We start from the raw sequence: 143,112 nt of genomic DNA on the forward strand, positions 1-143,112 counted from the left end.
AAGATTTTTTAAAAACAAAGTGCATGAAAAAGAAATGGAGTTCCCATTGTCATCAGACCATCCTTATCTGGTGTTGGGTTCTCCAGGACTCTTCTCTCTCATCAGGTGTTAAAAGCAGATGGGAGTTGCTCAGTCGGATAGGTGGCTGCTGTGGGCTCAGATCATGATCTCAGAGTCCTGGGGTCAAGCCCTGCATCAGGCTCCATGCTCGGTGGGGAGCTTGCTTCTCCCTCTGCCTGCTGTTCCCCCTGCTTGTGCTTGCTCTCTGTCTCTCTGACAAATAAATAAAATCTTTTAGAAAAACGTAGAGGGCGCCTGGGTGGCTCAGTGGGCTAAGTCTCTGGCTTCCGCTCAGGTAATGATCTCAGGGTCCTGGAATCGAGCCCCCCGTCGGGCTTTCTGCTCAGCAGGTAGCCTGCTTCCCCCCTCTCTCTGCCTGCCTCTCTGCCTACTTGTGATCTCCTTCTGTCAAATAAATAAATAAAATATTTTTAAAAATGTAGATTGGGGTGAAAAAAGTATAGGAAAAAGCAGAGGAAACCTTCATGTACTGTGGGTGAGAATGCAAACTGGTGCAGCCACTACAGAAGACAGAATGGAGGTTTGGGGCACCTGGGATGGCTCAATTGTTAATGTCTGCCTTCTGCTCAGGTCATGATCCGAGGGTCCTGGGATCGAGTCCTGCATCGGGCCTCCTGCTCAGAGGGAAGCCTGCTTCTCCCTCTCCCACTCCCCCTACTTGTGTTCCCTATCTCACTGTTTCTCTCTCTGTCAAATAAATATATAAAATCTTAAAACAAAAACAAAAGAAAACAAAAACAGACTCATAAATACAAAGAAGAAACTGGTAGCTGCCAGAGCAGGGGAGGGTAGGAGGTTGGGGGAAATAGAAAGTACAAACTTCCAGTTATGAAATAAATAAGTCACAGGGATATGAAGTATGACATAGGGAATATAGTCAATAATATTGTAATAATTCTTTATGGCAACAGAGGGTAACTATGCTTATTGTGGTAAACATCCCATAATACACATAAATGTTGAATCACTATGTGTTGTGCACGTGAAACTAATATAATATTATATGTCAAGTGTGTTTCAATTTAAAAAAATGAAATAAGCAAAAAAAAAAGGTAGATTGGAGAAAAACACTATGCATTTTATGTCCCATATATGTAAAACAAAAAGAATATATATACACATACACACAGATTATCATTGGAATGATAAATAGGAAGCCAGTAAAAATCAATGATTCTTAGGAGGAGAAGGGGGCGTGGGGTTTGGAGGATAAAGGCAACTAAGAGATTTGCTTTTCATTGTCTACTGGTGATGATGTTTGCATTTTTTTTTTTTTTTTTACCATATGAATGCATTACCTATTAAAATAGTTGTAAAAAGTACCATTTGGAGATTGAATAGAAGTAATGGGTAGTATCTGAGCCAAGTGGGGTAGACGGCATGCTCAAGGTTGACACCAAGCCCCCCGTTCCAGCCTGCTTACATTGCAGAGGCTGGAAGGTTAAAACTGCACTTCTAAGACCTTCTTGGAGCTTGGTCTCTGGATGTATTTTAAATTTCCTAGTCCTCTACGTGGTAAGGGTTTGAATCTGGAATTGAGTTTTGTTTGTAGCAGGCACTGTGAGATATACTGGAACCAGTCCAGAGTTGATTTTCATTCTTAGTTTAAGTCATAATTCTTAATTTGATTAGCTGAATTCTTAGATTGATCTTTATTCCCTGGCAGGGGTGGTCTTGAAGTTTAAGAGTGTAGTGGACATTTGAAATTTCTTTTGGGCCCTTGATATTGGAACTCCTGTCTTGCATTTAGGTTTCAGGTTTTGCATCTGGGATATAGGACCCATCATCCTCTTCAAAAGGTGAAAGTGCTGAGTATGCCCTTGGCCACATCCCGTGCAGGAAGAGGGTTGGCATGTGGACGGCACTCTGCGGGTCTCACACACCTACCTCCAAGCTAGCTAGGGAAACTCGTTTCCCGGACAGGCCGAGGCCACGGGAGTCAGGGGGCAGGTGGGGGAAGCCATCAGCCAGCATTCCATGCTAGTGCTACCACGGGCACAGCTGTGTGTCAGAGCCCCGCAGCCACAGCAGTGGCGGCCTTACCACCTGCCCCATTCTACTCCTTGACTTTGCTGTTTCTCGATGCATAACCCAGAGTATGAATCTTCTCTTCAGCCCTCATGAATTCTACTAGCTACTTAATCTCCTTTCAATACATTGCTTTTCAGGGGCACCTGGGTGGCTCAGTCGGTTAAGTATCTGCCTTCTGCTCAGGTCATGATCCCAGGGTCCTGGGGATGGAGGCCAGCATTGGGCTCTGTGCTCAGCAGGAAGCCTGCTTCTCCTTCTCCCTCTGCCTGCCTCTCTGCTTACTTGTGCTCTCTCTATCTCTCTGTCAAATAAATAAATAAATAAAATGTTAACCAATCAATCAACCAATAAATACATTGCCCTTCAGCTTGCAATACCCAGAGTTGTTTTTTGTTTTTGTTTTTGTTTTTGTTTTCCAGAGTTGTTTTTTGTTTCTTGCAGTTTAGAATCCTGGTGGATACAGATAAAGAAGACAGATTCTCCCTTTTGGGTGGGTGGGGCTTTTGCAGCAGGATTTTCTGTTTAAGGAACGCACTTTGCATTGGCAGAAGTATGGCAGTGAGTGAGAGAACGGATGCCCTGGTGTTATCAGCGATCCTCCTTGCTTGAGGACATTCTGGATATAGACATATATGACAATATATGACAGATGTATTTGTTTTTTACTTTAAAAAAAAGTATTGAAGTATAGTCGACACAATTTTACATTAGTTTCAATGTTGCCTTTTACACAGTGATTGGACAAGTCCACTGGTTATGCTGTGTCTATTCTTGTGTTGTGCTCAGTACAGGCAGACTTACCATCTGTCCCCATACAATGCTATTACGATACCATTGACTATATTTCCTATGCAATACTAGGTTTTACTCTGATAAGATGCTAATAAAAAGTATTTTTTAAAAAATTATTTACTTGAGAAAGAGACAGTGAGGGGGGAAGAGGTAGAGGGAGAGAATCTTCAAGCAGACTCCCCAGGGAGCTCAGGGCCCCGTTGTGGGGCTTGATCCCAGGACCCTGAAATCATGACCTGAGCTGAAACCAAGAGTCAGAGGCTTATCTGACTGAGCCACCCAGGCACCCCTTAGAAAGGTTTTTGGGTTTTTTGTTTTTTTTTTGAAAAAAGATTTTATTTATTTATTTATTTGAGAGAGGGAGAACACTAGAAAGAGATGGGCAGAGGGAGAGGGAGAAGCAGGCTCCCACTGAGTAAGATGCCTGATATGGGGCTTAATCCCAGGATACTGCCTGAGTTCATGACCCAAGCCGAAGGCAGATGACTGACTGAGATTAACTGACTGAGCCACCCAGGCACCCCAGAAAGCTTTCTTATATATGTTTCTCTGTATGTAGGTATTCATCTATCAATCAATCATATATTTATAATTGTAGTAGATTCCTGGTAAATTCAAAACTCTTTAAATAAATAGATATATATAATATAAATAAATATATAAATATTTAAATATATTTAAATATTTATATATTTATTTATATATTAATATATTATTATGTATGTGTATTTATTAATATTTATTATATATCTACATTAAATATATTTGAATAAATCTATAAATATATATTTACATATATATTTAATTTTTTGAAATTAAAAGAAATTTTTTAAGTAGGCTTCACACCCAACATGGGGCTTGAACTCACAACACCTGAACTCACAACACCAAGATTAAGAGTTGCATCCCCTATGTACTAAGCCAGCCAGCCACCCAGAAGCTCTTTTCAACTTATAGTAACCCTCCTTATCTCTGATAACTTTGTTAACTTAAATTCTATTTTGTGTGATATTAATATAACTATACCAACTCTCTTTTGGTTAGTTTAATCATGTTTTCACCTGTTTTAAAAAAACTTTTGGGAGTGCCTGGCTGGCTCAGTCAGTGGAACATGCAACTCTTGATCTTGGGGTTGTGAATTCGGGCCCCATGTTGGGTGTAGAGATTACTTTAAAAAATTTAAAAAATCCTTTATATACTTTAAACTTATATAATGTTATATGCTGGGGTGCTGGGTGGCTCAGTGGGTTAAGCCTCTACCTTCGCCTCAGATCATGATCTCAGGGTCCTGGGATTGAGCCCCACATCAGGCTCTCTGCCTGCCTCTCTGCCTACTTGTGATCTCTGTTAAATAAATAAATAAAATCATTTAAAAAATGTTATATGTCAATTTTATTTTAATAATAAAAACTCTCAACCTTTCCGACTTTCTTAATTTTGGAGTGTGTCTTCTTTAAATAGATTTGTTCATTTAGCCTTCATTTACTCCTGTTTTCTCCTAGGAATCCCTTAGATATCAGCCAAGGTTAGTCACGCATTGAAAAAGTTTTTTTTTTTTTTACATTTTGTCTAAAGTTTTTAGCTGTACTGGGTTTTCTGTGAATGGTTAATATGTCTTTTTTCATAAACAGAGTACTTTTAAAAAATGCATATTTCATATATTTTAAGCATGTAACGAATGCTCAGTCCCAGAAAGAAAGCTACCTTATTGGGATATTCACATTTGCAGTTTATCTAGGACATTTAGGAAAGAATTCAGCATTTGGGAAACATACTCCATGGAGTCTGGAAGAATATAATAAGTAACTTTATGCAGCTTAGTTTATATTGCTTCCTGCTGAGTGGCCTAATACTCAGGGGTCTTGAGCTATCCCATACACTGCACACCTCTAGGGACTCATCCGTAGTTTTACTGCCTGCTAGGAATCAAAATTCGGACAAGAAGCTTGGTGGTCAGGAGCTACAGAGATATGTCCTGACACCTGCTGGTGGCTGAGGGAGGCTTCATCTGCTAAAGGTGGGAGCTGTTGCTTTTGAGTTCAAAAGTTTGACAAACAATTATTGTTTCACACTTTTGTGTCAAACTTTGGCATCATTGCGTGGATACAAAGATGAAACAGAGTGGGTTACTGCTCTCAAAGAATTCATAATCTCAGGGCATACTCTTTAGCAGGGAAAGAGAAAGACACACACCCAGATAATTTAAATACTTTTTGGTAGCTGTTAGGATGTGTGTGAGATAATAAAAAATATATTCTGGTCTCTCCCATGTTCCTGGCACAGAGCTCCCTTGTAAATTCCTGAGTGATAAGAGCACTAGAAGCCACTTTTGTTCTGCAGAGGTGGCTCTGGGTGGGCTCCTGGATGGCTCCTGGAAGGGGCTGGTCCCCAGAAAGACCAAGCCCTGATTTGAAGCTTGGAATTTTCAGCTCTTCCCCTCCCATTTCTACAGAGAGGGGAGGGGGTTAGAAATGGACTTAGTAATTGATCATGCCTATGTGAGGAAGCCTCTATAAAATCCCAGTAGTATGGGGTTCAGAGAGAGTCCCGGTCCATGAACCATCCAGGAATGGGGAGGGTACGCAGCCCTTCTGTTTCCAAGGGGACAGAGCTCTTATGCTTGAGACTCTCCCAGACCTTACCCAATGCACATCTTCATCTGGCCATTCACTTGTATCCTTTATCATACCCTTTAATAAACTGGTAACGGTAAGTATTTCCCCAAGTGAGCCACTCTAGTAAATTAACTAAACCAGAGAATAGGAGTATGGGAACTTCTGATTTGTAGCCACATCAGAGAGGTGGTGTGGGTGACCCAGGTACCTGTTACTGGCAATGGGCATCTGAAGTGGGGGACAGTCTTGTGGGACCGAGCCCTTAATCTGTGGGATCAGCTACTATCTCCGGGTCGGCAGTGTCAGAATTGAGTTAAATTGTAGGACCCCCAGCTGGTATCTCAGAGAACTGCTTGGTGGGGGAAAACCTCCATGCATTTGGTAACCGGAACTGTCTGAGGGGAAGTGTTGTATGTGAGTAATAAAGGAGACACACAGGAGGGAAAGACACCCCCCCACCCCCACCCCCACCCCCAATGATGCGGTAAGCTCAGAGGCAGGGAAGTTACTTTACTCTGCTGCTCCACACGTGGAACACTCTGTAGCTCCCAGATTTACCGTTTTTCATTTCAGCTACAGACAGAGACAGAGTGAAGTCTTTCTGCCCCCAGTGCAAATTTTTAGGAAAATGGAAATTTGTATGTCCCCCTCATCCTGTCCCCAGTCAAATGTCCTTCTCTGGTCCAATCACTGTGACCAATGTTGGCCACAGAATATATACATGACAGCCAAAGTCCCAAGGGGTGGTATGGGAAGGAGCAGTTCTCAGAGAAATGGTGCTGTACTGAGCCAGCAGGATACTTGGCTCTGGTCTTTCTGTAGCACTTAAACCTGATTCAATCCTGCCATCTTCTCTGCCTGAGCAGCTAAGAGCTGCTGGAGAAAAAAAAAGCCACACAAACATTTGTAGAAATTCCAAATGGAACATCCAAATGGGAAAAGGTCCCCTAGGCACTGTGATGGTGGTGGGGTGGGGGTTAAGCATTGCAAAGATTGATTTGATCAGGGGGAAGGGGGCATCTGGGTGGCTCAGTTGGTTAGGTATCTGCCTTTGCTCAGGTCATGATCCCAGGGTCCAGAGTTGGGCTCTGTGCTCAGCAGGGAGTCTGCTTCCCCCTCTGCCCCTTCCACACCCCCGTCCCCTGCAGTCTCTCTCTCTCAAATAAATAAAATCTTTAAATAAATAAATAAATAAATAAATAAAAATCTCAGAACTGAGATTTTGTAGGCACTGATTCATATTAACAAGGTTCAGAAGGAACCGATGTTCAAATCCTAAATGAGAATTTATTAATTTACAAAAAATACTTAAGGGCATATCAACCCTCCCCAGGGCCTAGTGAGATGGGAATTATTAAAATGCACTGAATGAATAATGAGAAACTAGTAAACCTATTTCACCAGGGGCCAAGGTAGAACCAGTTTGGTAGACAGAGCCCAGGGGGGCTCTGCCGAGGGTCTCCAAGTCACACCACTCCGGTGTCCAGTGCCAGATCTGGCTTCCCAACACACCACCACCAAAGGCATAGCGGCAGAGACCACCCTGCTGAGGTTTTTCCCTAGGACGGCACAGTGGGGAAGGTCTCAGATGTAGGCATGAAAGCAGGACTTGGAGACAGAATGGAGTCCAGTACCGGAGCCACAGAGAAAGACCGGAGACTGTCGCAGGCTCTCTGGCTCAGACCCAGGCCGGCGGAGGGGAGGACTCATTCATCCAGGGCCAAACCAGGAGTGAGACTGCAGAGCCGCCCAGCCCGGCCCAGACTGGGTGTCAAGGCGGGGAGGGGATTTCATCAGGTTCCCTCCCCGTGGGCCGGGCGGCTGGGAACCTGTTGGAACGATTTTAGTTTGGGGAGGGACGGAGGGACCGCTGGCAGGGCGGGAACGTCAGGGCCGCAGAGGCAGCCCCTCGGCCCAGGCATCCTGGCAGGCGGTGGGCAGCCTGTCCTGGCTGGGACGACGTGGGCCTCCCGAGGTAAGTGCGGGGGCTGGGACCTGCGGAACGAGGCCCTCCTGGCGGAGAAGGGGGCGGGGCAGAAAGCGCTCCGGGGTAGAAAAGCCGGAGTCCCGGGTCTGAGCGGGAAGGAGTCGGCGGTGGGACGCTTCTGGAGTAGTCTTCAGGATGGCCGCTTGGGATCCTGCAACTTTCATTTTGAAAGTAGGATGTCGAGGGGGCGTCTGGCTGGCTCAGTCCAAGGAGCATGGGACTCTTGATTTCGGGGGTCGTGAGTTGTGTAGAGATTACTTTAAAAAATGAAATAAAATAAACATACCATGTTGAGTTAGGAGTGGGGGGCTGACTCTGGCTTCTCCCCCAGGGACATGGCGGGGGACCAGGTAATGGCATTCTCTTTCCCAGCCCTGGTCAGTCACTGGCCCTCTCTTCCTTCACCCCATTTTTCACCATAACCAACCCCCCTTCCACACCTTTGTCCCTCAGCATTGCCCCCAGTCCCTTCCAGCTGAGCCAGTTCCTAGCCCTCCTGGGCTGGCCGACCTCCCGCGTGCCCCGCACTGGAGACAGCTGCCAGGGAGGACTTCTTCCTGCTAGGCGCCTCCCCCGGGCTTGTTTCCTCCTTCCTGGTGTGGGTGTCTGAGGGATTTCGCTCATTCATGTGTTATTATTCACTTGTTTATTCATCACTGTTTGAGCCTAAACCTGTATTACGGGGGAGGGGGCACACAGTCTCTGCTCTTCATGGGACTGGGGAAACTGCCCTTTATTTCATACACATTTAATAATGATAAGCTGGTGCGCCCTGTGGCATAGGTAACATTATTTTGAAGTTGACCAGACAGTTGGATTCCTATCCCATCTTTCCTGTTCACTTTCTGAGCCCCCATTCCCTCATCTGTAGAGTGTTTTATTTATTTATTTTTAAAAAGATTTTATTTATTTATTTGACAGAGGGAGGCACAGTGAGAGAGGGAACACAAGCAGAGGAAACGGGAGAGGGAGAAGCGGGCTTCCCCGGGATCCGGGAGCTCGTGCTGGGCTCAATCCCAGGATCCGGGGATTGTGACCTGAGCCGAAGGCAGAAGCTCCACGGCTGAGCTACCCAGGAGCCCCTGAAGAGTGGTATTGTCATGAAGATGGCATGAAAGGGAGCTGGTCAGGCACCAAGCCGGTGCCCGGCAGGCAGTGGGTCCTTAATAAACACCAGTGCTCTTCCTTTCTCCTTTAGCACAACGCTCCCCCTTCCCCTCGCGCGTTCCTGCCCCGAACCTCCAACCGCCACCTCCCCCTCTCCATAGGTCTGTAAAGATGTCTAAGAAAACCCCTGATCTTGAAAGCACGTAGGCAGACGCGTACACTCAGAATGGGTAGAGAAGGGGGAGGTGAAGAAGGGAGAGGGAGGCTCAGAAGGGGTGGGGATGCGGCGGGATGGGGAAGGGGCCTCCCTCGGGTCTGAGGTAAGAACCCCGAACCAGGGCTGGGACTCCAGGGAAGGGAGATGAAGTTCCCGGGCAGGCTCCCCTGCGGTGTTTTTGAATTTGCAGTCACACTGAGCTAGTGATGGAAACTACCAGTTCCTAAAACCAACTCTGCCTGGCCTCAGGCTAAGGGCTTTTAAATGCATTGTCTTATCCCTGTTACGATATTACTATTCCGATTTTACGGATAAGGAAATGGAGACACTGGGAGATACAAACAGGCTAAGCCTAAGGGATTGCTTAAGGTCACAGGGCTGATAAACAATGGATCCAGAGTTCAAGTCTAGATCAGACTCTATCCAAGCTCTTTGTTCAACTCCTTGCTGTCTTTCCAGTTCCTGTGTATCAGAGAGAACAAAAGGACATGATTATTCTCCCAACTTCTTAGACACCAACTTCTCACTTCCTGTACGTCTCCTGCCCTGGGTTGCTTCATCCCCATGGGGAGGGGCACATTCCTTCCTGATTCATTAATTCATTTACTTATTCATTTATTCATTTATTTATTTATTCATTCAATTTATTCATTTACTCATTCACCCATCATTTATTCATACAAGTGCTCTGTTGGGCACAAGAGGGCAGGGACCATGTCTGTGTGTTCACAGTTGTGTAACCAGCACCTTGGGTGTCCCTAATACAGGAATGTTTGATGAATCCTTTTGTATATGGGTCCAACAAACATTTTTTGATGTATTCTGTGGGCTCCCTCATAGGGATTCATAGATGAATGAAACAGAAGTCCTAATCTCAAGACTCACATAAAGGAGATGGTGATAATACAAAGAAGGCATGGTACCCTAGACAGGAACAGAGGCTGCAGAGGGAACGATGAGCGTCATTTAGTTCCACCATGTCTGCCTTGTCTACTGGATACAGGGCCTAGCCAATGGCAGGCTCATGGCAGATGCCTGTAAGGCTTTGCAGAGGGGGTGTTTAGGACAGAGTCTTGAAGGGGGTGTTCGAATTTGGAAGTTAGAAATGTTAGAAGGGGGTGTTAGAAGGAGAGGGGCGCCTGGGTGGCTCAGTCTGATTAAGTGCTCAACTCTTGGTTTCTGCTGAAGGTCATGATCTGAAGGTTGTGGGATTGAGCCTTGAGTTGGGCTCCATGCTCACTCAGCACGGAGTCTGCTGGAGATTCTCTCTCTGTCCCTCTCCCTCTACCCCTCCCCTGCTTGCTCTGTCTCTCTCTCTCTCTCTCAAATAAATACAATCTGAAACAAAGAAAAAAAAAAAGAAGTTCACCAGGAGAACAAATTGGGGAAGGAAGATACTCTAGCAGAGAGAGATGCTCATGCAAAAGCCTAGTGGAGGGTGGGACCTGGAATTGCTAGGAGCTTAGTATGGCCGAAGGGTAGTGTCAATGGAGGAATGAAGGATAAATGGGCAGGACTCAGGCCATGAGCCTTGTTTAAGGAAAATAGATTTTACACCAAGGGTATTTGGGTAACCATTGAAGGGATTTAGCAAAAGGAGGACACCATCTGACTTGTATTTCAGAAGTGTGGCTGAGGCATGGCGGGGGGGGGGGGGCGCCAGGGAAATGGCACCAAGACCTCTAGCTAGGCCTGATAGGGTTCCTCTCTGTCTGAAGAAATGAGCCTTCCTCTTTAGGACTTCCTTTTTAGGACTTCCTAATGGTTCATGAAGGGCCTCCTAACTTGCCTTGTGTTCTGATCTACTGTGCTTCATCTTCGGCTGTATGCTGGGTTACAGCTAATCTATTCTTTCTAATAGAAATACTGAAATCTACAAGTGATTTACATTTGTATCTGGAGCAAATTCTGGGGTATACAGCTTGCTGATTTGTGCTTTGTTACGTGAAGGAGAGAGATGGAGTTGCAGGGGGGCACCAGGAATTGTGTTGGGCTCTGTATGTGGCGTGAGAGTTTGTGTTGAACATGGAACTGGATGTGGATAGGTTTCAGAGAATCCGTTTCCAGACCCTCAGATTCCACAGGTATTCCCTCCTGAAAGCAATCTGCTTGACTCGATTTTTTTTTTTTTAGATTTTATTATTTTTATTTTTAAGTAGGTTCCTGCAGCCAGCATGCAGCCCAATGTGGGACTTGAACTCATGACCCCGAGATCAAGACCTGAGATAAAATCAAGAGTTGGACACCTAACTCACTGGGCCACCCAAGCACTCCTGACTGGATTCTTTCAAGTTCTCCTTGTGAACTCATTCCTTCCTCCTCCCTCCCTTCTTCCCTCCTTCTTTCTCTCCCTTCCTTCCTTCCTCTCTCTCTCTTTCTTTCTTTCTTTGTGGGCTTCATGCCCAACGTGCAGCTTGAACTCAAGACCCTGAGGCTCAGGGTTGCCTTGCTCCACTGCGGAACCAGGCAGGAGACCCTAGTTCTGCTTTCATTATTTCCTTTCTCTGGCTTTGCTAGATTTGTCCTGAAACTTTCAGTGGTGCATTGCCCAGGGCTATAAAAACCAGAAGGACAACTGGAGGATGCTTTGTTCCTGAGGGATCAGATAAGATAAACTGAAGGGGTGGTACCTTACTGCAGACTCTTAAAATTTACTTTTCATTTTATTTTATTATTATTTTTTAAGTGAGCTCTACACTCAGTGTGGGGCTTAAACTCATGACCCTGAGACTGAGAGCTGGACTCTTCAGACTGAGCCAGCCAGGTGCCCCAGCAACCAGAGGTTTAACAGGCTACTCAAGGTCACAGAGCTATTATGTGGCAGAATCAGGACTTGAACTCCAGAACCTCCCCTCTAGAATTTGTGCTCTATTATGCCACTCTGCTTTAAATTGAAGTGCCTTAGCTCATTAACTGTGTATTGTAGAATTAATTGGGACCTGAATTGGTTGTCTTCGGATATACTCACTGTATATCACTGCAGATATACTCACTGATAGAAATGTTTAAAAATGAAGGTGGGTTTTCTTACAGACAGAAAATTATTCTGCTTTGACTAATCAGTTGGACAGTGAACATTGGCTTTGACAATTGGATTAGATGACAGACGTTTTCCAAAAACTGAACTAAATGTGTAACTCCAAGGTTTAGATGGAAATATACCTAAAGCATGTTTCTAATAAGACTACACCAGCAAATTCTGTCTTAGTACCTATTTTAACTTGTAAAAAAGAATTTTAGACATTATTGTAAAATGTGTGTGAGGGTCATAGCTTTTTCAAAATCTAATGCGGATTTGTGTGCAAAACAATGTGAGGTCATGCAGGACCTTACCAGTCTTGGTAAGGATCCTGTATTTGTCTCAGAGACAGCAAGGAACCGTTGAGAGGTTTTAAGCAGAGTTGCTGTAGTCTGATTTATGGTTGTATTGGTTTGCTTTGGAGGGGGCCAGGAGTGGAAGCTGAGATGGAGAATATTTCAGGTAGGACACCAGCAGTCTACTCTGTGGAGGGTTACCAAGATGAACAATGTCAATGGGAAGACAGAATGGTATGGGATGCCATTCTGTCTTCTCATTCTGATGAGTATGTTGGTAACTATTGCTGTGTTAACAAATCACTCTAAAGCGTGGCAGCTTAAAACAACAATCATTTTATTTTGCCCTGATTCTGTGGGTCTGGAATTTGGGCAGAGTCCTGCTGAGTAGTTCTGCTGTGTGTGGTGTCAGCCGGGGTCACTGACTTGGCTGTCTTTAGTTGGTGGATGGGCTGGGCTGTAGGGTCTAGGAAGACTTCACTTAGGAGCACCCAGGTGGCTCAGTACGTTGAACATCAGACTCTTGGTTTCCGCTCAGGACATGATCTCAGTCAGGGTCCTGAGAGTGAGCCCCACCCCCTCCTCTCAGCAGGGAGTCTGCTTGGAGATTCTTTCCCTCTTCCTCTGACCCTGCCCCTACTCCACACACAGGCATTCTCTCTCTCAAATAAATAAATCTTAAAAAAAAAAAAAAGCCTTCACTTATACATAGGTCTGGCATCTCGGTGCCCTTCCACATGGCCTCTCTGTCTCCATATGAATAATTGGGCTTCATCATAGGATGGTGGCTTCAGGGTAATCAAGCTTCTTTTCTAAATTTTTAATGAATTAATGAACTAATTAATTGATTATTTCTAGGGATTTACTTTTCTTTCTTACTTTCACAAGAACTTTATTTATTTTTAAAGATTTTATTTATTTATTTCACACACACACACACAGACACATCACAAGTAGGCAGAGCAGCAGGCAGAGAGAGAGGGGGAAGCAGGCTCCCTTCTGAGCAGAGAGTGCAATGCAAGGCTTGATCCCAGGACCCTGAGATCATGATCTGAGCCAAAGGCAGAGGCTTAAGCCACTGAGCCACCCAGATGCCCCCAAGAATTTTATTTTTTAATTTAAATTCAGTTAACTAACATAAAATGCATTATAAGTTTCAGAGGTAGAGGTCAATGATTTTTCAGGCTCATATCATACACAGTGCTCAACTTTCTTTTTGAATTACTTATTTATATTTTTTCACAGTAAGCTCTACACCCCATGTGGGGCTTGAACTCATGACACCGAGAGATCAAGAGTTGCGTGCTCGGGGCGTCTGGGTGGCTCAGTGGGTTAAAGCCTCTGCCTTGGGCTCAGGTCATGATCCCAGGGTCCTGGGATCCAACCCTGCATCAGGCTCTCTGCTTGGCAGGGAGCCTACTTCCTCCTCTTTCTCTGCCTGCCTCTCTGCCTACTTGTGATCTCTGCCTGTCAAATAAATAAATAAAATCTTAAGAAAAAAAAAAGAGTTGCATGCTCTACTAACTGAGCTAGCCAGGTGCCCCAGTAGTCAACCTTCTAATGGTCTTAGGCTTCCACAAAGAACAAGAGTGGGGCTACAGATCTCTTAGGGCCTGGCCTTGGGATGTGCTACTTCTGCCCCATATTACTGGCCTAAACCTGTCACAGCGCTGGCCCAGATTCAAGGGCAGGAGAGATAAACCCCACCTCTTAGTGGGAGGAATGGCAAATAATAGATGCCATCTGTAATCTATCACCCTAGGCTTCTGGGAACTGATTAACCGTAATCACCCTGATGGGGCTGAGTCACTTATAAACCTAAGCCACAGTATACTGTGTTGGGACAATTTACAGATCTTTATTCCTCCCTGGATAGGGAGGACCTGGGAATAGGAGGTGGGTTTTTTGTTTTTTTTCTTATGTTTCCAGAGCCCAACGTACATAAGACATTCAGGGAGTGCTTATCCAGTGAATGCACACATCACATAAGAATTCACTGCTTCTCAAACCACAGCTTCTCAAACCACAGTATACATAAGCATCCCTTGAGGAGCTGTCAAAAGGTATGGAGATTCCTGGGCAAGACCCCAGCTCAGACCCTCTGAATCCAAATCTCTAGGGTAGGGGTTTTTAGTCTGGACTGAACGCTAAAATATACCAGCACTTGGGCCCTAGTCCCGGAAGCTCTGATACCATTGGTGGACGAGCTGGGCTCATGAGCCCGATGTCAACAATTTTTTTACAATCTTCTCAGATCATTCTGATGTGTAGCCAAGGTTAGGAACCACTGCCAGGATGAGAGAACCAGCTATCTTCCCCTGACGTCCCTAGATGATTCTGATGGAGGTGATCTATGAGAAGTGACTGTCTTCAGTTTGCCCAGGACTGTCCTGATTTTAGCATCCCAAGCCCCACATCCCAGGAAATCCCTAGTCCTCTGCAGTCTCGCACAGCTGGTCACTATCGATGGACCAGGAACATGGTAGATGAGGCAGTGAAAGCCCTTTTGAAGAGTAACTACAAATACCTAATGAGAGCCATGATTCTGCCTCTTTACTCATAGGACTCTTTACTCATAGTATCAGAATGCCGTCCAACAGAGTCAACTCCCCAAATGAAGGCGGAGATGGCTCAGGATCAGTGTTTCCCTTCAGCCCTGTCCTCTGGTAGACTGGGTTAAACTACTTAAATAGGGTGTCCAGCTCTGGGAATTCTTCCAGACTGTATTCCTTAGTGTACGGGAGGCAGCTTTGGAAGACTGGCCACAATCAGCAAGGGTGATGTGTGGAGAATAGTATAATATGTATATGATATGATATGATAGATATGATATGATAGTTCTTGTGTCTCTATGCCAGTGAGTATTGTAACTACTATCACTTATACTGTGATCAGGTACAAAGTTGTATGTCCTACCCTAGGTAGTGCTGGGGGAAACAGTGAGGATGGGGGAGAGCCCCTCTAGCCTCAGAAAAATGGGTTTGTGTCTCAGCTTTGGTGTGACTAGGTTGCTATATGATCAGGGATGACTCTTTTGCTTTAGTGGTTCATCTGTAAAATGGGAGGAGTATGACGTCATCCTCACAGAGCAGCAAGGAGGGACCATTGAAATAGTGTAAGTGAAAGTGGCTGGAGCCTGGGAAGGGGGATATTGTGATTGTTGTTGAGTGGGAAAGACAGAGATTATTCTGCTGAGAGGCCTTGTTCAGGACCAAGGCCATGGTTCCCCCACCCTGAACCACAGCCCCAGCTGCGTGGGATTCCAAGGAAGCAGCTTTTACCACGTCGTGGGCGCACACAGACCTCAGGAAGCAGGGTGTCTCTACCTTAGTTGCCCTCACAGTGAGTGCAAGTTTGCTTTGCTTTAGGAGTAAGAAAAACTTTTGGAAAAGGTTTTTGAAGGCGTCTGTTTGTTTGTTTGTTTGTTTTTAAATCATCCGCTTATTTATTCCGAGAGTATCCTCAGAGATGTAGAAAGAAGAAAACAACCACAGCCACAAACCCATAATATTGAAAAGCTGGTTCTTTATTTCTGTAGCTAAAAAAGTGCTCTTTCAGGCTATAACCACAGAGACTGCTGCAGGCCTCTGGAACGGGCCATAATGATGGTTTGCAGCGTGATGAAGGAGACTGTTAATCTCTGTGGCCCAGAAGCCCAATCCGTGGCCTCTGCAATTACCCAGGTTGCCTAGCAACACCACCAAAAGCCTCCCCACCAGGCCCAGCTGGGCGAAAATTGGGTACACCCAGCACAGACTGCCGCTCAGCCTCCTGGGCTCCCAGGCCACATCAAGGCTGAACTCAGCCTTGGCTGGGGCCCGCCTGGTACCAATCAGTGGGTGGGGCCAGCTCTTTAAAGAAACAATTCAGATATTTAAAACCTACTCGTGTGAATGCAACTAGGAAAGCAGCACAAACTCATGATCCAAAGTCTCTTCTGCCAAAGACGAGTTGTCCTAAGGTGGGTGGCCTCGCCTGTGCTCTCCTGGGTGAGGTGAAGGAGGGAGGGGGAGCCTGACTTAGACATTTGGGTTCTTGGAGAGGCAGATGCTTTTCCCTTCCTGGGTGCCTGTGTCTATCCCGACTCCCTGGGGCAGCAGTGGGAGCCCCAGACTCTGGGCTGAGGACCTGCCACTTCCATGGCTCCTATTTGGAAACTCCTGGGCTCTAGTCCAGGTCTGTTTGGGGAGCTGGAGGAAAAAGAGGGAGATGAGGGTAGAGGGAAGGATGGGATGAAAATAAGCTAAATAAAGATGTCCACTTCTTTAACACTTGGTGCCCAGAAATCGCAGGACAGAGGAACACACAAGGTCTGTGAAGTAAGACACCCAGGGCTGTTCTCCAAGCCCTCCCCTCACTGGCTGGGTTATCTTGATCAAGTTCCTTTGGAAGCCTGAGTTTCCTTATCTATACAATGGGGGTGTTATGATCTTATTTTTTTTTTAACTTTTGTTTTTTGTTATTATCCTGTTTTATAAGGTTCTTGTGAAAATTAATGAAGAGAAGGCTCATCAGGTGTTTAGTGTAGAATCTGTAAGTGCAGGACACCTGCGTGGTTCAGTTGGTTAAGCCGGTGCCTTTGGCTCAGGTCATGATTCCAGGGTCCTGGGATAGAGTCCTACATTGGGCTCCTTGCTCAGTGGGGAGCCTGCTTCTCTCTCTGCCTCTGCCTGCTGCTCTGCCTGCTTGTGCTCTCTCTCTCTCTCTGAAAAATAAATAAATAAAATCTTTAAAAAAGTCTGTAAGTGTTCACTATTTTTTTTTGTAAAAGATGTATTTATTTATTTGTTTGAGAGAGAGAGAGAGACTGAGCAAGAGAAAGAGAGAAGGAGCAGGAGGAAGGGCAGAGGTAGAAGCAGGCTCCTGGCTCAGCAAGGAGCCTGACCTGGGGCTAGATCCCAGAACCCTGGGACCATGACCTGAGCCAAAGGCAGACGCTTCCCACTGAGCCACCCAGACGCCCCTAGTAAGTGCTCACTATTATGGCAACTCTTCCTATTTCATTTGCTTCTTACAATAATTCTGTAAGATACTGAGGGGAGAAAGGGGGTGTATTTTATAGCCGAGGAAACTGTGGCACAGTGAAATTAAGGGGTATGCTGGGAGCAGAACTCGGGTCTTCACAGTGCCAAGCACAAAGACAGGTGACAAGCCCTTTGGTAGCCTTTACAAGATGGTGGCTTTGCTGGTTTCCTCTCATGGTTCAGTGATGGCAGAATGATGTGGGGGTGGGGTGGGGTGGGGTGCAGAGGAAAAGGGTGGTAGAAGGCACTTTTCAACATAAAATGATACAAGACTCTTGGTTAATGTGGTCTGGACAGATTTCTTCCTTCCAGTATTCTTTACATAAACTTTATATTTTGGAATAATTTTAGATTTACAGAAAAGTTGCAGAGAATTTGTTTACCCTTATGCAGATGCTAGTATTTTCTGAACACCTCCTGTGTGCCAGGAACTTTCGGGGCACAAGGAATACAGCAGTAAAACTGACTCTGCTTTCCACTGGAAGAATACAGAGTTTGTGGTAGGAATGGAACCTGGAGTCCTTAGTTTGTGGGTCTCAAAGGTGCTGCTGCCTCCATGTCACCTGTCAGAGATCTGCTACAGCTATCAAATTAGTTTTTTTCAGGAGAGGAGCCAGGAAGCTGTATAGAAACAAATGCTGAAAAACAGTTGCTTGGGAGACCTGGGTGGCTCAGGGCTTCTCCCTCTGCCTGCTGTTTCCCCTGCTTGTGCTCACACTCTCATGCTCTCTCTCTGACAAATAAATAGATAAAATCTTAAAAAAAAGAAAGAAGAAGAAATGCTAGAGGGGATTTGAAGGCAGAACTAGTTTGGGGAACTATTGGTCTGGTACAGACTGTCCATTTCCTGGCACAGGTGAGAGAGGGACTGGCTCCAGCTCACACAGCCAGGAAGTGGCAGAGTCTAGACCAGAAAGCAAGTCTCCTGGTTCTGTGCCCTCCCACGCTGTGTCTCCCTAATGCAGAACAAGAAATGAGTTTAACTTGTGACAGGAAGACCCCAGGTAGAGTTTAGAAGAGTTTCTTGGGTATTTAGGTGTTAGGTTCTTGGCTGCAGGGGACAGAAACTAATTTTTGCTGATGACTCCAGTAAATTAATTTTATTGAAATCACGTTGGGTAGGAAAAGAAAAACAGTATCTCGGGGTGCCTCGGTGGCTCAGTGGGTTAGGCCTCTGCCTTTGGCTCAGGTCATGATCTCAGGGTCCTGGGATCCAGCCCCGCATTGGGCTCCCTGCTCAGCAGAGAGCCTGCTTCCCGCCTCTCTCTGCCTGCCTCTCTGCCTACTTGTGATCTCTGTCTGTCAAATAGATAAATAAAATCTTAAAAAAAAAAAATAAAAGAAAAACAATATCTCAACTCCTACTCACACTTCCGACACCAAATATGTGGGTTTTTCATGCCAAGGAATTCTGACACCAACTACCCCCCTGATTAAGGGTTCAGTGCCCTATGACTGCTCCCCACTTCAGATGCCCATTGTGGGTCTGGGCTTCTGATCAACTGGCTAGAAATTGGGGTGACCCCCTACTTGGGCTTAATAATTTGCTGAAACATTACTTGTGGAACATAAGGAATAGCATGGAGGACATTGGGAGAAGGAAAGGAAAAATGAAGGGAGGGAATCGGGGTGGGAGATGAACCATGAGAGACTCTGGACTTTGAGAAATAAACTGAGGGTTTTAGAGGGGAGGGAGGTGGGGGGATGGGTTAGCATGGTGATGGGTTGGCCGGGTGTTGGGTATTAAGGAGGGCACATATTGCATGGAGCATTGGGTGTTATTATAAACAATGAATCTTGGAACATTACATCAAAAACTAATGATGTACTGTATGGTGACTAACAGAACATAATAAAAAATAATTACAAATAAATAAATAAATTTGAAACAAACAAACCAAAAAGAATTTGCTAGAACAGCTCACAGAACTTAGGAGAAGGCTTTATTGATTATTACTGGTTTTTATATAAAGGATACAACTCAAGAACAGCCACATGGAAGAGATGCGTGGGGCCAGGTGGATGGGAAAGGATACAGAGCTTTCACACGCTTTCTGGGTGTTTCCTGTGTTTACCAGGCTGGAAGCTCTCTGAATCTTCTGTTTGGGGTTTTCATGGAGTATCCATGATATGGGTGTGATTGGTCATTGACTATTACTGATTAAACTCAAATCTCTAGCCCTTCTTCCCTTCCCAGAGATGGGGCTGAAAGTTCCACCACTCTCATCACATGGTTATTTCCTCAGGCAGTCAGCTCCCATCCTCCAAGAGTCACTTCCTTAGCCTAAACTCAGGTCTGGTTGAAAAGGACTTATTGTGAATAACAGAAGCTTGTCCCTCCCAACCCTGTCAGGAAATTCCAAGGGTTTTAGGAGCTCTGTGCGGGGGAACTGGGGATAAAGACCAAATATATATATCTTAGTATATCACAGGGTCACGGGTAGGTTACAAAATCATTGGAATGCTGCTGAAACAAGGATGGGAAAATAAGCCAAGACAAAAGAAGACCAGGCACCTAGAACTACACTAAAATCACATCCCAGGGCCAAGTAGGTGCAGATGGTCCCCTTGCTCTGGCTGCTGCTCCTGCGTGCTCATTGCTGCCACCTGCATAGAAGATACAGCTGGCACTGGGGGGAATGGAAACTTAGGTATGCTACTCTCTATAGTGCACTGCTATAAAGAACTTAGCCAGGTGTCAAGCTCCAGCCTCCAAAATCCAAAGCAAGTGCTGCTGATTGGTGAAGACTAAGCCAGGACCTGAACCTTAGCTGCCTGGAAACCTGGAACCGAAAGGAGTGGGGATTTTTACCTTCGGTAGCGGGAAGTGGTCCTAGCTGCCTGCCAGGATTCGTGAGATGAAGAATTCCCCAAGAGCCCTGACAAAGGGCCATTATATAAATGTTACCAAAGAAGACACTGGGAGCCCTTGACATTTGCAGCTTCAGCACTTAACAGTTTTTGCAATTTATTAGCTGCCCCCAAAAGGCCATTGTAAAGGGATGTGAATTGAATGACTTTGCTGGAACCAGTCCTTTGCTAGTGAGTGAGCCAAGCCTGCCATGCCACTTTGATGTCTCACGTGATTTTGCTCTTCTGTACGAGTTTCCAGCCTCTAGGTAACCATGCATGCAGTGACTAAAATCTGTTTTTTATTGGAGGAGTAGAAAAGACTCCTAAAAATAAATCACTTGATAGTGCCAGAAATAGAAATGAGAAAAAAGTGAAGCTTGAGAAAGTGATTTTTTTCTTTATCTTTTCTTTTCTTTTCTGTGTGGCCACAAATAGAAATTATGGATAAACTTGGCATGGAATGTCAAGTTCAGTGGTGCCAACTTGGCATGGAATGTCAAGTTCAGCAGTGCCTAGGATCTTTGATACCAAGCGATCTACCATATATGTCAGATAGATACAAGGAATAGTGCCTTGGGAAGTTGTTTTAATGAGTGCTTCAACCAGTGCAGGAACTGCTTTTTGAGAGAGAGGGTAAATTTTCCTTAAAGATGAAGAGGCACAATTCACTAACTGAGGTTCTATTCTCTTTTCTTCTTTGGGACCTTAGGTGCAAAGTGTTGAATGTGGTTAATTAATACTCCTCATATAACAAACTTTATAAATAACCTTACATCTCTAATTATAGAATTATTTAGGGTCTGAAATGCAATCACTTAAAAATTTTCCAGCTATAATTTATAACATAATTTTGGGAGACACTATGGGTTATATTAAGGCTCCTGGAAAGTCTTTGGAAAAATCCCTTGCTATTGTCAAGGATCTCCTGTGTAAATCTCCTTGTGGAAATCTTTTTTTACCTTTTTTTTTTTTTTTTTGGTTAAGCAGAAGAGTGCTCTGGGTAAATGAGCATGGCCCCACCCTTTCCAATCCTTGGCCAACACAATGGCTTTATGATTCATAACATGAACAATACTTATCCCAGATACAGTCAGGATGCAGGAAACTTCTTTCCACTTTTCCTCTTAAGAATACTTGCTGGCAAGTCTGGCTGGCTCAGTGGGTAGAGCATGTGACTCTTGATCTCAGGGTTGTGAATTCGAGCACCATGTTGGGTGTGGCACCTACTTAAAAAAAAAAAAAAAGAAAAGAAAAGGGAAACTGCCAAGCATGAAGGGAAGGTCTTTAGCTTTTGGTGCACAGGGGAACATATTTTTAGTTTGATGGCTATGGGTCTTTTCTACTCTTCCAGCATTCTTTTTAACAATCTCCCCTCATTGTTCCATACTGGCAGGATGAGAACTTTTCACAACAGTGCCACCCGGTTATGACCTGTATGTGTGTGTGTGTGCATGTGTGTCTGTGCACATGTGTGTATGTGTGTGTGTGAAAGAGAGGGAGAGAGAGTCAGAGAGAGAGAGAGAGAGACCGAGAGACGGAGAAAGATTGATTTCAACAGAGTTGACAGCCACCTGCTAAAGATAAAAGGTAGGAGGTGAAGCATAACATCAAGCCAACATTAAAGGAAGCTCAAGAAACTTGGATGATCTTTGCTTAATGAGTAAGAAAGCCCAGTCAGTGCAGTAAATAATTCCATTCCACATGTAACACGGTGTTGAAAGGGACCAAGTGAATAATTTGATAGATGCGAGGCTTTTATGTCTCTGTTAGACTATGATGTGTTGTAATCATTGCCGAGTTGTTTTGAGACTCCTGCTTTACGTGATTGGACCATCAAAAATTCTGGTAATCTAAAGCATGCTTCCAGGGGCACCTGGGTGGTTTAGTGGGTTAAGCCTCTGCCTTCTGCTCAGGTCATGGTCTCAGAGTCCTGGGATCGAGCCCCACATTGGGCTCTCTGCTCAGTGAGGAGCCTGCTTCCCCCTCTCTCTCTGCTTGCCTCCCCCTCTTTCTCTGCCTGCCTCTGCCTACTTGTGATCTCTCTCTCTCTCTGTCAAATAAATAAATAAATAAATAAAATCTTAAAAAAAAAAAAAGCATGCTTCCAGAAACTCTGTCCCAACTCTGACCTGTAGAGCCTGTAGATTATCTGGACCCCACCCATGCAAGGACAAAATTAATGGCAGAACCTTAGATTAGCCTAGGGAGGAAAACCTTGGACCCAGGAGCAGAGGTACTAGTGGGCACATTTCAGCACAGTATAAGGAAGAGGAGATCATAGGGGTTCATTCTAAGAATTAGAACCGTCAGAAAATACAACCCGATTGAAGTACATTCTGGTTCTCTGTAAGTTTTCACTACTATAAGTAGTTCCACACCGAACATCTTTGGTATATAGCTTTGTGTACTAGCTCAAATACATTTTCAGGATAGATTTCTAGGAGTAGGGTGTTTCTGTTGGAAAGTATATGCTTTTCATAGCGTCTAGGTTCTGCCCAGTTGCCTTCCAAAATTACGCTGCACCCATTTCCCACAGCTTCATGAGTATGGATAATCCTTCACTTTCTTTCTCTTTTTTTGGATCATCTTTTCATTGTTTGATCAGGAATGTTTCCAAGGTGGTGAACTGTGCTCAGGAATTCAGGTGTGGGAGCAGAAGATAAACAGGAGTGGGAGGGCCAGGGAATGCCACAGTCTGAAAGCACACCTGTGAGCCCTGAAGATGTCAGAGATGCTTAATCAAGGAGGTGCTCCTGGTTTCCGAAGAACAGGGCACACAGACAGGGCTTGAAGTCAGAGTGTGACCATTGCTGAGAAGAGAGGTAAAACCAACATGCTGAAAGGTGCGACCAGCATTTTCATCTGTTGCTAGCTGCTGAAGTGGCTGAACTACATGTCTGATCCCTTTGCTGTATGTGCCGAGGAAGAAAACAGACCCATGGTGAGTCTTGGCAGAGCTGAATGGGTTAGGTATCTTTGTAGCACAGGAAATACATTTCTCTAAAATACCTAAAATACTGGGCTTGATGCTGTAAAATTTCTAGAAAATTTGAAATCTAGAGGACAGAAAATTTTGAGGAAATGTAATCCTTAGTTTTTTTTTTTAAGCTCCTTTTTTAGTTATACGGTTGTATTAACACTGTAGAATTTTATTTCCTCATAAAATGATCGTGTATGGGATTTGAATTTACAGTAGAGCTTATTAATACAACGTTAAAATCCCTAACTGAACTTACTTTTATTCGCTGATTTAAAGGTTTTAGTTTACTTTTTTTTTTTTAAGATTTTATTTATTTATTTGGCAGACAGAGATCACAAGTAGGCAGACAGGCAGACAGAGAGAGAGAGAGAGAGGAGGAGGAAGCAGGCTCCCTGCAGAGCAGAGAGCTGGATGCAGGACTCATCCCAGGACCCTGAGATCATGACCTGAGCCAAAGGCAGAGGCTTAACGCACTGAGCCACCCAGGTGCCCTTTATTTTACTTTTTTTAAAGTAATCTCTACACCCAACGCTGGGCTCAAACTTAAAACCTTGACATTAAGAGTTGCACGCTCTACTGTCTGAGCTAACCAGGTGCCCTTGAACTTACTATTATTAATTTTTAAAGATTTTGAAATTCATTTGTTTTAGAGGAGAGAAAGTGTGAGTCGAGGTGGGGGAGGTGGAGGGACGAGGAGGGGCAGAGGGAGAAGGACAAGCAGATTTTTCCCTAAGTGCAGAGCCTGACATGGGGCTTGATCCCATAATACTGAGATCATGAGTTGAGTCTAAACCAAGAGTCTCATGCTTAACCCACTGAGCCACCCAGGTGCCCCTGAACTTTTCTTTTATTTTTTTTAAAGATTTTATTTATTTATTGGATAGGCAGAGATTACAAGTAGGCAGAGAGGCAGGCAGAGAGAGAGGAGGAAGCAGGTTCCCCGCTGAGCAAAGAGCCTGACTCGGGGCTCGATCTCAGGACTCCGAGACCATGACCTGAGCTGAAGGAAGAGGCTTCAACCCACTGAACCACCCAGGTGCTCCTGCCCCTGAACTTATTTTTTAAATGCTTTAATATTTGCTGTTAAAAGCTACAGATCTTAAATCCACACTGTTTTTTTGCCAATTATGAGAAGTTGTAAATCTAGAAATAATCAACAACATTCAGGGAAAGTTAATGAAATAGTTAGGTCTACAGACTTAGTGTCTGACCCTGGGAGGTTGGGTGAGTGGGAGGTGGATGATGTAGGGGAGGGAACTTTCTTCTCAGAAAAGTTGCTGGGGAAAAGTAACATAAAGGGGGATTTCTCTTCTTCCCTAAATTTACTGAATATAATCTATTGTAATGTGGAAACTGCCTAATGAACTATTTTAAAAAATAAAATCGGTAAGAGTTGATTCCCAGTAACTTGCAGTGTGAAAATAGGCCCTAGACTCAGCCCCATTCGTCTTTCTGTCCATCTCAACCATCCACACACCCACGCAACCATCCTTAGCGAATAATAACTAACAATTACGGAGTGTTTACTGTGTGCCGGATACTATTCTAAGTGCTTTACATGCATTGCCTCGAACAGTCTTTCCAGCAATACTACAAGGTAAGTTCTATCATTATCCCCAATTTATTTTTATTTTTTTGAATTATCCCCACTTTAAATGGAATCTGAGAGTTTCCCAGTAAATTAAATATAGAATTACTATATAGCTCAGCAGTTCCACTCCTAGGTACATACCCCAAATAACTGAAAACAGGGATTCAAACAATGCACAGGAATGTTCATAGCAGCTCCATTCATAGTCATCAAAGATCTAAATGTCCTGCAACAGACACATGGATAGACAAAATGTGTTTGTAGGGGCCCCAGGGTGGCACAGTTGGTTGAACGTCTGACTCTTGGTTTCGGCTCAGGTCATGATCTCAGGGTTCTGGGATCGAGCCCCATGTGGGGCTCTGTGCTCAGCATGGAGTCTGCTTGTCCCTGGCCCTCTGCTCTCCGCTCTGCTGCTACTCTCTCTCTCGCGCTTTCTCTCTTATATCTATAAAGTGAATAAATAAAATGTTTTAAAAGATGTGTTTATATATCTATTCAATGCAAAATTATTCAGCCATAAAAAAGAATGAAGTACAGGGTGCCTGGCTGGCTCAGTCAGTGGAGCATGTGACTCTTTTTTTTTCTTTTTTCTTTTTCAAGTTTTTAATGAAATTCCAGTTGGTTAACATACAGTGTAATATTAGTTTCAGGTGTAGAATTTAGTGATTCATCACTTACGTATGACACCGGATGCTGCTCATCACAAGTGCCCTCCTTAATCCCCATCACCTGTTTCACCCATGGCTACAAGTCCCTTCCCAAGACTCTTGATCTCAGGGTTGTGAGTTCAAGCCGCACATTGGGTGTGGCACTTACTTTAAAAAAAAAAAAAAAAAGGAATGAAGTACTGACCTAGGCCAAAACCCAGATAAACTTTGAAGACTTATTACTACTACAGAGAGAAGCCAGACTCGAAAGACCTCACATGGTATGATTCCATTTCCATGAAATATCCAGAATAAGTAAATCCATAGAGACAGAAAGTAGATTAGGGGTTGCCATGGACTGGAGCGAGGTGGCTATAGAGAGATTGCTTAAGGAGTACGGGGTTTTTGCCTGGGGCAATGAAAAAGTTCCTGAACAAGGGACGCCTGAGTGGCTCCGTCAGTTAGGCGTCTGCCTTCAGCTCAGGTTATGGTCCCAGGGTCGTGGGATTGAGCCCCACATGGGGGCTCAGGGGGAGCCTGCTACTCCCTCTGCCTGCTTCTCCCTCTGTTTGCTTCTCCCTCTGCTTGTGCTCTCTCTCTGACAAAATAAAGTGAAAAAGAGATCTTTCAAAAAAAAAGAAGTTTCTGAATGAGAATGGAGGTGATGAGTGCAGAACATTGTAAATGTACTTAATGCCACTGAATTGTGCACTTTAAAGTGGTTAAAGTAGTAAATTTTATGTTATGTGTATTTTACCACATTTTAAAAAAATGTAATTTGAGGGCGTCTGGGTGGCTAAGTGGGTTAAGCCTCTGCCTTCGGCTCAGGTCATGATCGCTCAGGGTCCTGGGATCGAGTCCCGCATCGGGCTCTCTGCTTGGCAGGGAGCCTTCCTCCTCCTCTCTCTCTCTGCCTGCCTCTCTGCCTGCTTGTGATTTCTCTCTGTCGAATAAATAAATAAAATCTTAAAAAAATGTAATTTGAGGCTCAGAACACTGAAGTGACTTACCTACATGTACAGTTGGTGTGGAGTAGAGCTGTGTTCTAATCCCAGCTATCTGGCTCCATCATGTTTTTTAAAAAAATATATAGTGAAAAACTTTATTTGGGGTCATTTAGGAAATTTAGATACATTAACCTAAACTGAAAATATCAGTATTATAAGATATCATTGGTGAAGCCCATATTGGTGACACAAACACTAGATCTGATCTTCACAATGACTTTGAAAGTTTCGCATTATTTAGTTTGTGTGTGTGTGTGTGTGATGTACATAACTTAAAATTTACCATTTTAATCATTTTTAAGTGTACAGTTCAGTGGCATTAACTACATTACCTTGTTGTGAAACTCTCACTACCATCCATCTCCAAACTTTGTCGTCTTCCTAAACTGAACCTTTGTAGTCATTAAACCCACAACTCCCCATTTCCCCCTTTCCCCACCCCTAGAAACCACTGTTCTACTGTTCATGGTACCAGTCCCAGGGTCATTGCCTAGGGTTGCAAAGAAAAACAAGACAAGGCCATTCCCCGGGGTCTGAGTAGTGCAAAACCCATGTTCTGTCGTCTAGTGACCTTGCCACTAGCTCACTCCTCTTCACCGAGTTAGAGAAATCCAGTTGCAAGAAAAGAGAGTTGGGGCACCTGGGTGGCTCAGTGGGTTAAAGCCTCTGCCTTCGGCTCAGGTCATGATTCCAGGGTCCTGGGATTGAGCCCCACATAGGGCTCTCTGCTCAGCAGGGAGCCTGCTTCCCTTCCTTTCTCTCTCTGACCACCTCTCTGCCTACTTTTGATCTCTGCCTGTCAAATAAATAAATAAAATCTTAAAAAAGAAAAGAGTGTTGTTGAAGCATGCAGAGGGAATGCCTGTGTCTGGGGAGCAGGAGAATGAAGTCAGTGAATGAATTATGATTGAAATGAAAGATGGAGGAAGAGATTTCAACAGGAAAGTCTGTTAGGGAGGTTGAAGATGAGAAGAATTGGGAACATAATCATTGCCTTCTTTTTACTTAAGGTAATTCTGAGGAATACATGAGATTTTGCAGTGGGGATATATTCTGAAGTGCCAAGAGTACTCTGCATTCATGGTTGGGACTCACATCGCTCCGGAAGTGGATTTGTTTGATGGGCGTAACTCAGGAGATCAGTTTCAGTGGGGCATGCAGATGACCACCCAGTTAGGGTATAGATTCTTTCTTCAAGATATTGGGCCACAAAGGGGAGGGAAGAAACAGTACAGTAGTTGAGATGTTAGGATCAGGTAAAGGTGTCATAGATATGGCTTTATTATTATTTTTTAATTAAAATAGTAATATATACTTCAAAAAATAAAATAGGAGTGCCTGGCTGGCTCAGTCAGTAGAATGTGTCACTCTTGATCTTGGGGTTGTAACTTCAAAATTCATATCAGATGTAGAGATCACTTAAAAATAAAATTAAAAAAAAAGCAAATATAAACAGAGGTGGATTTTCTCTGAAGCTAATAATGCTTAACCTTCAGATCTCTCACTTGGCTTGGGCTCCTTCAAAGGCCGTGTATCCACTTTTGTAATTTTTATATTTTGGAATTTTCATTTTATATTATTTTTCCAAAGAAAACCCCCCAAATTGTTTACACTTCAGGCTCCACAAAATCTGGATCCATTCCTCCATGGAGGGCAAAAATGTAGTGAAATCCCACCATGCAGATAAAATCATGGTTCATTCTCTGGATTTTTTCCTGTATGTGTATCAGTACACTACTTTTTACAAAAATTGGATTGTACTCTATGTACTATTTTGCAACATTATTTTTATTATTTTTTTCCCTTCATTTTTGAGCACCACCCCCCTTGACCACAGAAACATTTGAGTGATTTAAGTAGTTTAACCAGGAGTAAAAAAAAAATAGCAGAACCAGACCAACAGGAAATGGATAGAACATGGTTGAGGGCATGGCACCGGGAAAGCACAGAGTATATGGATCTGTCCTCACTGTTACAGTGAGGTGTCCCTTGGTGTCTTATCTACCTGCTTGGTGTCCTCTATCACCGTGTAATGATACAGTTATCTGTATGATTTTTATCGACCTCCGTCTCCTCCATTACATTATAAACACTTTGGGGTAGATGATGGCCTGATACATAGTAGGTGTTTGTAGATATTTACTGAATAAATGCTTGAATAATTGAATGCTGAGGATTGAGTTCAAGGGGATACCGGATGTAGAAATTAGAGCTCCAGATGTCAGAGAGTTGTTGGGAAGATGTGTTTCAGCAAGGGTATTGACCTTGTGCCTGGAGAACCAGTAAGGAATGGCTTTCCTTCCTCAAGTGTGCTAAAGAATGGGCAGTGCGGGTATTTTAGAAAGGTGTAGGCTTGAATCTTTCTTAGAGGTGCAGGTTGGGCTGCTCAGTTCTTTTTTTTTTTTTTTTTTAATCTATAAATGGGACTGCAAAACCCTACCTTCTGGGGTTATTGTGGAAGTCCAATGAGTCAATAGATGGGAAAGCCCCAGCTTAGTTCCTGATACACAGTAGTTGCTCAGTAAATTGTTTTTGATTCTGAATCAGGAACCAGAGACCTATGTCTGGCCTTTGAGTAGAAGCAAGATGAAACTAAGAAGGGAAAGGAGACCTGAGAATGGAAAGGAGACCATTTACTCCAGGTGGACAAGATTGGGTTCAGTTATGCAGTGCGTATGGTGTAAGCTCTGAGATGTATCACGTTATGACAAAGGCATCTCTTACGCTGATGGCTGACTTGACAGTCAGTGGCAGAGGGGAAGGAAAGGGTATACAAGGTAGAGTTTCTATTCCAAGGCTCTAGTCCATCCTTCAGGTGGTAGCAATAGATGAAACCAGAAATGATCCCTGGGGGTCTTCTCCCTCATTTGGGGAGACCCTAGTACTTTGCCACAGTTGAACCAGATGATGAGGGAATGGATATTATAAGTATTTGGGCTCCAGATCTTAAGTTGCCTTCTATCAGTATATAGGAAAGGCCTTAGAAACCAACAATGGTTATATCGGAGAGCTCAGGAAAGAGCATGTCCCAAGGACTATCAGGTTATCTATTTTTCCTTGACTTTCATGGCCCTTTCAGGTGGAGGGAGGACCCAGGACAATGGCTGCTGATCATGATTTGGAGATGGAGGATATGAATCTGAATATGGATAGAGACATGGAAGGAGAGCTGGAAGAAGAGCAGGAAATGAGAGAGGACGGTGGACGTGAAGATCCCTTCAAGAGTAAAAAGGTCCATAGGGTTGTCTCGAAATGGATGCTTCCTGAAAAGGTCCGAAGAACATACTTGGAGAGAGCTAACTGCCTCCCACCCCCTGTGTTTATCATCTCCGTCAGCCTTGCTGAGGTATGTTGGGCGGTGGGCACTAGAGCAAGTACCACTGGGGAATTGCAACAAGACCTGGGGAAAGGGGGGAGGGGCTTCGACCACATTTAGAGGAGAGACTGGAAGGAAGAGAGCTTAGTGGTGGCAAGTCCAGCACACACTCAACCTCACCCTCTCTGGAGCCCCCTTGGGTCTTTCCTATGATTGCAGTCGCTTTCAGCCAAGAGTTGAGTTTTACTTTTCACTGCCCAGCAGTGACTATAGTTTTCAGTGGCTTCATTTCATTTTAGTTGCTGGGGCTTTAGAAACCAAATAATCTTGGGGTCACAAATTGGTTTGGTTTTATGAACCGACTCAGATTGATTGGTTAAGGTCTTTTTGTGGAGCCAACAGAGACACCTAACCAGAAGAGCTCTAGAGCTGCCTCCAGGTTTCAGTAGGGAAAAAAAAAAAATGGGATCCCCTATGTGGGCAGCAAGTAGTGTGTTTTCAGACTCTGATCTCATCAGCCCTTTTGTTTTCCAGAAAAAGAGTACAAGGCCCAGAGAGCTGGAATGACTTGCCCAAGGTCACATTTAGTGACTGGGCTGGGACTGGTCTTCTTCTGAGCCTCATGGCACCTACCATGATGTCTCATAAAAGAATGGGTGGGGGATGGATATGTGTGGTTGTGACTTCAGGGACATTAGGAGGTCGGTATGTAATGTAATCCTCTTAATTCCCACCAATGTCTCAATTTCTTTATCAAGGACTGTATTAGGGTTCTAAAGAAAAACATAACCAGTAGGGTGTGTACATTCACAAACATACACATATTATCTATCTATCATCTATCATCTATATCTCTCTATCCATCCATCCATCTACCTATCTACACATGTATATTGAGAGGGAGATTGGTTCATTTGAAGGAATTGGCTTGTGCCATTATGGAAGCTTGGCAAGTTAAAAATCTAGGGTAGGCCAGCAGAATGGAGACCTAGGAGTAAGAGTTGCCATTGGAGTTCAGAAGCAGTCATACTGGCAGAATTCCCTTTCCCTCAGACGAGGTCAGTCTGGTCTATTAAGGCTTTCAACTGATGTGGCCCCACGTTATGGGGGGTAATCTGCTTTACTCAAAGACCATTGATTTAAATGTTGATCTCATCTAAAAAATACCTTTACAGAAACATCCAGAATGATGTTTGATCAAATCTCTCTGGGTGTCATGGTCTCGCCAAGTTGACACATAACATTAACCAGCATAGGGACCTAGCCTCTTATGGGTCAGTTAAAGAAAAGCCCCATGTATCAACATTTCTGGCACACTCTGTCATGTTATCCTGCCAGCCTGTGGGTTGGTGGGCCTACCCATGGTCCAGTCAGGTGTGGGAGTGCTTGGCGAGTGTGGGAATTGGGGAATAATAGGATAAGGTCACATGATACCGAACATGACCACCGGGGTCTGTGCTGTGGAGAGGGCAGTTCTCTATAGAAGGGTTGTGGGGCGGGTGCTGGGATGCCTGTTCTCTCACAGAAAGATCTGTTTTTCAAATAAAAGTTTTTGGGATAAACTTTTTATTTTGGATTAATGTTAGCTTTATAGAAAAGTTACAAAGATAGTGCAGAGAGTTCCTGTGTAGGTCTCACTTCCTTTCTCTCACTGTTAATACCTTACATTTCCATAGCACATTTGTCAAAATGAAGAGACTGACATGTGTATACTACTATTAACTAAACTGCAGGCTCCCTTTGGAGTTTTTAATATGCATTTTTACCAGCTTTTCCATTAATGTCTTTTTTCTGTCCCTTCTGTACCCTCCAACCCAGAGTATCACCTTGTAGTATGTTCCTGTGGCTCCCCGGTGCCCTCTCATCTGTGACAGTTGTCTCAGTCTGTCTTTGTTTTTCATGACTTTGATAGTCTTGAGGAGTACGGGCCAGATTTCTGTAGACAATTGCCCAGTCTGGGCTTGTCTGAGGTTTTCCTTCTGATTAGATTGGAATTAACAGGTTTTGGGGAGGAACATACAGAGGCGAAGCGCCTTTGTCCTCATGTCACATTGGGGAGTATGGGACATCCCCATGACATCCCTGGCAACCTGAACCTCCCTCACTCCGTTAAGGTCGTGTTTGCTGGGCTTCTGTGCTGTAGAGTCATTATCGTTCCCTTTCCCTATTCTGTTCCTTGGAGGCCAGCAGCGACTTAATTTCATAGTAACTTGGAAGTGAAAGACAAAATGGTGGGTGTGGGAAGATAGGGGTGGAGGATACATAAGGGGTAGAGGGGTTTGGAAAGAGCCTTTATATTTGGCCTAGGGCTGCTTCTCATCACTGGAGAAGTGGGATATGACCAGTGACATGGTCAGATATACGGCGAGGACATTTAATTCCTGCCTTTTTTTTTTTTTAAAGATTATATTTATTTTTTTGACAGAGAGAGATCACAAGTAGGCAGAGAGGCAGGCAGAGAGAGAGAGAGAGAGAGAGAGAGGAAGGGAAGCAGGCTCCCCGCTGAGCAGAGAGCCCAGTGAGGGGCTCAATCCCAGGACCCTGGGATCATAGCCTGAGCTGAAGGCAGAGGCTTTAACCCACTGAGCCACCCAGGTGCCCCAATTCCTGTCATCTCCTGAGCACATGCAACAGAGGGCCCACTTGAGAGCTGAGTGTTTGAGAGCAAAGTAGTAGTGCCCGTGGGCTCTTCCTGGGCCACTCTCTGCTGAAGGTGGTTAACATTCTTGTCTGCCCCTCCCTGGCAGCTGGCGGTGTTTATTTACTATGCCGTGTGGAAGCCTCAGAAACAGTGGATCACCCTGGACACAGGCATCCTGGAGAGTCCCTTTACCTACAATCCTGAGAAGCGGGAGCAAGCCTGGAGGTTTGTCTCCTATATGCTGGTCCACGCTGGGTAAGACACCACCGTAAGTCACTGATGTCGAAGGTGACGGCAAGTACTTGTAGCTCCCAGCATCGGGTCAGTGCTTCATTACTGATAAGGCACTTAGACGTCCATAATCTTGTTTGATCCTCAGCAGCCCCGGAAGGCAAGGATTACTCCTGCCACTTTGTGTCTGAGGCTTCGGGCATGTGGTTACTTGCTCTGTGTCACGTGGCTAAGTTGCAGCGCTAGAACCTCAACCTATCCGTGCTAACTCCAAGTCCAGTGGACTTTGTATTGCATTGTAACTGCCTGATCCTGGCATTTATATAAGGGAGATTAGTGAGAAGAGACCCCATCATTACTAAAGCACATGTATGTTCCCCTAGTTGTTTGATGTTGTGAAAATATTCCCTTTAGGGTATGGATCATCAGTCCCTCCGTCCCTGCCCTGCCACACACTTGAGGAGAATTAATTGGCGAGTGCTTTGTGGAGTGTATAATACTGTGGTCCATCTGGACTGATATGAGCAATGGGCAATGCAGTGCTTTTTAGTTACAGCTTCCTTTTTTTAAAAAAAATAGATTTTATTTATTTATCAAAAAGAGAAAGAGAGGAAGAGAGCACCAGCAGGGGAAGTGGCTGGCAGAGGGGGAAGCAGACTCCCCGAGGAGGAAGGGTCCCGATGCAGGACTCAATTCCAGGATCCTGACATCATGACCTGAGCCAAAGGCAGATGCCCAACTGACTGAGCCACCCAAGAGTCCCTAGTTATAGTATCTTATATGCTAATAGTATTTTGTGACCTTGCTCGGAACCCAAGATTCACTATGCCCACCGCAGACCATGAGCAGCTTGCTGTGGCCCCCCCTCTCCAGTAGACGCTTCGCCTGGGGGTTCAGATGAGGCCAGCTTCGTCTGTGTGACCTACCCAGCCTTGGATCTTGAAGGATGACTCTGGCCAGTGGCTAAATAGGCATCCATGACAGGACAGAGGGCTCAGAGACTTGACAAATAAGGACAAAATTGCTCATTGCCCAGTTTCTATGGATACTTTGTTTGCTTTTTCATTTAACATGTTCTGAGCAAATGTGGTTCCTGCACTCAAGGACTTGAAAATTATAAGGGCAAACGGTCAGGTCAGTTAAATAGTAATGGGAGGCCATATAGTATTTTAGTATACAGAAGTTACTTAACTTCTTTGTGCCTCGGTTTCCAAATCTATAAAATGGGGTAGCAGCACCTATTTTATAAGGTTGCTGTGATTAAATGAGGCTGTGGTTATAATGTAATTTTTGCAATGCCTGACACATAGTAAGGCCCTCAAAAAGAATTCTCAAGGCTGTGTAGGACAGGTCACATAGTGGGGTATAGGAGTTCAGAATGCTTCTGGCTGTAGGTAATCAAAAAAAAATCTAATGGGGGCCTAAACAAATGGAGGTTAATTCTTTGTCATGTAAGAAGCCCCGAGGTATGTGCTTAGTTCCTCAGTTTAACAAGGCCAAGACTCTTGGTTCTGTGCTGGCATATCTGCTTCTCCCTTGACCTTTCTCTCGTGGTTGCAAGTTGGCAGCATAGCTGGGCATTAAAAGCAGGAAGGGGAAGGGTAGACCAGTTGCAAGAAAGTAGCTCTCTTCCTAGTCTCCCACCGGTGCTGCTCTGTCCTGCATTTCAATGGCCAGACCCATGGACACAGCTGCCCCTCACTATGAGAGGCTGGCAAAGTCAACATGAGCTCTTCCAGCCTCACTAAAGGAAGCAGACAGGTGGTAAGGAGATGGATGTGGGATTAGTCACTGTAACAGAAACAGAAAGACAGAAAGATCCGAGTGGGGGTGGTTTCCCAGATGTCATGGATTCAAGCTAGACCTGGAAGGGTAGATAAAATTTGATGAAAAAAGTCAGCATTTCTATTCCGGGTCTACGATGGGGGATCTCATCCTTATGCCTTTTCTCCTCTCACTGTATAGTCTTCTTATTTTTTTTTAAAGATTTTATTTATTTATTTGACAGAGAGAGAAGGATCACAAGTAGGCAGAGAGGCAGGCAGAGAGAGAGGGGGAAGCAGGCTCCCTGCTGAGCAGAGAGCCTGATGTGGGGCTCAGTCCCAGAACCCTGAGATTATGACCCGAGCCAAAGGCAGAGGCTCAACCCACTGAGCCACCCAGGCGCCCCTAAGCTGAAATCTCTTAAAAAAAAAAAAAAAAAAAAAAAAGTCTTGTGTTACGTAGTAACTAAACTAAGGATGACTAGAATGTGGGAATGTACCAAAGTACATTCAGAGATTCTTCAGAGATGCCTGTGGGTTTTGACAAGCAAAATACGAATTTTATTTAAAAATATTTTTACCTCTTTCAGAACTGGAATAAAAACCACCTGCACTCAAATATGTTATATGCCAAACTGTAGTACATGGGAGTTACTAACTTCAGCTAGTGTAAACTTTCTTTTTCGTTCTGGGGAACTGTTTTTCCAACTTTATTATTTTTTAAGATTTTAATTATTTATTTGGCAGAATGAGAGGGAGTGTGAGCGCGCACAACAGGGGGAGCAGCAGGCAGAAGGAGAGGGAGAAGCAGGCTCCTTGCTCAGCAGCTCACCCCTGGACTTTTTAAAACAGAACTGGGGATGCGGTTTCTCTTGCCATCTCTGTTTTATAAAAAAATACCCTGGGGTGCCTGGGTGGCTCAGTCAGTTACACATCTGCCTTTGGCTCAGGTCACGATTCCAGGGTCCGGGGATTGAGCCCCGCATTGGGCTCCCTACTCAGCTAGGAGTCTGCTTCTCTCTCTCCCTCTGGCTCCTCCTCCCTGCTCATGCACGGTCTCTGTCTCTCACTCTTTCTGTAAGATAAATCAATAAAATCTTAAAAAAAAAAGTATATCCTAAGATTGCAAGACCAGTTGTTTAAAAACCTGTTGAAATTTGGAGTGCCCAGCTGGCTCAGTCAGTAGCACATGCAACTCTTGATCTCAGGGTCGAGAGTTCCAGCCCCACGTTGGGTATGGAGCCTCCCTTAAAGAAGAAAAACAACAACAACAAAGCTATTGAAACTTAAAACTCGATATGTGTGAATTAGGATTTTCTCATTACCATGCTACCGAAACAGGATCAGATGCGGGGGGCTGACCTAACATGGCAATAGTCATCTGAGCCTAACTTCAAGTTTATGTTCCTTAAGCCATCCTCATCACTGATCGTTTGATGTTGTCAGTCACTGTTTCAAGACAGAACTTACAAAATAAATGATACTTCCAAAATGTCCTTTTATCGGTTTTACATATTGAGGCACTGTGTTGAGATTTTTATTAAAGAAAAAAAAGTCACCTAAAAAAATTAGAAAATGGAAAAAAAAATTAGAAAATGGAATTTGAACTAGAAACAATACACCAATGCCTGTTCATGTCCCAAAGAAACAACAGTGTGGGTTAGTCGTAATATGGGACTACTGTGTTTGTCTCTGCAGAGTTCAGCACATCGTGGGGAATCTCATTATGCAGCTCGCTTTGGGTATTCCCTTGGAAATGGTCCACAAAGGCCTGCGAGTAGGGCTGGTGTACCTGGCAGGAGTGATTGCAGGTGAGTATCCTGAGGGTAACACAGAATCAATGCCTCTGCACTCCGAGGGCACAATGCACAAGGCAAAAGTAATCATTTAAGTCGAGATTTCCTGTATTCCTAATACATGCTGGGGAACCTGATAAGCACTGGAAATCAGTTAATCAGCAGCAGCTGGCTGGCTCCGTCAGAAAAGCATGGGAATCTTGATCTTGGGGTCATGAGTTCAAGCCCCACGTTGGGTGCAGAGATTACTTAAATAAATAAAGCTAAAAAAAAAAAAAACAAAAAGAGAGAGAGAGAAAGGACAGAAAGGAAGGAAGGAAGGAAAAAGGAAAGAGAAAGGAAAAAAGAAAGAAAGAAAAGTTAGAGGACCAGTCAGAAGACCATGCTACTCGCGATGTTAGGATGGTGAGTTTGAGCCTGACATTGGGTGTAGAGATTACTTAAATAAATTAATAAATAAGTAAACTGAAAAAAAAAAAAAAAAAAAACCCATAAAAAACCCCCAAAAAACCCACAACAGTTAAAATATTTGAGAGAAGCACACAGAGATAGGTCATTGTGCCTGTCCTTGGGTATCTCAGAATCAGACTGGCTTTTGCACATTTGGAAGTTGTGTGTACGTTGGTGCCCAGGTGCATATATATTGGGTAGAGACTTAAAAGCCAGATCATGAAAGCCCAGCATGTCAGACTAGCGATCTTGGGAAGTCACACGAGCCAATGTGCATTTAAGAAAGACGGCTTGAGGGGAATGTAGAGAAGAGCTACAGGGGCCCAGGGCTCAGAGGGCACTGGCAAAATACGCAGTGATCTCTGAAAGGGGGTGTGTCTTAAGAGGATCCACTTTGGTCGGAGGAGAAAGTATGAGAATTCCCATCTATCCATTTATTTATTGGAAACATTTTTTAAAGATTATTTATTTATTTATTTGACAGAGATCACAAGCAGGCAGAGAGAGAGAGAGAGAGAGGGAAGCTCCCCGCTGAGCAGAGCCCGATTCCGGGCTCGATCCCAGGACCCTGAGATCATGACCTGAGCCGAAGGCAGAGGCTTTAACTCACTGAGCCACCCAAGCACCCCTAAAGCTACAATCTTTTTATTTCTAGCAGCTAGTGTACTATATTAAAATGAATATGGTCTTTTGAAAAACCTTATCCTGAATTCTACCTTTATCGTTTATTAGCTGTGTGAACATGGGAATGTTGCTGACATTTCTGAGCTTCAGTTTCTAACCTGCATAGTGGGGATGAAACACCTCTCTTCTCATGAACTGCCTTCTGTTTCTTCAGACTCAAGATTTTAACATCTTTTTCCTTCTCCAAGATTCAAGTTAACCATTACTTTTTCAAACTCCAAAGTCAAAGAAAGTTTCTGAGTTACATGAATATCAAAGCAATATAATTATGGTTTTAAGCAAATCCCCTGAGCCCACTTCAACTTTCTATTGGAAACATTTTTTTAACTTTTTTTTAAAAGATTTTATTTATTTATTTGACAGAGAGAAATCATTTGACAGGTGATTCTGTTGTCCACAAGTAGGCAGAGAGGCAGGGAGAGAGAGAGAGAGGAGGAAGCAGGCTCCCTGCTGAGCAGAGAGCCCGATGCGGGACTCGATCCCAGGACCCCGAGATCATGACCTGAGCCGAAGGCAGCGGCTCAACCCACTGAGCCATCCAGGCGCCCGGAAACATTTTTTTTTAATTAAATTTTTTTTTTTACATTGCAGTTGCAAGTATTCTTTCACCAGTTACCCCCAATGGTAACAGCTTGCAAAATTCTAGTATAGTTTCCAAACCAGGACATCCACCTTGATACTGTCAAGGTGCAAAACAGAGATTCCTCACGTTGTATTTTCACAGCCATCGCCTCTTCTTCCCCATCCCCCACCCCTCCTTCACCCCTGACAGCCACTAATCTGTTCTCTGTTTCTGTAATTTTCTCAATTCAAGCATGTTCGATAAACGGAATGAAACAGTATATTGCCTTTGGGGTTGGCTGTCTTCACACAGCATCATTCTCTGGGAGACCCATGTAGGCTGCTGTATGTATCAATACTTCATTCATTTTTATCTCTCAGTAGTATTCCATGGTGTGGATGCACCACCATTTTTTTAACCCTTCACTCCCTGGAGCCTATCTGGGTTGTTTCCAGTTTGGGGCTATTACAAAAAAAGCTGTTAATAAAAAAATAAAAAAAGCTGTTTGTGTACAGGTTTTTGTGAACAGAAGTACCAAGTTTTGTGAACAGAAGTTTTCGTTTCTCTGGGATAAATGCCCAAGCGCTCAGTTCTGAAGTTGTATGGTAGTGCCTGTTGAGTTGTTTTAAGAACCAGCCAAAATGTTTTCTGGAATGGCTGCTCCATTTTACATTCCCCCCAATAGTGTAGAGGGGATTCTGTTGTCCACATCCTCACCAGCGTTCGTGTTGTTGCCATTTCTTACTTCAGCTGTGCTCAGAAGCATGTGATACTAAGGCCATATCTCATCATGGCCTTAGTCCTTAATTTGCCATCAGATAGCTAATGATGCTGAACACCTGTTGATGTATCTAACCTCTTTAGTGATATGCCTGCTCATGTCTTTTGCCCATTTCCTAATTGTATTCCTTTCCTTTTTTTTTTTTTTTCCTAATTAGGTTTTTCTAGACCATTGAGTTCCGAGAGTTCTTGACATATTCTAGATCCTATTCCTTTATTGAATAAGTAGTTGACTGGTATATTTTTCTCAATGTGTAGTTGCCTTTGCACTGTTTTAATAGAGTCATGGAGCAAAAGTTCTTAATTTTTATGAAGTCTGATTTACCATTTTTTCCTTTATGAATCGTCTTCATGGTGATGTCTAAGAACTCTTCACTGAGCTCTAGGTCCTGAAAATTTTCTCTTACACTACCCTTTATGTTACAGTTTTATGTTTTACATTGAAATATGGCCTCTGTTTTGAGTGAGGAAGCTGTGAGGTTTAGAGTGAGGTTCTTCTGGGGATTTTTGGAAATGACTTCATATTTTCACAACAATCTATTAAAAATTCTATTACCTTCATTGAATTCTTTTTACACCTTTGTCAAAAATCAGTTGGCTGTATTTGTAGGGCATTGTTTCTGAGTTCTCCTGTTTGTTTCATTGACCTATGTGGTACCCTCCACCGATACCATGTCGTCCGTACTACTGTACACACTGTAAGTCTTGAAATCAGTGAGAGTCCTCTCCTCTTTGGCTCATTTTAAAGACTATGCATTTTTCTTGTACAAAAAGATGAGTGTCTAATTTGCTGACTTTTTTTGCCCTGTGTTAACAAAAGGTTTTCAGTAGGATGCTACTGAACAGGTGTTGTTGAAAAAGCAAATGCAAAATATGTTCCATTGATGACATAATAGCATTTTTCATACAAAGAGAAAGAACATAATTGCTTTTCCAAAAATACTTATGCTCTGAAAGGGCATTTTAAAAACTAATAATTGGAAATCGTTCTCTCATTGGGTGACTTTGCTGCTGGGAATGATGCAACAAGTCTTAGAAATTCACACTTAAAACACAGGAAACAATTTTCTCATCAGTTTCAAGAGTTCTCAGTTAAGAGTTTTAGTGGGTTTTAAACCTATTTTATAACACCTTCTGATGAGTTGCATGAACAGAGGACTGATGCTGGGAAAGGTGGCGATTAACAGGTAAATTACAACACTTTTTTTTTCATAATTGGAGTAAGCAAAGTCAATGATATAATTCTCCCATTTGAAACTACATGTCATTTTAAAATTTTACATTTTGGCTATGAGTAAGAGGAAATTTCTATAGAAAATAACTGAATCTAGGAGTATATATTGTACTTCAGAATTATGATATTTAAGAGGACTTTCAAACAAGTAATGAAGCTTATTTTTATAAATCTGCTCATTGAAAGATTTTTTTTGAAATTAAAGACTTTGTTTTTTTAGAGAAGTTTTAGGTTCACAGAGAAATGGAGAGGAAGGCACAGAGATTCCCCATAACCCCTGCCCCCACACATGCATAATCCCCTCACCCCACCCCTTTATTGACATCCCCCTACAGATGGGTATTTGTTACAACTGACGAATTCTCCACTGGCACATCATAATGACCCAAAGCCCATAAAGAAGTTCATCCTTGGCATTGTACATACTGTGGTTTGGGACAAATGTGTAATGACGTGTATCCATCATTAAGAGTATCATATGGAGTATTTTCACTGTCCCCCAAATTCTCTGTGTTCTGCCTATTCATCCCTACCCCCATTCTGACCCCAACCCCCTGGCAACCACTGATCCTTTCGCTGCCTCCACAGTTTTAGCTTTTCCAGAATGTCATATAGTTGGGATCACATAGCACATAGCCTTTTCTGATTGGCTTCTTTCACTTAGAAACATGCATTTAAATTTCTCTTTTGTCTTTTCATGGTTTGGTAAACACTTTTTGTACCAGGGGTGCCTGAGTGGCTCAGTTAAGCCGCTGTCTCTTGATTTCTGCTCAGGTCATGATACCAGGGTTGTGAGATGAAGCCCTGTGTTAGGCTCAGTGGGGACTCTGCTTGAGGATTCTCCCTCTCCCTCTGCTCTTGTCCCTGCTTGTGCTCTCTCTTTAAAATAAATCTTTAAAAAAAACCATGTTTTTGTACCAATAATAAAGTAAAAATGATTTAAAAATATTGTGTAATCAATGTTTCATCCTTTAAAAATTCTATTTCTAGGGGCCCCCCGGGTGGCTTAGTAGCTTAAGCTAATCTGCCTTTGGCTCAGGTCTTGATCTCAGGGTCCTGGGATCGAGCCTTGCCTCCGGCAACTTGCTCAGCAGAACTTCTCCCTCTCCCTCTGCTGCTCTCCCTGCTTGTTCTGCCTCTTTTTCTGCCAAATAAATAAAATCTTTAAAAAAATCTATTTTATATTAAAAATACATATTACTATATGAAAGAAAACCAATACAATGTACTTGCCATCAAAACACTCACATTAGTAGTACTTTTATATGCAACCTACAAATAAGTTAATATACTTATATTGAAGTGGCTGGTTGTATCAGTTTCCTAGGGCTCCTCTAACAAAGACAGACTGGGTAGTTTGAACAACAGAACTGTACTATCTCACAGTTAGGCTGGAAGTCTGAAATCAAGGTGTCAATAGGACCATGCTCTGTCCTCTGATCCTGTGTGAAAGAATGCTTCCTTCCTCCCTTCTCCCTAGCTTCTGGCGGTGACCATCAGTCCTTGGCATTCCTTGACTTGCAGCTGTAGTCCTTCATGCTCTGCCTCCATTGTCACGTGGAGTTCACCATTCACATGTGCCTGTCTCCTCTAATAAGGGCACAGTTATATCACTCTATCCAACACGACCTCATCTTAATTAATCATATCTGCAGTAATCCTTTTCCCACACAATAGCACATTGTGAGGTGCTGGGCGTTAGAATGTGAACACATCTTTTTAGAGGGGACATAGGCCAACCTTTTGCAGGGCTTGAAATTTTTTCACTGATGAACATGTTACTAGCCTCCTAGAGCAGTGGGGCCAGAGAGCAGGAAACCTTCATGAGACAGACTTGGCAATGCTCAGTGACATAGCTCCCCAGGGGCTTCCCTCCTGCTTTTGTGGAATCTGTTTTTCCACCTTCTACTTCCGGTCCTGCACACGCCTGTTTTTCCTGCCCCTGAAAGCCTTTGCGCTGGTGAGGCCCTCAGGGCTCTAGCATCTGCATGGGTCCCCCCCCCCCCCCCCCCCACGCAGCTTGATTTCGACCTGTGGAATCAGCCCTGCCCCAGTTTCAGAGGAGAGAGAGGAGAGAACGTGATTAACCTGTTCAAGTCGTCTGGCTATTTTTGCAATAGTTTCTTGGCAGGTGTGTGTCTTTTTGCTATTCTGGTCTTCACACTGCTGCCTGGGTCACCTTCCTCAAGCACAGATTAGATCATATTATATCCTTCCTAAAAAACTGACAACGTCCAGAAGAAAGTCAAAACATCCAAGATTGCTCATTACCTCCACTATGTGGCCCCATTGCCTTTCTTTTCTTTCCTTGGAACCATAATTTTTACTAATGCTCAAAAAAGAAATTATATATACATAAAGAATTTAAGGGGAACTTGATGTAAAATGTTTTTTTAAATAACTCGAGATATGATGGGCATACCAATATCTGTATATATCTAATGTATATGACTTAATGAGTTTGGAGATAAGTATACATCTGTGAAATCTTCACTATAATCTATGTCATAAACATGTCCATCACTTCTAAAAGTTTCCTTTTGTCCACTGTCTTTCTTGCTTTTTTTTCTAGATTCCTTAATATGTCAAATAACTTTAGTTTCCCCATCTTTGCTCCTGGCAAAGTGTGATCCATGGATTAGTTTTATGTGTATCACTTGGGAGCTCATTAAAAATGCAGAATATTGGGCCCCAACCAGACCCACTAATCAGAATCTGCATTTGAACAAATCCAAAATTGATTTATATGCACATTAAAGATCGAAGGGCTGGTGTGCAGTCCTACCCAGTGTCCCCAGTGGGACTGATCATCACAGTCACGTGGAGAGTTTGTCATAGCTAAACCCATCTAGATCCCACCCAGATCTACTGACTCAGAAGCTCAGAGGATATGGCCCTCGCATCTGTTTTTGTTTTGTTTTCTGTTTGGTGAGGTATAACTGACATATAATAAGCTGCACATATTTAAAGTGTATAATATGACAATTTTGATACATGTATACAATCATGAAACAAACTATCACCACAATCAAGATAAGAAATGTATCCATCACTCCCCAGAAAGTTTCTCTGTGACCCTTGAGAATTGCTCTCTACTGCCCCTCCCTGTCCTTTCCCTGGCAACTACTGATCATTATAGATTAATTTGTATTTCTGGAATTTTATATAAGTGGGATCTTGGAGTATGTACTCTTATTTTTGTCTGGCTTCTGCCAGTCAGCATAATTACTTTGAGATTTATCCATGTTACTGTGTGTGTCGATAGTTGACTCCTTTTTATTGCCAAGTTGTATTTCATTGTGGGAATAGACAAATTGTCCATTCTCCTTGTTGATGGACATTAGGGGTTGTTTCCAGTTTGGGGTTATTGCAAATGAAGTGTCTATGAACATTTGTGTGTAAGTATTTGTGTAATCAGATGTTTTCAGTTTTCTTGGGTAAATACCTAGGAATGGAATGATCGGATCCTTTCAGAGGGTATGTTTAACTTTTAAGAAACTGCCAACATTTTAAAGTAAGATTACTGAGAGCTAAGTCATATATCATACAATTCACTTATTTAAGTATTTAATTCAATTTTTTAAAAAGATTTTTATTTTATTTATTTGACAGAGAGAAATATCACAAGTAGGCAGAGAGGCAGGCAGAGAGGGGGGCGGGAGGGGGGAAGCAGGCTCTCTGCTGAGCAGAGAGCCCGATATGGGGCTTTACCCCAGGACCCTGAGATCTCGAATTGGGCCAAAGGCAGGGCGTAACCCACTGAGCCACTCAGGCACTCCTAATTCAGTGTTTTTTTTTTTTTGTTTTTTTTTGTTTTTTTTTTTTTACTTAAGTCACAGGGTTATATGCCCATCATCACAATTGAATTTGACATTTTTGTCTCCCAAAGAAACCCTGTATCCCTCCCCACTCCACTCCATTCTCCCTTCCCCAGACTTAGCAACCACTAATCTACTTTCTGTCTCTTTAGATTTGCCCATTCTGGACATTTTATACAAGTGGAATCATACAATATACGGTCTTTCGTGATTGGCATTTTTCACTTAAATGTAATGTTTTCATTGTTCATCGATGTTTGTTATGTCAGTGCATCATTCCTTTTTATAGCTAGACAATATTCCATTATGTGGCTTTACACGTTTCCTCTGCATATTCATCAGCTGATGCACATTCAGGTTGCTTTCACTTTTTGGCTATTATGAATAATGTTGCTATGAATATTTGTGTATAAGTTTTTGTGTTAATCTCTCGGATGTATATCTGAAAATGGGATTGTTAGGTTATACGGTACAAAATACACTTCACCCTTGAACAATGTGGGGATTCGGGGCACTGATATCCTTCACACAGTTGAAAATCCACATATAATGTGTGATTCTCCCAAAACTTAACTATTAATAGCCCACTATTGACCTAAAGCCTTACTGATAACACAGTGGATGAACACATATTTTGTATACATTATTATGTACTGTGTTCTTACAGTAAAGTAAGCTAGAGCAAAAAATTATTAAGAAAACCAAAGGGGGCATTCTGTCTGGCTCAGTCAGAAGAGCCTGTGACTCTTGATCTCAGGGTCATGAGTTTGAGCCCCATGTTGGGTATGGAGATTACTAAAAAAATAAATAAAACTTTAAGGAAAATCACAGGGAAGATAAAATACGTTTATAGTATTGTACTGTATTCAGTGGGAAAAAATCTGCATAAGGGTGGCCCTGAGCAATTCAAACCCATTTGTTCAAGGGTCAACTGTGGTACCATTTTACACCTTCACCAGGAGTTCCAGCTCCTCCACATTCTCCACACTTGCTATCATCAGTCTTTAATTTTAGCCAGTCTGTTGGGTATATGATGGTATCTCACTGGGTTGGTTTGTTTGTTTATTTATATTTAAAAATTTTTATTTTGGGGGCACCTTGGTGCCTCAGTTGGTTAAGCAGCTGACTCTTGATCTCAGCTCAGGTCTTGATCTCAGGATTGTGAGCTCAAGTCCCATGTTGGGACCCATGCTGGGTATGGAGCCTACTTAAAAAATTTAAAAAATTAAAAATAAGTATTTTAGGGGCTTCTGGGTGGCTCAGTCATTAAGCATCTGCCTTTGGCTTGGGTCACAATCAATCCCAAGGTCCTGAGATAGAGCCCGGCAATGGACTCCCTGCTCTGTGGGAAGCCTGCTTTCCCCTCTCCCACTCCCCCTGCTTATGTTCCCTCTTTCAAGGTCTCTCTATCAAATAAATAAATAAAATCTTTTTAAAAAGTATTTTATTTTTGAGTAATTTCTACATTCAACACAGGGCTTGAAGTCACAACCCAGAGATTAAAGTTTTGATGAAGTATAATTTATCACTTTGTAAATTTTAGGAACCATGCTTTCAGTGTCAGCTCTTGCGTATTTGTGTGTGTGGGTCAGATTTATCTCCATATGAAATATGATATTTTGATATTCTGTAAATGATACTATTTAAAAATTTTCTATTTCTGATTCTTCACTGCTATGACATGGACATTAAGTTGATTTTTTTGTACATTGATCTTCTATCCTCCAACATAATTTACTTATTATTTCAAGTAGTTAAATATTTATCTTCTATAGGAATTTAAGTAATAAGCAAAATCTTGTGGGTTTGTCCATGTTCTCACCACTTCCAGTGCCTTCCACTCCTTTGTGTAATTCCATATTCTCATCTGATATTTTTTCCTTCTCCCTGAGAATTTTCTTTAGCATTTTAAAATTAAAGATTTATTTATTTATTTGTTTTAGAGAGAGTGTAAACAAGCAAGGGGAGGGAGCAGAGGGAGAGAGAGAATCTTGAAGAAGCCTCCCCACTAAGCATGGAGCCTGATGTGGGGCTCAATCCCAGGACATGGGATCATGACTGAGCTGAAGACAGATGCTTAACTGACTGAGGCACACAGGTGCCCTGCTGTCTTTATTTATTTTTAAAAATTTGTCAGAGAAAAAGAAAGAGAAAGATAGAGCACAAGCAGGGGGAGCAGCTGAAGTAGAGGGAGAAGCAGGCTCCCCACTGAGCAAGCAGTCCAATGCAGGACTTGATTCTAGGACCCTGGGATCATGACCTGAGCCAAAGGCAGAGGCTTAACTGACTGAGGAACCCAGGTGTTCCCAAGGTATTTATTTTTAAAAATATTCTTCTCTATGTGTTTCATTCTATGTGGATACTTTTACTGCCATGTCTTCCTGTTCACTAATCTTTTTTTCTGCACTAATGTGCCATTAAGCTCAACCAGTGTATTTTTTTTCATCTTAAGACATTGCAGTTTTCATCTAGAAATTTGAGGGTTTTCTATCTTGTGTGTCTCTACTTAATTTTTGAACAGATAGAATATAGTTGTAATAATTATTTATTGCTATTATCTGCTAAAATTTACAGTTGTGTCAGTTCAGGGTTTAATTGATTTTTAAATTTTTACTTATTTTTTTTATTATCGGTCCTATTTTCCTGTTTCTTTGCATGTCTGACCATTTTTGTTTGGATGCTAGACATTTAAACTTTGGATGGTGGTTATTACTGTATTTCTATAAATATTCCTTAAATTTTTTCTGAAACACAGTTATTTGGAAGTAGTTTGAAAATTTCTGGTAAGTTTTTGAGTCATGTTTAGTGCTAATACCCACTGCTTGGGTAGGACCCTTCTGTTTACTTCATGCAATGCCCCATGAATTATGAAGTTTTCTGGTTTGGAAAGTTACTTGGCCTCTCTGTGCTGGGTGAGCAAAGCTACTTGCTCTCCCCTCTACTCATTTCTGGTGTTTTTTCTTTAGCTTAGGTAATTTCCTCATGTGCTCCTCTCTGGAGTTCTGTCTGTTGCTCCTTTCTCTCTGGTGCACTGTCTTGCAACCTCTAGCTGCCTAGGACTATCTGGACTTGAAACTCTATCTCATCAACTTAAAGTTAACTGAGAGCTACCTGGGGGGAACCCTGTAATTTCTTTCAAGGCAGTAAGCTGCACAATCAGATAGCTCACTTCATTTCTTTCTTGTCCATCAGGTTTCACTGTCCTTTGTTATCTTATGTCCAGTATCTTGGAATCACTGTTTCATATATTTTGTCCAGTGGTTTTAGCTGTTTCAAGCAGGAGAGAAAATCTTATCCTTGTTACTCCATCATGGCTAGAAGTGGACATGTACATATGTGTTTTAAAAATAAATTACTCATATGATTAAGATGCAGCCACGTGAGCCCTAGTCAGAAGGTTGACATTTGAGGACCATCCCCTCAATCTGTTGGACTACTCACTGATATTTAGTCACCCATATACCTTTGTCTCTGTGTCTTTACTTTTCCAGTTACATAAGTCCTGAATACTTTCTCCTCCTTTGCATCCCTTCCAAATCTTAAAGATATTTTAGAGTTTAATCAAAATGCTGTATCCTCCTTCTCAGTGGAGCAAGGCCTCCACCTCTCTGCTGGGGGAAAAAAATCATTCCTTCCTAAGTGCTTCCATAGCAAATTCATTACATTTAAGAAATCATAGTAGTTGTTTTATTCTGCTTCTTATACTTGTTTACTCATTTGTTTATAAAATTCCTAAGGCCACTTTGTCTTTCTGGCACAAAGCAGGTATTACATTGTATCCTAAGGAATGAAGGAGAGCCTTAAAAGCAAAAAACTAAGTAGTAGAACAAAGCAGTACAGAGAGATCATCTTAGAGTTTGCAGAAGGTGGTTTTAAAGGCTTGTTTTGGTTCAGACAATCTAAGATTGGGTTGGCAAATAGATTTCCTCTTGTTTGAATCTGATTGAATACTATGTTGAGAAGGGTTTTGAGGTCACATCTTCACTCCATGAGAAAGCCAGCCATTAGATCATAAGATGTTGGAATGTCTCAGGTATTTTGATAGTTTTGGCTAAACATGTGCAATATTTTGAAACAATAGTTAGTTAAGTACATAATACGTGTTAGGCAGCATTCTAAGCATGATGGACATATCAACTCATTCACTTCCCCTGACAATGCACTGAGGTAAGTTCTATTAATATTCTCTTTACGTAGGGAAACTAGGGCATAGAGAGGTTAAGAAACTTGCTCAAGTCACACACCTGGTAATTTTGGCTCTAGAGTTTATGCTCTTTGTCCCTGTTATACTGTCCTCATATTGAACATTTAATTAATTTCAGAAAAATTGATGTGACATAGCTATACTTTTATAGTACAGAAGGGACAAACAAAATAAACTTGCTGCTTATTAATATGATAATGGCCCAATCTTCCCAACTTCTGCCTTAGGTTAGAAAGATTTATCTTTTCATGATTCTTATGTGCGATCCTTTGTGTTTTATTTCTTTAGGGTCCCTTGCCAGCTCCATTTTTGACCCACTCAAATATCTTGTGGGTGCTTCAGGAGGAGTCTATGCTCTGATGGGAGGCTATTTTATGAATGTTCTGGTGGTAAGAACTTTGGGAATGGAATCTACAGATCTTTTTTTTTTTTTTTTTTTTTTTTCCTTTTAAAGAATAACTGGTATTTGGATCAGGGAATCTTCATCATATTTACTGAGCATTCATCTTCCTTTTAGGAACCAGGATTTTCCTTTCATATTTTATCTTTATTTTTTTTCTGATCTCAAAAGTGATGAATACTAAAAAAAATTTTTAAGCTGAATAATAGTCAAAATCTCAAATACAGTATCTGTTAACAGTTTGATATACATCCTTTCAGATCTTTTTCTAGATGTATTCAAAATCCTGCCAAAATTGACTACAAAAATGGACCCACTTTTTTTTTTTTTTTTTAAAGATTTTATTTATTTATTTGACAGAGAGAGATCACAAGCAGGCAGAGAGGCAGGCAGAGAGAGAGGAAGAAGCAGGCTCCCCACTGAGCAGAGAGCCCGACGCGGGGCTCGATCCCAGGACCCTGAGATCATGACCTGAGCCGAAGGCAGCGGCTTAACCCACTGAGCCACCCAGGCGCCCCCACTCTTAAAGATACTGTTCTTCGTCTTAACATAATGAGTTATCTTGACTCCATTTACCCATATCAGTACACAGAAATCAACTTCAGTCTCTTCAATTGCCCCACAGCACACTGTAGAGCTGCATCCTGATTTAATCCTTCAATGAAAAAAAAGTGGGGTGATTCTACCTATTCACACTTGTAGATAATGCTGTAAGGATGTTGTTCTCTTACTGTAAGGATGTTGTTCTCTTACATTTATCTTTTTGCATGTGTGTGTGTGTGTGAGTGTGTGTGTGTGTGTGTGTGTGTATGTTGGTAGGATAAATTCCTAGAAGTGGATTTACTGGGTAAAGGCTTTAAATTTTCATAGATAAATGCAAAATACCATTTTATATGTCAATGTCTAGTATATAAGAATGTCAACCACTTTTTAAAAGAGACTATAGTGTTAAATCCTGGCTAGCTCTGAAACCCTTTGACCCACCATGGTATACTTATAAATAGTCTAGGAGGGGGGTTGCCTGGGTGGCTTAGTCATTAAGAGTCTGCCTTTGGCTCATGTCATGATCCCAGGCTCCTGGGATTAACCTTCTGCATAGGGCTCCCTGTTCAGTGGGAAGCCTGCTTCTCCCTCCTCCATCCCCCCTACTTGTGCTCTCTCTTGCTATGTCTCTTTCTGTCAAATAAATAAGTCAAATCTTAAAAAAAAAAATACCCTAGGAGGAAAATAGGAAGCAATTATAAAACTATTCTAAAAATAGAAGTTATTTAGAAAAATGTTTTTCAGGCTTTGGATTGCAGCCCATTAGTGGGTTGTGAACACAGTTTAAGGAATTGTGACCAAAAATTAAACAAAAAGAGGGGCACCCGGCAGGCTAAGTAGGCAGAGCATGTGACTTTTAATCTTGGGGTCTTGAGTTCAAGCCCCATATTGGGCATGGAGCTGACTTAAGCTAATAAAATTTTTTAAAAAAATTAAAAATTAAAAAAAAAATTCAGTATGTATTACGTGTAATACTGTTTGATTTATGTGTGTACTGGATTTTTATGTAAATTGTTTCTTATTATAGGTTGTGACCCCAACAGTTTAAAAATAATTGATTTAAAGTAAACATGGATATTTCAGTGTCTTTACTCTTTGGGAAGAGAATTAATAAATTGAAAGGGGAGGGAGAAGTAACTCAATAAATTAAAGTAGAGATGTCTGTCTGACTCAGTTTTTTTTTTTTTTAAGATTTAATTTATTTATTTGAGAGAGAGAGAGCATGAGCCAGGGGAGGGGGAGAGGGAGAGGAAGAAGCAGACACCTCACTGAGTAGGGAGCCCAATGGAGGGCTTGATCACAGGATCCCAAGATCATGATCTGAACTGAAGGCAGACACTTAACCAACTGAGCCACCTAGGTGCCCCTGACTCAGTAATTCTTTAGTAACACGGGAGGATACTGTAAACTGGACTGAGATTTTCTTTTTAAAAGATTTATTTATTTATTTTGGGGAGAGAGAGAGAGAGAACAGAGAGGGGCAGGAGAGAGAATCTTAAGCAGACTCCTCTGCTGAGCACAGAGCCCCACATGGAATTTGATCTCATGACCCCGAGATCATGCATGGCCTCAGCTGAAAGCAAGAGTTGGACACTCAACTGACTGAGCCATCCAGGTGCCCCTGGACCGAGATTTTTCAAAGCTAACATGAAACTTTATTTTTTTTTTTACGCAATATTTTAAATTTTTTTGAAATTCTTTGAAAGAATTGAAATAATATTCAAATTTTAACTAACTCCTATTTGGAAGGAAGAGGATAAAGTATTGAATGAATATTAACCAAAAAACCCTTAGAAATATTTCATCAGACTTCATTTGACAGCATCTATCTATCTTATCTTATCATATCTCTACCCATGACATGTTAAGTATTGATTTCCACATTACCTATATTTTGATTTTTTTTCCTGCTAATACAGTCCTGTCTAGTTAACTAGGAATTAAAAGGAATTAACTATTTCTTTTGCTTTCAAGTACACCAGCATTATACTTCCCAAATACATTTGAAAGCTGTGCTTTGAGAGCATTGCTTTATTTTGTAAATACTTGACACTCAAACTTTAAATGAAAAAGCAGGTGAAGAGAGAGTACAGTGGAGGTTTCATTTGCCAATAGATGGCTTACATTATTTTTATTTATTTCTTTGCAAGAATTTTCGAGAAATGATTCCTGCCCTCGGAATTGTCAGACTACTGATCATCATCCTTATAAGTAAGTTTGTTTGTTTGTTTTTTAAAGATTTTATTTATTTATTTGACTGACAGAGATCACAGGTAGGCAGAGAGAGAGGGGGAAGCAAGCTCCCTGCTGAGCAGAGGGCCCAATGTGAGGCTCGATCCCAGGACCCTGAGATAATGACCTGAGCCGAAGGTGGAGGCTTTAACCCACTGAGCCACTGAGCCACCCAGGTGTTCCATTATAAGTCAATTTGTTTTGTGAACACTTCGCACCTGTAACTTTATCAGTTTGACTTCCAGAGGGCCTCACTTTTCCTAAATACTGGCAGGGAGTGACAAAGAATTTTGGCTCCATAACCCTAAGCAGAAAGGTCAATGGAGGAGTTTTCACACCCCTGTGGGGGGGGTTTTAGAGGTGCCTTAGTAATGAGTTTCTGCTTTTTGTTTCTTTCTGGAGTGGGGGAAGTCAAGAGGGTAGAGCTTTAGGTAGTCTGTCTACTTTAACCACAACAGCTTCATTTATGTTTTATATACTGGATTTTTCTCATACATTGGACTCTGTATGTGATATTGTCTGAAACAGGAAAGCTTGAAAAACACGGACATGATCTGTTCTCTTCCTCACTTTATACATTTTCAGATGAAGGGAAAAAAATCTGATCTAGGATCTAAGCACGGAGTGGTGGCTGAGGCTTGAAGACAGGAGCGGAGCGTGAGGGAACGGAGAGGTCAAGGAACTGGGAGGATGGCCAGTGTGGCTTTTGAAATCTCCAAGAATGACAGCAGAGAATTACATGCTGAAGGAGTTTAGGAAGAATGCTCAGTCTGGAGAGGAGGTGAAACTTTAGCCGAGTCTGAACGTCATGGTAGATTCTGGGTGGTGGCAGGCCACACTGGGTAGAAGAAAAAGAGCCAAGGCAGGGCTAGTAACTCGTGTTTTTTGATCTGCTTCTGCAGAAGCTGGAGCCACATAGAGGGTGTGGGGAGAAGGCAGACCCTGGGGTGAGACGGTAGGGTCCCACTTGAAGGCCATGATGGAGGCAATACTTGATAAAACCTAAGATTTTGGCTGTCCACATGGTAAGAAGAAATGGTTCTGCTAATTGGTATCAAGAGTTCAGTTATCCACATTGCTGGAAATAGGGCCAACTACCTCTGAGGAGACTAAATCCAGTTTATGGACAGTTCAGCTGTAAAAACACTGTTTCATCTTGAGAGAAGGTAAGTGACTTGTTTATACGTTACACATACTCAATGTAATATTTTTGTCCGTAAGAAATTGAAAATGTGAGGCAAAAGTTGTGAGCACAGAAAGGACAGCAAATGTCTGTTGTGAGAGTCACTGTGGAGCAGAGTTGCCACCTGGGCTGTTAAGTGTCACACTGGGACAAAGGGACAAATCCTGTGACCAAAACATGTTGCCACACACACGTTTCTTGGTTTTCAGTCTGTTTCTTTTAGGGTAATTATGAATGACTTTGTAAAATGAGTCTCAAACCCTTGATGGGAAAATGGTTTTAATACTCTTCAGTGTTGGAGTAAAAACCCTTTCCTTATGCACAGGGAGTCTCCAAAAATAGTTTATGTAACATTATGTCATTCCCGAGGTAAGTAATAAAGTCACTTTATTTTTACAGAGCAGCTAAGACCTGTTAATGTTAACCTTTCCCACTCCCTGGCATGGACCATTTCTAAACGTTCTTCGGCTTTGTGGTTTACCTATTATTGAAGAAAAGGCAAATTACAACACATGTCACATTAACAAAATACAGTATATTTTTATTTTAAACACATTTCCTTGGGAAAGTGTATAGTTTTTTTTTTTTTTTTTAACTGGTTAAACAGGTAAAATATTCTTCTTAACTGTGAAGGACAATTGGCCGGATGAACCTTCCTTCCTAAGCATTATTGTTCCATGCATCTACTGAAAAAGCAGCTGAGTTTTTGAAAGATGAAATCACATTTTCACCCTTCCAAAAAAAAAAAAAATCCTTATAAAGGCAACTCTCTTAAAAATCAGTGTCAAATTTTTAGCAAGGACAATAACTTGGTTTATTGGAAAAGAAGCTTCTTTTCGGGTGGGAAGACATGTCCCAGTGTAGACACTGCAGCAGATGTAGAAGCAAACTCTCCCAGGAAGCAGGAGGAGTCGGGCAGAGAGATATAGAAAGGGCATGACAAGAGAGCAAGAGGTTGGAGGAATGGATGTGCTAAGGGTTACAAGAACTTTTTGAAAGGAGGCCTTGTTCTGTGGACGACGAGGCCAGAATAACTTTTTCCAGTAAGAACTTTCCTAGTTCTACCTCTGTTGTATATTTATTTACACAGGACTAGGAAATCCAAATGATGGCTGCAGATACAACTCAGACGCATTTATCCAGCATGTTGTGTAACAGTCATTCACAATTAAATTAATATTGAGTACTTCCTCGACCTCAATTCCCGTCTAGTCACTTGAACATCAATCAATACAGTATTGAAAAGGGAAACCAGCCACAGCACATGGCCCTGATGCTGTTTCCCCAAAGGCAAGGACTAGGTCTTTCCATCTCCGAGGACACGGAGGCTCCACTAAGTGGAGCACAGGGAGTTGAGGGATGGGTGTGGAATGTGACAGCTGCGCGAGATGTTTCCAAGTACAGGCCACGTGGAAGGTGGAGTTCTTCTAGGCCAAGAAGTCCTGGAAACTCCTTTGGCATCATGGATCTGCCTTATTTGAAGAAGGCTGAGTTCTGGCTCTTGATGTTCCATTGGAAAGTATGGACTCATCTCTTTTCTTGGCCTGTCATCAGTGCTCTGGTGGTACTTGGAGGCAGTTAGTGTGGTAGGTGAGAGGGGAGCCTCCATGGTCGGACTTCTTAAGGTTCAGATCCTGTCCCTGCCTCTGAGCTGGGTGGCCTTGGACAAGTACTTACCTCCTGTGTTTTGTTTTCCTTATGGATAAGATGCCGCCGTCATTCCTCACTTGGATGGATACCATACCTGTGATCTAGCTGGTCTCCTGCTCTCGTCCTTGGTCCCTTACACTCCTTCCTCTATAGCAGCCAGAATGATCTTTCAAAAACAGACGTCGAGGTACACACCTGGGTGGCTCAGTCTGTTAAGGCGGCTGCCTTCGGCTCAGGTTGTGATCCCAGGGTCCAGGGTCCCAGATCAGGCTCCTTGCTCAGTGGGGGACCCTGCTTCTCCCTCTGCCTGCTGCTCCCGCTGCTTGTCCTCTCTCTCTTTCTCTAGCAAATAAATAAAATCTTAAAGCAACAACAACCACCACCACCAAAACATAAGTTGAATCATATCACTCGTGTGCTCCAAAGCTTTCAAAGGTTTCCTACCACTTGGAGCCAAAGTCTTTACACTGGCCCATAAAGCCCCTACGTGATTTGTCCCCTGCTCCTCGCCTAACATTTTATCCCCAACTGCAGTCCATAATCACCTGAGGTCTTGTTAAAACACAGACTCCTGAGCCTCATCTTCAGGGTTTCTGGTTCAATAATTCTAGGGTGAGCCTGAGAAGTTTAATTTATAATAAGTTCCAGGTGAATGTTTGCTGCTGCTCTTGGAGGGGCAGGAAACCACACTTTGAAAACCAACTACTCAGCCAGCTCAGCTGCTCTGGTCTTCCTCCAGCACATCGGGCACATTCCTGCCACAGGGACTTTACACTTGCTCTTCCCACTGCCTGGAAGACTCTTACTTCAGAGGTCAGCATCGCTTGCTCTCTTATCTCTGTCCAATGTCATATTCTCAGTGAGATTGTCCTTGACTCTATTAAAAATCACACCCTACTCCCAGCATTCCTTATCCTCCTTCCTCTCTGCATTTTGCCCATTTGATGGAGCACTTAGTGCCATTTGCTCTACTGCATGTTTTATGTTTTAATAATTTGTGTGCCTCCCGGAACGAGACCATCAGCTTCAGGAGGCAGAGGCAGGGCTGTCTCATCTGTTCACTGCAGTATCTCTGCCCCCTAGAATAGTGCCTGGCACATAGTGGATAACCACCAAATACAGGTGGGATGAATCAATCTGTCACATGGGATAATGGTATACTCATTTCATAGAGTCCTTATGAGGATTAGCAAATTGATACTTTTTGTTTTTTTAGATTTTATTTATTTGTCAGATAGATAGAGTACAGGCAGGCAGAATGGCAGGCAGAGGCAGAGGGAGAAGCAGGCCCCCTGCGGAGCAAGGACCCCCCCCCCCATGCGGCACTCGATCCCAGGACCCTGAGATCATGACCTGAGCCGAAGGCAGCCGCCCAATGGACTGAGCCACCCAGGCATCCCCACAAATTGATACTCTTAAAGCTCTTATAATAGCACCTGGCAGAGTGAGTCTCCATAAATGTTAGCTGCTACCATTACTAGAAGAGAACCCAAAACATCTGGTGTATTGCTCTGGTGGTCCTGGGTCTTCATCACTTTGTTTTTCTTTCTAGTTGGTTCAGATATGGGATTTGCTCTCTACAGAAGGTTCTTTGTCCCTGCGGACGGGTCACCGGTGAGTTTCATTTATTATTTTTTAATAAGAACTTGTTCAGCTATCATATCAGTAGCCAAAAAGGGTCATCAAATAGGGGCAACAATTCTGTGATTTAGGGCAGCCACGCTTTTCAGTGGAAGGTGAACAGATTCCTGAAGAAATCAGATTTTTGGATTATCCTTTTCACTTAACTCTCTCAGAGCCCCGATTGCTGACTCTACTTCTCTGCACCTGGAAAACAGCAATGCAAATTTGGTCCAGATGATTTTGCAAGATAAAAAAAAAAAAAACAAACAAAACGACAGAGATTTCCAGTTTTCTTATTAGTCTTTGAATTGGGTAGTTTCTGCTGGCATATGTGCGTCTCCGTCATCCGTGTTTTCATTCTGACATTCCATTTATGTGGGGTTAGATGCGGCTCCTACAGAGATCCCCCGTGGTCATGGAACACCTCCTCTTGACATTATACAGAACCATCCTGAATGTGATGGTGACAGAGAATGAGTGAGAAAGAATGTCTCGGTCCTGTGCATTCGGAGTGTGGATGAAATGACATTTTTTAAGCTCAGCATGGTTTCAGAACATCTCCTCTCTGTGCACATGGGAGTTGTGGGTCTCTTTTTCGCGTACCTCCTTGTCCTTCAGGCTTTTAAGACTCTTGTTGACTCTGATGGTATGTGTCTTTTAGGAAGAGGGACGCAACTGAAATATGCAATTAGCATTTTCTTCGCTTATTTTCATGTCTCCCCTTTTCCTCCCAAGGTGTCTTTTGCAGCCCATGTTGCAGGTGGATTCGCTGGAATGTCCATAGGTTACACTGTGTTTAGCTGCTTTGATAAGGCTCTGCTGAAGGACCCAAGGTTCTGGATAGCAATTGCAGCTTATTTCGCTTGTGTCTTATTTGCCGTGTTTTTCAACATTTTCCTATCCCCAGCAAACTGAACTGCCTCATGATATATAAACCAAGGAATGCAAAGAGCCATCTGGAAAAAAACTGAAGTATATGAAGAGACCAAGAAGTCCTTGCAAATACTAACAATTTTTTTTAAAGAGGTCAGAACACCACCGATGTCCTCAGTTGCAAAGACTGTTTACAAAAGGGGTTAGGGTTTAGGGAAGGGGCTTCTGAACGCAGAGGAGGGAAAAGGAAGAGAGAAAAGGGAAGGGATAGAAAAAGCAGGGATTGGCTCTTTCCAGACTCATGGTGTGCATCATATGTATCTAAATGAGACTTGCTCTCCTTAGAGGGTATGTTGTAGAGACTGTTTGATAGAATTCACAAATACTGTACTGTGCTGATAATAAAAACTTTTCATACCTGTGCCAGACTATTGATAATCACTTTCTGTCACTGTTGGGGGTGGACAGATCACTGTTTGAGGTGCTTCATATACATTATTGCTCATCTTTTCAGCAACCCAGCAAGGTGGCTATTACTCTATCTAGAGAGGACCACATGGAAAATCATTAAAAAAAAAAAAATCAAGTAACTTGTCTAAGAGGGCACTGATTTAAAGGTTGGTAATGACTCGAAAGCCCACTCTCTCCTCCTCTAATGAGGCTATGTTCCCCAAATACTGAAAGCTGAGAGTATCATAGGAGGACAGAACAAACATTTCTGTGAGTGCATCATAGATGCTAGAAATATCTTATAAAAGGAGTCTGAAAATTTTCTGGACTGCCAGTTTAAGATTCAAGAAGTGTGTCTAGGATCCTGAGGAACCTAGAACTAGCTTTCTGGTGCAATCCCGGACTCTGGATTCTCATCCTTTACATGGCTAGTGGCTCTCCTGGGAGTGGGTAGGATTTATTTACAAAAGGTAAAATGTCAAATCTGAAAGCTGAGAAGCCTGTCTCCTTTCTTATTATAGAACCCAGACTGTTAGCCTTTTTTTTTTTTTTTTTTTTTTTAAATGTAGGCTCCATGTCTGGGCACCTGGGTGGCTCACTCTTGATTTTAGCTCAGGTCATGATCTCAGGGTCACAGGATTGTGCCCTCCCCCTTCCCCCTCCCCCCTTCCCGCAGCGGGCTCTGAGCTCAGCATGAAGCCTGCTCCGGATTCTCCCTCTCCCTGTCCCTCTGCTCCTCCTCACCCCTTGCACTCTCTCTCTCCCCCTTTCAAAAAAGAAAAAAAAAAAAAAGTAGGCTCCATGCAGCATGGAGCCCAACATGGGGCTTGAACTCAACAACCCTAAGATCAAGACCTGAGTTATGATGGAGTTAGACATTTAACCAAGGAGCTACCCAGGTGCCTTGGTCACCCTTTTTCCAAAATAGTAGTTTTGGGCTATCTGAACACAGGAAATACAATTTTTTTCTTTCATCATTGACATGTTTTATTTTTGAACACCTATCTAAACATGTTGCTGTATTCTGAAAGGAGCATACATACTTACTTAGATATATGCCAAGTATTATGTCAGCATTTTGAGAAAAACTGATCTGAGATTTGTTAAAAAAAAGTTTTTTGAGTATGAGAATATGTTTATGTTTTTGGTTAAACAAATATTTGAACAAGAACTTAAATGAAAGAGTCTCTTTTACCTTCCCACCCCAAACCTGCTTCTTTCCCTGGTGATGACTGCTGTCAACAGCTGGGGGTATGTTCTCGAAGATCTTTTTCTACCCACGAGGCGCAGAAAGGAAAATGGATTTGAGTTGATGCCTGGCTCCCTCACTGTACTAAACGGCACTGAACCTGCTCTGCATCCCCAAAGGGACAAGTTCAGAGAACAAGTTGAAGGTGACTGGTATAACTTATAAGAATGATTTACCCCGACTCAGAAAGATCTGGGTTAATCTCTGTTCTAATTAAATATACATATTATGTATATGTTCATACATATGTATACAGTTCATACATATGAACTGTAAATTTTAACAGCATAAATGAGATTATACTAGGGGTGCGGCTCTGTAACTTGGCTCTACAATGTGATGTTAGAGACTTCCATTCTCTGAGTTGCGGGATGATAAAGATGTACTGTGGTTATTTAACCACGCCTCTACTGGACACTGTTGCTGATTTTGTGTTATTATCAACAGTGTTATGTGCACTTCCTAGGTGCAGGATACCTTTGAGTATGTTTGCTCAATGAATATTTTAAGCATCCAGAAGCAGAAATGCTGTTAATTTTGATAGACTTAAACTGCATTTTAAGTAGCTGCATCCACTTACATTCTTACTGACAGCAGGTGATAGTAAGTTTCCTTATACTTTTACCAAAAGCAGATACTGTAAATCTTTGAAAAAAATCTGCATTTTGATAGTGAAAAAATAATACTTCCTTTAAATTTGTATTTATCTAACTACTAATGAGGCTTAGTGTTTTTCAAGTTTATTAATAGTTTATGTATAATGTATATATTACACATATGTAACATATAATATACAAATATATGAATATAAATGTATAATTTTTCCCTGTAAAATAGTTGCATTTAATCTGAAAAGTATCTGTTAATTGGCAAAGAGCCCAGAGAAGGGGTGTCTGGCTGGCTCCTGCTGAAGAGCCTGCCATTCTTGATCTCAGGGTTCTGAGTTCAAGCCTCATGTTGGGAAGTAGAGATTACTTAAAAATAAAAAATCTTAAGGGAAAAAAACAAAAGCTCAGAGAAGAAATAGTCATCGGTCATGGCCAACCCATCAGGTCACTAGCTCTGAAGAGAGAACTTTAATGACCTAAATGGAAATTTAATTGTTCCTAACAGAAAACTAGACAGAGAAACAGAATTCATCTAACTATGAAAACTTTTTTTAGGGGTGCTTGGGTGGCTCAGTTGGTTAAGTGACTGCCTTCAGCTCCAGTCATGATCCTGGAGTCTGAGGATCAAATCCCACATCAGGCTCCCTGCTCAGCAGGGAGTTTGCTTCACCCTCTGACCCTCCCCCCATCATGCTCTCTCTCTCAAATAAATAAATAAAAAAGAAACTGTTTTTAGTCAGAAAGAGTTTTCAGTACTAGAAACATGGTTCACATTACCCAAAACAGTGATATCTAATTGGGCTCCCCAGGGGGCAAAATTACTACAAAAAAAAAAGCATACGAACATCTGGTGTTTTCAATTTGACGTCTCTGAATTATAGAGGAACCATCTATTCAGCTTAATTTGGGGCTCAGAACTTTAGTCTTCTAAACTGCTATGTTACTAGAAATACTGGAAATATTCTTTATTTATCCCATCCAATAAAGTAGCCAGAAGGCACATGCAGCTCTTAAATTTTAATTAAAATTAAATAAGATAAAAACCCCTCAGTTCCAGTGTTACACAAGTCATGATGCAAGTGCCCAATGGCTCTATGGTAGCTAGTGACTACCTTATTGGACAGTGCAGAGGGAGTCTGTTTCAGCATTGTTGCAAAAAGTTCTATTGGACAGAGTGGTTTCAGGAGCAGGAACAATGAGCACAAATGAATTTTAGCAGATGGCTGACTCAGATTGAATTGAACTGCACTGTACCTGCAACACCTGGGAAGGGACACCTTCAGAGAACATGATTTGCTTCTCAGATTTATCTGAACAGGTTTGTGTCAATCTCTGTTTTAGCAAATTAACAAAGAGTTGTTTGAAATATTTTTATTCTTTGCTTCTGAATTCTGTGGGATTCTTTGTAGACTAGTATTCATGTCATTTAGGAAAGCTTCAGAATTTAAGATTAGTAGCTAATTTACTGCTCCTTTCAGGAAATACTATGCTTTTGTATCTTAAGGAAAAACAATTTTTCTGTGTGTGATTATAGAAGTGCTCATGGTAAAAACAAATTAAAATACATGTAATTTAAAAAAAATGTCAATTGTAATTACACCACCCAGAGATTATCATACTTAATATCTTTAGTTTTTTTTTTTTAATCATAGTTAATACCTTGATGAATTTTCTTCTAGGCTTTTTCTTATGCATTTCTACATATAAACAAATATATGATTATGGGGTCATACTGTTCTATTTTATAAACTGAAACAGTATATCAAATGTCTTTTTTTAAAATTTTTTATTTTTTATAAACATATATTTTTATCCCCAGGGGTACAGGTCTGTGAATCGCCATCAAATGTCTTTTTATATTAGTATATATTTATCATTTTTACTGGTTGCATAGTACCATACTATAGATGCACTATTATTTATTATGTACAACGCTGCCTTTCTTACAGTGATAATTACTTTGGACATATTCAATTTGCAATTATTAAGAACAACATGAATGATACCATTGCTTATACTTTAAAGTGTTTTGGATTGTTGGATCAAAGAATATGTTATTATTAACATAATAAAGTTAAATAGAAATTTTCTCTATCTCAGAAGTACAACTAATTTTTAGAAGTTTGATGCTTTTGTAAATCTTTTCAATCGTATGAAGCTTTAGAAAAGGAACTAAAGACTTTAAAATCAGTTATTTAAAAAGTCCAAACTATCACTATTTGACATACCTAATTTAAGTAAACCTTTAAGAGAAAGGTTTAACAGAGCAAGTTATACTTTAGATGCTTGGATTATCAAGCAGTACATTCCATATTAAGGTAGAGATTCTAGTGTATCTAAGAGGAAATATATCCTACAGGAAAGATAAAAAGACGAGTGTTTTCATAACTTTCATTTAAAATATCAATGTCAATATCAATCAGTGATGATTTCTTCATGTTTCTTTCATGCAAATCTTAAGTGCACCCAAAGAGGAAAAATAGAACAGGACCTGACTTTAGAGCTACACTGATTTTCAATGCCAGTTCCAGCTGTGTGACCTTGGGTAATTTAAAGATTTTATTCATTTGGTTGGGGGAGGGCAGAGGGTGAGGGAGAGAGAGTACCAGGCAGATGCTGTGCTCAGTGTAGAGCTGGATGTGAGGCTTGAACCCACAACCCTGAGATCATGACCTGAGCCAATATTGAGATTTGGATGTTTAGCCAACTGAGCCACCCAGCTGCCCCAACCTTGGATAATTTAGGTGTGCCTCAGTCTCCTCATTGGTAAACTGGGGAAACAATATTCCTACCTCATAAGGTTTTTATAAGGTTTTTGTGATGAACATATTGTTTAGCTATAGTATCCCAGTATTGTATTTAACTGTGTAACATTTCCCTTTATATAAGGGATATAGTACACACATTGATATTTTAAATGAAAGTTATGAAAACACTCGTCTTTTTATCTTTCCTGTAGGATATATTTCCTCTTAGATACACTAGAATCTCTACCTTAATATGGAATGTACTGCTTGATAATCCAAGCATCTAAAGTATAACTTGCTCTGTTATTACACTGTTCCTTCCATAAAAGCAAGCTATGTGTCCTAAGTAGGTCAAATATTGTTACAATGAAAATATCTATAATACCACCACCACCACAGCCGTCTGTTTATTTCAAGAACTATCTAAAAACATTCTGCTAGGACAAAAATAGTTTAGAATTTCTGGAGTTCTTTTTTTATTTGTATTTATCTTGAAGTTCTGTCTTTTTAATTTAAGTTTTACTTAGTTAACTGGAGTTCATTTTAAGATGATAAAAATGTACACAATTGTTCATAGCTAATTAAGAATTTTATGAATATTCATAAATATTACTGAAATTTCTGATTTCTGAAAGTGCTCAACAACTGTCAGAAAGCCAAGAGAATTTAGACATTTAAACATGGATTAAAAAACAAATCTAAATTCTGATAGCAAGAGCCAGATCTGTTTCCTCTGATTTTCATTAAGTGTTGTATCCTACTGAATTATCAAATGAAACACTTTCATTTTCCTTTGTGTATAAATGAGATTTTAAGATCACTGACTTTGGTTATAATTTTTTTTTAAAGATTTTATTTGTCAGAGAGAGAGAGTACACACAAATAGGCAGAGAGGCAGGCAGAGAGAGAGGAGGAAGCAGGCTCCCTGCCGAGCAAGGAGCCCGATGTGGGACTTCATCCCAGGACCCCAGGATCATGACCTGAGCTGAAGGCAGCGGCTTAACCAACTGAGCCACCCAGGCGTCCCAATTTTTATATAATCTTAACAGAGAGTTTTGTAAGATCACGTCAGTAATTTTAGGAACCTGCCCAAAAGTTCTCAGTTAAACAAAGTAAAACAGCAATAAACTTCAACTAACAATAACAAGACTCTTTTATTATAGGGAGTCCTAGAGTTGTTTTTTTTTTTAATTTTTATTTACTTATTTTAAGTCATCTCTACACCCAACATGGGGCTCGAACTCACAACCCCCAGTTCAAGAGTCACATGCTCTTCTGACTGAGCCAGCCAAGCACCCCATCTAGAGTTCTATTCTTCATAGAGAATATATACAACGCCTCCTCCAGCTATCTTTTTTTTTTCTTCATTGCATTATGATGTCTAAACATAAGTGATTTAAAATTCCTGATAGCTTAAAAAATTCTTGCTAAGATTATCACAGTTCTCTAGGGAAAGAGGAGAGTAACCCGCACACGAAGAGAGTGATGCTTTGTTCATGTTTTCGCCATAGGTTTGCTTTAGGAAATAGCATGTCCTTCAGAATGGAAGAATTTATCTGTCTCCTATTTGATGGGGTTCAGAGTGAAGATGGCTGACTAAATAAACATGGGGAACTGGAATTTCCTTGGAGGCATCCTGGAGGAAGTTCACATCCACTCCACCATAATTGGAAAGATCTGGCTCACTATCCTGTTCATATTTCGAATGCTTGTTCTGGGTGTAGCAGCTGAGGATGTCTGGAATGACGAGCAGTCTGGCTTCGTCTGTAATACAGAACAACCTGGCTGCAGAAATGTGTGCTATGACCAGGCCTTTCCTATCTCCCTGGTTAGATACTGGGTTTTGCAAGTGATATTTGTGTCTTCACCATCCCTGGTCTATATGGGCCATGCTTTATACCGACTGAGGGTTCTGGAGAAAGAGAGGCAGAGGAAGAAAGCTCAACTGAGAGGAGCACTGGAGGGGGTGGAGTTTGAAATGCCTGGGGACCGAAGGAGACTGGAGCAAGAACTTTGTCAGCTGGAACAAAGGAAACTAAATAAAGCTCCACTCAGAGGAACACTGCTTTGCACTTACGTGGTACACATTTTCACTCGCTCCGTGGTTGAGGTTGGGTTCATGATTGGACAGTATCTTTTATATGGATTTCATTTAGAGCCTTTATTTAAATGCCATGGCCACCCGTGTCCAAATATAATTGATTGTTTTGTCTCAAGACCAACAGAAAAGACAATATTCCTACTATTTATGCAAGCCATAGCCACTGTTTCGCTTCTCTTAAATGTTCTAGAAATTTTCCACCTAGGTTTTAAAAAGATTAAAAGAGGGCTTTGGGGACAATATAAATGGAAGGATGAGCATAATGAATTCTTTGCGAACAAGTCAAAACAAAATCCTGCCAAGTATCAGAGCGCATCTGCAAATTCACTGAAGAGACTCTCTTCTGCACCTGATTATTACCTGTTAATGGAAAAGCAAAAACACACAGCAGTGTGCCCTAGTTTAAATTCACCTGCATTTCAGGTGGATCCTGACAATCACAGCGGAAATGATGAGAAATGTGTTTTGGATAAACAAGAAATTGTACTTTCTGATGAGATGCACACACTTAGCGCTACCTGTAGTCATCTTCAACACTTCAGCTCATGTAATAATGAAGACACTCATAAAATATTTAGAAAAGAAATGGGTAACCCATTAAGGGAAAAGAGAGAAACTGATTGCAAAGACAGCAAAAGGAACCACTGCTCTAGAGGTCACTGTTCTATTCCAGGTGTTGCTATAGATCTGGACAACCACATGGGGCAGTCATCCCAAACAGCTTTCCCTCTACCTGCTAACTGTGCCTGGGAACAGTTGTGGCCTAGTGCTACATGGGGTCCCTCTAAGGAAGATGAAAATCAGGTGTCACCTCCTAAAGGAAACCTGAAGGGCCAGTTCAGAGAGGGCACAATTAGCACCCTTCCTCCTTCCCAGGGAGACTGCCAGTCACTTGACATTCCAGATACTCCTGCTTCTTTGGGACAATTGTCCTTTGAATCTGATTTGGTCAGAAGCTGCAATAATCCTACTGCTTGTCCTCCAAATCATTTGGGGTTGCTGACAAACAACCTCATTGGTAGGCGGGCTCCCACAGACCTTCAGATCTGAACAGCTGTTGGCTTCTAGACATTCTGCATATTAAGCTATCACAGAAGTACCCTAGTGGTGGTGGAGTGCAGGCAAGACAAGGGTAGCCCTAAAGACCCGTTGTTAAGGCAGACAACTGCAAAACCATTTCAAAAAGGAAAAAGAGATTAATTCTGAATGGTGAAGGGGCAGTTTTAAAGTCAAAGACATAGTTACCAAATCAGAATTACTTTTTCAGAGACTTCCTTTAAAATTCATGAAAACTGATTCTGGGAAAGTCACATGTTCAGAATCGAGGCTTAATGGTTTGGAAACAGATTTTTCCCTGAAGGGAGTACAGTTTTAGGAGACTGTCCTTGTTCTACATAATTCTCCTTTCTACTTGCTAATCTTTTATTTCTGGACAATGGTTCAATTGTTTGTCCCTGGGACTTAATTTAGTTTCTTTATTGACTGCAACCTGATGTCTCCTGAGTATAGTGATAATATTGCTGTCTAGTAAATAAAATTTTAAAAAGATTGATGGCTTTATAGCATTTTGATTCAGTACCCAGACTGGAGTCGTAGCTCTACACTCCCTGGTCCTCTAACTTCGCCACTCTATTAACATTGCCCACCTTACAAGGATAGCATGAGAATTAAAATAAGAAACGTGTTTAGTACAGTGCCTGGCACACATTAAGCGCTCAAAAGCTTAGTACGCTACCGCTCATCCATCCTCCAGTGGCCCCTATGAAGCCCGCCACAAAACGAACTCCAAAAGTAAGAGCGGGAGTCTAAGCACACGAGTCTAAGCACTCCTTTCCAGACATTGCATACCCAAGGGTTACCCGGCGTCGGTCGTGCGCACCTTTTCAGCATGAGAGCCAAGAAACCGGCTTGTATAGGTTGCCACACCTAATGAGGTCCCAGCTGAGACAGGTCTGCTCCAGACGGGTGTGCGAAGATCCCACCCGGCTCCAGTCCCCGCGCTACCGGCCTCCGCAAGCCACGCCCATCTTTGGCCCCACCTGGACACCCGTCCGGAGTTACCAAAACCTCGCCTCTCGCTAAGCAACCGAATCGCGGCAAGGACCGGAAGAGGAAGGAGAGGTGCTGCTCCGGGAGCAGAGAGGCGGGCGTACGCAGCCTCCCTCGGCTTAGCCCACTATGGGGCACCCACAGCGTCCTGGTCGTCATGAAAACAGGCCACACCCCTGCGATCTCGGACCGTGGTCCGCAAGTACGCAGGCGCGTGCGCCCTTCCGCGCATGAGCAGTGCGGCTCAGAGCCCGCCAGCCACGGTCTCGGGCGCCAGCTACGCCGCTGCCGCTGTCACTATGGCCCATTACAAAGTGAGGGGGGCGCGGCGTGGCTGGGGGCGTGCGGGCGGTCGCCAGCCGCTGGTCGGCTGAGGGTGGGAATGGGGGCGCGCGCGCAGGTTTTGGGGGCCTGAGGTAGCGAGGCGGAGGCGGGGTTGCCGGACTCCCAGCGCCTTCTTCCTGCTCCGGCCCCTGGGCTTTGGCCACTGACCCGCCGTGTCTCCTCAGGCCGCCGACTCGAAGCGCGAGCAGTTCCGGAGGTACTTGGAGAAGTCGGGGGTGCTGGACACGCTGACTAAGGGTGAGCATGGGCTAGGAGAGGGTTCTTCGTGTCCACGCCGTGCTCTTTGGCGCTGAGCCCCCGACGGGCCAAGGCGTAGGGAAAGAAGGGGAACAGGTGGGATCTGTCTGGGGTCCAGCTAGGTGGGCCTCGGGGTTCAGCAGGCATTGGCGCACGTCTGGCTGTCGGACGGCACCGGAGTTGGGGTAGCCTCGCTCACACTACCGCTCTCCGGGCGGGGAGTGAAACTCTTGCAGCTGTTGCAAAGTCCCTCCGACTTCCGTTGCCTTGCCTCGAGCGGTCGCAGCGAGCACGTTTGCTAAAGACCTTGAGATCCCAATTCCTCTCTCCTTACAGTTTTTGCGGAGTCAAAATTATGTAAAGAAGCATTTTCCCCTCGAACAAAGGGCCAGTGGGAAAATTACCTGATTTCAAAGGTGCTTATAAAATAACCAAGTGAACTCAATCCCCAAAGTAGGCGATTCATAGTCAGTTTGGCTGCGGTTTTTCAACCCCCACTTTCGTAGGCTATACCAATTCCTACTCTGTGCAGATTTCATAAGTAGAATTACAGTTTAAAGAGCTTGAGGGCACATGAAAATGGTTATATTGTTTACACTTTTTAAGATGGAAGCTATTACACTGTATCTCTTTCTCCAAGGGGATTCAAGACCTAAGATGAATAAGGAGCTTCAAACTGGAGAGTTCCAAGAGATAGCTGGGGTACTGCTTACTTCATTAGCTCAGCAATAATGTGAATGTCAGCTATGTATCATTCAGCTCATTGGCTAGGACTTTCAAGGGTGTAGAACAGAAGAGCTGTCAGGGATGATGACTGGCTCCACATGAGAAGTGTGTGGGAATTAATTTGGTAACTGCTCTTGGCCGGAAGCAAAGGTTAGGAGAAAATTCTGGGAGATTAACTCTGGGTCTTAACAGAAAGCAGGACTTTTAATTCCCATGTATGGGCTGAGAATTCTGAATTGCTACCAACCTTAGGTTCAGGTACCAGTTTATCTCTTTGCAATTAAATTTCAGCAAACATGATAGGAGTATTCTATGAAAGTGCTGTGCTCTGTCCTCTCCTGAAGTGTCACAGAAGGTTCAATTTCATTGACCCCTCCCCTTAAAAAAAAAAAAAAAACACTCCGTAAGTTAATTAACTTTCATCATTTTATTAAGGTCTCTGTTCCAGGCACTGGGGATACAGCAGTGGGGTGGGGGGAAGCCCCTGCTCTAAATGACCTTATATTCTATTTGGAGGAGACAGATAATACATAGTGCCAGCCAGTGGGAAATTCTATGAATAAAAACACAGCAAAGGGGATAAAGAGCAACGGGTGTGCCATTTATAAGGTGTGATGGGGGAAGGTCTCAAGAAGTAACATTTGAGCAGAGATCTGGATGATATGTGATGTCAAGCATTCCAGGAAGGCAAGGAGGCCAGAGTGGCTGGACAGAGTAAAAGAATGTTAGAAGACAGATAAATGACCTTGGTGGGAAGTAACAGCCTTGTGGCCGTACATGGGTCTTCCCTCGCGAGATTGGAAACCCCTGAAGGCTCCTTTTCCCTTGCTCACATCTAGTGGCATCTGACTTCTCAATCTCTGTGGATTTCCGGTCTCCTAAATAATATCAGAGAATTTAGCATAATGTCTCTACTGATGTGACCTATTTAAAATTTGATTTTCAGTTTCAAACACGGGTACTTTATACATATTTAATTTAATTTTAATACAGCATATTTCCAAGAGGATCTGAAACTGCTTCTAACATTAACACACTAAAGGACGGCTAAAGATAAAGATAAGTCATATGGAAAAAGAAGCATTTGAGTTATTTTGAGTACATCAACCTCTAAAAATCCCTCCTGCTAAGGCAAAAAGGGAAACACCAGCTATTGAGTTCTTATCTGATTAAAAGGAAGTATATTTCATCTATAGAAAAGCACAGGAAACTTGACATTTACATTATGTTCTGTAATTATCAACCTCATAGTACCACAGACAGAAATTTAGAAGCTGAAAGAAATGGGGTGGGGAAGAAGAGGTAGAAAAGGGTAAGAGTATTCATGTCTTATAATGTTAGTTGGCAGAGATCAGTGGAAATTAATGGGAGAAGAAACAGGTTTGAGTGTGTTATTTAAAGAAAAACATATTGAAGAGAGAGGGTGGTGGTGATGTAAACCTACCAATTTCTCAAAAAATAGGGTTGTATGTATACTTAGAAGAGTAACTATCAGAATTCAGTGCAGGGTGTTAAAAAGTCACGGCTCCATTTGATTTTTTCATACTGTCTATATATTTTGATGATTTATTAAAGCTAAAAAAGGAAGTGTGTAAGTTGTTTTACAACAGTTTTTAGCTTGGAGTCTAGAGATGGACGTTATTTGTGTGTAGTTACATTTTTGGGCTTTTGTCACTTTTCAAAGGGTTCCATGCACAAAAAATTTAACCACTGGTCTAGAGACTTTTATCTGAGTAGTAAATCCCAGGAGGAATTTGTTCAGTAGAAGACGAGCAAGGTAGTGCTCACATGAGCTTTTGGATACAAACTAAAACATCTATTTTAATGTTGATTTGAGCATGCAGATAACTGGTAAAGTCTTTGTTTGGTGGTTATTTAGCATGTTGTATATGAAACTATTCTTGAAGCACATTCTGAATTCAAAGCTTCTTTCAGTAATTACCATAGCCCTGTTGATTCTCTCCAAAATTTTTCTCAAATTTATCTACTTTATTTTCACCCCCCCTCACTCTAGTGCAGGTTGCTATCTTTTTCAGCTGGATTGCCACACCTGCCTCTTAACTGCTCTTCCTGCCTTCATCCTTGTCCCACTCAGAATCTTCCATACAGTAGTTAAGAGCGATCCTGTCACTCTCCTGCTAAAAACTGTTTAATTATATGCCTGTTCTAAGGATCAAAGTCTAACCAAACTTGCAGGATCCTCCCTGGTCTGCGTCCTGACCACCTTGCCAGCTTCCTTTCCTGCCACATTGTTCACGGCTCCATCTAGCCATACTTGAATTTTCGGTTCCTCAATGTGTTGTTCTCTTGCCCTACCCACCCCCTCACCTTCCCATTTTATCTGAAACCCTCATAACCAAGTCTCAGGTCTTATTTCCCTTTGTTAGGGAGCCTTCCCTGGTTCGTTAGGGTGAGTTAGGTGTTCTTCCAAAGCGCTCCCATAATCCATCATCCTGTATTGCCACTTGATGCCTTTTTTTTTTTTTTTTTTGTCTAGTTCTTTGCTTTTGCACTAGACTGTAAAGTTGTTGAGAGCAGGGACCTTAGCTGCCTTGTTTACCATGGTATGGCAGTCCTAGCAATGTGCTTGGCGTATAACAGGCATTTAACATTTACTGGGCTATATAATTTTCAGGCATTCAAATTTAAGACTTTAATTGTTGCTTTTTTCTGCTTTTTGATTTGCAGTATTGGTAGCCTTATATGAAGAACCAGAGAAACCTAATAGTGCTTTGGAGTATCCTTTTCATCTTTCAAGTCAGAAAAAGGACTTATTTTTGAACTCTTATTTTTTCACATAGATAAATATTTAAAGTATTTTTCATGATTGAAAAAGTTACTTTCCTTTATGTTTTGCGATGATGATCTCTGGGTAAATGGTGGTGGTAAGGTGGGGTGACCATGATCAGAGATACTGATACTGCTCTGAGCTATTTCATTAGTTTCATTCAGCTCAAGTAAATTCTTAACTTTGGTATTAGTTTTTTAAAGCATCACTTAGGAGCTGCTACTCCAGAAAATCCAGAAATAGAGCTGCTTCGCCTAGAACTGGCAGAAATGAAAGAGAAATATGAAGCTATTGTAGAAGAAAATAAAAAACTGAAAACAAAGGTAAATGTTTTAAAAGAATTCATGTTAAAAATAATTTCACCCTTAATGATTAAAAGAGCAAAACCTCACTAAAATGGATAGTAGGGGAGGGAGGAGGATAAAAAATCTTGATTAACTGCAAGGCTGAACTGATGCTCTATCTAGAAAACCACAAATTGTAAATAGGACAAGCAATGTGTGGTCAAGAAGAGCTTCTTGGGAACTTGCATCAAGAAAAAGATGAGGGGGGCGCCTGGGTGGCTCAGCTGGTTAAGCCGCCAACTCCTGATCCCAGCCTAGGTCCTGGGATGTTAGGGTCTTAAATTCAAGCTCTGCATTGGGCTCCACGCAGAGCATGGCGCCTACTTTTAAAAAAAAAAAAAAAAAAAAGGATGAGTACATTGGTTAATGCTGCTTATGAGTAAATGGAGTGTTCTGGGAGTCCTAAGCACTTCATCTAAGTAGGTCATTGTAAGGTCAATGCTTTGCGAATGGCACCTCTCAGAGTTGTGCAGTGTGTAACCTGCACAGTCATATGTGCTGGCGCTGTAATGTGTTTATCTCTATAAATTTGTTTGCACTTAATTTTGTCTGTGCTCAAGTTTTTTCTCTGTTGAAACTCCTGTGAGACTTTTCATAAACTTCAAATTAGTCAACTCTTAAGTCTGAGGTTTTTCCACATTCTGAATCACGTAACGCATTTTACATTACTCTAGGCATTTCTTATAATGTGATTTATCTGCTCAACGACCTTGCGAGATAAGCGAAACAGGTACACAAAACGATTTATAGGTAGAAAACTAAAGCACAGTGAAGTCTAATCATCTTCTCAAATCTCTCAACTAATTGGATAGCCTAAATCTTAGCATAACAGAAAATACAGCCTCTTAAATAATCCAAGATTCCACAATACAAATTATCAGTTAACTCTTTGGCACCATTTAAGTCAAAGACATGAGCTCCTCTTCACTGACTGGCTAGATTAATATATGTTACATTATTCTTTTTTCCTGCTTTTTAAGAGAAAGTTCAGTAAACTTTTGTTAAAGAGTTAAGTCCTTTACCAGAAGCCATAGCATCTTTGGGAAGAAAGAGACAGATTATTGCATTATTAAGTATTTGAGCAGTGCAGTCATGAACTGAAATTCGGCACTGGTTTCCCAGTAATTTTAAAGGTTTATATGAAAAGAGTTTTCATTACATTTGATTGTATTAAATCTTAAATTGTATAAATCTTAAATGGTTTAAAAATGGATAGGATATTCATATAAAGTTCCTGATTCAGTAATTGAATAGTTAACTACTCATTTTGTTACTATTAAGTTTTTTTTACCCAATTTAGAATAAAATTCACCTAAACTCCTCTGTCTTTGCCCTATAGCTTGCTCAGTATGAACCACCTCAGGAGGAGAAGCGTGCTGAATAGGATCCTTCTCAGTTGAAAAGACACTGAAAAAATGGTTTTGTATGACTTGAATAGTTTGTATAGTATATAACCTTTTCTGAACAGATGCTCTAGAACTCTTTTAATATGTTGAATTCACCTATCACACTTTAACTGTTATAAACACATATACTTAGAATCACCAATAAAAACTCAATATAACTTTCTTTGGGTCTTAAAAGCAGGAGAATCCAAAGTGAATCCTGAAAAAAAAAAAAAAAGTCTAAACACAGCCATCTAATTCATTACCTTAAAAGACATTCTGTTTATTAGTCTGACTAGCAATGATGGTACTCCTTGTATTTTAGCCAAGAAAGTTCAGCATGGAGCTGTTCCTTGGTTCAGTGCAGGATATGAGCACAGCTACAGTCATCCATTAAAATGAAGATGACACTGTTGTTTATATCCTCTGAAGGCAGCTGGAGAGATCAGTGTGACAGAAGATGCTTTTGCATGGGTTCCCGTGAATCTTCTGCTCGTGTTTATATAATATGGAACAAGTAACTCTTCTTTGCCACCACTTTGCCTTAGATGACTGTGTGTGTGCCAGTTGGAACTCTGACACCACGTTTCCTTCTATGCAATCATGCCCTATCTGATGATGTTGCCTTGCTTTGCTCTGTGCTTCAGAGGGTCCTAGCTGCACATTGGCCTGTGTTGTTTTTCAATTTGCTATACTAGCAGTTACCCTGATTGTAATTTATATAACTTCAAACAGGATCACACTGTTTCCCTGCCTTACTTAGTTGCTCAGCTGAGCACAGAACGGAGGCAATATAAAATTCTGGGTTCATGCACAAGCTGGGATGAGAAGGGGAATGAGCCATATATTGTGGAAAATTATAGTTTGCGGGTATAATTATATAGTGCTTTTTCCCTCAAAGTATTTTTCTAGCCTTGAATTCATTTTATCTTCATTATCCCTGTGAAGTAGGTACAGCAAGTATGAGGCGAGGTTGGGTGCTGAATTTTTAGGCCAAAGACTGATATTAATACAAATTATCTACTAACTGTAGAATGTTGGGCACTTCAGTTAACTGCTCTGAGATTCACTTTCCTCATCTGTTAAATGAGAAGAATAGTATCAGTGCTGCCTACCTCACAGGGTTGTTGTGAGGGTCAAATGGAATGTATGTGAAAGATCTGTAAATGGTAAAGCACTATATTCTTGTTTGTTAGTCCTATTCCTTTCTTTTGGAAGACCTACAGTCAGATGTTTTTATTTTATTGGTGACTTATATTCCTTACTGACTGACTTGACATTATTAAGAGTCATCCTGTCTCATGTATTCTAACCCTATTGTTAGAGAACCTGTTTTTACTCTTTGGTCAAAACACACGTAGAAAACAGAACACATCAATGAAAGCTGATTTAACTATCAAAAGCCTCAGCACTTGCTGGAAACTGTGACCGAGCTAATTGTAAGGGCATTTTAATCAGTCATGTTGGCAAGAATGTGGCAATGGTCTGTGTCTCTTCTAGTCACAAGTTTGTTTTTGGAGGGGGGCCAGATACTGTTGGAAGAACATTCACTTGAATCGGTTTATCTTTTACCAGTTTGAGTGCCTCCTACATGCTCAGCAGTAGGCTGAGTGCTGGGTGTTACAGAGATGAATGGCTTGAAGTTAGGTATAAGACATGTACATCAGCAATTAACAGTGTGGGATAGGAAGTGCTAAGAACCATAAGAACAATAAAACGTGGCCCCATGGGGATTTTCGAAGAGAGGGAGACTTGGTTTCTTTAAACAGCTGGTATGACAGTCCCTTTGTGGAATACAGACAAGCAGAATTTTTTTTCTGGCTGCTGACCCTCATTTGCTTCTCTACTATGGGACTAGTATTAGTGTTTACATAAGTCAGGTTACTGTCTCCTGCACCATCTTTTTGGACAGAAGGGCAACCAGTGGGTTGGATAACCGCATTTTTAAGAGGAAACTGACCTGTTTAAACTGTTGTATCAGTCAGTGCTATTTAAGAATTCAGAGTCAGCCTGGCCTCTGGAGGTCCTCTTCATCATTTCTATCAAGGATATGGCTGAAGAGAATGTACAAGAAGATGTTCAATGGAGTAGAAAAAGGACGTCATCCATTCAGATCCTGCTATGCTTCATTCAGCTGTGTTATCTATAAAATGTAGATTTCATATCTTACCTACCTCACAAGGTTGTTGTAAGGATCAAATTAAATATAACATATGAAAAGTACCTTGTAAATTGTAAAGGACTACGTATGGGTCACATGGTGTAATGCCAAATCTATAAATGACACAAAGTTGGCTGGTTGGTAAATTATACTGAAACAAGTTTGAAAATGATAAACTGGAGTACCCCAACTTCTGGGCCTAAGCCAAAAAGCTGAAATGTCAAGTCTTATGTTTAGGTTAAAAAATGCAGTGATACAAGTTTAGGCACTACGATTGCTGACAAAATACTAGTTCCAGTGATTATCATTATGAACCACATATACTCTGGATATTTAAAAAAAAATTCCATCTGGAAAGCATTAATAGAAATACTGTCCAGGTGCAAACAGTCATCCCTAAGGCTGTATGGTTAGTATTGAATTGCAGGCGCTAGACATTTGGTGGAAGCTCAAATGCATGTAAAAAAGTGAATGATCAAGAGGGAGAATGCATTTAAAAATACAAGGTTGTGGCTTGTATACGGTAACCACTAGCCACATCTGAACTACAATTTAAAAAATTAAGCTCCTCAGTCACAGTAGCAACATTTCAAATGCTCAATTCACAGTGGCTACTATACTGAACAGTATGGTTGTAGAACATTTCCATCACCACAGAAAGGTCCACTGTACATCAGCATAGAAGGGATGTTCAAAGGAACGGAGTATGTTTAACGTGAACAGAGAAGACTTAGTGGGTAATGAAGACTGCAACCTAATATTTGAAGGGCCGTCATGAAAAAGATGGAAGACTACTCCTGTATTGCTCCATTTTAAGCTCCAGTGAGTGTGATTTTTAGTCTAAACAGAAGAATTCCAAAGTTTTACCTCAGTGGATGTGCCTGCCTTTTGAAATAGTGACCTCTCTTCCCTTGGAGCACTGAAGTGTACGCTGCATTATTTATCAGCTGGGGTGCTACAGAGTGGACTCTGTTTAGGAGAGAGATTGGACTAGATGACCTCTGAGGATGTGTCCTACCTTCAACGTATATATTCAGATGTAACTAAGGCCCAGATTTGGCAAGAACATGCTTTCCTTTCATAATCTAGAAGTTAAAGTCTTTAGAAAATCAGCGCCACCACCATCACCTCCATTTTAAGAGGAGGGTCTTGTTCTGTCAAATTTCCAATTCTAAAGCCTGATTGTCAAGAGTGAAAATTCCTCTAGCTTTCTCAAACCAATCTAGTGAAAACATTTTAGTTTGCTTTCATTATTCATTCCTTTGGTCTGTAAGCTGAAGGTCACAGCAGATGTAATGTTCTATGGGGCCAGGGAAGGGTAAGTTACATGCAAAGTAGACTGGGTGTGGAAAAAGGGGAAACTGAATCCTTCTGATTTTGAAGTGGTAGTAGTAACCACCGTCTGATTTGCTGAAGGGGGAGGATAAGCTGTTCTAGCTTGGCTGCATTTACTTTCCTGCTACATGCTAGATCGAACTGTATCACACCCTGACTCTGCCTTTGGTTGAGGCTTTACCTTCACTCAGGCTGGCTCCTCCTCCCTATCCCTGCATATCCCAACCACATCCATCCCTCTAGACCTGCTCAGACGCCACTTCCTTACAGACTTTCTCACCCTCCCAACTCCCGAGCATTTTTACCTGTACCTTTGACCTTTACGCTTCGTATCTCGTACCGAAGCTACTTACGCAGAGATCCGAGCTCTATTAATCTCCGAGCAACATGAGGGCAGGCAGGGTCCGAGTCCGTTTCAGTTTTTGTGTCCCTTGTCCCCCCCAGGACATCGCGGGCATCAGTAAATACTGGTTGGGCGAGTACCATTGTAGGAGCACAATCAGTTCTTCCCCCAAATGCCCAGAGAGCATCTCCCGTTGCGACGGCCTCCAGAGCTCCCAAGCAGGCAGAAGAGCGGCGAGGAGCAAGGCGCGTGGCTGGGCAGGACCGAGGCGCTCGGTAGGGCGGAGGGCAGAGGGCTCGGCCGGCCGGGGCACCCTCCTCGTGACTCCTCCTCCCCCCTCCACGGCTCCAAGTCAGGTGATTCCGGGCACGTGACGGGCACCACCTACCCTGCTGCTCCCGAGTGGCAGCTTGGGCGGCCAATGAGAGGCTGGGTCTCGGCGCGGAGCCTATGAGAGTCTGGCTCTAGGGGGCGGGCCGCGCGGCGGTGGCGGCTGCCGGGGGCGGCGGCGGCGGCGGCGGACTGGGGAGGCGGCGGCCTGGCTTGGCCTGGCCTGGCCTGTCAGGGCGCGGGCGGCGGCGGCTCCAGCACCATGTCCCTGCAGTACGGGGCGGAGGAGACGCCCCTGGCCGGCAGTTACGGCGCGGCGGATTCCTTTCCGAAGGACTTCGGCTACGGCGTGGAGGAGGAGGAAGAGGAGGCGGCGGCAGCGGGCGGCGGGGTTGGGGCGGGGGCCGGCGGAGGCTGTGGCCCTGGGGGCGCTGACAGCTCCAAGCCGAGGATTCTGCTCATGGGGCTCCGGCGCAGCGGCAAGTCCTCCATCCAGAAGGTGAGTGCGACCGCGCCGGATCCCCCGGCGCCTCCTCCCCCTCCTAGGGGCTTGGGTGGCCGCCGGGCGCGTTGAGGCGGGGGGCCAGAGGAGGGCGGCGGCCGGGGCTGGCTGGCCCGGCTGTCCCATCGCGCTTTTTCTGTCCTCTGGGGAGCGAGGCCAGAGGCGCGGCCCGGGGGAGGACCCCGACTCGGAGTCCACGCCCAAGTCAGCCGAGGCCAGGTGGGTCCCCGAAGGCGAGACTGGCTGGAGGGAGGCAGGTGCTGGTGGCACCGCCCGGGACCTCCGCCCCCTGGGACCCAGCCCCAGAGTCCTTTCCGAAACTGAGACGTACTCTGCAGTTCCAACTTGGAGAACTTGTCCGACTCCCTCCCCTGCCCCGATTTTGTGTATTCCTCTCACTTCAGGTGACCTGAGTTTGCGGGGCTTCCTAGGTGAGCCCCAGGGAGCAGCATCAGGAAGAGCTGTGACTAAGTCACTGGCCGTTTTAATGCTTCCTACTACGAAGGAGAATTTAACATCGCTGGGGATTGGGGAGCTGTTATTCCACCAGTTTTAGTATTTGGGGCCGGGCGAGTGTAATTGCTGGTTACAGTCCCTCCTGTTATGTGTGCAGATGCAAAAATTTTCTGAGACCTCGAGAATATTTGCAGATCTTTGGCAGGCCATTTGCTTTCACTTCGGGTCTGTCAGGAACGAAGGGAGGGCTAGACCCTTTTTAGTAAGGGGGAAACCGAGGCAAGGTTAGCGTCCTCCATTAGCCACCCACCTCACACACAAGTGAGCTGGTAATAAGACGCCAGATACCTGGTCTGTTGCCCTTTCCATTCCGTTGCAGAGGTCTATCTAAAATAAATCTATGTGATATTTTGTAAACATGATGGTTTTGAAAAGTAGCCTTCTAATGAAGTTAACTGGATTACTGTGTTTTATTAACTTCTGAATTTACTGGATTGCTGGGTTTTTTTTTCTCGCCTCTACAGCAAATTTTGAGTAAATTTATGGTAGGGTTTTAGCAAACTGAATTTAATTCTTCTCGCTTGTTACTCATTGACTAAACTTTGGTAGTAACTACCCAGTTTCCTTTTCTAGAAAGTAAGAGTGAGAGACAAATTAGCTTTATGTTAGAGTTGTATGGATTGTGATTATCCTGATTCTTAACTGTTACTTTTACCATTTCTTTTCTCATGGGAGCAGTCATTTCCCTGTCAACTCCTCTCCTGACTCCCCCACCCCCCAAACATTTTCTACTTGGTATAATCACTGTCTTTTATTTCTTCCACAAGACTGCAAATTCAGTGAAGGCAGAGTCTAGGCAGTTACCTTTGTAATTCTCAGAGCCTGATAGAGGCATTTCGGTAAGTTTTCAGTGAACAAAAATTCTAAAACTTTAGCTCTAAGCTTTTACGATATTAAAGTAGGTTTTGGGAGAATTAATACAGTTTAGCAGAAAATAAAATGAATTGACAATGAAAGACAGTGCTGCTACTAGGATTTACTATGTGCAGAGAAAATAGCAGAAAAGTTTCAGCTCCAGAATAGGTTTGTGGAAAGTAATTTGGTGCCTTCTCATTTCTCAGAAGTAAAAGGATAGTGAATACTGATGATACACCATTCACTTTTTATCTCTTTTAAAATTCTTGCTATAGGATCATATCCTTTATATGTTAATTCAGGGTCGAATTTTGAACTTTAAGTACAAAGTTGAATAGTCATAAAATTATCTTCTTTGTTTTAACAGGTGGTGTTTCATAAAATGTCACCCAACGAGACTCTCTTTTTGGAAAGTACCAACAAGATTTATAAAGATGACATTTCCAATAGCTCCTTTGTGAATTTCCAGATATGGGATTTTCCTGGACAAATGGACTTTTTTGACCCAACTTTTGACTACGAGATGATCTTCAGAGGAACAGGAGCATTGATATATGTCATTGATGCACAGGTAGTAGGAATAATGTTTATTTCTTTTTCTCTGCTGTCAAAAGATGTAGACACAAAGGAAGGGTGTTTATCTTCTTTATCATGTGCTTCTTGCAGCTTATTTCTTTGCTGGTAGGTTTCCTAGCAGTATGGGAGATGGAGCTGCAGAGGTGTGCAGGCATGCCGTTGTGCGGTGCAGAATATGAGATGATTAGGAGATAGTGGCTTATTTTCTTTTGAGTTCTAGTTAATGAGCAGTTTTCCACTTTTGTTTGTTAATAGTGGATATTGCCATACTTCATTAACTATTACAATAGTGATGTCACTCACTGGAAAGATCCTTTCAGTGCCCATAATCTAATGAGGAATAGGAGAACTGAGTCAGTAAACATTAAAGTGAATAGTTTTCTTGGTTGTCCAAATTGAGTTTGACTCAACAAGCGTTTATTGAGGGCCTAGCTTGTGACAAGCCCTGAGATGAATGGGACATGTCCTTGACCTTAAGAAGCTTAAGCATTGGTAAAGAGTGCTTTCTGATTGGGAGGCTCTGTAATGGAGGCTTTCACATACATGATCCAATTTAATTTATTCTTTACAATACTGTGAGGTAGGTATGGTAATTCCAATTTGATGGATGAGTAAACTGAGATCACAAGTTTAAGCAACCTGCTTAAAGTCACACATCTAATAAATGGCAGAGCTGGGATTACTTTTAAAAAATTCTATTGGGAAGAAGTGTCCATTTCCTTTTTCCTTTTCTTATATTAGCAATATAAAAATTATAAGCTTTAACTTGGTAAATGAATTTTTTTATCTGGAGAGATTAAAGATTTAGAGAGATGAGGTTAATGTATTTGAATGTTTGGAGTATTTGTGAATAATTAGTGTAATATATTTTCTGTGGTTGGGGAAAGAGGTGGTTTGAGGCTTTCTTAATTCGTTACTGACTTTTACCAGATTTCTTTTTAAAAAATATTTTGTTCTGACTTACAGGATGACTACATGGAGGCTTTAACAAGACTTCACATTACTGTTTCTAAAGCCTACAAAGTTAACCCAGACATGAATTTTGAGGTTTTTATTCACAAAGTTGATGGTCTGTCTGATGATCACAAAATAGAAACACAGAGGGACATTCATCAAAGGGCCAATGATGACCTTGCTGATGCTGGGCTAGAAAAACTCCACCTTAGGTAACAACATGTGTGTTTGATATGAGAGCCCTGAAAAATGTTTAAATGTATTCCCATCTCTGTCATTACAAACACGTGGCTTTCTGTTACTGGTATGCCCTTCCCAAATCTGTAATATTCTTGATCTCTTCTTTGTTGAATTCAGTTTTGGGAGCCTGATGGTATTTGAGAAGTTACTTTCCTGGAGATTGAAGTCATGTGAAGGGTTTTCATTGGTGCTTTTAAAAATTCATCTCAGGAGACTGGAATCAGCCTCTTTCCTCATGGCATAAATCTATTTTGGGACTCCCCTCTCTTGATTTCATCATTTATTTATTTTCATTTTGCTTCAGTTCAAGGACTCTGTCACAGTTGTTGTAGAACTCTAGCTGGAGTCGTCACAGAATTTTTTTTTTCAGTAGGAAGAGCATTTTAAAGAGGCACATGTTCGAGTCTGGACTTTGATGTACCTTGTGTATGTTTTTAAAAACAGTTTATGCTTTTATAATTTCTGAAGTTTGAGTTAGGTGAGTTTGTTCTATAAATCTGTTTAGGGTTCCTGTTAGGTTTAAAGAACTGCGGATTCATAACTAAATACTATGAAGAAAGTATCATTAAAGAACAAGTACTAGATAGGATTGATGATTTATGTGCTCGTGTTCTGGAAGTGTGTGAGGAATATTTTCTATGTTTTGTATTTTTTTGGTGGTATAGGTAGATATGAGTAATAAAAAGTACCCAAGAAAATGTTCTCTTGATATAACCAGCTTAAAGGGGAAGCAGGGGAGAGACACACATGTAGCTATTTCCTTATCCCTGGTCTGTTACAGTGACTTCCTTAAAAGCTCAAGCCACCCCTCATCCCTACCCCTAATATTCCCTAGGGCCTCAGGTGCCAGGAACTTTCAGTTATTCTGGGAAGTCATGTAGAAAAAGTGTCATTAATCTGTAGTTTGGATTGAAATTTTAAAATCTTTATCAGTAATTCATGCTTTAAAAAAAATTTAGCAATATTTGTAAGAGAAAGTGAAAGTGCCTCCCTGTGAAATTCCTCAGTCTCACTTTTTGGGAATCTACACTTAACAATGGATTTTAGGCCATGATTGTCCTGTGTTCCCTAAGGCATATGGGAATTCTCCTAATACCCTTCCTTGTTCCTTTTTGGGGCGTCCCACTGCAGAGGTAACATGCCATCCCTTTTTCTAGTTTCTTATAGGACCCTAGGTCTTGTTAACCTCTGAAGAATCTTTGCATCGAGCTTTTATTAATTACTAGCATGCCTGTGGATTAGGCTTTGTTTGATTTCTGGTTTCCAGAAATCCCATTTACTAAAATGCCCTTTGTCTTGTAGGGTTCTCCATGTCCCCATCTACTTCCAAGCTTCAGAGTGTCTGAAGGACCTTCCCACATTGCTAACCTTTTTGCCTAAAGGAAACAATAAAATACTCTGTTGTTCCTAGTGCTTGTCCCTGGTGCCTTTAGGAGAGGGGTCATCTTGGCCTCACTTGTTTTGTTGCTCGAACATCTAGAGTCGAGCCGCATCTTGTATAGGGTTAGGTTCCTAGGTCTGCTTCCTGAGAGTGTTTTTAAATTGCCTGCCAAGTGTCATAGTTACAGTTCTGTGTTTCTGACTTTGTAATACGTACTTACAAATAAATAAGTAGAACAACTACATGATGAGGAGTATACTCTCTGAGCTAAAAATAGCACGTAAAATTGTATTAAAATGTGAAAGGTCTCTCTTTTTCGTATGTGTTTTGTTAAATCTATGGCTGTTGCTTCTCCACTCTATGTCCTTTTAGGCAGATTCCTGTTCCATTCCTATGCTTAATAGGGCCCCGGCTCCTGTTCTTCTAATTATGTCATTTGCATAAATTCTGAGCATCAGCTGTGTTCATTTGTTTATTGAACAAATATTTATGAGCACTGTTCAGGTCAGTGGGGTTGTAGCTATGAGCAAGACCACCGAAGTCTCTGTCCTCATGGATTTTACATTCTGATGAATGAGACAGCTCAAAAGCACTTACAAATAAACATATAGTGTAATTTTAGGTACTTATCAGTGTTATGAGGAGAAATTAGGGAAAAGGGCTGCTGTTTTAGGTAGGAAGGTCAAGAAAGAGCTTTCTGAAGAGATGGCATTTTCGTAGAAACCTGAATTACATTCTTACTGAATAAGTGTCACCCCTCTTTATGCTTCCTCTTGGTCTTTGTCAGTTATGGGCTTAAGAAACCAGGTTGTTTGGATCAGGTTGCAAAGACTTAGATGAATATTCAGGTTCCTGCATCTGAAAATGCTTTCCTGGGTACTAGGAAATTGCCCTGTTTTATAAGTGCTGTAAAGAGATGGATGGTTACAAGCCAGGTTGGGGAGCTGCATTTGTTTTCTTGAACAGTGGGGATGACAGGCGAGGTAAAAAGGCTTTATTTGAACTTAGTGAAATCAAATGTTAAGCAACATAAAATTTTATATTTTATAATTGTCACTGAACTTAAGATATGTTTCAAATTAATCAAATTGTGTTGTGTTTTTCAGCTTTTATTTGACTAGTATCTATGACCATTCAATATTTGAAGCCTTTAGTAAGGTGGTACAGAAACTCATCCCACAACTGCCGACCTTGGAAAACCTATTAAATATCTTTATATCAGTAAGTGAGCTAATTCACTGTAGTTTCTGATTCCATTTTCTTGAATATATTTGTGTTATCAAATTCTCCAAAAAAATGTCTTGCCTTAGTCTGAATCAGGCCGAAAGGCTAATAACGCACTTAACACATAAAATAAATCATAAGAATACTTTAAAAATGGCCTGAGTTATTTTCTGAGTTCTTTCCTTAGTGCTCACCCTTCTGATCTTAAAATGAAGTGAAAAATTTCTTCATACTTTCTTAATTAATAAAACCCTCCATGATAAAAAGAAAAAAATCTTCATGACATCTGTTTCCTGAATGGAGAATAGTAACTGGAAAAATCTGGGTTTTGGGAATTTGACTCCTGCTTAATCTCTGCTTTATAGGAGGTCACATTGAAAAATTGATCTTTTCCTTTCCTTGCTAACTATAATCTTAGTATCATATTTCACTTTTCTTATTTTGAGGATTCAGCTTAATAAAAGGATATTCCTTCAATAAATATAACATTCAACTATTATATTTTCTAGACATTACTTTCAAGAGCTCAGGGTGTAGGGGTCCCCAGTTCTTTTGGGCTTTTGGGTTATGCTAGATGTTGACATCAGACTAATTCTTTTATGTTTTGCTAGTTGCCACAGAATGCCTTTCTGATGGCAAGGTCATTTAAATTAGAGGTTGATTATTGTGACAAGGATTATTGAAAATGTAGCATGGCTTGATTTTTGGAGGAATTTTTTTTTGTTGTTAACTTTTCTGATGGTGTCTTAGCAAGTAATTCATTTAATTTGAGGAGGAAGAAAAATCAAATTTAATGCAATTAAGTCAGTCAGTAAATCAGAGCAGACACATGATTCCACTTTTATTCTTTGGATAACAGAAGTGTCTCTCAATCACATACTGTTTGATTCTTTGGTACTGAGTTATACAATTAAATTGTCTTTGTGTATTAATCCATAATTTGTCTTTGTGTATTAATCCATAATTTCAGGATCTTCAATTACAAATTTTGATTCTTAAAACTGAATACTTCTCCAATTTTGTTTTTCCTAGAATTCAGGTATTGAAAAAGCTTTCCTTTTCGACGTTGTCAGCAAAATCTACATTGCAACAGACAGTTCTCCTGTGGATATGCAATCTTATGAACTTTGTTGTGACATGATTGATGTCGTAATTGATGTGTCTTGTATATATGGGTAAGTTATGTATATGTGTGTGTGTGTGTGTGTGTGTGTGTATTTGCAAGATCTCAGACATATTGAAGACTACCAGTTCAGTTTGTCAGAGGGATTAATTTTTGAGGCCTCTAGCAGGTACTGTATAGAGTGGAATTGTTCTGACCATAGTGCTTCCACTTGGAGCTTGATTTCCCTGTAGATGGACTGCTAGGTTATACTGCTTCAGAGGATGGGTAAGAGCAGTCGGAAAACTGCTAGTGCCAGATTTAATTATCACTGAAAGTTTCTCCTACCATTATTTGGGGGGCTTGCACTATGTCTTTTCCCTTAGGGACTCTGCTAGATCAAAAAAGTAGATTAATGTATTTTGAATAACAGAGTAAGTACTGGTTCCTAATTTAACTTCAGGCTTTATGGAAATGAGGGATCCTAATCTTTCAGAGAGCCAAGAGACAAGGAAATCAGAATTTTGGGTGTCAGAAGGACTTAAACATAGAAAAATTTGACCCATAAGTGAGTTTCCAAAATAAATTTCTAAAATGTAAACTCTTTCTTTATGTAAATTCACCAAGCTTCATACAGAGATTTATAAATGCCAGCAAAGGTGTGATTTTGTGGAATAGTCCAGAGGACAAATGAAAACTTTGGAGAATTACTGGTATTTCAGAAGCCAACAACCTCTGTTGCTTCTAATAGCCCTAATCCCCCCAGTGTATTAACATCAGCACTCCCAAGGCACTTTCTGATGCTCTAACATGACCTTTGCTTTCTGTGTCCTTTATCTGTTCCCTTTTCCACCTGGTCTGAACTCTTCTTTCATCTCTCTGTTCTTGCCCTTCACCTTGGTCTCTCAGCCTGATTTGATGGTGTCTTTCTCCAGCTGACTCAGTAGGAGAATGCATTTCTCTCACATGTTCTTTACCTGTCTGTTTCTGTCTTCTGTTTGTTTCTCACTTTTGTGGTTACATGCTCTCCTTTGCTCTTTTTCCGTAATGAAAATGTTAATTTTTTTTTTTTTTTTTGGTTATATTACTCAGTACAGCTTCATGTTCCCATTCCTCATTTTAAAAATGGATGAATAGAACACTTGTTTTTTTCTTTAAAAGAAATCAAAATTTCATAACTGCTTTTTTATAATTTAAAAATCAAAATTAGCTGCAAAATTTTTTTCAGTGTAAGGTACATTGTATAATACATTTTGTGTTATATGCTACATTATAAAAGAGAAGAAAAAGTATCCATTATCTCATTCGTAACACAGTCCGTGCTGGCAGTGTGGCGTATTTTATTATATTTGCTTCTTACTCAGCTCTTGATTTACATCTTTTGAAGGAGAACTACCTATAATTCTGACAATTCTAGTAAAAACAATAGCTTTCAGACCCTGAAGGCTCACTTTGTAAGCATCGGGATTCCACAATATCTTTGATAGACTGTATTAATTTTAGTTTATATACTTAACTCCTTTTTCACTAATGGCAGTTTTCTTACATTAGGTCCTTTTTTATTTGTATACTCTGTCAGTACAGATTAAGGTGAGGGAAGGTTTGAAACCTGTGTTCCCTGTATCCTGGGTAAACAAGATGAAGGCGTGCATGTATAGAATACTGCATCCTCGTCTGGGAACCCTATTTCTTTCTTTTTTTGTTTTTTTAAAGTAGGCTTCACTGTAGAGCCCAATGTTGGGCTTGAACTCATGACTCTGAGATCAAGCCCTGAGCTTAGATCAAGCATCACACTCCTAACCAACTGAGTTCCAGGCACCCCGGGAACCTTATTTCTTTTTTTTTTTTTAAAGATTTTATTTATTTATTTGAGAGGAGACAGGAGCATGAGCGAGGAGAAGGTCAGAGAGAGAAGCAGACTCCCCATGGAGCTGGGAGCCTGATGCAGGACTCGATCCCGGGACTCCGGGATCACGACCTGAGCGGAAGGCAGTCGTCCAACCAACTGAGCCACCCAGGCGTCCCTGGGAACCTTATTTCTTAAATGAGAACTTCTGTTGCCATATATTTAAGCCAGTATTTTTTCTGTCCCCCCCCTTAAAGATTATTTATTTATTTATTTGACAGACAGAGATCACAAGTAGGCAGAGAGGGCAGGGGGCAAGCAGGCTCCCTGCTGAGCCAAGAGCCCAAAGTGGGACTTGATTCCAGGACCCTGAGATCCTGACCTGAGCTGAAGGCAGAGGTTTTAACCCACTGAGCCATCCAGGTGCCCCCAGTATTTTTTTTTTTTTTTAAGATTTTATTTATTTATTTGTCAGGGACAGAGGGAGAGAGAGTGAGCGAGCACAGACAGACAGACAGGCAGGCAGAGGCAGAGGGAGAAGCAGGCTCCCTGCCGAGCAATGAGCCCGATGTGGGACTCGATCCCAGGATGCTGGGATCATGACCTGAGCCGAAGGCAGCTGCTTAACCAACTGAGCCACCCAGGCGTCCCCCCATTATTTTTTCTTAAAGACACTTTGGAAACTGAGTGGAAAGACTTGTCATTGTGCAAATTAAATGTGACAGAATACCTCATTGGGAAACCTGTAATGAATACTTTCTTTTAAAACAGGTTAAAGGAAGATGGAAGTGGAAGTGCTTACGACAAAGAATCTATGGCAATTATCAAGCTGAATAATACGACTGTCCTTTATTTAAAGGAAGTGACTAAATTTTTGGCACTGGTTTGCATTCTTAGGGAAGAAAGTTTTGAACGAAAAGGTAATGGCATTTTAAAAGGCTGTTTTTATATTAAATTCTTTGTAAAAATGTATTAGGTTCTTGAAAATCAGATAAACTAATATTGCAGTGTTAAATGCTTATCAGCTCAAACTGCTCTTGTCCCTTCCTTTCCATATATAGTCCACACTTTGTCCTTCTTTTGATCTTTTATGTTAAGGTAGGTATTTAATTCCAAACTTTCTTATTTGGGGTCATTTTAATACATGTCTAAACGCCTGCGGTTGGGCTTCTACCCACACCTGCTTACAGAGACGATTCTTGGGCATGTTGCCAGCTCACGTTCTTGCTACATGCAGCGGCCTTTCCTCATTCTGTAGCCTCTTCAGCCTTCCCCAGCATGTGACCCGGCCAGTCTCTCTTTGCTTGACGTTTCCTTCTCCCTTTGCTTCCCTAAAGCTGAGCTCTCCAAGTTATTTCATGTATTTGTTTCTCTGATCTCTTCGGTTTCTTTTGTTTTTCTCAGTTCTGAGTGTTTTTCAGAGCCACGTCTTTACGCTTGCTTCTTCACTTACTCTCCTGCTCAGCTCTTCCAAGCCATGGTCACTTAATATTCTCTCTGTGGTTGATTGAAAAATTGACCTCCCCAGTTGTGACTTGGGCCCATATTCCAGTCCCATGTTTGGAGCTGTTAGTAAGACATTTTCTCTTAAATATTTGATTATCATCATGTACGTGGTGTCAGAACTGACGACTGTTCCCCCTCTGTTTCCTGATCCTCTTGGCTACCCTGGTGGTGTTACCTGTTACAACATCGCCTGGCGTCCAAGCTCGGGTACCTTGTAGTCAGGTGATTGTGTGGTGGCACTGTGAAGGGGCCGTTGCAGGTCATTTCCCAGAAGGCATTCTGTGTTCCCCTTTTCCCATTCTTTTCCTATATTGTTTACGTTGATGCTTCACCAAATCTTGTTTCTTGGCTTTCCTTTCCGTTCCCACTGTCAGTCCAGGCCGTCATCCCTGCAGGCCCATATTGGGCACTAATGTCCTGCTTGAGGTGACGCTCTCAGCACATGTTTTGAGGGGCTACTGTATGTATTGTCTTTTATTAGCTTTCAGAAATTTGCTTTCATCATATTATTTAAATACTCAGGAATCTCACACAGCTCTCTGTTGTTCAGTGCTACAAGTGCTGCGCTGCGGTCTGCTTTTTTAAATTTAATGTTGTACGGTTTAATATTTCACTAATGTTAATATTAATGAACTATATCCAGTACACAAAATTTTTGGATAAACAAGGATGTGCGTATTCACCTTTGAGCTTCAGAACTAAAACACGGCAGAGACATGGTTGTCATTCATGTATGTGTTGCACTGGAAGTCTTTTTTGGTGCTGTGTTGAATGTAGTATCTAATTTTCCCATGTATGATGTATTTTACTTCATATCTTCCTTAACCAATATAGAGTTTTGTATTGTGTATCTCTGTGTAAACGCTATAAAAATGTAAGCAGTCTTCTGCAACTCGCTCTCCTCACTTAAGGTCTTTTTTTAAGATTTATTTGTGTTGTTAACATGTAGCTTTAGTTTGTTCATTTTAATTCTACACCATATTATGTGGATCGAATATACCACAATTTATTTTCTTTCTGCTGGACATTTAGGTTATTTTTAAAATCACAGAGAGCTTTGCAGCAAATACTCAGATGCAGCAAATGAACATGTTTGCCTTCGCACATGTGTAGAGTTTCTCTTAGAATATGTTTAGTAGTGGAATTTATAGAGATGTGTTCATACATCTTCAGCCTTATTAAACATTGCTCTCCAATCTGGCTTTCCCATTTTCGGCCCCAGTAGCACTGTGTGGGAGTTCTTGTCACTTCATGTCCTTGATAATGCTTGTCGGTCTGGTAGGTGTAATATGGTATCTCATTTGGTTCTAATTTTTACTTCTTTAATCACTAGTTAGAACAGGCGTTTTCCTTGTGGCAGGTACCTTTTATGCCAGTTCAAGATTGTTCTTTGGTAATTTACCTGTTCATATACTTTTATTCTTTTTGTGCTTCTTAGTTATTTTTCTCCATTCTAGTCTTAAAAGTTAAAAACGGGCACTGGGGTGGCTCAGCCCATTAAGCATCTGCCTTTGGCTTGGGTCACGATCTCAGGGTCCTGGGATGGAGCCCCTTGTCGGGCTCTCTGCTCAGCAGGGAGTCTGCTTCTCCCGCTTCCTCTGTGCTCTCTCTCTCACTCTCTTAAAGGTAAATAAATAAAAATCTAAAAATAAAAAAAGTCAAAAACAGAACCGTTTTTGGTTACAGAAGTTTTCGAATATATACAAAGGTAGAGCAATGCAGTGAGTGCCCATATAGCCATCGTCCTACATCAGCAGTTCCCAGCATATGGTCAGTCTCGTGTTCTGTTTATCCTACCAGCAAAGTTATTATTTTTTACTGTCAGACATAAAAAAGTAGAGAAGATAACAGAATGAACCCCTTTTATCTCCCAGATTGGATAATTATAAAAATCATAGCCAATCTTTCTTCTTTCTGTACCTCTTTCTCTGCTGGGTTATTCTAAAACAAATCTCTGATGTGATCAAATAATTTTGTCTCTACAGATTTCAGCACGTGTCTCACAAGATACATTCTTTCTTAAAACATAACGATGCCAATAATAAACAAAAAAATGAACAATGATTTTGTAATATCGTCAGATCTCTGGCTAGTGTTTGGGTTTCCCTGGTGGTCAGTTTTATTTTACCATTTTCACAGAAGTCATTTTTAATGTAGTTGAACTTACCAAAGGTTTTTTTAAAAAAGATTTTATTTACTTATTTATTTGACAGAGACAGAGAGCACAAGCAGGGGGAATAGTGAGAGAGAAGGAGAAGCAGGCTGCCTGCTGAGAAGAGAGAGCCCAACATGGGGCTTGATCCCAGAACCCTGGGATCATGACCTGAGCCTAAAGCAGATGCATAACCCACTGAGCCACCCAGGTGCCCCCTTACCAAAACTTTTATAGCTTTTTTTTCTTCCTGAGTCTGAAGGACCTCTGGAATTTGACTCTAATCTCCTTAGTCAGACTCGATTCCCGGTACTTCCCAGCGAGAATTCTCTGCCCCTATCTCCAGTCACTCCAGTTTCTTTCCTGTCTTTACCTGTGCTGTGTTCTCATTGCCAGCTCCTGCTGTTCTTTTTTGTGATACTGTTCGCTTTCCGGCCTAACTAATAAACCTTGCCTATATCCCCAAAGGCTGCCTTTGCCCTGCACTGGGCTCTCCTTCCTATAGACTTCTGTGACATTTTTAGTCATTTTGACACCATATTGTTTTGATCTGTTTTTTTTTGTGTGTGTGTGTGTGGTTGTCTTCATGTTCTAGTACTCTCAAGGGCATTTATGCTTCTCTTTCTGATCTGCGATTCTTCTAATTGGTGTCTGTTCTTAAGGCAGACCTCGTGGTCCAGAATGGCTTCGTGTTCCAGACAGTAAGGAGGAACAAGGCTGGGGAAAGAATACATCCTTTTGCTTTTAAGGAAATTTCGCAGAGGTCCCACGTGCTTCCACCTATCCCAGTGGCCAGAATTGGTCCTGTAGCTGTACATAGTTACAAGGAAGGTTGGGAAGTACAATGTTTTAGCTGAGTATCATTGCGCTCATCAGAAATTGGGTTTCCGGGACGGCTGGGTGGCTCAGTGGTTAAGTCTCTGCCTTCCCTTCCTCTCTCTCTCTGCCTGCCTCTCTGCCTACTTGTGATCTCTCTCTCTCTCTGTCCAGTAAATAAATAAAATATTAAAAAAAAAAAAAAAGAAACTGGGTTTCCATTACTACAGAAGAAGGGAGAAAAGTAGATTTTTGGTTGGCAACTGGCTATTTCTATCACAAAACAGAACTGTTTGACCAAAATCTTATTTGGAAGCCAGTTCATGAAACATCGAAGGAGCTGCATTGCCTGGAGAGAGCAGGTGTAGGCTGCCTGAGGCTCTTGCTGGTGGGCCTCTCTGCTACCTCCAGACTCCCCTGGGCAGGGTGCCAAACTCCTGCTCCTGCTGTTCCTTCAGCTCTTCATGGGCTGCCCGAAAGACTTAAGAAAGGAAAAAGCTTGGTAATTTGAAAAGTATTTTACTTTCCCTTCAGATTTTATTGTAGATTTTCTTGGCAAATTTACCTCCCTGATGGATTTATTTATTTACTCAGCTCATTCCCAGGCCCCAGTGGTAACCAGTGTTAACAGTTGGGGGTATATGCTTTATCATGTTTCTAGCAGAGAAAACTCCTCAGTTGGATGTTTGTTTTTTAATACATAACCAATTTTCTTCTGTCACCGAATATTTCCTAGTAGATAATTTCACAGTTGACATTCAAGGGGTCTGATCTTCTTTTTGTCTCTTGCAGGTTTAATAGACTACAACTTCCACTGTTTCCGGAAAGCTATTCATGAGGTTTTTGAGGTGGGTGTGACTTCTCACAGGAGCTGTGGTCACCAGACCAGCGCCCCCAGCCTGAAAGCGCTGACACACAATGGCACGCCGCGAAATGCCATCTAGCCTGAATTCCAGCTGTCGGGGCTCTGTGCCAGCTTACTCTTCACTCCAGGGTCAGATGCCACATGCTACAGGACGGGGAGCTGCCGCTTGTGGGAATCCTGGTGCCTGTCCCACTAGAGACAAGGGGGAGAGTTTCTCGTTTGGATGAAAACCCCTTCAACCAGTGGTGTGCAACTGAAGCTACTATTTCTTTTTTTTTTAAAATGGCAAAAAAAAAAAAAAGAATTCTAGAGACCACAGAACTCAGTGTGTCTTTCTCCTCTTTGGGGTCCTATTTTAAGTAGTTGGGATATTTTGGACCTGGAGATAACACCACTTACCCATCCTTACCAGAGAATGTTGCTGTCAATTACCAGTTGGAAATAATAGAAAGAACTGAATTTTTATATGCTTCACTTAGGTTTTCATTTGAGTAGTCTCTCAAAATCCTGCCTTGCTTAAGTTCTAACACTGCCTCTCAGATTTCAATTTTGGACATTGCACACCCTAAGACGTTTTAAATGCATTTGCTTGCTAACTCAGAAGACACATGGTCTGACCGCAGCAAAGGACATTCCTGTATTTGTTACTGAAGAAACGAGAAAGTTTTATGCTGCATCAGGTCGAGAGCAAGGCTCATCAGTGGCTGCTGCGTTAACTCTCTCGGAAGTGTTGAAGAAACTTTTTAAAATAGAAGAAAATGTTTGTACCTTGTTTTGGGTACCAGATATCTGGGTTCTTTCTCCTCCATTAGATAAGTGATCATGATCAGTGTAATGAAGGGAATTTAAAAAATTTGTTTTCCCCACAATCTTCTCCTCTTAGGGGAGAAACTCATTATGTCATTAAAATATTTAGCTCACTTTTCTTTAGATGTGGTACCAGCCACTATGTACCTTTTATTCTAAGCTATCTAGATTCTTTACAGATTGCTGTTGCGTTGGCCATGAATGACCCTAAGGCACTGGTGGGCTGTCCACTGGGAGTTGGAGAGAGCACATGGCACCACAGCATGTGACATTAAATAGACTTTGTCTCCAGTATTCTGACACCGAGTGTCAACTGTGGTACTTTCTTCACCTAGGATATTAATTCATAATTGTTTCTTTTTGTTGATGGTTGATACCCTATCCATTGATTTAAAGTGACCCATTATTTTTACTCGACATGCCCAGTAGTCCTATGTTCCAAAGCCACTGGACCACTTGAGTACATAAGTGCCACTGTTTAATGAAATATGTATATTCAGGTCTATAAACCTAACAGTGTGACTTGGAGTGCTTCCTGCAGATGATTCTGACTGTTGAGTATTTACATGGACCATGGTGATATCCAAAAGAAAATGCTTTTATATTTATAGATTATTTCACTGAACTATATAAAATGGGTATCAATAAATGTATTTACTCCAAAATCAGTTTTTTATTTGCCTCCAGTATGAGGAGGGTGGGGTGTTGGGACGTTGGGTTGTCTTGCTTTATCATTCTATCCATTTCTTTTGCTGCTTCATATGGTTAACATGTTATATGTGTTAGGACTTCAAGCTCTGTCTCGATGCAGAATTTCATGCCCTCTGTCCAGACATCTCTCCTGGCCCATTTCTGCTTAGGGTAGGTGGTCCAGGCCTAGGTGAAAATGGTTTTTTGGTTGCGGTGTTTCATACCAACAGATCTGTCTCGTGGTGAGGAATATGCAGGGCCTGTTGTAACTGATGTGTTATAGCCAAGCCAGGAAGGGGTAAGGAGATGAATTAAGTAGGACACCATGTTAAAATTTCTACCAGTGCCAGCCTGTTTGTTCTTCCAATTCCTGGGATAATGATTATTGACCCTTAAATGTCAGTTAGGTGGGAACTAAATTGATTGGGGTAAAGTATGCCTTAGTTCATAGAAGGGAGGGAAGGTATTTAGAGGTTGAAAGATCTTACAATTTTTTTCATCATCGGATTACTTTAGAATTCAATTTTATAACTTTGAAATGGAAATCACAGAAGCAGATTAAAAGATAGAACCTCTTAAAATACTATCTAATCCCATATCCTTTTCCAAATTTAGGGAAGCTGAAGTCTGGAGGAGTAGAGAAGCTTGTCTAGAGTTACAGATAGGATGACCATATAAATTCACCAGGATACTGTTGAGAGTGGAAGGGATGCCATTCATAGTGATGCCAGAATGACCGGTGAGCCCCAGTGCTGTCCTGGTAAATCAATGTTGGCCAACCTAGTCCTGGACGTAGCTTGTGCGGGGTGGGGCCTGTGCGCTGGCTGTGGCTGCCCAGTAAGGCCTGCCTGTATCTTCAGTCTCACGCTGCTGTTGTTTCAATGGAGATAATGTCCCAAGATGAATATAACCATGGCACATGGGTGCCCAAGAATTCTTTCTTTCCCCTATTGCTGTGGAAAATTATAAATTCAGGGGGTGATGTAGGAGAAAACTTGAAAAGTGGTGAAGTACAGCAAGTGAATGAGGGAAGCAACTTGGGATTAACGGAAATGGAAGAATCCTATAAAACTATTAAGGGGGTTTGCCTGTTCGTTGGTTCCAGGCTACCTTGGAGAGCACTGCGCCAGACGGTTAAATAAAACCTTTATAATCTTCTGCCATGAGCAATTACAGCCGTTTCACTTCCTCTCCCATTCACTCATACCAGTCTCAACGCAGACACACATATATACACACAAACACACTCACAGTGAAGTCCCAATATAGAATGCTGAAGGTATTTGTGAGTTAATTTCACCTCTACATTTTGAGCTCTGTGCTTTTACAGAGAAATGATTTTAAAGATAAAATTAAGATAGTTACAAGCTTTGTTGTTGGGGAAAGCAATGTGTGTGGATTTGGCCTGTTTCGGTTTGCAAATGCTGAAAGCTTTTCTGATTATATCCAAAAGAGATTATTAGTGAATATTGTTACTATTTTCCATCTAAGCTAATAAAGTAACACTCCCCGTTTCCCCCTAGAGGCCCTGAAGGAACATAGTCTTTAAAGGGAATGTGGGTGGCAGTTTGGCGTGGCTGGAGTGTGTTTCCATTAACAGCATTTTCTCTGAACTGCTCCTGCAAAGCTGGGGAGCCTGTGGATCTAAGAGCAGCCAGAAGAGATGTGAATTGGTAGCAGCTACTAGCATTATTTTAGGTGGTTTATATTATTACCTCACATAATCTTAACAGTACCTTATGTTGTAGGGATTATATTCCTATTCTGAGGATGGGAAAACCGAGGCATAGAGATTCAATTGTGAATGGTGGAGTTAAAACTGGAAACCATGCAGCTTGATTCTAGAATTTGTATCTTTTTTTTTTTTTTTGGTTAAGATTTTATTTATTTGACAGATGACCAGTAGGCAGAGAGGCAGGCAGAGAGAGAGAGAGAGAGGGAGAGAGAGAGAGAAGCAGGCTCTCTGCTGAGCGGGGAGCCCGATGCAGGGTTCGATCCCAGGACCCTGAGATCATGACCTGAGCCAAAGGCAGAGTCTTAACCCACTGAGCCACCCAGGTGCCCCTAGAACTTGTATCCTTAAACCACCACTTGACCTTGCTTCCCTAAGTAGGGAGGAGGGGTTTGCTTATGAGATGTTTTGTAGAAAAAATTCCATAGTCAAATTTTAGAAATTGCCTTCTGTAGTCTCTTGGAAATTTACTGTTTTCAGTCCAGTATTAAAGGTTCTGAGAAGACCGCAGTAGAGAAGCCGTTTTGTCTTGGTTTGTATCCCATTTTCAGCGTCAGTGTGACACTAAGAAATGCCTATTCCAGCCGTGTATAAACACACCGAAGGACATTTCACTGAAATGTTTTATGTGGTAATGGAACTACGATTCCATCTTCCAAGTGTCTTTTTTTTTTTTTTTTAAGCTTTATTTATTGGAGACAGAGTGTGTGAACAGGAGGGGCAGAAGGAGAGGAAGAAAGAATCCCAAGCAGACTCTCTGCTGAGCTCAGAGGCCACACAGGGCTTGACTCAGGGCTCAATCCCAATATCCAGGGCTCCATCCCAGGACCCTGAGATCAGGACCTGAGCTGAAATCCAGCATCAGCGGCTTAACCAACGGAGCTATCCAGGTGCCCACATTTTCTAAGTGTTTCAATTCAACCTTCAGTGACCTGGTTGTGTCTCAGAGTAAAGCCTGTGTATTTTCACAGTTGAGCCTGGTAGCTTGATCTGTTCTTTCAGCCTGAAATCTGCTTCCTTTGCCCTATTGACATCCTATTTATCCTAAGCTCAGCTTAAATGCCAAATCCTCCCTAAAAGCCCTCCACCCACTCCGGTTTCCCCCATCTACTCCCCTACCTCTGCACCTTGGACCTGGGTGGGTCTGTTCTCTGCTTTATTGGTAACTTGCTCAGACCTGACCTTGTTGGTAGGGATGGGGGAGGCATATCCTCAGTATCCCACACGTTAAGAAAAACCCGTGCTCATTTAAATTCCCTTTCATGGGTCGCCTGGATGGCTCAGTCAGTTAAGTGCCTGCCTTTGGCTCAGGTCATGATCCCAGGGTCCTGGGATGGAGTCCCGGGGCTCCCTGCTCAGCTGGTAGCCTGCATCTCCCTCTCCCACTTCCCTTGCTTGTGTTCCCTCTCTCGCTGCTGTCTCTCACTCTGTCAAATAAATAAATAAAATCTTTATTAAAAAAATAAATTGCCTTTCGTCTCAGCTTTGATGGGAAGAAGGGGATGCCCTTCTGGTCTGGGCAGCAACCTGCCTAGCCTCTTCACCTGGTTTGACTGTAGTGGCCGATGCCTCGCTGTTTGACCTCTAGGTGGCGGTGTTGTACTGTTTTAACACAGCCTTTAGCTTTCCTGGCGCTGGCATTTTTGGTCTGCTGCTAAAGTTTAAATTGCCTGTTAATCACCCAAGTGTATACCCAACTTAGAGATCCAAAGAACTGCTGAAGTTACTTCCCCTGAAATAATATTCAAGACTGATTGGAGACATTTTAGAAGGGGAGCAGTTTGTGATTTTCACTTTTTGTATCTTATCAGCTTTTTAACAAGGGGTGGCATAGGACAAAGGTCATAACATCATTTGCTTCATGGATTATGGGCTCCAAAGGGGCCTTAAGAAGACAGCTCTATCCACAGTTCTATAACAGACAGGACTACTTGCTCCCTGAGCCATCTGTTGTGGGTGTGTGTGCTCTTAAAGACTCCCATGGAAGGAAAAGCCACATCTTTGAATTAAAATATCTGCTTTCATCAGTTTCCTTTGCCTCAAATGAGGTCTGTTGTAATTATTTCACTCTTGAGAGCTAAAGCTGCAAAGGAAAAGGCTGGGATACATTATCCTTCCACGGGCACTTGCTTTTCTTTCTTCTGGGGCCATAGCAACTCTCCACAATCCCCAGCTGTGATTCTGTTCTGCAAAGACAGATTTTAATGTAAAAAGAACGAGCTACATCAATGCACCTTCAGAGCTGTTTAAAATATAATTGAGAACACTGCAGAAGGACAGTTAGAATGAGGAACTGAGTGGAAGGAAACTAGTTGGTGCCCCCCGGCCCCTGCTTCAAAGCACCCGTTACTCCCAATGTGTTGTGAAAGTGTTACAACTTCCACATGAAGACCCTTACACTGTAAAAAGTGTCTTTTGGGTTAAAGTGATCAAACATCAGAAGGCACTGGGCAGACGATTAATTTGGTGTCCGACAACATAACGTGGAGAACAAAAGCCTGGGCCACGAAAATGGAATATTCATCTCAGACAATGTCTCCTTTCCTTCCTTCCTTCTATCCTCTTTTCTCCTTTCCTCTCTTCTCCTTTTATTAACTTTCCTTCCTTCTTTTAAAGAGAGGTGCTGGGTATACTCATTTTGGTAAATGATAAAGATTCCTCCTTTCTTTCCATGTTCTCTCTCCCATCTCTATTCAAATAGGCATGTGAACTTTGTGTTGCAGGTAATGGGGCAGCTGAGAACCAAGTGTTAATTTATTTGAACAGACTGGGCCTACCTTATTCTGAAAAAGCAGTGCTGGAACTTTCTGGATGGGGCCTTTGTCTCAGAATAAGGCACTGGCTTTGCAGCACTGGAAGTTGAGCTGAGAAGGAAGCTTATAGTCCTACAGGCCATTTCCCTAACACCTGCCTTGACTTGGGAAATGGAATTGTTTGATGCACTGTAGCTCCTGGTTCAATATCTAAGATATCTTTGGGTTCTTTGGGCTCTGTTTCCTCACTCTATGACCCCGGGGGGCCATCTCCTGATGGAAATGGGATAATTGAGAAAAGCAGGCTATTTGGCAATAAGGAGCTCATTGAGGTGTCAGGGGGCCCAGCATCTCAGGGCAGTGTTCCTGGGAGCAGGGTGGAGGGGAAGAAAGGTGAGTTGAATGAAGACTGAGCCGGCACACTGAGAGGGCTTGGGCAGAACTTGGGGAAGGCCTCGGTCAATCAGCAGAAGGAGGATGGCTGGAAAAGAAGTCAGAACGATCCTCACAGCAAGAACACTGGGTAGTGGGGCACCTGGGTGGCCCAGTGGGTTAAAGCCTCTGCCTTCGGCTCAAGTCATGATCCCAGGCTCCTGGGATCGAGCCCCGCATTGGGCTCTCTGCTTAGCAGGAAGCCTGCTTCCCCCCATCTCTCTGCCTGCCTCTCTGCCTACCTGTGATCTGTGTCTGTTAAATGCATGGATAAAATCTTAAAAAACAAACAAATACCGTTAGACTGCACAGTGCGAAATGCCGCCAAGTGACAGAAGGATGAGAATGAAGAAGAGACCTTAATTTTGTGGAGGGGGATTGGTGATTTTGAAAAACCTCCGAAGTGGGGATTTGGGCCACTTTATACTTCTGTAGGTCCTCGACTCTCCTCTCCCAATGTATTTATTAGATCCTTAAATTATTTATTCTTGATTTCTTTCAGATTCAAGAGAAAGGTTATCAAAATTCTTGTTCAACTGGTATTCTTTCTAATTTTACTCCAGGCCAGCCTCTTGCCACATTTTATCTCAGTTCTTACAGGAATCTCAGTTTGTCTCTTGGATTTTTTTCTTCATTTTCAGAGACCGGACTAGCCTATAATAATAATAATACTGTTTTGTTTGTTTTTAGATTTTATTTATTTGACAGACAGGCAGAGAGAGAGCAAGCAGGGGGAGTGGCAGAGGGAGAAGCAGGCTTCCCACTGCATAGGGTGCCCAATGCAGGACTCAATCCCAGGACCCTGGGATCATGACCTGAGCCAGAGGCAGAAGTTTAACCAACTGAGCCACCTAGGCGCCCTAGTAGTACTATTTTTGTAATAATTATTAGCAGTAGCATTCATAATATTAATTCATAATTATATATAATTCATAATAATATACTATAATAGATATATATCTAATCTAATATCTAATATATAGATCTACATCTACATTTATATATCTATATTAGACATATATCTAATCTAATATCTAATAGATATAATATATCTAATATATTTATTATATATAAAATATTATATATTATATATATAAATATAAAATATATAATTCACAATTATTAGCAGTAGCACACATAATATCTGAGTGCTTAAACTTCACTTAATGCCTTCTCCTATAATCTACCCAATGTCATGAGGTTAGAGCTATTTTTGTGGTCCATTTTACAGATGAGTAAACTGAGGCACAGAGGGGCGAAGGGACTTTCAGGAACCTATTGCCAGGTATTGGCAGAGCTTGGACTTGAAGTCCCATCTGTCTGATGCCAGAGAAAAGGCCTGCCCTCTTGGTAGTAGTAGAGTGCCTTAGAAGCTGAGTCTACAAAAGGAGGAAGGAAAATGGCTACATGGGGACTCTGAGCAGCTTGCCCCAGAGTTCTTTGAGGATAGCTGTAGACACCAGGTAGGCAGAGGCAGGGTACCTGTTCCACAAGCAAGCTTTCTCTCTCAGGCCCAGGAATAACATTTCCAGCCTCCCTTGCAATTCGGTTAGGGATGGTTATGTGACTGCATTCTGGCTAACAGAACGCCAAGTTGGAAGTGATGTACGCCACTTCCGGGCTTGGCCATAAAATCCCCTCATGTGTGATCCTCTATGCTCGGTCCTCTCCTCTTCCACCAGATAGCTGCCTTTGAGCACAGTGACACTGCTGGAAACACAGAGCCTTGACGTGGAAGGAACCTGAATCCTGGATCACCTGGTGGAAGGGTCATCTGATGACCAAAAGCACTTGCATTGGGGTCCTCCATACCAGCGAGTAAACATCTCTGCTGGGCCATCTTTGAGATGGTGAGCTTTATTTGTTAGAGCAGTCGGTGTTGTCCTAACTTAATACACCCACACACTACGGAGGTCCTGATTCTTGGCTCTGAGCGCAGTCAGGTAGTGAGGGGGAAGGCAAGTCATCTCAGGAAGAAGTGAACAAGGAAGATCTGGGTTTTGTGGCCAGTTGCAAAATGACAAGAAATAATGATTTTCAGGCCAACGAGAGGCTAATGATTACAGAACTTCAAGTCTGGGGTTTGCTGGATAGTCTTCCTCTCATGCAAACTTCTAATGCAAGGAACTCACCATATGACTTAGGGAGTCAGTGGAAAATTCTGGACAGTCCTGAATTTGTGTACAAAATCACACAGACCAATTTGACCAAGGGAACCTGGCCTTTCCCAAATTCCCCAAGGGGTATGCACTCAAAAAAGTAAAGAACCCCAGTTGTAAGCTCAACACAAACCGTGTAGGAGGCTTATTTAGAACATAAATGAAAAACCCAACTTGGCTGAATGTTCTGGATTTTGCATTTTTTTCCTTGGGATTTCCACCTTCCCCCCCAACACCGCTTGTACATTGTAAAACTATAAAAGGAGAGCTTTTCTTAAACCCAATACATTAGCAGATAGTACAAGTGTCAACAAGCAAGTGAACTTGTCCAGGTGAAGGAAGTCACGAATATAACACGTACTTGTCCTGCGGCCGAACAGCGCATTAGGCCAATAGTCACAGGACTAAAAGTGAGCCTCGATCGCTGTTTACCATCCGGCCTACCAGCTTTCTCTCCTCTGTACCAGCAGTCCCCCTTATCCACAGGGGACACGCTCCAAGACTCCCAGTGGGTGTCTGAAATCGCAGATAATACTCAAACCTACACATACTGTGTTTATTCTTATACATACATACCTATGATCAAGTTTGATTTATAAATTAGGCACAGCAGGAGATTAGTAATAGAACAGAACAACTCTAACACTATAATGTAGTAAAAGTAATACGAATGTGGTCTCTATCTCAAAATACATGACCGTCCTGGGGCTCCTGGGGCACTCAGGGGGTTAAGTGTCTGACTCTCGATTTTGGCTCAGGTCATGATCTCAGGGTCGTGAGCATGAATCCTGCAGTGGGGGGCTCTGAGCTCAGTGGGGAGTCTGCTTTTTTCTCTCTCTCACTGCCCCCCCCCACTCATGAGCTCCCTCTCTCTCTCTCTCTCTTTCTCAAATAAATAAACAGATCTTTAAAAACTATATATTGGGACGCCTGGGTGGCTCAATGGGTTAAAGCCTCTGCCTTTGGCTCAGGTCATGATCTCAGGGTCCTGGGATCGAGTCCTGCATCGGGGTCCCTGCCCAGTGGGGAGCCTGCTTCCTCCTCTCTCTCTCTTTGCCTGCCTTTCTGCCTGCTTGTGATCTCTCTGTCAAATAAATACATTTTAAAAATCTTAAAAAAAAATAAAATAAAAATATACATCTTACTGGCCTGTACTCTCCCTTCACGTGATGATGCAAGATGGTAAAAGGCCTGTGTGATGAGATGAATTGGGGGGAATGACAGGCCTTGTGACATAGCGTTGGGCTACAGTGAAAGGCAGAATGCCTGCTTCTCGACTATGGCTGACCCTGGGCAGCTGAACCCCCAGAAAGAAAAACCGAGGAAAGAAAAACCGAGGAAAGAAAAACACTGCTGTGTTTTGGAAGTGTCTTCGCCCTTCAAGTGCCTTGTGGGCACCTCCTTCTCCAACATACCTTCCCTGATCCTGCTTTTCCCTTCTTAATCTCCTGGCCCATCTCATCATCTCATTTAATTATTCTATATGTACAATGAACTCCCACAAGAGCCATCACCAAGAGAAGGACCAGGTCTGTGCATTAGGCCTCTTTTGTATTCACCAGCGATGCTCCGGAGAGGACTGGCCTCACGCGACACAGTGTCCGCACTTGTCTGTGGAGGGGGCATCAGAGGAAAAACACAAACAACCAGACTGGGAGATACAATTCCTGATCCTTAAAGACCTCTTAGGAACAGTGCAGCCTGGGATTGTTGCTGGTGGCCGACATTTACTGATTGCCTGTTCTGGGCGAGGGTCCAAGCCAGATACTTACTCATTCGATCGACAAATATTTATTGAGCACCTATGGGGTGTAGGGATCTGTTCTAGGTTCTGGGGCTATATCAGTGAATAAGATAGCAAATTTCTCCCCATGAGAGTGGTGAATGAATTTCATCCTGACCAAAGTTAGGGTGCAGATGGGGGAAAGTAGAGGCTAAGAGAGGTGAAGGGCGTGCCTTAGATCACACAGCTAGGGGGTGAGTGTTGATCTGACTCTGTGTCCCAGGGGCTTGTCAACCCAGCAGGGGGGAAGGGAAAAGAGAAATGAAAGATAGAGACAGTTTACAGAAAAGTTCTGTTTATTGTTCTTCTGTGTCTTCTTTACATGGGAATGAAAAACTTCTTTATGTCAAAACATACTACTATACACAAAACAAGAGAACTAGGAAAAAATGTTGGCTGACGAGGAATACATAAAGTTAGCATTCTTTTTTTTTCAGTTTACTTATTTCTGAATTTATTTAAATAATCTCTGCACCTAAAGTGAGGCTTGAACTCACGACCCTGAGATAAGACTCGTGAGCTCTTCCAACTGAGCCAGCCAGGCACCCTCCAAAGTTAACATTCTTCATACAGTTTTATAAATCAGTAAGAAACACATTCCAAAAGAAAGTGAGGAAAAGATATTAGTATGTGACACGTACACACAAAGAAGCCAGAAACATGAAAAACGAGAAAACCTCGCAAGGAAGAGAAGAAATGCATATTAAAATAGCAATGGGCTTCCCTTTCTCTTTATCAAATGGGCATTTCTTTAAGGGATGATACTCAGTGTTGATGGGGATACAAGAACAGGATCTTTCATTCCAGCTTTAGCGATCAATTTTAGGATGTTTTCAAACTGATGGATTCCTCTACCTCTTTAAAATAACAGAGATTTTGAAAATCCTCTTTTTTCTTCCTACCTTTCAAAGAGTGTTTTCCAATTTTTTCCCTACAATGAATATGTATCCTTTTCTATAATTAACAATATACATATATGCATTTTAAAAAATTCTATAAATATTGAAGAGAAGATGAGGAGGAGATTTTATTGGTTTTTTACATGCAGCCGAGCATGGTCCTAGCTTCAGAGTAGAGGAGCAAATTCATCGTCGGCAGTTTCCAATGTATCTGCTTGCGTCCTCACCTGGCCGGTCTGTGGCTGCCTTCCTCCCTGCTCTTGGGCAGAGCCCCCTCACTAAGTGCTCCAGTTCCCTGCGAGAGGTCTGTGTGGTTTCTCTGCTTGCTGTGTCGACTGCCTTTACCGAGGTGGTTCGCAACCCCGGCTACACTCCAGAACCAACTGGAGTGATTTGAAAAATAGTCATACCAGGTCCATCCCCAACCACTTCACTAAGGCTGTCTGTGATTTCATGTTAGTGTTGTTGAGAACCAGGAGCCTGAAGGCTGGATCTGGTGACACACGTCTAGTTATTCTTTGTGCCTGGGTCTAGGTCATGTGGTAGAATACAGGCTTGTTGAGTTGAGTTAAATAGGTGTGGTTTCCCAGGCCTTCCAGCATCAAGAATTCTGATTTTGCTGCTTCTGTGTGTGTGTGTGTGTGTGTGTGTGTGTGTGTGTTTGGTTTTTTTTTTTTTGGATGGTAACTCAAGGTGACAAACAGAGACGCATAAAAGATGTCAGATCTCTATGTGAGTTAACACACCGTTCTTTCAAAATTTCAATTCCTGAGTTGTTATAGCTCAAAGCACCTGCAGTTCCTTCCAGGTTGCCTTTTTTTTTTTTTTAAATAAATTATTGTGTGTGTGTTTTTAAAGATTGTATTTATTTATCTGACAGGGAGAGAGAGAGAGAGAACGAGCACAAGTACGGGGAGCAGCAGAGGGAGAGGGAGACCCCTCCCCCTGGGCAGGGCGCCCCATGTGGGGCTCGATCCCAGGACCCCAGGATCATGACAGGAGCCAAAGGCAGACACTTAAGGACGGAGCCACCCAGGTGCCCTTAGTTCTAGGTTTATTGTGAAAATTTCAAAGCAAGATGAATTTTGATTCATTTAGTTTAACAAAGGAGTATGCGTCATTGCACTGTGTGACAGAAGCAACAGTGTGCCACCAAAGGATGTGTTACTGTATTTATTCATCTCTGGCACTTGATAGGTGCCCAATAAATATAAGATGAATGAATGAATGAGTGAATGGCTGAATGAATGAATGACAAAACCGAAGCCAGGAGAGTATAGTGTCTCTAAATTCATATTTATCTCTTTGAAGGGTTTCTAACTCCTCCAAGTACTACTTATCCTACTTTTCACCACTACATTTGTCTTTGGAACTTAAGTTGAATACCACCGTTTTTGGTGAGTGGGTTGCTCGGAACAGCTCGCCCTAGATCATTGTCAAAGTAAACCAACCTAGGGGCTAGGGCAATATTCTAGAGCATTCACTCCAGAACCTGGGCACCTGTAGATGATCTGTCAGTTTCCCAGATGCCAGCATTTGCTCTCCTACCAAATTCCCCCTTCCTCGCTGCTCCGATGAAAGACTCTAAAACCCAGGTATGAGCCTCCCCAAATTTCTCCCGTTGCATCTGCTTGGTCGACAGGCATGGTACTGTGAAAGCAAATGTCACCGCAACAGCCATAATTTAAGACGTCCTTTTAAAAAATTTCAATTTCATCATTTCACAGAAGAATAGATCAATATTTCTACAGTTAAGAGTTTAGTTAAAAACCCTGCTGTGCAATGAAATAATGCATCTGCTATTGGCGTAGAGCGACTGGGATGTTAATTCCCTGGTTTTGTGTCAGTTAAGGGCAAATTAGCCTTCCAGCACCAGTCATGACTCATTATGTCATTATGGGGAAGGCACTTACTGTACCTCCACTACTATGCAATTTAGATCCAATAAAAATTGTGACAGCGTTTTTATCCACTTCATTAAGCTACTAATTTCTTGTAAAAAAATGTACATTAATCTTTTTATAGCTTCATGCAGAGTGGCATATTTTTAGACTCTAACATTGATTAGGTCCTGGTTAAGAATAATTTTCACAGTACTTTTAAGAAATGTAAATAAAGTTACAATAATTTAATTTTTCAACATAGTTATGACAGTATTGATCTTAAAATGAACATGTTGGCTGAATTAAATGTGTAGCCCAAATGAAATACAGACTGAATATTTAAACATGCAACAAATTACAAAGCACGGCTTAACAATACCCTGCAAACAGAATGAAGAGAGAGAGCATGAACCTCCATGGAAAATATTAATTGCTCACATTTTAAAAGATGTAAATGGGGAATTTTTTTTGACATCTGACTTCTCATACCCAAATGTTTAAAAAATAGAGTAAAAAATTGTCTTCCTCCTTTGATTTTTCGTTCTTTGTTAAGTATTTTAATGGCCCTTCTGCCTGAATGCATTAGGGAAAAGTAGAAAAGGGAAAAGTTCCCTTTTCCAAGGTTGTGATATTAGCCTGGAGTCAGAGATGTGCCTGAGATTTTCAGAGGTTTCTGTGGGCAGTCTAGGGTGCTTGCTGGCTGGAGCTGCTCCTAATCACTCCAAGCACCCACTCTCCCCAGGTCATTTTTTGAACAGGACAAACCAAGCCATGAGTCACGTCCTCACTGGCCGCAAAGACGAGCTCGAAATGCTGGCTGGTATTTGATGCAATTATGTAGATTTCCCATTAGATCCTGGCCGGCCATGCGGGACTTGTCTCCTTGCTCTGGACTCCTTGCGCTACATTCTGACTTTGCCCCCTTCCGACAGTAGTGCCTTCTGCTTTCCCACACCAGAGAACCCCAGCTCTGTCCCGGCTTCTCACCCTACCCTGTTCTAGCCCCTTGGCAAGGGTCCACAACATCAGCACCCCCCCCCCCCCGGGGGACACAGCGAGAGGCGGGGCAGGAAACATTCGCTGTTATCACAGGGGACACGAGAGCTCGGACAGTGCTGAACTGGAGTCAAAGACTTCCGTTCTCCTAGAGAAGAGCGTTGTCCCCTCTCCAAGCACGTCCTTGTCTCCTGTGAGGAGGCTTTGTGAGGGATGAGTACAAAGGGCGGCTACAGAACCAAAGTTCTAGCGCTGAAAGGCCTCCCTCTCTATGTGGGAATTCCTCCTGGGACATCACTGGCCAGCTACGTATGGATGCTTCTGATGCTGGGGAGCTCACGTCGAAAAAATTATTTGAATTTATTGAGTCCTGTCTCTTTCCCAAAAGGATTGACAGTGAGTGTAGAGAAGAGCTTCCTCTCTCATCCCATGATCACGTTCACCGGGACAGGGCATGTGGGAGCTGTTCTGAGTGCTGCTGGCAGCCGGTCACGGTCATGTCTCAGGATGAAAGATGCTGCTGCTGCTGTGAAGGGTAATGATGATCCTCTTACCGGTACCCAGGTCCCTGGTTCTGATGGTGTGATTGTCCCCAGGTAGGCTAATGTGGAGCCAGCAGCCTGTCCTTAGCCTGTGGCCCAAGCAGCATCTTCTCTGGTCCTTGGTTCCTCTCTGGAAATGGTCCTTTTGCTCTCCGGCTGCCCCGGGCCCCTGAGCTCATGCAGAGCATCCTTCCCTGGGGTTTCTCTAAAGCCACTCCTCTTCGCTGCAGCCACTTTCCACCGTTTATGGCTGAGCCACGCTGCTCTTCAGAGGGAATCTCATTTCAGCTGAGCAGGGCTTTACCCATTAACCCACTAAGAAGAGCAGTCAGGCTCAGCCTTCTTCCCATAAGAGCATCACTGCCTCTCAGTGAGGCAGTCAGAGAAACTGCAACCCAGAGAGGCAAAGCGACAAACCCACGGCCACACAGCTGTGAGGCGGAGGGAGCCAGGATGAGCACCCGGGCCTTCTGCCTGGGGATCCTGTGCTCAGTACATCAGAGCGTACAAAATGGCCAAGAGCTTGGACAACACAGTGGGGGGAGGCGGGGGGTAGAGGAGATTTGGGCTCAAACTCTAGCTCCTACTTACGAGTTGACTTGGGTTGGGTAGTTACCTAACTTCTCTCAACCTCTGCTTCCTCTTGTATGAAATGGAGATCAATGCTTTTTTTTTTTTTTTTTTGTAAAGATTTTATTTATTTATTGGACAGACAGAGATCACAAGTAGGCAGAGAGGCAGGTTGGGGGTGGGGAAGCAGACTCCCTGCTGAGCAGAAAGCCCCATGCAGGGGCTTAATCCCAGGACTCTGGGATCATGACCTGAGTGGAAGGCAGAGGCTTAACCCACTGAGCCACCCAGGCGCCCCTGGAGATCAATGCTTTTTAACTTCCCATGGTCGTGGTGAGGGCAGCATGAGACAAAATGTGAAACCCTCAGGCTCATAGCCGGCACACAATGAACTCAATAATGGTGGCCGTTATTATTATTACTGTCATTACTATTACTTCATTCGAACCTCACCATGACCCCCCCCCCCGTGGTGGGTATTTATTTATGAATATTCATAATCACAACAGCTGAAACTGACAGAGGGGAAGGCCAGGCTGGGTATAGTAGGATGCCCCCAGAGCCTTTATTTCTATATTTCTCCTATATTTCTCTGTCCAGGTCCAGCCTCACTTTATCAAACTCCAACACCCGAAGGCTCTGTCCTCTTTCTTCCTTTCCCTTGCCCCGGCTTAAGGCTGTGGGGCCCCACGGCTGGGTGGCTTCGGGTCCTCAGGGGGACACCTGGGTGGCACGGAGGCTGGGGCTAGGGCAGCAGGAACCAGCGCGGAGGAGGAGCGGGGCTGTACCTCACACACCCAGCCCCTCTCTCCAGGAAACACCCTGTGCTGGGGTCAGGTAATTACTCCCGGCAGAAATCTCTTTCAACTTAAGTATAGGGTTGTGCATGTGACGCTGTCTGCAAGGAAGCCTAGAGGACTGGCGGGAGGTTAAGTTCTGTTTCTCTTCAAAACAATGATCCCCCCGAAGGATTGATATAAATACTCTGTCAGTTTCTTATTATGAGAATGTGAAAGAGCGGGTGGTTGCATCTTTCTAATTAAGACTTGAAGAAATAAAGTCAATGACAGGGACTAAATTAGACTTGGACGGTTGTCTCTCTCTCTCCCTGTCCTTCTGTTCCCCGTACACCTTGATTCCCTCCGGGGACCAGCCCAACGGGCCTGGCCCTGCGCTTCCAGGCAGGCCCGGCCCCCCATGCCCCAAGCAGGAGCTGAACAGGCTCGATCCTCTCCCCACCAGGCTGCGAAGTCCTGTGTAGGAGGGGCTTGCTTTTGCAAGCTCTTTTGCCAGATGGCATTTGATACGAATATTGATGTTAATGGCGTTTGGATAATGACGCTGTCTGTGGCAGGGGCTTTATTACTGTTATGAACCGTGCGGTCCAGGAGGGAACCATTCCGTTTAGTTACCTTTGTGTGTGAGTTGCAAATGTTTAACAGACAATTATCAGGAGACGGTGTTCTAGGGGATTTGGGTTATTTCTGGATTCCCCCGCAGGGCTTGAGATCAGTGCGCGCAGGGGAGCCCAGGCGCTTTGGAGGAGCGAGTCGGGGTTGCCTGAGCTCATTTCCTTTCTGCAGAGACTGGTCACCCTAAGTCTTTCCCGTTTGATTTTGCCATTCTCGGGTTGGGGGGGGGGTCTGCTTTGTTGCCACCTCTCCATACTAGATACTTCAAAACCCTACCTTTTACACTTCCTGGGGGAGTTTGAGCTTCTTCCTATTAAAAATGAATAATAAAATCCTCCGCTTTCATCCTAATGGGGTTAGTAGGAGGTGTTTAGCTTTTTATAGCTACCTCGATGATGGAAGGAGGCAGATGAAGCCATCACAAAATTAAGGAAGAGGTCATCATTAGAAGGCCAGGGACCGAAGTCTCTTAAAAGCATTCCTGGTCTTAATTCAAAGCGCCTCTGTGGAGAGCTTCAGGGAGAAGAGGCTGTGGGTTTCCTAGGTTGGAACCAAAGCTTTGGCAAGGTAGGGACCCATGTGGTGGGCTGCTGGGCAGGGCCTGTGAAGGGCCAGGCTCCTTAGAGCAAGTATGACACTTGCAAGATGGATTATCTGGGGGAGAGCTGGGCCTGTTTCCCTGCATCAGGCAGAAGCCTCCCACCCTGGTGAGAAATGGATGAACCTAGGAGTGGGTCCTCAGGTGTTTTGGAGGTTCTAGAAAATGGCTTCAGAGACTGGGCTGGAGGATGCTTCTGGCCAAATGCTCCTGGGATCTAAGATATCAGGGAAAATGGGAAATCAGGAGGCTGAGCTGAACTTCTGGAAACAGCATAAAAATGGATTGTTGTGTGTGCTCCCAGCGCAGCTCTGAATCTGAATACAAAATAGAGAAGATGCTCTTTTGCTCCTTTCAGACTAATGATTTTGTCCTTTTTCCCTCTCCTCCTCGTTTTATTTCTTCATCTATAACATCTGCAAGAGGGCAGCCAGACTAATAAAACTGCGCTAAGCTCGCCTAATGCCAGCCATTGATCCAAGGGTGGGACCTGATTAATCAATGGGATTTTAGCAGTGCTCTCATCCCTAAGGGACATCAGGCCTGCAGACAGCTCTTGCCTCTGCAGAGGGGAGGAATCTGAGAACGGATGGAGCTGATTCTGTGTGTGGGTTCTGGGAGGTGGTGAGAGGTGGGGTGCTCACCCCCCCAGGAAGAGACTTTGTGGCCGTTTTAGACAACCTTGGGTGTTTGATTGTCTTGCTTTGGGGATGTTTGCTTGCTCTGCAGTGTGACCTCATTGCAGGATTTGCTAGACTCCAGGGCTGGGTCCTGAAGGAGATGGGAAGGGATTTCTAGAACAGAGAAAACCTCACCCAACATACTAGGCACCTCCCACATAATGGCAAGCCTGGGGAATCATCTGTAACCCTTTCACTGTGCGGTAGAAGATATGGGCCCAGCGAGGGAAGAGACTTGCTCAAGGTCACACAGTGAGTTGGAAACGCTATGGAACCAGAATTTAAGTGTCCCAGGAGACAAGCTCTTTGCCTTTCCTGTGTCTGTAAGAATGAGTCAGGAAATCTGTTGCAGCTGCATGAAAGACTCAAGGGGTTGATATACGTGGTTCTAGAGAATTGCAGGGTATAGATCCCCAGACTATAGAATTCAGTTTGAAAAAATTGTATCTAAAAAATAGGCTGGATAATCCTTTTCTTCCATTTTCTTGAACACAGTTTTAGTGTTAGCTATCACACATACGTAGAAGAGTTTATAAAACGCAGATACAATCTGACAAATAATTCATAAAGGAAATGCCTTTGCAAACACCATGGGGGTCAAGAAATAGAGTATTGCCAACCCCTCCAAAAGCCCACTGTGTGCCCCTCCCTTATCTCAAGCCCCCCCTCCTAGAAGTCATGTCTATCTCCACTATTGTGATGACCACTTATTTTCCTTCATAAATTTTCAACCAAAATAGCTTCTTGGTGCCTGCTTTTAAACTTTGTATCAGTGGAATCCTCCTTTAAGCATGAGCTCTTTGTGTCTTGTTTCTTTGATTCAACATTAGAGATTCACCCCTGTTTTTGCCCATAGTTGAATTTTATTCCTTTTTATTACTAGTAATTTTTTTACATGAAAATTATTTTAAAGAAACCACCAGAGCTCCGTCCTGGACATAAAGTGTGATTTTTGTTATAGTTCAGTCCAGGGGGTGGGTTTTGGGACAAGGGTGCCCTAGAGAGGTTTTTTTTTTTTTTAATTTTTTTTTTTGTTTTGTTTTTTAAATTTTGGTTCTGTTTGCCCAGACCAAATACTAATCTCTTTTTACAGCTTTAGGGACTGTTTTTATGAATTCCTTGAAAACATAAACTAATTTAAGGGATGCAGGATTGTGCTGGAGTCCAGATTTCCACAGTGCTGGGCAGGAGAGGGAACCCCAGAATTCCTTGCTTTGCAAATGAGGTGCTTAACCTAGACTGTGAGCCCCATGGGGGTAGAAGCTATTTTATGGGTCTTACTTCTCCAAGGCCCAGTGAAGAGTCAGTCCCTAGCAGGAGATCAATAAACGTTTGTCCAGGGCAAGAAAATGAAGGTCATTCAGAACAGCCCTCTGCAGGAAGTCTGGATTTCCTCAACAATACAGACTTTGGTGACCAATGATGAAGGAAAGAACTATGTCCTGATCATCTTACCGAGATTCCACCAAATGCAAAAAAGTCAGCTTCACGGTGGAGGCAGGAATCTTGATCATCTTTCTTACGTTTGTGACTTATATTCAAAAGGACCCAAGAAAGGTCAGTGTTGACCAGAGAGTCACCGTTTCTCAGGGAATCACGTAAAAGGGAGTGTGGGATGAGACATTCATTAAAAACAAAGTATGCAAGGAGCATTTGCAGGTGGCTGCTGGAGGGCTGGCTGGGGCTGCTCCAGGTATCCTGCTCTGAGGAGTAGGATTTGGGGCCCCTTGATGCTTCTTTAGGAAGCTCTTGCACACCTGCTTAGTCCAGAGAGGAAGTTGAAATGAGGCCATCTCTGCAGGTTCAGCGGGTTGAGCGGGATGGAGGGCAGTCTGCCCGTTCTCTGCGATCTGCCCTTGGCAGCTGCAGGCGCTCAGTGACCCTCCCCTTCCCCAGCCAGGTCCGACATCGGGACAGCTACCATGGCAGTGGCAAATGCATATTGCTTGAATTATTGTTAAGTTTTTAAAAGCTCATTATTTACATAAATGTCTTAAAATATTTAGGACACTGAAGGCTTATTGCTGGATTGCTCCCCTGCCATTTTTAGGGCCCATGGAAGCTCTTAGAACTTTCATGGTCTCCATACTGGAAGTGGAAACACACACACACACACACACACACACCTGTATTTTTTTTTTTTTAAAGTATTCACTGTAATTTGCATGTATTTATTTGTGGGATTGTCCGCTAAGTCAACCTTCCCCACCAGATGTGAATCCCAGGTCTGTTTTGATCACCAGCTTTCAGCTGAGGACTTAATAGGTACTTGGTGATGGGTAAATATTTGTTGAATGAATGATGGGTGAATGCGGAGGGGTCTGGCTCAGTTGTGGGGTTGAAGAAAAAGGATGGGTCCTCCTCCGACCCCATTCAGGCCTCAGTGAAGGACCGTTTGGAGCTCTCAGCTGAGAACCACCGCCCGAGCCCCCGGAGAGCCCTGGAAGGCGCCGCGGGGAGGCCCGCCTTCCTGGAAAGCCTTGCTTGGAATTGTCTTCAAAAGCTGCGACGCAGCCCCCGGAGTTTGAGCAGGAATAAATCATTAGCATTTTATTTACAATTCTGGGTTTACAATTCCTAGAAAAGGATCCTGCTGTTCAGTGCGGATTCCTGCTTTCTTTTCCGCAGCGCCTCCTTCCTCTCCCATCTTTGGGGGAAGGGGTTAGCTCAAGACTCGTTTGGACCAGAGCAGGATGGGGAGCCGACGCACAGAGGGGGTGGCCTCGAGGAACGAGGGTGCACCACTCCCGGGGTCTTGCGTTTCCCGACGACCCTGAGCGGAGAAGCCCTATCCTCTGCTTTTCACTGACAAGGGAGGTTTGATTCCTTGAGCCGGAGACTTGTCCAAGGTCACACGCAGCTCGTCTGCGTTTGCACCCGAGTCCTTGGCCTCCAAGCCGAGCTGCCGCGGACCCCGGGAGCCCTCTCCGCCCCGGCCGGGCTCCGGTCTCCCCCTACCCCCGTCGCCTGCCCGCCGCGTCCGCTAGATGGCAGCCTTGGTCTCCGTCGCGCTGAGCGCGCGCAGCCGGGGGCTCTGCGGGCGCCGCCGCCGCGCTCGGGACGGGTTGGCTGGAGGCCCCGCGGGCTGCTCCACGGGAGGCGCTGCAGTTGGCACCCAAGCCCGGGGTTGCAGAGTCCATGCGACCGAACGAAGAGAGTTGCTAGAAGCAGCCCAGGCTCCCCGTTCCCGAACTGGAGCGAGGGCTTGGTCCAGGCTCTCCCGGCGCGGGGTCCGAGGGCTCAGGGAGGGCTGCGGGGTGGCGGGCACTTCCTGCATTGGGCAACCCCCTGGGCAATGCGGCATGCGAGTCCAGGGCCGGATTGGGCCGGGTGAAATCCGCGGCGGGAGGCCACCCTGTCTAACCAGATCCGGTCCCTTAGACGTAGCCTACGGATAAAAGTTAAGGCTTCCCCCCTCCGCCTCTCCCAGGCTTGCTTGTGATGAGCCTCGTACTAGCAGCGCAGAGGTCTGAGGTCAGGGCAACCCCCTGGGCAATGCGGCATGCGAGTCCAGGGCCGGATTGGGCCGGGTGAAATCCGCGGCGGGAGGCCACCCTGTCTAACCAGATCCGGTCCCTTAGACGTAGCCTACGGATAAAAGTTAAGGCTTCCCCCCTCCGCCTCTCCCAGGCTTGCTTGTGATGAGCCTCGTACTAGCAGCGCAGAGGTCTGAGGTCAATTTCCGCGGGCCCCTCAGCCACAGCGACGGTCCTCCCCCTCAACACCCACCATGGCAGGTGGGATCACCCCCGCCCCTCCCCACGGTCCAGCTATTGGAGAGATGGCTTTTCGTGTCTAGGAGGTGGCCTTGAGTGGGGGAGGGGAGCTGGAGCGGGACAAACCTTGCCTTTCCCGGAGCAGAGAGAAGGTGGCTCCCAGGGACTGGGGTCAATCCTATTGTCTCTGCAGAGTGTGATATGAAGTATGGATTGATTTTATCACCCCCTTTCTTTGAGGCTCCAGTTTTTAGGGTCTCTGACTTCAAGGGTCTACATTACTCTGCTGGGAGCTGCCTCCGGGGCAGGCGAGCTCTACAAACATCTCTCACCTCCCTTCCCCCAGTGAACTTCCTTCTCTGGAGGTGGTTTCTGTGCTTTTTAGGAGGAAGGAGGCTCATCTGAATTTGTCTTGGCCTAATGGCTATTATTATGCATTGATCAATGATGGACTTGAACCGCTTCAGGTTCTGAGAAAGCAGGTCTTGCCTTGGCACTTGGAGATGGGGACACCGAAGTTTAGAAGGGGGAAGACCTTTGTCAAGGTCACTCCAGGAAGTCCAGGTCTTCTACTTTAGGGTTCTTGCTGCCAGATAGAAGACTTCTCTATTTAGTCCTTGTCAAGTTCTTAAGTTTGCATTGATTTTGAGAAGCATCTGAGGCTGTGTTCCCCAGGGCATGGAGGGTTAGGTGCCAGGAGTGGGGTTAGGCGTTGAAGCCCCCTTGTTCTCCCTCTTGTGGATCTCCAGGCCGTGCCTTCCCCAATCGGGGCCCTGCAGGTCAGGTCTGATGATTCCCACGGAGTTAGGGAATGGCGGCGGGAACAGCCATCGATTCTGTCACCCTGGGAAGGCGGTCTGCCTGGCGGTGGAGAGAGGTGCAAGGACCGACCCCCCCCCCCCGGCCCCGTACCCCTCTGTTAAGATTACAATTTCCACGAAAGAGGCGCTCTCTAATGGAGCCTGTCAAATCGGCTCAGGCCGCAATGGCTCAGAGCACACTCGCCGAGAGCCCTCCGAGTGTGGGATCCCATGCGTTAACTGTGCCTTGCATGCGCACCAAGGACGCAGAAGGCGTCCGATTTCGATTTCGAAAGGGACTCGGATCTGGCACCTTGAAGGCCAGCCATCAAATTACTCGGTAATGACTCCGCATGGCCGTGCCATCCGCGGGGTCGCCGCCAGCCATGGAGGGGGTGAAGGTGAGTGTCCCCGAGGCCCCCGGGCGTGCAAGGGGCGGAAAGGGCCTCTCCGAACCCTCTGGGCAGGGCCCCCTTGGACGGCGTGCAAGCCCCCAGAGCGGCCGTCCTTCCTGGCAGTGGGAGAGGCTGTTGGGGGGAACCGCGAAACTTGTGTCGGCGGCGGCGTCAGTCTTGCAAAGCGGTAGCCAAGCAGTTTGCAGCGCGTTCTGTTCCCCGCGCTGCCGCCACCGCCTCGGCTCCTCTGCGCCTGCAGGGGAGGGGGAGGGGGAGAAGGTGACCGAGTTCACGTCCCCACCGCTGCCTCTCCGGGAGTGATGGATGGCTGTCTACTCAGGCGGGGGAGCGCCTACACAGCTCCCTCTGCAGGGAGCGGCGCTCAGCCTCCCACCCCCGGCGCTGCGGCTGCGGCAGACGCCCTGCCCCGAATGCTCGGGGACTATGGGCTCTGGGTCCTGCAACCTGGCCAGCTGGTTCGCGCTAATGAGACCGGCGTCTCTGGTGTCATCCTGATCTGTGGCGGTCTTGCACACACGTCCATCCTGTCTTCCGGGCTCGACTGTCCCAACCTTTTACATCAGACCCACCGTCGGTCTACCGAACTCAAAGCTCTGAGGCAGAGCGGGTGCGGGGACTCACCTGAGTTATCTTCGGGTGGCATTTTGGGCCTGGGTTAGGGAACAGCTTACTTCTGAGAAGGCACATCACAGAGGCTGGCTATTTGTTCATCTCTTCATTAAAAGATAGGGCATTGGGCGCCTGGGTGGCTCAGTGGGTTAAGCCACTGCCTTCAGCTCAGGTCATGATCTCAGGGTCCTGGAATCGAGTCCCACATCGGGCTCTCTGCTCGGCAGGGAGCCTGCTTCCCTCTCTCTCTGCCTGTCTCTCCATCTACTTGTGATTTCTCTCTGTCAAATAAATAAATAAAATCTTTAAAAAAAAATAAAAGATAGGGCATTAAAAATTCCATTCATGGAAGGCTATAGTTAATCAATTATAGGAATTAGATTCTATGTTGTCTTTCATTTCTCCCTCCCCCCAAATGTTCTTCTATATCTTCCCTAGTTGGGAATTCTGAAATAAAAACCTGGGAGTGGGAGTGAGGGTTGGGGAAGGGTAGATTGGGGAGAAGCCTCTCCTGTTGGAAGAAACTCCCCCGCCCCGCCCCCCCCGTGCCCCCCCACCCCGTCCCCGCCGTTTGCCTCATTGGGGGGAATCCTTGGGTCCAGTTCCGGATGCAAAACCAAAACCAGCTGTAGCTTTAGGGCATGATGTGTGGATGCTACTGCCCTTGAGGGCCAAGGTGCTTTAAAAATCGACCTCACCAACAACATGAACAATACGAATGCTGCGAATAATAATGTGGGGCAGCTAGCATTTCTTGGGGACGTAATATGGGTCAGGTACTATAGATTTAATCTCCATTATTTTATTTAATCTTCAGAGTACACCCCATAAAGTCAGTGCTATTATTATTCCCATTTGGCACAGGACACTGAAGTTCAGAGAGGTTAATTGACTTGCCTAAAGTGACACAGCTGGAAAGGGACAGAGGCAGAACTCAGCCTAAGTTCTGATTTCAAAGACTTGGACTTAATTACTCTTCTCTGTTATTACAGAAACTTGCAGCTATCTTGCTGCAAAGCACATTTGTAGGCTGGGAAATACCCTTTAAAATTCTTCTACAGTTTTGCAGTGAGTGGATATTTGGCTCTGCTCATTCTCTCTCTCTCTCTCTCTCTTTCTTTTTCAAAGCAGACTGAAAAACAAAAACAAAAACACCCTAACTGTTGCTTTCCAGTGGGTCAGAGGAGGAAGAAACTGCTGAGTTTCACTGCTGACTTCCATGAAAGAGAAGTTGCCTTAGAATTATTTGTCTTTAAAAAAGATCCATTAATGTAACTAATACTTACTGTGAAGTCATCTGGAGTGTTTTCCTTTTGCCACTGTACCCTCTTCCTGGTGTACCCCAGAGTCCGTCGTGCTTGGCTTTTACCTTCTGTGAGGTTGTAGAGGGCCACCCAATGAGAAAGCTCTGCAGAGACTGCTCAGCAGAATTGGCCCAGAGCCATGGAGAGTGAGAAACTTTCAAATTTCAAAACTGCCCTGGGCCAATTTAATAAACTTCTGCCACCTCCATCCTCTCGACATTTTTGAATTCTCAAAAATTCACTCCCATCTAAGATGCGTACAAGAGTGGAAGGATTTTGGAATGTTAATAATGCAGAATTTTACAGCATAGCGAGGTGAATTCTCAAGGGGTAGCGGTTAACATCTGCTTTCTCTTCCCCAGATAACAATGGGAGAAAGCCGTGCCCTGCATGCACACGCACAGAGTCAGGATTGTGAGAGTTGAGTTTCTCTCTCTTCTTCTCTCTCGGCAAAGAGGTAAATTGTCCCCAGATCCACTGCTGGGAATAATAACCAGAAAATTTGGATGTGCCAAGAGTGACAGTGATAGCAAAACAAAAACCAAAAACCAAAAAACAAAAAACAAAACCCAAACCCAAAACCAAAACCAAAAAAAAAACCAAAAACAAAAAAAAAAACAAACCCAACCACCCAAACAAAAAACAAAAACCAAGCCAGATCTCTCAGGGGTATGTTCTGGGCTGTGAACAAGACCCTGTCTTCCAGGGGGTCTGGAAGATGGCAAAAAGCTCTGTGTTTCCTCCCAACAGGGCAATTCTTAGCCATCAGTATCAGAGTTGTGGTCCTGACATGTCCCCTGGGAAGCAGCACGATGCTTTGTACCAGAAAGAGACAAAAGGAGAGAGTTCAGTCTCTGGTTCCAGATACAAGCTTTGGAACATTCAGGGAAGGACTCTTGTGCTTGTCTGCTGACGAGTTCTGTGTTTCTGCCACCATATCTGCCCTTCACCCTAAAGGCTAGTTACTACTGGTGAGCTCTGGAAATGGAGGAAATTGAGTCCCTGGTCCGTATCTGCCCATCCGCACCTTCTGAGCCTCACGGTCTTCTGGTTGTAAAATGGAGATAGTAGTACTGTCCTCGTGGGTTTTGGTCTGCTTAGCATAGAGTCTGGCTCAATACATGGTAACTATTTTTAAAAAATCACACGTAAATATAGTCCATGCTTGTTTTTTTTAAGACCCATTTCACACCCTTTGAGCTGCTCATTTTAGGGAATAAAATGTTCTATGACTTTGAACCAGGTGACCCAGAATATAATTTCCGATCTAGCCTTGCCCTATAGATTCACTTGGATAGCTCTATGGAAATGATCCAGATTCAAATCTAGGAGCAGTGCAGACACTCTTTTTAAGGGACTCTCTTGGTTAGTTTTATCGGTTAAAAAAAAAAAATGACCCAGAAGTTATTTTTAAAAATGAAGGATGCCAACCTTTTGCTTGCAGCTACCTAGGGATTTTTATCACAGGATTTTGGAGCTGAAACAAATGTTCCTATATGTTGCAACAATATTTTCAAGCTTGCAGAAATGTGAAGAAGTGGCCGGGTCTCATTGTGCAGTTGCCATTTTAGCCGAATATTGGAAGCTCTGAACCTGTGCACGCGCTTCTCTCTGTCGCTTGCATAATGCAATTTAAATCCCTTGTTAATTTCCAGGTCGAGTTTCATTCATGAGGATAATCTTTAATTGATGTTAAATATAGGGATCAAGTTAAGTGCATTATTTCTTTTTTACAAAGTGCTAATTGTTCATGTTCTCATAAATTATTTTCTCTTCTCATGTAGCAGGTTTTATGAAAGAACTTTTCAGCCAGTGCTTTTAACCTCATTGTATGAATATTATCCTGTAATCAGCAGGTCGTTCAGGTCCCTCCCGTGCTGATGATCTCCATGTCACCCTTTGGAGTAGAAAGGAGAAGAAAAAAGAGCTCATTTTTTAGCGTATTTATATATGGGTGGTTCACAGACGTTAAAAAATATTTATATTCAAACATTTTAAACTTTAAGTACCTCTTTTCAGCTGTTCTGTTCCTACTGGGACCTTTGAGGGATTCAGCCTAAATCTACTTTTTTTTTAAAAGTCCAAAAAAGTTACTGATTTTGTTTTATTTTAGCTTTGTTTAGTTTTAATTGTGTTAAAATATACATAACATAAAATTTTCCATCTCGCTCATTTTTAAGTGTACTGATCACTAGTGTTAAGTACATTGACAAAGTGTAGCCAATTGTCAGAATGTTTTTCATCTTGCAAAATTGAAACCCTTTACTCAATAAACCACTCCCCATTCCTCCCTCCCCCAGTCCCTGGAAACCACTCTTCCACCTTCGGCATCTATGAATTGGCTACTTCAGGTGTCTCATATAGGTGGAATCATATAGCATTTACGTGTGTGTGTGTGTGTGTGTGTGATACTGGCTTAGCATTCGCTTAGCATAATGTCCTCAGGGTTCATCCATCCATGTGTCAGAATCTCCTTCCTTTTAAAGGCTGAATAATATTCTTTTTTATGATCATACCACCTTTTGTTGATTCATTTATTCATTGATGGACAGCTGGTGTGTTTCCAGCTTTTGGCTGTTATGAATAATGCCGCTAGCGATGTAGGTGTACAGCCAGAAACCACTTCTGATCATTTCATTTATTCTAAAAATGTTTAGCTATGTTCAGGAAAAGCCCTGCACTGAGCTCCTGTAAGGAGTTGAGAACGATGGTATGTCTGCCCACAAGGAGCTTGCATAAAAGGGAAAGACAATACTAATATCCCTATATACTGAGTTGTTATGTGCATCGTTTTATTTAATCTTCTGTAGGACCCTCGGAGGGAGGTGCTCTTTTAGTCCTCTTTTACACATAAAGAAAATGAAATTCAGGACCATTAAGTCACTTGCCCAAAATCATCATAGTTAAGGGACCTGGGATTTGAACCTAGCCTTGTTTGACTCGAAGCCTTGCCCTTAACCCAAAGAATACTGTGCCTCTTCACGGGGATGAAACTCCATAAAAAGGAGGTGAGGGAGCTGTGTCTCTTGGGAGAGTGACAGACCCTCTACAGGGAGGGTTCCGAGGGGATGAGATGGCTCCTCTTGGGACCGGAGCAGGCTTCTTGAAGGAAGTGATGTTTGGGCTGGAGCTGGGAGGATGAGGAGGATTTGGGTGGGCAGAGCTGGAGGGGAGAGGCTTTGTGGGAAGGGACAGCATGAACAAAGGCCCAGGGCAGAGAAGACAGGAGGGACTGGGGCAAGGCAAGCGCTTTGGGTGGAGTAGGAAGGCACTCACTGATGTGGCTGCAGAGATACTCATGGAATCAAGCCATCGGAGGGGCAAGCACTGAGGGATGCGACTCTCATTTCACAGCCGGGAAACCAAGCTTCTAGAAGGAACAGAGCTGGATCTGCAGACTACCCGTGCTTGATCCATTGCAGTTGGGAAAGGTGGAGGGTCTGGTTGTAGGTGAGGTGGGAAAGCATTGAAGTATTTTGTGGAGGGATGACATAGTTGGGACTATCTTGGGCCTTTTGACCTTGTATTCTGAGCCCCAGAACCACAGGGCACTTTAGACGTGAGCCTGGTGTCAGGGGGCAGTAACACACCCGGTTTGGGCTGTGGGCCTGTGCTGAGTGGGCAGGGCAGCCCCTTCCCCCAAACTGCTAGAAGCCAGCAGTTGTCTCCCTGCAAAGCTACTGAGTGTGCTTCTTCCATCCTGGGTAAATTTCCAGACCTTTTTTCTTTTTCTTTTTCTTTCTTTCTTTCTTTCTTTTTTTTTTTTTTTAACAGCTGAAAGCAGTAGGTGCAAGGGTGGTTAAGAACACAGGCTCTGGAGTCAGACAGGTGTGGGTTGGAACCCACCTCTCTGTGCTCAGTGTTCTCAGTGTAAAAAGAAGAATGTGGTAGGACTCAGGTACAGATCAAGTGCAAACCCGTATGGAAGCAAGGAGGGTACTTGGCATTAGGAAGCTCTAGTTCAAGGCTAGGGCTACTGTGGGTGTTCCCACGATGGCTCAACAAAATATTTTCCTTTCAGTAGCAGCCCCGTGGTGTTGGCGGAGCATTTCCTATGGGCCACCAGGCTGCAGATCCTGCCCTTGATCTAGAACAACAGGGAAACCAAAGAGGGCCTAAGGCTGAGGTCGGGTGTTAAGCATCTAATTTTGGATTTTGACAGCCCTCCTTAAGTCAGGAAAACTTGGTGCTTGGGACTGAAGAAGCCAGAACTTCCTGCTCTTTCTTCCATTCCACAGATTATTGGTTAATGGCCTGCTATGACAGGTATTTCCCAAATGATGTCTGCATGTGGAGGTAACTGAAACACCACACAGGCCACGCTTGGCATTGTGTGACTCCTACCCAAGGCACGGCCCTTCCCAATCTGTTGAGGTTTTTTTGTGTATGCTTGTGGCAGGATCTATTTTTGACCTATGGATGCATTTTACTTCTTTTTTAAAAAATATTTTTATTTTTATTTATTTATTTGACAAAGAGAGATCACAAGTAGGCAGAGAGGCAGGCAGAGAGAGAGAGAGAGGGAAGCAGGTCATGACCTGAGCCGAAGGCGAGGCTTAACCCACTGAGCCACCCAGGCGCTCCGCATTTTGCTTATTCTTTTCTATTCCTTAATCCCTATGCTTCAAGCCAATAGCTTGGCCCTTTGGACTCCTCTGCCTCATGGATTCTTGCACAGGACAAGGCAAAGCTCTTCTGTACAAGCCAACGCTCCTTGAACAAATCGTGTCTTAGAGAGTGGGCAGTGCCTTGGAAAGCACAGAGAGAGGGGACCGAGACATCAGGGAACTGAAAAGGGAGAAGGCAGTAAGTCTCTCCAAGGGAATGGCGGGGACTCCTTTCCAGAAGAGATATGATCTCAGAACGCTGGCTGTGGGGCAGGGAGAGCTGCCTGGCTGGTGGGGCTGTGGGGTTGGGCCATCTGCGCATGCCCTTGGAAAAAAGTAGGGCAGGTGACTGCTGGTGACCAGGGTGCCTCTCTGAGGCTTGGTACTGCCCAAGACTCCAGGATCCTGGGGCAACCCTGGAGCAAGGAAAAATCCCAATAATGAGTGAAAAAATTGCCCATGGTTTCAAGGGCTGGGTCTTCAGAGCTGGGCTTGGACTTATTAAAAGAAAATAAAGGGTGCCTGGGTGGTTCAGTGGGTTGGGCCTCTGCCTTCAGCTCAGGTCAGGATTTCGGGGTCCTGGGATGGAACCCCACATCAGGCTCTCTGCTCAGCGGGGAGCCTGCTTCCTCCTCTCTTTCTCTCTCTGCCTGCCTCTCTGCCTGCTTGTGATCTCTGTCAAATAAAAAAAATTATTAAAAAAAATAAAAGAAAATTAAAAAAAATTCCTTGGACACTTGGGCTTGAAGATTGGGCGGAATACCTGCCACCCTCCATTTTAGCCACGCGGCCCTGGGAGGGAAGCCAGGCAAGCATGGAGGACTCCTTGAAAGGTGAGCAAGCAAGCTCAGAGAAGACCGCGCATGCTCACACAGTCCGAGGATGGGGAGATAGGGTTCTTTCGGGGGTGACCAGGCTGTATCTGTGTAGGGGTCACTTCCTCCTTGACCTCAACCTGACTTACTTTGAGAATGACTTGTACTGCGCACAAGTAAGGCTCAAACCCCTTCTCTTTTAAAAAAAGTTTAATGTAGGGGCTCCTGGGTGGCTCAGTGGGTTAAGCCTCTGCCTTCAGCTCAGGTCGTGATCTCCGGGTCCTGGGATGGAACCCCGTGTCGGGCTCTCTGCTCAGTGAGGAGCCTGCTTCCTTCTCTCTGCCTGCCTCTCTGCCCACTTGTGATCTCTCTGTCAAATAAATAAATAAATAAATAAAATAAAAAAGTTTAATTTAGATATAATTCATGTACCATAAAACTCACTCTTTTGAAGTGTACCATTTAGTGGGTTTTAAAAATATATTTACAGAGTTATGGAACTGTCTCGTCTAATTCCAGAACATTTTCATCACCGCTCCCCCCCTCCCCTGCCAGAAACTTTGTCCCTATTAGCAGTTACTTCCTGTTATCTGTGCTTGTCTCCATCTGAGCATAACCCCCCTCCCCAACTCCTGGTAATCATTAATCTTTCTGTCTTTATGGATTTGTCTATTCTGAACATTTCACATCAATGGAATCAGACAATATGTGGTCTTTTTTAACTGGCTTCTTCTACTGAGCTTTATGTTTTCAAAATTCTTTCATGCTGTAGCATGGATCAGCATTTCATTCCTTATTGGGGCTGAATAATATTCCATTGTACAAATACTCCATATTTCCTTTATCCATTCATCAGTTGATGGACTTTTTTTTTGCATTTTGGCTATTATGAATAATGCTGCCATGAACATTCGTATACAACTTTTCGTGTGGACTTATGTCTTCAGTTCTCTTGGTAGATACCTAGGAGTAGAGATGTTGGGTCAGTGGTAACTCTGTTGAACTCTTTTCTAATGGCTGCACCATTTTGTGTTCTTACTGGCAGTGTTGAGGGCTATAATTTCTTCTGTTTGGTTCTTGCCGCCTTGGTGGGTGTGAAGTGGTATCTCACTGTGGTTTTGATGTGCATTTCCCTGATGGCTAATGGTGTTGAGCTTCTTTTCATGTGGGCCATTTGTAGATCCCTTTTGGAGAAGTGTCTGTTCATATTCTTTCCCCATATTTAAAATTGAGTTTTTAAAAATATTATTATTGAGTTGTGAGAGTTCTTTATATATTCTAGATACAAGTTCCTTACTAGATATATGATCTGCAAATATTTCACTCATTTGGGGGTCTGTCTCTTCTTTGTTTTCTTCCCCTCCCTTCCAGTCCCCGCCTTTCCCCTTCCCTCCCCTCTCTCCCCTCCTCTCCCTTCTCTTTCTCCTTCCCCTTTTCTTCCTTCCTTCCTTCCTTTCCTTTGGCATGGAAGTTTTTACTTGTAGTATAACTCAACTTATCTTTTTTGTGCATATGTGCTTTGGGTGTCATATCCAAGAAACCATTGCCTACCCCAAGGCCACAAAGATTTACTCCTATGTTTTCCTCTGAGTTCAATAGTTTAAGCTCTTACATTTAGGCCTATGGTCCTTTTTCAATTAACTTTTTTTTTTTTTTTTTTTTGTCAGAGAGAGCGAGCACAGGATGACAGAGTGGCGGGCAGAGGCAGAGGGAGAAGCAGGCTCCCTGCTAAGCAAGGAGCCCAATGTGGGACTCGATCCCAGGATGCTGGGATCATGACCTGAGCCGAAGGCAGCCGCTTAACCAACTGAGCCACCCAAGCCTCCCTCAGGTAACTTTTGTATGTGATCCTGCGACTGTCCTGTTGTCCCGGCACTATTTGTTATAAGAAGTCTTTCCCCATTGAATTATCCTGACACCTTTGTCAAAAACCAATTGGCCATAAATGTCAACGTTTAATTCTGGACTTTCAATTCCATTCTTTTGACCTATATGTCCTATCTTCACGCCAGTGTCTTGCCGTCTTGACTACCATAGCTTCCTAACAGGTTTTACACCCCTCCCCCCAACAACTGCAGGTGGTCAGCACATACTTGGTGCATGAATGGTACGAAGAGACAGCCACCTCTTTTGACGCTGTGGCATCAGGTGCATGGGCAACACATGCACCTGAACCTCAGGGGGGCTTCTTAGCTCCTTCTTAAAAGGGACAACCCCAAGCACAGTCTTCTTCTCCAGCCTCCTCTTTTGAATTCATTTGTTCCTGAGAGCCTTCCCCGGCCGGAGAACTTGAGTGGCATACAAAGTGCACACCTCAGTCTACTTCAGAGACAAAAGACTTCTGCCCTTGGTGGCTTCCCCCAGCAGTGCAGTAGCTTCCTAGCTGTCAAGACCTCTGCCACTTTACCCCTCTGAGCCCCATTTACTGTGACAGTATTAATACCCACCTCTCAGGATAGTTGAAGAATAAATTAGATAATGTGTCAAGCACTAAGATAAGTGCTTTTACAAGCCTTTACTCCTATGAGGTATATACTCAGCTTCATTTATAAAGGTGGGGAAACTGAGGCACACAGAGCCGAGGCTGGAAGTTGTAGACCAGGGCCAGATCATTCCACCCCAGCACACGCCAGTCTGGCTCCAGAAGCTGTGCGCGCGACCGGAGCTGCAGGGACCGCGGGCGGTGGGGCTTCCCTGGAGAAGACAGTGGGCAGGGCGGAGTGTGGGGCACTGCCTGACCCTACCCCTGCCCCAGCTCCCAGCCCCTGATTGCCCGGCACGCCGTCCCAAAGCGGGGGGAAGGTGGGGTCTGGCCGGGCCGGGCGGGAGGCAGGAGTCCCCCGGAGGCAGCCGCGCAGCTACGTTCCGCGTCGGTGGCCCCACTGCTCCGTCCGTAACCTGGGACGCGCCGAGCGTTCGGGCTGGAAAATGACACAAAAGACCAAACAGGAAGGCCTCTCACATGCTAATGCGGCGCCCGCGCGGCTGGCGGCGGCGCAGCCCGGGGCCGCGGTCACGGCGCCGCGGCTCATTATTGCCGCCGGGGGCCCGCGGCCGGGAGCAGCCGGGCGCGGGGCCGCACGCGGCGCGGCTGATGGCGGCGCTGATGGCGCGGAGGCGCGGCCAGCGGGCGCAGCGGGCGCAGCGGGCGCCGGGGCTGCGCGCTCCGGGGCTCCGGGGCCCCGCGGCCCGGTGGCCGGGCGGGGCGCGTCCGCCGGGTTCTGAAGACCGTTCGTTCTCCAAACAAAAAGTACTGGTTTCTTTGGAAAGCAAAGGGCGCCGGATGCCAGTGGAGAAAAGCTCAAACAATACCGCGGTGCCGAAAGTAAAAAGGCAGCGTCCCTCCAAGCCCCGGATCGCAGACCCCTCCAGAGAGAACCGGCCTTTGCAGATTGGCGGGTAGCCTGGCCGACGTCTTAATACTCTTAACATTTTGATGAAAAAGAAGAAGAAGAAGAAGAAGAAAAAACCCATCAAAAGGGGATAATAGTTTATTTCCCTCACCCTTAAATGCAATCCTGATGAACATTCTAGTCTCTTACCTGCTTTTTTGATGTAAGGATGTGACTGGAGAGCTTAGGACGACGACGTTATCAGGCCTCGCTCGATCTGATTCTTTCCAAGAGCCAGATAATATGCCAGAGTGGCGGGGTGCAATGGTCAAGTTAACCTTGCTTCGGTGGCTACCGATGAAATGTCTGCTACACGCCAGGCCTCTTCATAAGCATCTTACCTGGATCGTGTCATTTCCCCACCACAACATGGGTATACTATTTCCCTCTGAATTAATGAATAAACAGGCACAGAGAGGTGAAGAAACTTGCCTGAGGCCACACAGCTAGTGAAGCAGCAAAGGCAGGATTTAAGCCCGCATGGGGGTCGGGGGGAACCTGACTTGGACGTCTTGCCCTTGTTCCAAAGCTCAGTGCCCAGCCCAGTGGATCCTTCAGGTCACAGTATTGGTAGGCGGGCCTCTCTGGGCTCTGGCAGTTCCTTTACCACAAACTCTGTATCATTGTTTCTGTGGGATTCTGCTGATTTCTTCCTGGTGATTCTAGCCCAGCTATTTTGATCCAGGGATTACAAAATTGAAATTGTATTTACTTGGTTAAAAACAAGTGAAAAGTAGTTCTCCCATTCCAGATGTCCAGTTTCCTTTGGAAGGAAGCCCCGGTTAGCAGTTTTTTAAATGTATCTTCCTAGACCTTTTCTATGCATACATTTTCCCACACAAACGGTATCATACTGGATAGGCTTCTGTACCTTGCTTTTTCTGATTAACATTATATTTGCAGATCATTTTGTATTGGCATATACAGATCGATCTCCTACTTTTTCTCGTTTTAAAATTCAGTTTCGTTTTGGAATAGATAATAAATTCAAAGAATTCAAAAATCAAAATAATAGAAACCAGAATACATTGAGAAGTCAATTCCAGTCCCTGTCTCCCCCGTGGGTGTTCTCTCCCACCTTGGGTATCTGCATTCGTTACTGTCTCTTTCTACAACATTCACCATACTTATGTATTTAACTAGCCTATTGGTGAATGTTTAGGGTTTCTGATTTTTTTTTTCTTTTTCTTTTTTTGGCGATCACACAAAGCCACAGTAAACATTCTCAGGCATGCTTTCAGCACATGTGTGTGAGGCTATCTGTAAGAAACATTCTTAGAGGCGAAATCCCTGGGTCAGAGGACATGTAGGTTGAAAATTTGAAACTTATTGCCCATTTATTCGTCAAAAAACTTGCATGAATTTCTGCTCCTCTGGACAGTATACCTGGGGAGGCCAGCATCTCCCTGTCCTCACCCACACTAGGTTTTATTACATTAAAATTTTTTTTTGCCTATCTGATAGGTGAAAATTAATACTCCGCTGCATTATTTAATGATGACTGAAGTGGAACATCTTTTCTAGTGTTTAAGAGTGACTTGTATTCCTTTTCTTTTTGTCTGCCACCATTTCTCTATTGGGTTTTTTCTTTTCGATTTCTGAAAGTTCTTAAATAATGTGGGAATTAGCCTTCTCTTAGGCTGCCATTTTCTTTTGTTTTTGTTTTGTCTGGCAGACATTTTCAAATTTTTGTGTAGTTGTATTTGTTAGTTTTAAACTCTTTCATGGGATACGTATCTTACTTAGATCTTAAACTACTTCTCAAAATTTCAAAACCTTTTCATTTTTTTTTGGTATTTTTATAGTTTATTTAATATTTAGATCTTTTGGGGTGCCCGGGTGGCTCAGTGGGTTAAAGCCTCTGCCTTCGGCTTCGGTTATGATCCCAGGGTTCTGGGATCGAGCCCTGCATCGGGCACTCTGCTCAGCGGGGATCCTGCTTCCCCCTCTCTCTACCTGCCTCTCTGTCTACTTGTGATCTCTCTCTCTGTCAAGTAAGTAAATAAAATCTTTAAAAAAAATTTAGATCTTTTATGTTTTAGTGTAAGAAGTGAGGGATTTGACTTTTCCCCTCAAATGCCTAGCCAGTTGTCCCAACACTATTTATAAAATAATAATAATAAAAAATTCCATATTGTTTTGAAATGCCATCTTGATTATACACCAAATTTCAGTATGTGTTTATGTCTATTTCTAGACCCTCTATTCTTTTCCATGGATTCCATTCTTTTCTATGGATTGGTTTGTCTGTGTGTCAGTACAAAATTGTTTTAATTACTGATGTTTTGTAATATGTTTTCATGTGCGTAAGGGCTAGTCCCCATAGCCATTGCTCTTTTTTTGGGGGGGGGGCAGAATTTTTCTGGCTATACTTATATGTTTCTTTTTACACATAAACTTAAGATATACTTGTCTTGTTCCAAGAAATATCCTGTTGGTACTTTATTTATTTATTTAAAGTCACCTCCACACTTGAACTCACAACCCTGAGATCGAGAGTTGCATGTTCCACTGAGTGAGCCAGCCAGGGACCCCTAGCCTATACTTATTTTTTTTTCCTTGCCTATACTTTCTATAGGTACATAGATACATAGATATACCCTCAGGAGCATTTTAAAGTTTTATTTTAAAAATATTTATTTATTTGAGAGAGAGAGAGAGCACGTGCATATGAGTGGGGGCAGGAGCAGAGGGAGAGGAAGAGAGAGAATCTCAAGCAGACTTCCCACTGAGCGCAGAGTAGAGGGCCTTGATCCCACGACCTGAGATCGAGCCCTGAGCAGAAATCAAGAGTCAGATGCTTAATGGACTGAGCCACCCAGGCACCCGGAGTTTTAAAGCTTTACTCATAGATCCTGCACATTTCTTATTAGGTGTATTCCTCTTTTTCCTATTATAAGTGGGATTCCCCACACCTCTTCCTGTATATTTTCTAATGGCTTGTGATTTATGTATAGGAAAGCTATCAATTTTTATGTATTACACCTGTATTCAGTCACATTGCTGGAGCTCTTAGATTTTTGAATTGATTTTCAGTTAATTCTTTTGGGTTTGCCTTGCCTTTTTACTTTTTCTTCTTATCCATTTGCTAGTATGGAGGTTGCAAACTAACTGCTACAGAACCAAGTGAATTTTCTGTATTTGTAAAACAATTTAACCATCTTTTAAAAAATCAAGAATTTTTGCCCACGTATTAAAGCTGGAATTCCAGCTTCACTTGCAATATTAGGTGGTAAGAGAACTCTGGGCTGGTATTCCTGCTGTGGAAAATACAGCGGACCACAAGAGCCTCTGCCCCTGGATAGGTCATGATTCTAGAATTTAACCAGTCTCTATTGTTTAAAACCTAATTACCTTCACTTTTTAAAGTTACCTGCGTGACCGCTGAAGGCATTTGAGTTTGCCACCTTGCTGGCATTTTCAGAAAGAAATTAAATAATATCGATGATAGAAGGTATCCTTGACTTATTTCTGACTTTAATGGCAGGGCTTCTATTTTACTGTTCATTATGAAGCTGGCTCTTTCCTCTCACATTTTATTATGAAAAAATTCAGACTTAGAAAAGTTGAAAGAATTGTACAGGGAACACTCATATTATCAGTGCCAGGTTGTTACAATTTTACTTTACTGTTACATTTTACTATATTTGTTTTATTGCATATCTATCTATCTACCCTTCCCTTCATCCATCCATCATCTATCTTATTTATTTTTATTTATATATTTTTTTTGATGCATTTCAAAGTAAATTGAAGACAGTACACTTTACCTTCAAAAATTTCAGCATGCGTGTCATAACCAGAGTTCAGTGTTTGCTTCTTCTTCTTCTTTTTAGGTAAAATTCACATACAACTGAATGCACAAATCTTAAGGATGCCATTCTGTGAATTTTGACAAGTTCATACACTTGTGTAACTCAAATGCCTATAAGTATATAGAATATTGCTATCATTCCAGAAAGTTCTGTTCTCTTTCCCAGGTCAGTCTCTATCCCCCCACCTCAGGCAACCACAGTTCTGAGTTTTTTTCTACCGTCAATGAGTTTGACCAATTCTAGAACTTTGTATAAGAGGAACTGCACTCTCATGTAAGGTTTCTTTCACAAAGCATAACGTGTCTGATATTCATCCACGTTGCTACAGTATCCACAGTTCCTTTGTAAGGCTGAGTATTGTTACATTGATAGAGACTGAGTGTTTTTATCTCCCCACCAAATTCATATGTTGAAGCCCACACCCTCACTGTGATGGTATTTGATTCTTTTTTTTTTTTTTTTAAGATTTTATTTATTTGACAGACAGAGAGACAGAGACCACAAGTAGGCAGAGAGACAGGCAGGCGGGGGGTGGGAAGCAGACTCCCCGCTGAGAAGAGAGCCCGATGCAGGTCTCGATCCCAGGACCCTGAGATCATGACCTGAACCGAAGGCAGAGGCTTAAACCACTGAGCCACCCAGGCGCCCTATGTGATGTTATTTGAAAAGAAGGCCTTTGGGAGGCAGTTAGGGTATGTGAGGTCATCAGGGTGTAGCCCTGGTCTGACGGGGACCTTATGAGAAGAGACACCAGAGAGCCTGCTGTCTCTCTCCTCTCCGTGTAGATGTTGTGAGAAAACAACCGTCTGCGATCCAACAACAGAGCTCTCACCAGAACCCGACCACATCAGCACTTTCATCTTGGACGTTCAGGCTCCAGAACAGTGAGAAAATGAATCTCAGTTCTTGAAGCTGCCCAATCTAGGGGATTTTTGTTACAGCAGCCTGAGCGGACTCAGACATGCATTATGCAAATATACCAGTTGTTTAACCATTGTCTTGTTGTCGGTTCCTTTCCAGTTTGGGGCTAGTATGAATAATGGTGTTATGAACACGTAGTAGGTACAGGTCTTTTTGGAGACATTTGCCTTCATTTCTTTTGGGAAAGTACATCAGAGTAGAATTGCTGGGTTGTAGGGTCAGTCTATAGTTAGTTTAGTAAGAAAGTACCAGACCTTTCCTTAAAGTGTTTTGCATGTCTATGAACAATGCGTGAGCATTCTCATTGCTTGGCATCCTTGTCAACGCTCAGTGTTGTCTGGATTTTGTTTTGATGCCTAAGGTGTATAAATTATGTTAATGAAATATCCATCTATTCCGATTTAATTAAGAGTTTTTTTTTTTTTCTTGTTTTTAAAATCTGGGCAGGGGTGTGGGTAGTGTGCCTGGGTGGCTCAGTCTTTAAGCGTCTGCCTTCAGCTCAGATCATGATCCCAGGGTCCTGGTATTGAACCCGCATTGGGCTCCCTGCTCAGCAGGAAGCAGGCTTCTCCCTCTCCCTGCCCCACCCGTGCTCTCTTTCATTATCTCTCTCTCTCAAATAAATAAATAAAACCTTAAAAAAAAAAAAGAAAATCTGGGAGCACCTGGGTGACTCAGTGGGTTAAAGCCTCTGCCTTTGACTCAGGTCATGATCCCAGGGTCCTGGGATCAAGCCCCACATTGGGCTCTCTGCTCAGCGGGGAGCCTGATTCCTCCTCTCTCTCTCTCTTTCTCTGCCTGCCTCTCTGCCTACTTGTGATCTCTATCTGTCAAATAAATAAATAATTCTTTAAAAAATAAAATAAAATCTGGAATGAATGTTGAAATTTGTACATTCTTTTCCAACATCTACAAAATGATGCTTATTTTTTTGATTTGTTATGATAGTGACTTCTAGTAATAGACTTCCTAAAACTGAACCAGCCTTGCATTCCTGGGATGAACGCCATTTACCAAGTTACGTGAGTCCAATGTGTGGCAGCATTTTGATCACTAACAACTTATTTAGATTGTTATTCACTATTCATAACTCAGACAAAATGTCTTTAGTTAGGTTTTTCCCGTGTAAGATTTTAATATTATACTTGCCTTGAAAGTGGACTCAGAAGCTTTTTAGCAACCTGCTCTCTGACCCAGTGATTTTGGGCTTGCGGCTTCTGTGTGATGTTGTGTTTGTGGGTTTGTTGATTTTGGCATTAAAAAATAAATAAAATAAATAAAAGTTACTGGCAGAAGCACTACCTGCTGTGGAGGGAACATCATAATATATTGAAGCAGTGTAGCTAGTGGTTAAGAGCACAGGCTCTGAAACCTAGTGGGGTCAAATTCTAGCTCTGCCCCTCGTTCGCAGTGTGGGACAACCGGTGCTCCAAGAGGCAGTGCCTGGGTCAGAGCAAAGAGACAAAGACAGCTTTCAAATCCTCATCTATAAACAGGGACAAGCGTAGCTACCTCCCAGGGGAGTTGGGAGAGGCAGCGCCTGGTAAGGACCGCAGCGGAGAGCCTGGTGCCCTGTCAGCCTGTGGGAGACAGTGTGGCAAAGCTGGTTCTGACCCCTGAGTCAGTCAGGCTGGAAACAGTCACACTGCATAGTTCTCTGCCAACCCACAGAATCTGTGTTCTTTCCTTGGGAGCAGTTTTTTCTTTTTTCCCCCCTAGACGCAGGATGAGGATGTGAGAGAAGCCAACCCAAGTTTCCTGGAAGTTCAGCTGGGTTGGTGATAGGAGCCTGGATAAACGGGTCCAGCCGGACTCACTCAGACCCACAGAGGTTGGGTACCAGGTGTGACATCTTCTCTATCACCCATTTCTTTGCCCTGCTCCTGTTTTCCTTGAAGGAGTGAAGTTGATGAGCGCTCTGGAGCAGGCTGGATTCCTCGGTCTTATTGTATTTCCTTCCTTCCTTGTTTGTTTGTTTGTTTCTTTCCTTCCTTCCTTTTTTCTTTTTTCTTTATCTCTTCCTTCCTTCCTTCCTCCTGCCTTTCCTCCCCCCCCCCACTTCCCTCCTTCCTTCCTTTCTTCTTCTTCTGTATCGAATGGTTCTTGTTAAGTTTTTAAAAAGCTATGTTTTAAGACTTTCCTCTTATCATCCTACCTCAGTGTGGGGTGGATGGGTCCTTGGCTCTCTGCACTGGAGAGGCAAGAAAGCATGGGGTTGCTGCTGGGAGACAGAGGGTGCTTTGGAAGGGCACGAGCCCTCTATCCCAGCAGGTGTTTGAGTAGTGGCAGGACGGCCACTAGACGTGGATGCTGCAGGAGGGATTCGGACGCTGGAGGATGAGGGTGGGCGTGGGGAGTGACATGGGGGACTATGAGTAACTAGTGGGAACATCTTTAAAGGTGGACAGACCGAAGGACATCTCCCCACTTCTCCAGCTTCCTAATAGTGTGATCTCTGGCAAGTAACTGCTTTTCCGTGCTTCAGTTCTCCCATCCATGAAATGGGTACAATAATACCTAATTCCAAGGAGGATAAGAACAAATGGGATACTGGGGCTAAAGTGGCCAGAGATTCTGTGTGGCAGGGATGATCTTCCTAGCATTCAGTCTGAAGGACATTACTATTTTTAGCATGTGTCCCTCCTTACAGCTCGCCCGCATCTTTCCCACAAAGCACAAGGTGTGCTTGGGTAATTGAGAAGTTTCCATCTTACAGATGATCTGGGGGCTGTGGCCAAGGGATGGGGGCAGCTGTCACCATGAGTGGGTTCTGCTGTGCACAGGGGAGGTTTCTGTTATAGTTGGCCTCATTGGCTATTTTTCCCAGATTTTATAAGTCAGATATGTGGGCATCATTGGAATATCCACTCTGGCAAAACAACCTTCCTTGGACTAGAAATGCAGCTGCCTGGTGGCTTCCCCGGGGGCCTGAGGAAAGTCAGGTTTGAGTGTTCATTCCATTGCATTGAGAAGAAAGAGAATGTGGTCAAAGACGGTGCAAACCATTACATTTTTGAGTGTTCAGCTAGCGATTTATGGTGCAGAAATTTCCAAGACAGGAAAGATTGGGAGCTTGATGTACAAGCCTGTCTCGAGGTTTGATGGTTAAACATTATATTCTAGAACTACAAGATGTAATAATAAAAAAATTTGGGAAAATTTCCCTATAATGGCAGATGGAGATTAAAATGCATTTGGGGACATTTCCAACATACATGAACATGGTGGATAAAAACACGTCCTAAATGAGCTAACCTGCAGAAACCAAGCTCTGCCCTCCCACCTCCACCTGAGGGGGACATTTAAGATCTTACCTGCCTGGTGTTCATTAGATCCTAAGGGAGGGATGAGGATCCAAGAGCCACGGGGGCAGGTGGGTGAGATAAGGCTGTTCGGGGACAAAAGTAGTTTTGGTTTGGAGTTTCAGATTATAAAAGATGCCAGCACCAGTGACGATCTAACCAGAGCCAATATGGACAGAGAATGTTGCCCACTCTGCAGTGGGCGTAAACCGAACTTGGACACCCAAAGATTTCTAGAGGCTAGCCAAGGGGCCGGGTGTGCTCAAGACAATAACGCATATCTCCTCGTCCAGGTCTTACACACGGGACCCTTTCCCTCTGGGTCTAACTGCCCTGTTGTTTAGGGTGGGCTGGCACAAACACCACCAGGATTAGAGAATCACCTTCTGCAGGGGCGAATTAGCAATGTGGAGGAGAGAAACCTTCAAATCCTAGCCACGGTCTAGCCCATGAGCTGCATGTGAGGGAGATCTGGCTATCACCAGCCCCTGTCCCTGGAGTTGCTCCCCCAGGAGTGTAGATGACTCAGGGTGCAGAAACAATTCAAAGACACAGGTGCCTGGTAGAGGAGGTGGCCCTGGGGCGGCGGAGTGGTCAGTGCAGCTTATCAGTTGGGCGATGTAACAGCTGGGATGCTTCTCGGCTGTAAGCTGGCTTACAGCCGGGCCGAGGCCAAGGGACAGCATGGTGACATTCCTTGTGTTGCCTGATGGGGTCCCTCTCTCTGCCCCCTCCCTTCTCCCTGTGCCACTCCCAGATCTTCATAAATTCTACTGGAATTCATCAAGGGCTCAGGGTGCCTAGATTTCCAGGGGACGCTGGTCAAGGGACTGAGTTTAGCACCTCGGGAAATGGGGGTGCAGAACAGAGACATCAAGGGGAGCAGAACCTGGACCTACGTATGTGAGTCTGGGGACTCAAGTCACATCCTAGGAAGGCTTGCAAAGGCCCTACGTATGTATACGTAGTAGGTGCATGTAGCTGTAAACCCCAGGTTGGGACTGCACCTATGTTACTACAGTTACTAAGTAACTGTGTTACTTTTGCAACACCTCCTAGTTACAGTGGAGGAATCGGAGTCTCAGGAGGCCTTCTTTTCCCAGCTGGAGTTTCTGATCCTGACAGCAACTTCTCTGACTTGCTCTCCTGAAAGCCCTCATGCCTGGAGAGAGAATTGGTCTGCTGTTGGGGGCCAAGTGGAGACCCACTGAGAGATGAGCTGAGAAGGCATTGAACGAGGCACTTCAGGAAGCAGGATTTTGCTATGGGTCAAGGCCACTCAGCCCACCATCTGTGCGGCTTTTGGAGGCTGCTTTCCGGAAACCTGAAATACCCAAGAACCTCTTTGTTCCCGGCCGGCCAAAGGTCTGACCCCTCCCTGTAGTAGCCTGAGTCCCCTCTCCATCTCTTTGTACCTTGGGCCCTGGGCCCCAGAGGTTATCTTCCCATCGTATCATCCTCAGTGGCCTTACATGCATGCATTTCAGTGCCAACAACAAAAGCACTAGAGAAAAGGGGACTCTTCTCTCTAGAGCATTTATTATTAGGGGCCAATGGTGCCCAGAAAAAAAAACAACAAAAAAACAAAAAAAAACCCCACTGACTTCTAAATTCTGCTCTGGAAACCAAACCTAATTTAGGGAAGTACAATGTGCTAAAGAAAGATTGCCTCTTAATTTTAGATTCATGCGGAATGCAGGCAGGAAGGCAGAATCCCTTAACATAACACAGGCTTTTTGGTGGTGTAACAGAATAATAAATCCTTGAGGAATTCCCCAAGCAAGGTAAAGTAGGATAATATACATTTCTTAATATTGCAGAAGTTCCCTTAATCTTATTGTTTAAACTTTTCAATAAACTGTAATGTTTATTAGTAGTTTTTCATTTCCAACTGTCAGATAATTCCTCTTGCTAAGTTGGGATAAACAGGGTCCCCCAGTGCCTCTGGTTTCAGTTTCGTGTGATATATATCTGACCAGACACTTGATGTAATAGAGAAGTATTGTGTTTTCCATTGTGTTGAACTTAGAGGTTCAAATGTGTTAATGCAATTGAATTGATTGTAATATTTTATAAAAGTTTCTCCAACGGAAATATGGTTAGTGATCGGAGTTGTCAGAGGTTATGAGAGCACATAGAGACTTGCTTGCCGTGCTAGAAGCTTCTGGCTAAGTATGAGGGGGAGGGATGAGGAGACTCCGTGTCTAGGAGTTCATTCCCTGTTTTCTAGGAAGAGATTCATCAGAGGCAATGACAACCAGGTTTCCCCCAGAAAGGTCTGCGGGAGGGACAAAATGCATTTGTGTTTTGTAAAGGGTGTGCCCTTGTCCACGGGAAGCCTGCAGCAGCTGGTTACTTCTCATCGGACCTCCTCTGCTGAGCACCCAAAAGGTGAATGGGTCAGGAAGTCCAGGAGGGCTACATCGAGCTGGAGACTGAACGGAAGAATTCCAAGCCCCTTCTGCAGGAAGGAGTAGGAGATGGCAACGTTAATCACCTCAGAGAGAGAACTTTTTATCACATGCCCCAGAAGTACTGTTACTCTTTGTGGTAACCCCACAGGGGAAAATCTTGTCCTAAGTGATCAGCACAAATAATGAAGAAATTCATTTTTTACCCTCTCCCTGACTCTTTTTTAATTGATTTTTTTCCCGTCTCGGAAATGGCAAATAAGCTAACGTTGTTACAAAATTCCTTCCACTCAATAGTGGGGCGGGGGGGACTACCCCACAATCACAATAAAGAAAAGGATAAAATCCCACCTGGTTAATGAGGTCCATAACTGAGGCATTAGTTCTGTTCAAAACCCCCGTCAGCCCCAGATGAAGCCGAAGGCCCGTGCTGGTGTTCCCAGATTCCTTTGGTAGCACGCTCTGTGTCCCCTTTCCCCACCTGTGGGGGCGGCTCTGGCAATCTGGTTTCTCAGAATTAAAGGACAGAAAATTGGCCGGGGATGTTTTCTGCTTTTGGTGCAGGTGCCGGGATGATGGAGAGGATGCTCAGGGCAGAAGCCTGTTGGTTTTCTGATGCTGAATTCTGGCTCCCCGACCTTCTAATATTTAGTGAGAGAAGCAGTCTGAATATAATTTTCAGAAGAGACTGGATTGAATGGAGCAATCAGTAGCGAAGGCTTCTGAACTTCCCTTTTGTCATTTCTTTTCCCCTTCTTTAAATGATGTCCGATCTAGTCAGGACCCACGGCGGGGGAGGCACAGAGATGAGCCTGTCTTTGGTAAGGTTGTCCTTGCTCCTTGAATCTCTTTTCTGTCTTAGGATTTAAACCTGCTCTAAAGCCTGAGAACGGCTGTCCGATACAGGAGCAACTAGTCATATGTGGCTATTTAAATCTAGGTTCCATTTGATCAAATAAAGCTACAATAAAAATTTAGTGCCTCAGTTGCACTAGCCACATTTTAAGTGCTCAGTAGCCATGTGTGGTTAATGGCTATTGAATTGGATAATACAGAAAGTTCTATTGGACAGTGTCTGCATGAAGCCCCGGGTCTGGTTACCCATGAGGTAGGGCTTAAACATACTCGGGGCATGCATATAACCAGGACGTCCACAGGATTTGATATTGTTTAGACAGCAAGGCTTACTGTTTATTGGCTGAGAGCAGGAAGGAACCTATACAGAGCCTGCAGAGAACACAACAGATAAAGCTGCGTTCTCCTGGAGTAAGGCTGGGGCAAAGCGGGGCTCTGCGGGGTGACCACGATATGAGGCTGTGATTCATTACACTCAATTGACTTTGAAGATTCCTAGCAGGGGGGAATGGGATATACTGAGGCCCTGAGGCAGGAGGAGGTGGCACAGTCCAGGAATTGGAGGGTACCACTCATCTCAAGGAATCGGCAGGATAAAAGCGAGTCAAAGGCATTGGCTGTGATCGAGGCCACGCTGGGCAGAGGCTGAGCATGATGTCAAGGAGCACCCTCAAGACATTTTCCCACTCAGGGTTTCAGAGTGTCTGTCTGTGGGACCTTCAACGGAGACCCCAGCTTTTTCACCGTTCTCCAAAGCCAGAGCTATGAACCTTCCCTGATGATGGTGTGTCTGGCTTCCAACCTCTAGGACTGTGCTCATAGAAGGCGTGGCAGATTGTAATTTCCAAAGATGGCCACTGCAATATGCATCTGACTCACGCTCTTCTTACACTACGAGGTTGGTTTTCTTCTTGAAATTGACCACAGTTTTAATTGCCTTGACTAAGAGACCGTGTAGAGGAAGTGAGGCTGCAGAGTGATCCCCGAGTTGGGCTCCCTACTCAGTGGGGAGTCTGTTTCTCCCTCTACCTATCCCCACCAGCCCTCTTGGCTCATGCTCTCTCTTTCTCTCACTCTCTCTCTCTCAAATAAATAAAATCTTAAAACAACAACAACAATAACAAAGTATCTCTCCCTCCTCCCCCCTCCCTTCTCCTAACTCCTCTTCCCTTCTCCTCCTGTCCCTCTCCTCTCCATGCCTATTGGGAACTTGGGCTGCCATGTAAGCAAGCTGACTGCCTTGGAGCTGACGTGCTGGAGATATCAGGTGAAGGGGCTACAGGGAGCACGAGAAAAGATGCCCAAGGAGCCCCTGGTTCAACATGTCGCTGGGGCCCAAGATCACGCAGCAGAGACAAGCCACCCCGCCACGCCCCATCTGAATGCTTGATCCGCAGAACCCAAGAGCATAATAAACGAATGTTTTGTCACCTAGTTTTGTCACCTAGATGATAATTTGTTACATCATCATCGTAACTGGAGCACGGGGTCTGGTGGGATCCTTGGAGGTTGGGAAACATACCAGCTTTTCATCTCGGGAGGCCTGGAGCATCCCTGGCAGGGGCTGGAAGCGGTAGGGCGCTTTTGCAAATGCTCTCAGATTTTGTGATTTTAGAATTTGGAATTTGGTTTGTTTTCTAATCAGGGTTGGGCTAGAACTCCCCAGAGCCCCTTCCATCAAGAAAAGCAAATAGGAATGGCAACTGAGTGAGGGGGAGCGCTTTAGTTACCTAAGAGGACAACTGATTTTGAAGAGACCCAGCCAAGTGTGCATTACTGTTTACACACAAACGATTGATATGCCCACCACAAATCCTTGTCAATCCACCAAAGCAGGCCCCTGAGGACCTAGTTATGGGAGCTACAACTAGGTTTGTTAGACTTAGAGCTTGGCTAACATCAATATAGTCACTTGCACTTAAAAAATAATAATTGATGAGCATTTCCCAATGGATCTTAAAATCCAATTTTTAGTTTTTGAGATTAGACCTGCCCCTGCACTGAGCCGGTATGAACAGTCATTGCTATTATTTATTGAGGGCTTCAAATGTGCCGGGCAGGCACTGTGCTGGGTACTTTCACCTGGAATATTCTCATTTAACTCTTGCAGCACGCCTTGGAGGAAGGTTCTAGAATTATCCTTATTTTGCAGATGAGGGAATCATGGCTCAGAGAGGTTAAGTGACTTATCCAGCATCACACAGCCATCTGACTCCAAAGCATGGGTGGGTGACCACCAGCAGTGGTTCAGTCCCTCCAAGGGATTTTTGTCCATCTTCCCAGAAGGTCTGGTGGAGGGCAGCTGGCACAGTACCCAGGAGCTCCTGAGCTCCATGAGAGGTTTCCTTGGAGGTGCCAGTGCAGTGAGCTATGTGACCTTGGGCAAGTCATGTCCCACTCGGGGAGAGTGGCCTTTGAAGATCTCCAAGGCCCCTTCCCAGTCTTGTCACGGAGAAGCTCTCTGAACCCAAGGTAGCAAATATCCCCTTAGGTTGCAACTCCTGTTTGCAAAGCCTGCTACAGATGCCTTAATTAATTATTCAGGCTGACATCTCTGGCTCCAAAATCAGAGGGTTGAGAAAAGATCAGAGGAATATAATCAATGTGAAGTTGGCTGATAATCGCTGGTCCCAGGGTGGTGTGAAGAGAAGAAAACCCTCCAAATTGGTCTTCTTTTACACTTTGGCCCTGGTTCCGCCAGCGGCCAAGATAAAACCGACCTCCTTCAATAATTAATGAGGGGGAGCGGCCCTCCCCTCCAAGCCCCTCAGCCCTGGACCCGGGCCTCTGGAGGAGGCCCCTCGCGGTGGCTGCCCTCCGGAAGCATGCGTGCCTGTGCACTCCCACGTGCACCAGGCAGGCCTGGCGCGGGGAGGGGGTGGGGGACAAGAACACTGAGTCACGCCGGCTGACCCAGCAAAGTGCTGCGAGTGTGACCGGAATGAAGGGTTGCTCTGTCTGTCTCCGAGGTGGCGTGGCAGATCAAATCACAGCGGATCAGGCGCCGAGATGTTGCCTTGCTCTGAGTGACAGAAGTTAATAATTAGTGACAATGATTGACAGATACACTCCATCTGCTGCTCCGACGCCTAGGAGCAGTTATTCCACAACTGTCTGCGGGCACAATGAACTCCCCCGGGAGCGCGGGCTGGCCCGTGATTGACAGCTGCCTCCAAGAGAGACAGGCCACTGACGGGAAAGTCGCTGTCAGCAGAAGCACTCCGGTCCCCCCGTGTTCCCGAGGAGGCTCACTCTCTGTATACATTTATTCTGTTTCATTTATCATGTCAGCCGTGGTTTTAAATAGATTACGAGCTAGCCTATTTTTTTTTAACTGGAGAGTTTTCTATCGTTAAATTAGAAATATCCATGGATGTCGCCGACTATTCCCTGAGACGCGGGTCTTCCTCTACTTTGTTCTCCGGGTAGATGGAGGAGCGGAAGTGGGAGCTCCCCTGGCTGGTGGGTTTCACTGATCTGCCCATTAAAATCAAAATGGCATCTTTAACCAACAGCCCTTTAAAATGGTGCTGAGCTTTCCTTGATAAACTCCGTCTCAAAAGTCCAAACGAAAGCTCCAAAGTTCCCTATTTTTTTTTTTCCTTAACAAACATGTGTCTGAGGTGCCATTAGATGACATAACTTGGGACAGCTGTTCCTAAAAGGATACTTGCATTTTTAGACTATGAGGACGATTCCATGGGGGTTCAGAACCCCAGATTTTTGAGGGTGAACTGTTTATTCCCAGATGCTTTCATGGTCAGAAGCTAGGACCACCTAGCTGGAGAGTTAACGGCGGGTTTGAGTTCTATTAGACCGGAGTCCCTGCTCCCATTTCTTCCCGGAGTATTTTTATCCTAAACGAAAGCTCGGCCTCAAACCAGCCCACATGTAACTGGAGGACCCTGACACCTTCTAGTCCTATTATAAATAGGAACACAGATATATATAAACATTTTTACTAGAGGAATTGTCATTACCTAATTGTTCCTACTTATAATTTGTTTAGCTTTCTGGAAAGATGCATTTTAATTTTGCTTCATTTAGGATCGGGCAGATGGGCTTTCTGGACTATCACTTAGTTCTCTCTCTCCTTTTGTCCCCCTGATGCTTCAGCATAATTTAAAGGACTGTCCACTGCTGTTATGAATAAAAGCCTACTTAGTCCTGCTATTTAAAATACAATGAACCCTGTTTATATTGATCTCATTCAGAATGTTTTCCCGCATATGATGTCCATCTTTTAAAGTATGGGTCATGTTTCCTCTTAAGATGTTTTCTTATCTTATTCCTCTAAAATGATATAAACAGTTTCAGTATTCTTGATAATTAGGTATGCGGGTAAAGAAAAGACATCCTGTTCTTTTTCAAGTTTTTAAATGATCAGGATACCAGAAAATGAAGTCATAGGGAGCACAGATGTTTGCCTCTCATCCAAGGATCGGTTTTCCTCCTTGTTCCTGTACCAAGGTGGTAGCAGCGCCTTAGCCTAAACCCAGGGGAGCAGGAGCTGGTCTTGTGGTGCTTGTCTTGCTCCAGAGGGTCCTAGTGGCCCCGCCCCCAAGTCTCCGAGTAGGGGTGGGGTGGGTGGGGGCTGAATATCAGAGAGGCAATATCTAAGTCTGGTTGTCCCTCCAACTGCCCCCTCCCCATCCCTGAGTGAAATGTGTACCTGCTTGTCCCTTAATAAATAGCACATAAAATACACGTGCCTGTTTGTGTGGTTGGCGTCTCTCCTATCTTTTCTATTATTTTATTTTATTTTATTTTTAAGTAATCTCGACACCCAACGTGGGGCTCGAACTCACAACCCCAAGATCAAGAGTCGCCTGCACCCTGTCTGAGCCAGCCAGGCACCCCTCTCATACCTTTTCTAGAGAGACTTTGAAGAAGGTGTGTTGGTGGAGCTTGATTCTTTGTTTATTTTTGGCCCATCAGTCGGAAGGTCAGCCTGCTGGGTATTCTTTCTTAGAATCTGACCCAGTTAGAGCTAAAGTGGCCTTCCATAGCCAGGCTTGGTGCCAGTTTCAGGAATTCGGTGGGGGGGGGGCACAGAGACACCCTCTGTAGCTTTAGCACCTACTGAGGGAGTGGACCAGCAAACAGGAAGAGTGCTGCGATGGGGAGGAACAGGGGCTGATGGAGAGGGTATCCTCTGGGTCTGGGGTGATCAGAGAAGCTCTCCAGGAAGAAACCTACTGAACAGGAAAGGGGTAAGATCCTGGGGTTTCAAGCAACTAGAATGGCATGTGGGAGACACCTGGGTGGCTCAGTCGGTTAGGAGGCTGCCTTCGGCTCAGGTTGTGATCCCAGGGTCCTGGGATTCAGCACCGCATCAGACTCCCTGCTCAGTAGGGAGCCTGCTTCTCCCTCTATCCCTCCCCTTGCTTGTGCTCTCTCTCTCTCTCTCTCTCTGACAAATAAATAAAATCTTAAAAAAAAAAAAAGAAAAAGAAAAAGAATGGCATGTGGGAAGGCTCTAGACTAAACCTGGAGGGGCTGCCAGGCACTGCTGGAGCAGGAAGAGGAAGTCACATCGCTCGGGCCTTCTTGGCCAAGTTGAAGAGTGTGGACTTCAGGCTTAGGGTTTGCACTTCTGGAAGATTTCTTTGCGGTTTTTTGTGGTCTGCAGCACTGCCTGGAGGGGGTGTGAGACGGGAGGAAGGGTGCAGCTAAGAGGCTGTTGGCCCAGGTTAGGGGAGCAGAGGAGAGAAAGGAGAAGTGTAGACAGATGGCAGAGGCCTCTGGGAAGGGTGCTCAGTAGGCTTCGGTGATGGGGGTGAGATGAAGTGTTGCAGGCTATAACTTGGGGGACTGGATGGCAGGGCTGATCTTTGGACGAGGAACTTATGAGAAGGAGCATGTCAGGCTGATTGACATCTTGGACTCGCTGGGATTGAAACGTCTGGCATCAAGGCTGGTTTCGTGAATTTGTGACCTGGGCAGTTGCCCTGCGTTCAGAAGGGGTCTGCCCTTGGTTCAAGGCTCTGCTGTCACTGTCTTGAAATTCATAATCAAGTTTGAGCAAGGGGCCCCCTGTTTTTACTTTGCATAGGCCCTGCGTACAGCTCATCTAGGCAGAGAAGTCAGGGAAGCAGCTTGCTCTCTGGTTCTAGAAGGCAGGGCAGGAGAAAGAGGTCTGGGAGGCTCCAGCACGGCGAGAGGTATTCAACACCCTGGCTCACGAGGGAGAATGGGAGGCATGAGCAGAGAATCAAGGACAGGACCCTGAGATACGCAGCATTTTAGGGATAGGTTCAAAAGGGGAAAAAACCAAAAACTTCCAAAATGCAAAGACCCTGGTACCTATTGCCATCTTTGACCTTGGAGATGAAGCACCACAGGTTAGCCCTTGTCTTAGGTCTGAGGAGTGTTTGGCTTTGTCTCCCATTATCAGCTATATGGCAAACTCAGTCAGCAAATGAAAAAAAAAAACTTACTAGCAACTGTCTATCAGTTATTATTATAGACATTTGCCATTTCTGCAGATTTCAAAGCACTTTCATTCATTCATTCAGCAGCTATTTGCTGAGCACCTACTATGTGCCAGGCACTGTGCTGGGGGTTAGTGATGTATCAGTGAACAAGAGGCAAAGATGCTACTACCCTCACGGAGCTCACATTCTAGTGAGGGGGACCATGCAGGAAATAACCGACATGATGGACGGGTTAACTGTATAACATATTAGGTGCTAATTGCCTTAGAGGAAAAGTTAAGCCTCAGTTTTTCTTTTTATTTATTTATTTAGTTTTTTTTAGAGAGGGAGAGAGAGAATCTTAAGCAGGCTGCACATTCAGCAGGGAGCCCAATGCAGGGCTGGATCCCAGGACCCTGAGATCACGACCTGAGTCAAAAATCAAGAGTTGGATGCTTAACCGACTGAGCCACCCAGACACCCCTCAGTTTTTCTTTTTAAACAATAACTGGCATTTTGTCTCATGGAACATGAAGCCTCAGGGACAGGCCCTGGGGCCCCAGCATCATTCTCATGTCTCCTTTCTCTCTCTGCCTCCTCTGTGCGGACTCCGTTGTCAGGCAGACTCCCCGACCCTCCTTCCCCTCGTGGATGGTCAGAGATGGTGCCGAAGAACATCCAGAAGCAAATCTGGCAGAAGAGAGAGAGTAGCTGCTCCCACCTTCTGGCAAAATCTCCAGAGACTCCTGGCATGGAGAGCCTAGGATTTTTACCCTCTGAATGGTTCCATTACTGCCATAATGTTTGCAGAGCTCCATCGTGGGAGGCACCCTCCTTCTCCATTCACAGCAAGGCAAGGGACCTCTGTGGGGCCCCACACTTAGAAAGTGGCCAGCCCGGGCGCTGGGCCCAGGCTCTCTGACCATAAGCCACGCCCAAGGTGGCATATGAATACATTTACAGACATCATCTCTTCCCAGATCCACTGTAAGGCTTCAAGGGGACACATTTAAATAATAATGAAAGATGTACTAGGCCATGATCAGGCAACCAGGTGAATGTTCAGACCACAATTATTTAGTAGGTCAGCATAATCCTTAAATCAGAGAGATTTAGAAACGGAATGACCCTCCCTTCTGGCCCTGCCCTTGGATAGGCAAGGAAGTTGACGTCCAAGGATAGGAAGGACCTTGCCTGGTCACTAATATTCCGTCCATCTGGAACCTCGTGAGTGACTGACTGGGTGGAACCTCTCTGTAGTGTGTCTAAGCCCATCAGTAGCCACTTGGGTCGTCCATGCATGGTAGTGTTTAACCAACTGGCTGAACACCGCCGCGGGTGGGTCATGTAATGAGAACTGGTAGCCTCTCAACCGCCTTATGGTGTGTGCATTCATCTCCCCACTAGCTTTTCTTGGTGATAATAATAATGTCCTCCTCTTTCTTTTTTCTTTTTTTTTTTTTTTGTTTAGGATTTAATTTATTTATTTATCTGAGAGCGAGTGTATGTGAATGGGGGGAGGGGCAAGGGAGAGGGAGAGAGAATCTCAAGCAGACTCCGTGCTGAGCATGGAGCCCAATGCAGGGCTTGATCCCAGGACCCTGAGATCATGACCTGAGCTGAAACCAAAAGCTGGATGCTCAGAGGAACCTATGCACCCGAATAATGCTCCCCTTTTACTGAGTTCTTACTGTATGCTCAATACTATGCTAAGATCTTTACCTATATCATCACATTAAATCCCAACAACAACCCCAAGGGATAAGTACTATTTCTAATCCTCTTACAAATAACCCAGCTGAGCCTTATAGGGATGAGGTAACTTGCACTTGGT

General features: G+C 43.6%; 4 protein-coding genes and 1 long non-coding RNA gene across 5 annotated transcripts; 4 read left to right on the forward strand and 1 right to left on the reverse strand.

Annotated features, from left to right (window-relative positions):
- The first annotated feature begins 7,247 nt into the window (after positions 1-7,247).
- On the forward strand, positions 7,248-56,652 carry RHBDL2 (rhomboid like 2). The gene is made up of 9 exons (XM_032361172.1): positions 7,248-7,494; positions 22,895-22,963; positions 29,327-29,593; positions 32,311-32,459; positions 35,897-36,009; positions 48,015-48,115; positions 50,820-50,880; positions 55,287-55,348; positions 56,093-56,652. Exons 2-9 carry the CDS (start codon positions 22,916-22,918, stop codon positions 56,270-56,272), a joined length of 981 nt encoding a protein of 326 aa, XP_032217063.1. The 5' UTR covers positions 7,248-7,494; positions 22,895-22,915; the 3' UTR covers positions 56,273-56,652.
- Positions 27,030-75,102, reverse strand: LOC116600821. The gene is made up of 3 exons (XR_004289826.1): positions 73,220-75,102; positions 65,234-67,120; positions 27,030-27,438 (listed from the first exon to the last, which is right to left on the reverse strand). It is a non-coding gene; the product is annotated as an uncharacterized LOC116600821 (long non-coding RNA).
- On the forward strand, positions 62,866-64,451 carry GJA9 (gap junction protein alpha 9). Its single transcript, XM_032361170.1, has one exon. It carries the CDS (start codon positions 62,891-62,893, stop codon positions 64,433-64,435), a length of 1,545 nt encoding a protein of 514 aa, XP_032217061.1. The 5' UTR covers positions 62,866-62,890; the 3' UTR covers positions 64,436-64,451.
- On the forward strand, positions 65,641-72,661 carry MYCBP (MYC binding protein). Its single transcript, XM_032361173.1, has 5 exons — positions 65,641-65,748; positions 65,944-66,016; positions 69,431-69,479; positions 69,724-69,853; positions 71,214-72,661. The coding sequence occupies exons 1-5, from the start codon at positions 65,665-65,667 to the stop codon at positions 71,256-71,258; spliced, it is 381 nt and encodes a 126-aa protein (XP_032217064.1). The 5' UTR covers positions 65,641-65,664; the 3' UTR covers positions 71,259-72,661.
- A 497-nt stretch (positions 75,103-75,599) lies between the features above and the next one.
- On the forward strand, positions 75,600-91,435 carry RRAGC (Ras related GTP binding C). Its single transcript, XM_032361171.1, has 7 exons — positions 75,600-75,927; positions 77,669-77,872; positions 78,844-79,043; positions 81,559-81,673; positions 82,709-82,851; positions 85,396-85,544; positions 89,891-91,435. Exons 1-7 carry the CDS (start codon positions 75,691-75,693, stop codon positions 90,040-90,042), a joined length of 1,200 nt encoding a protein of 399 aa, XP_032217062.1. The 5' UTR covers positions 75,600-75,690; the 3' UTR covers positions 90,043-91,435.
- The last annotated feature ends 51,677 nt before the right edge of the window (positions 91,436-143,112 follow it).

This window comes from Mustela erminea, chromosome 10, assembly GCF_009829155.1.
Source record: "Mustela erminea isolate mMusErm1 chromosome 10, mMusErm1.Pri, whole genome shotgun sequence".
In the NCBI taxonomy this organism is placed as follows: Eukaryota; Metazoa; Chordata; class Mammalia; order Carnivora; family Mustelidae; genus Mustela; species Mustela erminea.

What these genes read in the sequence shown, in the direction of transcription:
- RHBDL2 (XM_032361172.1), top strand. Translation starts at nt 22,916, where the DNA reads ATGTCTGATCCCTTTGCTGTATGTGCCGAGGAAGAAAACAGACCCATG. An exon ending in AGGAAGAAAACAGACCCATG is followed by an intron (nt 22,964 to 29,326) that starts GTGAGTCTTGGC and finishes TGGCCCTTTCAG; the next exon opens with GTGGAGGGAGGACCCAGGAC. An exon ending in CCTGGCAGGAGTGATTGCAG is followed by an intron (nt 36,010 to 48,014) that starts GTGAGTATCCTG and finishes TTATTTCTTTAG; the next exon opens with GGTCCCTTGCCAGCTCCATT.
- GJA9 (XM_032361170.1), top strand. Translation starts at nt 62,891, where the DNA reads ATGGGGAACTGGAATTTCCTTGGAGGCATCCTGGAGGAAGTTCACATC.
- MYCBP (XM_032361173.1), top strand. Translation starts at nt 65,665, where the DNA reads ATGAGCAGTGCGGCTCAGAGCCCGCCAGCCACGGTCTCGGGCGCCAGC. An exon ending in TCACTATGGCCCATTACAAA is followed by an intron (nt 65,749 to 65,943) that starts GTGAGGGGGGCG and finishes GTGTCTCCTCAG; the next exon opens with GCCGCCGACTCGAAGCGCGA. An exon ending in ATAAAAAACTGAAAACAAAG is followed by an intron (nt 69,854 to 71,213) that starts GTAAATGTTTTA and finishes TTTGCCCTATAG; the next exon opens with CTTGCTCAGTATGAACCACC.
- RRAGC (XM_032361171.1), top strand. Translation starts at nt 75,691, where the DNA reads ATGTCCCTGCAGTACGGGGCGGAGGAGACGCCCCTGGCCGGCAGTTAC. An exon ending in GCAAGTCCTCCATCCAGAAG is followed by an intron (nt 75,928 to 77,668) that starts GTGAGTGCGACC and finishes TTGTTTTAACAG; the next exon opens with GTGGTGTTTCATAAAATGTC. An exon ending in CTAGAAAAACTCCACCTTAG is followed by an intron (nt 79,044 to 81,558) that starts GTAACAACATGT and finishes TGTGTTTTTCAG; the next exon opens with CTTTTATTTGACTAGTATCT.